The 114,815-nt window shown below is 33.1% G+C and overlaps 16 protein-coding genes and 1 long non-coding RNA gene across 24 annotated transcripts; 9 read left to right on the top strand and 8 right to left on the bottom strand.

Annotated features, from left to right (window-relative positions):
* Nucleotides 1-6,951: 6,951 nt before the first annotated feature.
* LOC105771172 (LOB domain-containing protein 4) lies at nt 6,952-9,140 on the top strand. 2 transcript variants are annotated; one of them, XM_012592585.2, is made up of 3 exons: nt 6,952-7,396; nt 8,483-8,656; nt 8,915-9,140. In XM_012592585.2, the coding sequence occupies exons 1-3, from the start codon at nt 7,220-7,222 to the stop codon at nt 9,029-9,031; spliced, it is 468 nt and encodes a 155-aa protein (XP_012448039.1). In that variant the 5' UTR covers nt 6,952-7,219; the 3' UTR covers nt 9,032-9,140. The 2 variants fall into 2 exon arrangements, with proteins under 2 accessions (XP_012448039.1, XP_012448038.1); XM_012592584.2 differs by having other exon boundaries at nt 8,483-8,821; nt 8,915-9,087.
* Nucleotides 9,141-12,410: 3,270 nt separating this feature from the next.
* Nucleotides 12,411-13,495, bottom strand: LOC105769912 (photosystem I reaction center subunit III, chloroplastic). The gene is made up of 2 exons (XM_012590866.2): nt 12,691-13,495; nt 12,411-12,576 (listed from the first exon to the last, which is right to left on the bottom strand). Exon 1 carries the CDS (start codon nt 13,378-13,380, stop codon nt 12,706-12,708), a length of 675 nt encoding a protein of 224 aa, XP_012446320.1. The 5' UTR covers nt 13,381-13,495; the 3' UTR covers nt 12,411-12,576; nt 12,691-12,705.
* Nucleotides 13,496-18,611: 5,116 nt separating this feature from the next.
* LOC105769987 (serine/threonine-protein kinase BLUS1) lies at nt 18,612-26,767 on the top strand. Of its 2 annotated transcripts, XM_012590994.2 has the most exons (22): nt 18,616-18,865; nt 18,956-18,993; nt 19,381-19,567; nt 20,444-20,698; nt 21,140-21,264; nt 21,522-21,566; nt 21,650-21,731; nt 21,826-21,894; nt 21,983-22,153; nt 22,262-22,327; nt 22,660-22,728; nt 22,834-22,953; nt 23,065-23,135; nt 23,350-23,520; nt 24,110-24,213; nt 24,357-24,454; nt 25,154-25,324; nt 25,408-25,456; nt 25,553-25,617; nt 26,153-26,214; nt 26,313-26,364; nt 26,455-26,767. In XM_012590994.2, the coding sequence occupies exons 3-22, from the start codon at nt 19,409-19,411 to the stop codon at nt 26,458-26,460; spliced, it is 2,010 nt and encodes a 669-aa protein (XP_012446448.1). In that variant the 5' UTR covers nt 18,616-18,865; nt 18,956-18,993; nt 19,381-19,408; the 3' UTR covers nt 26,461-26,767. The 2 variants fall into 2 exon arrangements, with proteins under 2 accessions (XP_052487773.1, XP_012446448.1); XM_052631813.1 differs by lacking the exon at nt 20,444-20,698 and having other exon boundaries at nt 18,612-18,865.
* Nucleotides 26,768-29,056: 2,289 nt separating this feature from the next.
* LOC105770410 (putative glucose-6-phosphate 1-epimerase) lies at nt 29,057-33,325 on the top strand. Its single transcript, XM_012591603.2, has 8 exons — nt 29,057-29,293; nt 30,325-30,399; nt 30,928-30,984; nt 31,069-31,229; nt 31,564-31,704; nt 32,239-32,341; nt 32,441-32,540; nt 32,781-33,325. Exons 1-8 carry the CDS (start codon nt 29,201-29,203, stop codon nt 32,993-32,995), a joined length of 945 nt encoding a protein of 314 aa, XP_012447057.1. The 5' UTR covers nt 29,057-29,200; the 3' UTR covers nt 32,996-33,325.
* A 1,888-nt stretch (nt 33,326-35,213) lies between these two features.
* On the top strand, nt 35,214-36,338 carry LOC105768744 (uncharacterized). Its single transcript, XM_012588885.2, has one exon. It carries the CDS (start codon nt 35,214-35,216, stop codon nt 36,336-36,338), a length of 1,125 nt encoding a protein of 374 aa, XP_012444339.1.
* Nucleotides 36,339-37,516: 1,178 nt separating this feature from the next.
* On the bottom strand, nt 37,517-39,771 carry LOC105768746 (uncharacterized). 2 transcript variants are annotated; one of them, XM_052631203.1, is made up of 3 exons: nt 39,328-39,771; nt 37,844-37,966; nt 37,517-37,658 (listed from the first exon to the last, which is right to left on the bottom strand). In XM_052631203.1, exons 1-3 carry the CDS (start codon nt 39,407-39,409, stop codon nt 37,633-37,635), a joined length of 231 nt encoding a protein of 76 aa, XP_052487163.1. In that variant the 5' UTR covers nt 39,410-39,771; the 3' UTR covers nt 37,517-37,632. The 2 variants fall into 2 exon arrangements, with proteins under 2 accessions (XP_052487163.1, XP_012444343.1); XM_012588889.2 differs by having other exon boundaries at nt 37,517-37,966; nt 39,328-39,768.
* Nucleotides 39,772-48,144: 8,373 nt separating this feature from the next.
* LOC105768743 (ribulose bisphosphate carboxylase/oxygenase activase, chloroplastic) lies at nt 48,145-52,922 on the bottom strand. Its single transcript, XM_012588883.2, has 12 exons — nt 52,555-52,922; nt 52,364-52,449; nt 51,950-51,959; nt 51,470-51,532; nt 50,983-51,096; nt 50,787-50,848; nt 49,945-49,999; nt 49,591-49,792; nt 49,344-49,450; nt 49,155-49,210; nt 48,797-48,889; nt 48,145-48,397 (listed from the first exon to the last, which is right to left on the bottom strand). The coding sequence occupies exons 1-12, from the start codon at nt 52,880-52,882 to the stop codon at nt 48,290-48,292; spliced, it is 1,284 nt and encodes a 427-aa protein (XP_012444337.1). The 5' UTR covers nt 52,883-52,922; the 3' UTR covers nt 48,145-48,289.
* A 3,363-nt stretch (nt 52,923-56,285) lies between these two features.
* Nucleotides 56,286-60,040, top strand: LOC105768745 (uncharacterized). Of its 4 annotated transcripts, none has more exons than XM_012588886.2 (3): nt 56,286-56,375; nt 56,537-56,745; nt 58,645-60,040. In XM_012588886.2, the coding sequence occupies exon 3, from the start codon at nt 58,750-58,752 to the stop codon at nt 59,821-59,823; it is 1,074 nt and encodes a 357-aa protein (XP_012444340.1). In that variant the 5' UTR covers nt 56,286-56,375; nt 56,537-56,745; nt 58,645-58,749; the 3' UTR covers nt 59,824-60,040. The 4 variants fall into 4 exon arrangements, with proteins under 4 accessions (XP_012444340.1, XP_012444341.1, XP_012444342.1 ...); XM_012588887.2 differs by having other exon boundaries at nt 56,343-56,435; XM_012588888.2 differs by lacking the exon at nt 56,286-56,375 and adding an exon at nt 56,412-56,432.
* A 1,333-nt stretch (nt 60,041-61,373) lies between these two features.
* On the bottom strand, nt 61,374-62,696 carry LOC105771368 (E3 ubiquitin-protein ligase RSL1). The gene is made up of 2 exons (XM_012592809.2): nt 61,801-62,696; nt 61,374-61,692 (listed from the first exon to the last, which is right to left on the bottom strand). The coding sequence occupies exons 1-2, from the start codon at nt 62,610-62,612 to the stop codon at nt 61,620-61,622; spliced, it is 885 nt and encodes a 294-aa protein (XP_012448263.1). The 5' UTR covers nt 62,613-62,696; the 3' UTR covers nt 61,374-61,619.
* A 1,833-nt stretch (nt 62,697-64,529) lies between these two features.
* LOC105771155 (E3 ubiquitin-protein ligase RSL1) lies at nt 64,530-66,080 on the bottom strand. Its single transcript, XM_012592566.2, has 2 exons — nt 65,125-66,080; nt 64,530-64,876 (listed from the first exon to the last, which is right to left on the bottom strand). The coding sequence occupies exons 1-2, from the start codon at nt 65,955-65,957 to the stop codon at nt 64,804-64,806; spliced, it is 906 nt and encodes a 301-aa protein (XP_012448020.1). The 5' UTR covers nt 65,958-66,080; the 3' UTR covers nt 64,530-64,803.
* Nucleotides 66,081-67,469: 1,389 nt separating this feature from the next.
* On the bottom strand, nt 67,470-70,049 carry LOC105765887 (protein SUPPRESSOR OF GENE SILENCING 3 homolog). The gene is made up of 5 exons (XM_012585156.2): nt 69,583-70,049; nt 68,831-69,506; nt 68,404-68,698; nt 68,008-68,252; nt 67,470-67,894 (listed from the first exon to the last, which is right to left on the bottom strand). The coding sequence occupies exons 1-5, from the start codon at nt 70,008-70,010 to the stop codon at nt 67,646-67,648; spliced, it is 1,893 nt and encodes a 630-aa protein (XP_012440610.2). The 5' UTR covers nt 70,011-70,049; the 3' UTR covers nt 67,470-67,645.
* A 12,433-nt stretch (nt 70,050-82,482) lies between these two features.
* On the top strand, nt 82,483-85,735 carry LOC105769702 (4-coumarate:CoA ligase 1). The gene is made up of 5 exons (XM_012590511.2): nt 82,483-83,572; nt 84,521-84,719; nt 84,806-85,019; nt 85,124-85,226; nt 85,340-85,735. Exons 1-5 carry the CDS (start codon nt 82,574-82,576, stop codon nt 85,454-85,456), a joined length of 1,632 nt encoding a protein of 543 aa, XP_012445965.1. The 5' UTR covers nt 82,483-82,573; the 3' UTR covers nt 85,457-85,735.
* A 2,291-nt stretch (nt 85,736-88,026) lies between these two features.
* On the bottom strand, nt 88,027-89,747 carry LOC128041310 (uncharacterized). Its single transcript, XR_008196099.1, has 2 exons — nt 89,306-89,747; nt 88,027-89,158 (listed from the first exon to the last, which is right to left on the bottom strand). It is a non-coding gene; the product is annotated as an uncharacterized LOC128041310 (long non-coding RNA).
* A 3,972-nt stretch (nt 89,748-93,719) lies between these two features.
* LOC105769708 (protein STRUBBELIG-RECEPTOR FAMILY 6) lies at nt 93,720-99,193 on the top strand. 2 transcript variants are annotated; one of them, XM_012590521.2, is made up of 16 exons: nt 93,720-94,164; nt 94,616-94,748; nt 94,842-94,913; nt 95,003-95,068; nt 95,156-95,227; nt 95,324-95,395; nt 95,506-95,577; nt 95,660-95,725; nt 95,835-95,897; nt 95,990-96,309; nt 96,833-97,125; nt 97,457-97,728; nt 97,822-97,954; nt 98,128-98,267; nt 98,356-98,512; nt 98,767-99,193. In XM_012590521.2, the coding sequence occupies exons 1-16, from the start codon at nt 94,065-94,067 to the stop codon at nt 98,920-98,922; spliced, it is 2,187 nt and encodes a 728-aa protein (XP_012445975.1). In that variant the 5' UTR covers nt 93,720-94,064; the 3' UTR covers nt 98,923-99,193. The 2 variants fall into 2 exon arrangements, with proteins under 2 accessions (XP_012445975.1, XP_052487444.1); XM_052631484.1 differs by lacking the exon at nt 95,835-95,897.
* Nucleotides 99,194-100,330: 1,137 nt separating this feature from the next.
* Nucleotides 100,331-104,090, top strand: LOC105768875 (26S proteasome regulatory subunit 7A). The gene is made up of 10 exons (XM_012589114.2): nt 100,331-100,533; nt 100,808-100,889; nt 101,507-101,598; nt 101,676-101,753; nt 101,897-101,958; nt 102,509-102,653; nt 102,779-102,997; nt 103,099-103,280; nt 103,484-103,659; nt 103,763-104,090. Exons 1-10 carry the CDS (start codon nt 100,447-100,449, stop codon nt 103,918-103,920), a joined length of 1,281 nt encoding a protein of 426 aa, XP_012444568.1. The 5' UTR covers nt 100,331-100,446; the 3' UTR covers nt 103,921-104,090.
* Nucleotides 104,091-105,489: 1,399 nt separating this feature from the next.
* Nucleotides 105,490-109,593, bottom strand: LOC105768874 (uncharacterized). Its single transcript, XM_012589113.2, has 7 exons — nt 109,279-109,593; nt 108,577-108,969; nt 108,432-108,484; nt 107,662-107,699; nt 107,186-107,504; nt 106,516-106,829; nt 105,490-106,396 (listed from the first exon to the last, which is right to left on the bottom strand). Exons 1-7 carry the CDS (start codon nt 109,289-109,291, stop codon nt 105,808-105,810), a joined length of 1,719 nt encoding a protein of 572 aa, XP_012444567.1. The 5' UTR covers nt 109,292-109,593; the 3' UTR covers nt 105,490-105,807.
* Nucleotides 109,594-110,694: 1,101 nt separating this feature from the next.
* On the top strand, nt 110,695-111,048 carry LOC128040983 (RING-H2 finger protein ATL43-like). The gene has a single exon (XM_052630193.1). The coding sequence runs from the start codon at nt 110,695-110,697 to the stop codon at nt 111,046-111,048; it is 354 nt and encodes a 117-aa protein (XP_052486153.1).
* The last annotated feature ends 3,767 nt before the right edge of the window (nt 111,049-114,815 follow it).

Raw genomic sequence — 114,815 nt, 5'->3', positions numbered from 1 at the left:
GATTAAAGTAAGGAGGGTAATAAAAATAATAAAAGGATAAAATTTATATAACAATAAAACTTCAATATTTTGAATTTAGAATGCATAAATTTAAACTATAACAATATAAAATTTATTTTCAAAAGTCAATTTAAATTTTTGAGTATAGATACTAAAACTCATTTTTAAAAAGCCTCAACCTCCTCCAACTCTTGAGAGGCTTGTCCCTCTATGTTTCACTTTTGTCTTAATTATCCTAAAAATACTTTCACATTTGATCATTAACTTAGAAATAGTGGCATTGAGCCATTGAGCACCTCATTATGAGTTTTACTTGTTGCCGGACCCATCTGCCTTTCCCCGTTGATGTCTTCTCTCTCCTCTTCTATCTATCTTTCTTTTTTATTCACCACCTTTCCCTTTTGGTGGTGTATATGATTTGGGCATGCCATGCATCCAAAGTAGAACAAATTTGCAATACATGCTCTTCAATTTCTACACGTATGATAATCTTGCGTTTTTCTTTTCCTTTTTCCTTTTTCTCCCTTTGTTTTTTGCTTATTCGTAAAAGATAAATACAAAAAAATATTGCTTTGATGTACAAGTTTCTCTTGTCGGCACTTTACCAAATCTATATCATTCTCAAAAAAAAAAAATCTCTAGCTTCAGCTCTCGAGTTTCAAAATGCTACCACTAATTCACTATCTATAGAAAATAAAACATGGAACAGTCAATAGATTCATGCCAAATGGTTCTCAATTAAAAGAGAGACCCCCTCCAATGATTGGACCAAAATGAGTGTCCGACACATCGGATTCGGTCGCTCATTCTTTCATTCAACCAAAGTTTTGAAGTTTTTGAGCACATAATAGAAATGGGGCAAAATCTTAATCTGTCGACGCCGACACTACCCACTACCCTCCCAATTCCAAATTTGGATTCAAACTATTTCTCGCAGCCTCACCCTCCATCCTATATGTTAAACATCCACTTAAAATCGACAACATCAATTCATAACAAATTAGAATGTAATTAAATTATGTAACATCAGTGAAAAAATATTATGTAGTAAATTATATTAAAATTATTTAGTGAAATGATAGAATTAAGAGTTTAAAAATTATAAATTTTTAAGTTCAAATCCTATTAAATATATTATTCTAGATTTTAGAGGAATGATGAAAATACTCTCTCATTAATGTATCATGTTTGATATAAAAGGAATTGCTCAAATAAATCTTAATTGGGTTAATATCATATTGTGTTAATGTAGAGGATATGATTTTGAAAGTAGATAAAACATAGAAATAGTTTAGGCATTAAATAAATAATTATAATACCATGGAAATTTTAAATTTAACCAATATAAAATACATTTAATTTAACACATTCTATCGGTACTAGGTGTAGGAATAACATACAAATGCAATGATAATATGCAAAGTAAACAAAATGAAAATTGAAGTTAAAATTTGATTTCATATTAAGTTTGTAACAGCTCGTTATCAGTAAAATCTGAACAGTGATTTCGGGACCACAAATTCGAGTTCATAAGATAAATTATTTTGAAATTATTTTATGATCTACCGTATGATAGGAATACCATATAAAAATTTCACTAAGAAAATTTTACTAATTACATGATTAATTGATAAAAGGACCAAATTGCATGAAATGAAAAGGTTGAATTCTAGTAGCTAAAATGATCAAATAGCTATGGAATTCAAAATTTGAAGTCCTTATATGGCAAATAGACCATTAAGAGGAGTTAGTAGATAAGTTTGATGATTCATCCATGGAAAATTAATTAAAGAAAATGACTAAATTGGAAAGTAAAAATAATAAAAGATGATAATTAATAAAATAATAAAAATATCATCTTTTTCATCATCTTTCCAAAATTTTTTCTATGGAAACCGTAACTAAGAGACGAGAACTCAAGCAAGCTTATTTGGCTTAATTGGGTAAGCATTTTTGTCCCATTTTTAATGATTTTTATGTCTCCGAGATCGTAATAGCTTAATTTAACTATCTCGGGGATAAATTTGTAAAGTTATCAAAGTACTAGGGTTTTTCCATGGATGAATATGCATGAATTATGAAAATTTATGGTAGAAAATGAAAGGTTGTTGATAAATAAACAACTTTTGTAAAGTGAATTTTGATAAAATTGTGATTTAGGGACTAAATTGTAAAGATGTAAAATTTATGAAAAAAATTATAAATTTTATGGGCTGCAAATGTTACATGTAAAAATCGGTTAGGCTTTGAATAATGATTAAATTGCATGAATTTCATTTTCCGAGCCTAGGGACAAAATTGTAATTAATCAAAAGTATAGGGGCAAAATGGTAAATTTTCCTAGGATTTGAATTGAATTGAATTGAATATGAATTGTATTCAATTGTGCTAAATTTACTCGTATAAATCCGGATAGACCAAATACAGAGCTAGATCGAGGTAAAGAAAAAGTAACAGATTAGTAGCATACGAGCTCACGAACATTATCAAGGTAAGTTCGTGTAACTAAATGATATAATTATATGTTTGAATCGAATGTTATGTATGTGATTGTATTATTGTCATGTATATGAAAGTATTCACATATCCGACAATGATCGATAAGTATAAAGTCTCGTTTGAATAGATGAAATTCGATTGGATACAGAGTTCCCGTATTGGTTGTGGTCCTGCATATGTTGCGGACACACCATAGCTCGAAAGAGCGTCCTGATATTAGCCCTCTCGAGCTTCATGTTAATAGCTCTTCGGAGCATCCCGATTGGTTGTGATTCTGCATGTGTTATAGAGACACCACAGCTCTTATGAGCATCTCGATATATGGCTTTTCGTGAGCTTCCCGATTAAAGGCTCTTTGTGAGCTTCATAATTTATGGCTCTCTAGAGCTTTCCGATATAGCTCGCTTGAACTTCCCAATGTATGGCTATCCGGAGCTTTTCGTTAATGGCTCTTCGGAGCTACCCATTATTGGCTCATATGAGCTTCTTAAATATGGCTCTTATGAGCTTCCCGTTATACAACCCGGATAAGCTTCCCATTACATGGCTCACATGAGATTCCCATTATATGGCTCAAGAGAAGGCTCCTTGATTATGTGCTTAAACGAGCACTCCCGAATATGAATTAATGGATTTCAGATTCGTACACTTCATGTGTACTACCATTGTATCCATCAATATTTTAAATGATTAAACGGGTAAAGTTCCAATATGATATGATATAAATTCAAGATGAATTACTATGAGAAAGACTTGAAATACAAAGATATGATATGTACATGTTCATTGATACTTGAAATGATAAATATTTGTATGTGGAAATTGAATATTGATGAGCTCATACATGTTTCTTTATATTCATGTGAATTACATGACTAATATGCTTGATGATGATATGTGTTTAGGCAATTGGCCAAATTGCTTTGGATGTATTTTATAAGCTTACCTTAAATGTAAATGAATGGGTAAGTTAAATTCCCGTTATATGAACTTACTAAGCTCTAAAGCTTACTTTGTTTTATTTCCTCTGTTTTATAGTACTCGGAAGCTCGTAAAGGTTGGAAGCTGGTCGAAGCAACATCACACTATCATTCAACTCACTTCGGTATAAATAGCAAAATTTCTTTTGGGTATAATGGCATGTATAGGCTAATTTGGCCAAATGATGGCATATATATGTGTTGGTTGTGATTTGCCATTAGTTTGGCTTAAGAGAATATATTTTGATGTAGATATATATATATATATATATGTGTGTGTGTGTGTGTGGTTTTATCATGTTGATATGTGTTTGGTATAAGTAATCAAATATGAGTTTTGATAATCATGGTAAATGTGAATGCTAAGATATATGTGATAAAACGACTTGTTTAAAACTTGGTTTGGGTTGATTTGAGTGATTGGTATTACTTTGTGAATGTATTTATGTGTTGATGTAAGTGTGAGACAAGTTGGGTGAGAAAAGTAGCCTTGTAAATAGCCTATTTTCGTCCACAAGGACAGAGACAAGGGCGTGTGTGACACACCGCCTAGCACGTGGGCGTGTGACTTAGACGTGTGTCCCCTGCATATTAAAATTTCAAAACAGAATGCTCAGAATTTTTTCACACGGCCTGGCACACGGGCGTGTGGCTTGGCCGTGTGATCCCTGCACCTACACACGACCTAACTTATGGGCATGTGACTTGGGCGTGTGACCTAAGTCAGTAACCTCGGACACGGGCGTGTCTCTTGGCCGTGTGAGCCACACTGCCTGACCACACGGGCGTGTGTCCCCTGCACTTAGGAAAAATTTTGAAATTTCGCGAAAAATTCTCTGAGTACTCGGTTTAGTCCTGATTTTTTTTCTAATGCATGTTTTGAGTCTCGAAGACTCATATAAGGGACTTTATGAATAATAGCTGATATGAATGTTAAATAATATGAATTGTCTGTATTTGATCTGTTTATTCCAGTAATACTTTGTAACCTGTTCCAGCGATGGATACGGATTAGGGGTATTATAAAGTTAAAGTCGAATTCCAAGGGGACAAACAAATACTCAAGTGAAAATGAAAATTTTGTAATTTAATCCCCTCGTAGAAAGGTAAAATTGCAATTTAAACTAAAAAAAAATCTATTAAACTCCTTAAAAATATGAAATCATAAATTAATGTAACATCTTAAAATTTTATAATTTCATTTTATGTTATATAGTTGGAAAATCTAAAATTATTGCCTGATACAATTTTTAATTAAAAAACTTCTAATTTCTCATTCATAATAAAATATTTTTTTATGTAGTAGTCTAGCAGAAAAATAATGGTCTCATATATTCGTAAAAGTAGATTAAAAAATGCGTGCTCTCAAGTTGAAATTAAAGACTTTTAAAAAAAAGATTTTGGTTATATCTTGAAAAGCTATTCAACAAATTAGAAATGCAAAAATAGAAACAGGTCATGAGAATAGTTTGTATTTTTTTATTTTCAAATCTAATACATAATTGCATGCTTAACTAAATCTATCTCATGATAATCTTGAAAACAAATCATCATTAACTAGATTGACACTTGACAGGCCAATTCATTATTATATGAAATAAAGCTTCTGTTTTGAAAAATGTTATCATCATAAATCAAAAAGTAAATACTCCATAACTAACAAAACTTCCTATGTGAACCAATGAAGAAAGGCAGGTGCTGCTTTCAATTAAATTAAACCCAACATGTCTTTGCAAATTACTCTTCATTATTACCATTTTCTTTCTTTTTACCATTTTGCCGGCAATCTTATGTTTCTCTTTCTTTCTTTGAATTTTTTAAATAAAACAAAACATTCAAGCGCGATAAACTTCCCATTTATGTGTTAAAATATTTGTTTGTATTTCTTCAGACATTTTAGGGATGGATTTCTTCTTCTCTATTTCTAAATTAAAATCTTTTAATTTTCACATCCGTTAATCTAATATATATATCAACAAAATTATTTTTTTATTGATGAGATTATAAAAATAATAACTCAAAATAATGACATTCGTATTCATCATGTAAACTTCAACAATCACAAAGACCAATAAGCCTCTTTGCCTATGAACAAAAAATTTTATAGACTAAAGTTGTATGGATAAATTTTTCAAATGAACCGGTTTCAGATTAAATCGAGCCTCATCCGGTTTTATTAACAGCTCGAAAATCTTTTGTTACAAAAGTCTACGCTCGCGTCCATCGTTTGATCATATGAAGAAGAAAAATTAAATTAAATTGTGATATATCTTAAAATTTTTAATTCACACCTCACCCTCACACTATCACATGAAGATGGAAAGGTGAGGATTTCCAAGACATGCATTGGATCCACAAATATGAATATGAATACATATATATATTTATATTGTTGGCCAAACCCTATTCTTATAATGATTAATGCTGAAATTATTATTAATTAGCATGTTATGTTATGCTCCCAAGCATGCACATGCATCATTTTCACACTACTTAAAGAGTGTGCTAACATGCAATGAAATTTTAGGGACCCCACCAAATTAATCTCATTCTTAGCAAATCCACCTATACATGGAAAAATCATATCTTTATTTTCATCATTAAAATCCATTTATCATATGAGAATTTTGCTTCCTTAAAATGATAATTTTCGTTTAGATCCTTTAATTTTTTTAATTTTAAATTAATAAAGTTAATTTTACACTTTAATCCTAAAATGATAAAAATTGATTTAATTTTTTAAATTATAAAAATTTGGCTATTAAAATAGTAAAATTACATTTTACTATCGTAAAAATTATAATATAATTTCGGTCCCCTAATTTTTTTTTTTGCCTTCGCCTCGATTATAATCGAAATATAAATTTGGATATATATTATTGAATTTATATATATCTATAGATTTATATCGATGAATTGATGATATATAATTTTATAAGTTAATAGTGAAATAAGTAAAAAAATTTATCAAACAATAAATTTAATTATGAAATTATACATTGTCAATGAGTCATCGTGTTAATTTTTTTATTATATTATATTTTATTAAAAGAAGGATCTACTTACATCGTTATAAAATTAGATCATTTTGTATATTTATGCACAATAAATATTTTAATAATTCGATCATTGAATTTATCAATATAATTGTACATGTCATTCATATAAATTTTCGAACCGATTTAATATCATGTTAATCTAAAATATTATATATATTAATATTTATTATATGGACGGAATTTTTATATAAAACAAATAATTAAAATTTTTTAATTTATATCAAATATAACGTGGATGTTATATTAATACGATGATTAGTTGATTAAAATATTAATTCTACAATATGTGTAAGGTGAAAGGGGATCACTTTTCTTTTTATGAAATATATATTTTAAAATAAAAATGGGGTCCATTTGAAATGCACTGCCCATTTGCTTATTTAATACCACCCCCCACTTCTCCCTCCAGTAAAACGCCTCCTTTCCCTACTCCTTTTACACTCTCAATCTTGATCTCTTTCGCTCATTTTCTTCTTCACCTATCCTTCTAATCGTATCATCATCTCCGAGGGAAAGCATACAGATTTAAGAAGGGAGAGCTTTTTCTATTTTGAAAGTGCAAGTACTAACATTGGCTGAGAGAGGGCAGTCATACATACATACGTACATACATACATACATACATACATAGATATATATATAGAGAGAGAGAGAGAGAGAGAGAGGGCGCCGGAAGCAAGCATGAAGGAGAGCGGGCGGAAGCAAGGTGCAGCTCCACCATGCGCAGCATGCAAGCTTCTAAGGAGGAGGTGTGCCCAAGACTGCGTATTTGCTCCTTATTTCCCTGCAGACGAGCCCCAGAAGTTCGCTAATGTGCACAAGGTCTTTGGTGCTAGCAATGTCAACAAGATGCTCCAGGTTTCATTACCCACCATTTTACATATATAATAATATATTGCTTAACTAAAATGACCTTTGGAGATCCTTATTCAATAATTCTTAGCTTTAACTTGATGACAATAATTCTCTGTTTAGTGCTCTCTCATTCTTACATTCCCAGAGTATGTCCAAACTCATCATTTTCAACTTCTTCTGCTGCTTCCTATAAAAAAAGAAGAAGGGGTTTTTGATGATTTTGTCTTTTTCATCATCTTAATTAAGTAGCCTGTTTTGTTTAACATTAAAACAAAATTAATAAACAGTTCCTGCCCCCATATAGATTATAGTGTCCCCTTAGGGTAATAACGACAACTTTTTTGTTCCATTCTTTTCATTTTGAACTTCTCCAGATTATATATATATTTTAATTCTACAATAAATTTTAATTTCTTTTTATATAAGAAGATCATATGTTAATTTCGAATTTAAATATATGAAAATTAAAAAATCTAACCATTACTGTTTTTTTTTTTGAGAAATAAGTTAAAAAAACTTCATTTATTAAAAAATATATGAATAGAACTTTTTGTTTGCTTTTTTTTTTCTTCTTCTTTCTGCTTAAATTTCTAAGGGCTGTTCGCAGATCACGTGAAGATGTTGGCTAGGTGCCGAGCGGGAAATTACATAAACTATCTTTTTGACCAACTTCTTTTTTTCACTCTATATTTTGCTTGGAAATAGGTAGATTCTAGACCCCAAAGGAAAATTGTCTTTTCACCGAAGAAGTCCCCTCAAATTAAAATAAGACTAACTAATAAGGAATTGAGCCACCAAATTTAAGCATTGTATATATATTAAATATATATCATATCATTTTAACCTTATTTACAAAATAAATATATATATAAATGAACTTGTTTTAAACTTTAAAACAATGCTTTCCACTTTTGACTAATTCAATTGATAATACGAAATGATGCAAGGGGAAGTTGTTAAAATGATGTCACTATGAGCTCATATTACCGCGGCTTTTTGGCCCATGGGTCTTTACTTCGGCACGCACCTTAACACAGATCTGACTTTTAGGCCCTGCAAGCTGACCGAATTAAGCTATCGAACTTGCAGGAGTTACCGGTTCACCAGCGAGGCGACGCCGTTAGCAGCATGGTGTACGAGGCCAATGCCAGGGTACGTGATCCAGTTTACGGGTGCGTCGGAGCCATATCATCACTTCAGCAGCAGATAGACGCCCTTCAAACCCAATTGGCCATGGCACAGGCAGAGGTGGTGCACCTCCGGGTGAGGCAGACCGCATCGTTTTCACATCATGGGTTCGGCCCTGGAAGCCCGAGTAATAGCGGGTCACCCTCATCCAAGCTGATGGGTTCACAAGCTAAACCCATTTTTGACATGGATATGGTAGTTGACCACGCTAGCTTCGGAGAGTCCATGTGGTCATGCTAGGTTATTATTATATATATACAACAGGCTGCATTTTTGTCACCCTATGCTTGATTTCCCTCTTAAATATAATCTCTAAATCATTTTTATATACAGCAATATGAGTCGACAAAAAAAAGAGAGGTGGTGGCGGTAGCGGTGGCGCTGTGGCGGCTAGAGTGGTTCTCAAGGTCATTTAGCATATTTTGGTTTGAAAAGGGTCTTTATCATTAACTATATATGATGTATATGTATAATTTTAACTTTTTATACATGAGCTTGGTTTTAGCCTATTTTGGTTGATGCAACCAATTTAAAAGGTGACGTTTATTAAGTTTGAAAATCGAGCACCCTTAGCTCCTACTACTTCTTCTTCTTCTATCTTTTAAGTTATATAATGACTTCAATTAGTGCATAAATTTCTCCATTGCTATCTAATTGATGTTGATGACTGCTTATATAGTCAGCCCTGGGTTAATACTTTTGTGGTGTTGGTTTACCTACCATATAACACCATTATATGAAAATCTTTTAAAATCTATTATTTTTTGGGGGAAGCTTTACGTTGGCTTAATACATTTGGTTTGCCTCATGAGTTCACCTGAAACGTGGGGGCATTGAATTGGATTAGTTGACAGAAATTTTAATACCATTATTTTAGGGTTAATGTAATTAAATAAAAAAAACCAAGTTGAAAACAATTGCCTAATTCAAGCTAATATGGATAAAAAATTTCAGTCTTCAATATGAGAATAAATTATCTAATTTAAGTCTCACTGTGAAAAGAATTATAAAATATATAGATAAATTTGGACAAAAAATTTAAATTTCAATACGTAAACAATTACCAAATTTATGCCCAAAATAATGTATAAAAGCTATTTTTATATTAAATTCAAATTTTCAATAAAAACCAACGACTTGGGATGTGGGAAAGTAGATTTGCTGGTAAGTAAGATAAGTCTAGCAAACCATTTTCAAAAGAAGAAAAACATCCACAACTATTATTATTTAAATTTTCAGACTAGAGCCTTTTAATTAGAAAAAATAAAACATATTTAAAATTGCATTTTAAATGAAAATTTTAAATTCAAATTTTAGAATATAATTATTGAAAGGACAATTACAAATTAAAAAAATTATAAACCATAAATCCAACATAAAAAATATCTTAATTATAAAAAAGGAATAAATCCTAAAATTATACATGAATTATGGTTTAATGTGCAATTGTATATATGGACTTTGATTTTGTGCAATTTTATACATGCAATTTTGATTTGATCTAATTTTTGTAAATTTTAACACAATTATCGATATAATATCATTTTATGTTTATATATTACATACATAAATAATTATATTTATCCAATATAAAAATAAATTGATGTATTTATTTCTTTAAATGTGTATGATTGAAACAAAATTAAAGTTCCAAGTATACATTTGAACCACAATTAGAGTTTCACGCGTATAATTGCACCATATTAAAGTTTATGTATACAATTGCACATTAAACCATAATTCATGTATAATTTTGAGATTTATCCCAAAACACTACAAACTAACAAGATTATGATTTAACATAATTAAGTTGTTGGAAGACGGGTTAACATCAAGTAATAGGTTCCTTATTGTGACATTAATTCTTTCCTTTGGGTTCCCAACAAAAACATGAATCAAACCCATAATCATGAACCCCAGTTGAGCGCATGTACGCTTGAGGGTGGTTAATGTGGCTATAACATACATGCATTCTCTTACGTTGACGTCTTACCTACTTTTTAGTCCTTTCCCGCCCTTTACTTAAAAAAAAGAAAAACAATTTATATTAAGCACCGGAGGAATTTTTTTTTAAGTGTTGAAAATGTGGGTGGTGTCAAATAATGCAACATGGGATTCTACAGAAAGTCAAACCCCTAACCCAATCATTTCCACATCCAGTAACCTGTAGTAGTGTTATTAATGTATGTGTTTGTTTAAACTGAACATCCCTTTTTAATTGTTTCAACGAAGGAATCATTCGTTTCTATTAGGAGGTCTTAGGTAGACCTAATTAACACTAATTTTTCTTTGCATTACTTTTTCTTTGAAAGAAAGAAAAAACTTTGAATGAGACTAAATTGGCTATGGGTATCGGATATATAATTGATTCAATAATCATAATTGTTAATGTTGAATTACGGAAGCAAGAGAAGTTTTGATTGGCCTTGAAACCCTGAATCAAAATTTGGAAGAAGGAACTTTGCCAAGTGTGCAGTAAAATTGTCAAAGGAATCTAAGCAATATCCCTAAAGAAATCAAACTAGTATGAGCTAATTTGTTTTTAAAAGAAAAGACTTGTTGTCCAAAATACCAAAATCAAATCACACCTTTATACCAGTTTCCTTTTGCTCCCCATTAGGGTTACCAATAGTGAAGCGGTAGGTATATATTTTTTGAAATGAGGAGATATGGAGGACTGGGCCATCTCTCTTCTCTCAAGGAAGGGAAAGCATGGTGGTTTGTTGGAATGCACTCACCATTATGGACTTCTGTAAGTCAAATTACTCTCTCATTATGTCCCTTTGCGATCACTCAGACTGCCTAATTAACCCATAAACCCGCATTATTTTTGTACTGTAAAGTCTAAACACAAAGAAGGTTGATTTGAATTTAAAGACATCAGCCATCATTTATCTTATGTAACTAATAAACTCTATGAATATGGGTTCTACTTTGAGATTAAAAAAAAAAGGTTGTAAATATTGGAATTCGAACCCGAAATGGACTTAAACTCCATGTTCGTAATTCAGATTCCATTAAGTAAACTAATTAGATTTGTTTTTAGTTTCGTACTTGCTCTTGTGGATGTAATATGTCAAGGGTAACCAAACCAAGAAATGAGAAGAGAACTAGAATGATCCAGGCCCAACTTGGTTTGATATCAATCTGGGTTACGAGCTGAAAAGGAAAAAGAAAATCATGTTTGCTACTTAGATCAAGGTCCAATTTTTAGGTCTATAGAGCTTCAGACAATGGCTAAAAAAGATGGGCTAACCACGAGGAACCAAATTTGCAAATGTCTTTTGGTTATTTGAAGACAATGTCCGGTTTCCATCGATGATCAACTTCAGACAGGGTTCACTACTAACCGAAAGACTTCTTCCAACACTAATTTCTTTATTTCAGAAGACAGTCTTAACATGTCTGAATGAACAAGGCCTGAACCTAACCTTCACTACTTTATTGAAGTAGATTATCACATACACTTTTAAGATATTGACGATTTATTTTGTGCCATGCAGGTCGAGTTCCTGGCCCTCCTTATCGGTCTGTTCATTTAGTTTGTGCCAGTTGATGAAGGGCCAGTTAATGTTACTATTGGAGCCCAACTAAGCCAGACAAGAGGCTGACTGACTGTTTGCATTAGAATCACCACTCATCTTTCCTTAAATCTCACCTTCTATTCTCAACTTGAAATATATATGCATCTCTGCTTTACGTTTTGTCATCCATTGGTGTGATTAAACATCTAAGTTGATGGTATAGGATTTCATGGTATTCAAAGTTTCCTGTTTATAGCACACATTTGTATTTACTGTCACATGAATTTGGGTAACAACGATTGAGATGGAGAGAAAAATCATATCCAAATTATGTTTTAACACTAGCATTACATAAGCTCACACAGATTAAAAAAACCTTTACATATACAAGTAGAAGAAATTTCCCAAGACGCCTCTTTTCTCCATGAACAAAGTCAGTCTTCGCATCCTAGTTGTTGTTCCATTCAATCTCTGTATGCTCAAAAGATAATGAGAGAAAACAATTATAATGATTAATGACATTGTTGGTAACAGGAAATATCATTGTCGAGAATTCAAGAAAAAACTTGAAGGGATGCTGGAGACCTGAGGAAGATAAGATTAAACGTCCTTGACAACAAGGTCACCATTGATAAGCTCTCTGTAGGCAGCGACAGGCCAAATAAAGCCTCTGAAGATGAGACCGGTAGCCAAAGGCACATCGATGATGATCTCCTTCATGGCTGGCTTCTTGTCATCGCTTATAGCAATGAGGTAGCTCCTTCCGACCCACCCGATCCATCCAGCGATGTACAAGAACAACAGGCCGGGCGTGATGAACTCACCCCAGTGCCTCTGATCGCCGCTCACTATCAAATGAGGCAACCCATCGGAGCCGCAGAGCAAGCCGTACTTGCCGTAGTTGTCGAACCGTCTCTTGGTTTTCTCGATGGTGGCTTTGATGGCGAGAGCCGGTGCGCTATCGGGGCCGTAAAGCTTCAACGAGGATTCCAGCTTCTTGATCTGCTGCTTCTCGCGCTTGGCGAATTGCTTGGACTCTTTGCAAGGAGTGAGCCCCGCAATGTCGGCAACAGCAGGGAGTGGAGCTGAAAGAAGGATGGAAGAAAGAGCCAGAGCCGCTGAGAAGGCCTGGAGTGGTGAAGCCGATTTGTCGGAGGAAGGATTGCTGGAGGAGCATACAATCAATGATCTGGATGAAGCCTTGGGGATCACTTGGGTCTCCAGCTTTGGCTTCAAAATTGATTTTGAGAGATTAGTTGGGATTGTAAGAGACATCTTGGGGATCTCTTTTCTTCTTCTTTTTGATTTTCTGGTATATTTCTTTGCTGATGATGAAGAAAGAGAGGAAGGTGAGGGTTGGGTTTTAGTCTTTTAGATTCGGGTAAGGGGGAGACTAGTGGTGGGAGGAAGGATAAGAAAGCTGAGATGGATGGTTGTGGTTGGTTAAAGGGCGACTGTTGGTTGTGAGTTTCAGATTCTCTTATATCCATATCCTCTCAAACTTGAGAGCTTTGTCGTTAGTTCGTGTGTTGCGCATGAGCCAGACCCTACTCACTACTGCATGTAACTGTAGCAATATCTTTGGTTACAATAAAACAGGACATCATTCAAAGGGGGAACTCAAAAATATCAAAACCCCGTTATTTGAAAACATAACATCAATTTAACATGGGATGGGAATTCCATTCCTTCGTCACTAAATGCAAAATCTTTAGACATAAAATCAAAATGATGTGCCAAAATAAATCTTTAGGCCTAGCGATGATTAGTGTAATGATCGTAACGACCTGCTTCCAGGGGCAAAGCGAAAGGGGCAACCAGAGCCAGGTGTTTAATATTCTCTTACTCGAGAAATAGTGAAAATTTTATCACTGTCCTAGTTACTAAATTGTATCCTATCAAAAAATTCCCGACTTTGCGGTGCTCTATTTCTGCTTGATGTCTTTACCAGATGCATTGGCTCTGCAGAGTTCTGTTTCACTCAATGTGTTGTTAGGTAACTATTATGAAGATCAAAGAAAGGAAGGATAGTCATGATTTTGAGAATCATCTGATAGAAAGTTGGACTGTGACCCTGATGATGGTTAACTTCGAGCATTTGGAAGCCACTTCCCCTGAATAAGTAGCAATCAAAGCTCACCAGACGATGTTAAGGATTTTAGGCTTCAAAATAGAGATGGGTGTAGTTCTAGCAAACAAAACAGAGAGATTTCGAGGGGTAAGTTGCAGCAAGCAACTGGAGGATCTGAGAGAGGCAAGAAAATCTGGCCTGGCATACATGATGGGCAATTTGCGAGTGAAACATTGTTTATGTGGTTTCTTGAGAAAGAACTGTAAGCGTCTACCCACTCACTCCGCTCGTGCTCCCACATACATCTCTCTAATCGACTTTAAATCATGGTAGAAAGTTTTGATTTTTTTTCTTTAAGTACTATCTCTCTGAGATAGTGTGCTGTGATTGTTCTTTTGATAAAGCAACCAATTGTTTATTTTAATCAAAGTTTTGTTGCAGTTTTATGGTTTAGTAACTTCGGCAACCACTACTATGGTTAATGTATGTGTTTAGTTATCTGCAAAGTATCATAAAATAACTGAGTTAAGCTACATCAAACGTTCAGGCTAAATTATGCTTCAGAAAATAGATTTTTAGCTTTTATAATTTCAACCTGTTAAATTGAAACCCTCCTTTTTTAATTGATACTGATATCAGATGAACAACCTCAATTTGAATATAAAAACATAAACTCGAGGCAGAATGGATACAACAAATACACTATTTTAACCATTTATTTCATGTGACAAAAGTGCACAGGGCAGGCAACACAAACAAATCCAATCTAAAATCAAATGACAAAGGCAACCCTAAACTTAACCCTGCTGAGATAATATCATTTTAACACAGATAACCAAACATAGTTTGTCTCAAATTCACACAAATATAAGCAACCAAACAAACAAAAAAACAAAAAGCTTGTCTACAGTAAAATAAAGTACAGGGAAGGGAATTTTCTTTTCTAAAGTTATCCCAGAGATATAAAATCCATTCCTGGAACCTGTCAAACACTGGCCAAGTTGTCAGGCTTGGTATGTGGAGGAGGAGGTGCACCAGGCGGCGGAGCTGGTGCCCCATAAATCTGAGGGTTAGTAGCTTGTCTCCGTTTAGCTCTTCTGAAGAAGTAATATGCCGCAGCAAGTAATATGCAGAGGATAAGTAGTGGTAGAGAGATGATTACAACCAAACCCATCTTTACTTTGAGCTTTTCCCTATGAAATCTCTTTGTAAAGAGGAGAAATATATTTATAAAGAGGTTTCTTGTGGCTTCTTAAATAAAGTGAGGGTTCAGATTCTGTGGAGGACAGAGTGGAAGAGAAAGGTAGGTGTTTTTTAATGTGTTTGCTAACTGTATACAGCTTAATGTTCAAGCCTCCACGGCTAAACTTTCCAACCCAATGCAGGCATTTGTCAATTTCCAGTGGACAAAAGTGTAGTAACGCTGAGTTAAGTGCTCATGAACAGGTCTTTAATTTGTCTGCCAAATCACTACATTCTGATTCTCCTAGGATGTTACTTTACGGTAGTTTAGTAGTATTATTTTTATTAAGATACAACTCCACTCCACTTGCAAATGTTCTTTCTATTTATGCTCTACTTAGTATTGGCCAACTTTTCTTCTTTTTTTCCCCTTAAATTTTGAGGGAAGTAAATACCGATACTCAGAAACAAAAATTGCTGCTTACCAAGAATTGTAGGTGGCAAGGGCTATTACACACATACGATACGAATGGATATATAAAAATCTATACAATACAAAATGAGATGAATTAATCAAACCAAAAAGAAAAGGAAAGGGAAAAAAAAAGGAAAATTGAAAAATTCAAACGATTACAATAACATATAGCCCAAAGAAAATTAGTTATTAAACCAAGAAACCACACCAAACTCAAATGTAGTTAAAATTAATCAACAACAAGGATACATATGAAGAGCTTGTTTAGTTCATAACGACATGAAAAAGCATGAGAACTTTTAAGCAGCGATCATGCCATTTTGTTGCTTCAAGTAGAGGGTATTGGGTTGATGAGGTGTAGGAGAAGGGAATGCAGGTTGATGAGGGGAAGGAACAGAAGGGAATGCTGGGTGTTGATGAGGCGGAGGTGGTGCTGGAGGAGTCCCTGGGGGCACCATTACACCATCTACAACCGAAACCATTCCCTGTGACTGAGGATTAATCCCAAGTTCTTGAGCAGCCAATGCACGCCCTTCTTGTCGCCCTTTGTTCCTTCCCATTACAAAGCAACCAAAGCTCAACATGATGAAGAGAATCACCATGGGAAGTGAAACCACCAGCACATATCCCATTTCTTCACTCTCCTGAAGATCCCTTCCTACTTAGAGATAATGCAACTTTCCCCCTTGAGCTGCTTAAGGTCTCTTTCTTTGGATTTAAGCTCATAAAATGGCGAGAGAGAGAGACTAACCATGGAAGGATTAGTTGTATGTCTAACGTCTATTTATGGGCAGCTGTGAGCTCTAAGAAAATTGCAACCAATTGACTTTCTTCCCCCCAATGTTCTAACAACTAAGTAAGTTGAGGGAAGAATTTTGATTATATATATAATTATATATGCGGTTGGTTCAAAAGATATGACTAATTAATTTGATTATATAGTAAAATGATGGGGAAAACTAATGCTGGAATGGACGATTAGTGCAAATTCCTGGAGTTAACCCCAACATATATTCTTTTTTCTTAATTTGTATCGGGTTGCTGGCTTTTTTTTGTATGCTCCATATCTCTAAACTCTGCGAGGTTTTGGGTTTGACTTTTACCCCGTTAAGTGTAAACTACAATCAAGTTGGGCTTAATTTATTTTGTAGTTTCTTTTTCCTTGCAGAATCTCTAATCCATCGATTAGGCTGGCACCATGTTCTGAATTCCTCTGCGGTTTGTGCAAGTTAGACATTTTTTTAGTTAAGTCAATTTGTCATTACTCCTATTGCAGCTTCCAAGACCTTCCCTTTATAGTTGAAAGGAAAATGGATGAATAATATATATATATATATATTCCCAACTACGAAAAGAAAAATAACTTGCTTAAAGATTTTAATTAATTAATGCAGGTCTCGGTTTTACATTAATCTGTCTACTAATTTCTCAGGCAAGTACACCGGGAAGAAATTGGTTCTGGCTAGCCGACGATGACTTTAGTACGAACCTCATATATAGTTATTTCCAACAGAAAGGAAACATTATTGATTGCAAAGGTTTCTTAGCACCAGGAAGGTTGAGAAAGGTTACAGTCATCCTCAATGCTCAGCTGGATTGCCAATAATGTAGCAGCCAACGGGGGCGTCCATGCATGCATTTGCACAACAGTTATAGAAGTGGAGCTCATGGAAACTGAGTTAAGGTAGCCAAGGTTATAGGATAGCAGCAAGGACATATATAACAGACCTCTAATCTTCATTCACAAGCATTTACTGGGGATCCACTTAGTACTACCCTTGGAGTGGGGGTCAGTTTGGATAAAGGCTGCTTCGTTTTGTTGTAACACCAGAGGCTGATCCGGTCGGTCCAAAATTGAAAATAGTGGTCTAGTACGTGGCTGAAAACATTATAGAAAACATATCTCATGCGTCGGGAATTATATGTCCTTCATACGGCAGTGAAACATGAAAAATGAAAAAGATTGGCTAGAGAAGAGGTTGAGTGAAATGTAGGAGAGTTGGGAGCAATATGCTGAACAACAGGATCTTATTTGGGCTTGAAGACCAGTTAGTTGTTGTTGAGCGTAACAGTATCAATCATAGGCTAAACGGCCTGCTAGCGGAAAAGGCTTTCAAACTCCAATCAGTCCAACCATACCATAGGAGGCACCTTCCTTCTTCATCCCAGAACTGTCTCTTCTTCTGTTCGTCATCTGCTTCAATCAAACACTCTGAGTGAGTCAAGCCTCTCTAAATCCTACGGTCATGCACTCTTTTATTAGACGGATCATCCAAAATATATAATAACACATTAACACTCCTGAGGAACTTGTGTCCCAACACTGATATATACACTCCATCTCCCACCCAAAACCCATTGATATATAAATATTCCTATAATTTTAGTTATTTTGCGCATAAACCATGTCATATGAATATTTTTCTATCCAGAAAATATTCCAAATTTCTCATGAAATAACGAAATTATCCTATTTAAAATTCCTTAAACCTTATCATATATATCTCCTGGAGCTGTATATCCTTACAAAACGTTTTAGAGTAAATATATATGTCACACATGAAATTTTCTGAACAATTATAGTAATAATATATTCAAAAAATTGACAAAATTAATGAAAAATAACATAAAGATATTATATAATCTTTTTTTTAAAAAATTGAAAAACTCGATCAAGCTTAACAAACCCATTCAAACTCTTAAAATTCAATTTGAAGAAAAAATCAAAATAATGATTATTAGCTTATAATGTTGCTTAAATCAAAGAAAATAAAAGAGAAAGAGAGAGAAAGAGAAACACAAGTGGCGGGATTCCTGCATGCAAACGATATTTAGCGGCGATCCGAGAGCCTCGCTGTCTATCTTTCTCTCTCTCTCCTTTAGCTCTTTGTTTTCACGGGAAAGCGAAGCCAAACAACAATTAAACCCTTTCATCTCATCAATGCCTCTTTTCCCTTCCCCTTTCTCTCTTTTATCTCCTTTCCTTTTCCTTTCTTTTCACTTCTCTTTCTCTCATCTCATTACATTGCACGGTAATCATTTTTTCTTCCCTTTAACTTTTTTATACATGCCTTTTCAATGTTTTATTATAATACGCCTCATCTTTCTTCTTTTTTATGCAGATTGATATCGGGATGTGGGTTTGAAAAAGATTTTTCAGGTTTGTTTATTGATTCTTTTTTTGGAAGATTGGATACGGTATATACATGAATGTAAATCACAATATTTATATTCTATGTTTGTTTTAAAATGTTTGATTGGTTTTATATTGTTATTAAAAATTGGATTCCATTTGCGATCTCTTTCTAGACTTAGGAAGCCTTTGCTTGCTATTTAAGAGAACGAGGCTAGCTTGTATATGATTCAATACTCCCATTGCTTGAATTTTTTTTTTCAACATACATGTTTCTTCCTAATAGACCGCAACAAATCATTTTTTATTATTGTTATCATGGCTTTGTTTCAAACTTTATGCCCTTTTAAGATTTGTTATCAAGTTTTGCTTTTTAATGCTGGAAGACGATTGAAAGTTGTGTTTATGTGACAGTGAAGGGGAAGGAGAGGTCTAAATTATAATGGAGAAGAAGAAGTATCCAATTGGACCGGAGTATTATATTCTGCATGAGGAGGTCGGGCAGGGTGTTAGTGCTTCTGTGCGCCGTGCTCATTGTATACCCTTTGATGAAGTTGTTGCAATAAAAATTCTAGATTTTGAACGTGATAACTGTGATCTGGTAATCCCTTCATTCCGATTCTGCTATTGTTTTTCTCTTTTAAGTTATCATCATTTTTTCTGGGGTGGTGGTGGTTGTGGTTTGGTTCTTCATATACTGAAATTTGGTTTTGATAATTTCTTATCTGATTCGGGCTAAAGGTTGTGCAAAACTGGATCAATATATATAAAAAAAATAAAATTACCGTTGCTTCTTTTTATCTGTTGTGCTGCACAATGATGAACTACTTTGAAGAATTTCTGTAGATCCATTATATCTTATGTTGAAGATCGGTCAGCAATTTGATGAGATTTCATTTTTTTTTTAAAAGGATCATTGATATTTGCTTGAACCCCGTTTCTAAACTTCACTTGAAAATCAATAAGTTAGTGCTTTCTTCATAGTTGATAAGGCATACAATTAGTTAACATTCTGCAACGATATTCAAACAATCTTGATCACCTACTTGAGCTTGGCTTAGCATTTTCTTCTTGATCTGGTAGATATTGATTTTTAATATTTGCTGATGTAGATTGCTAAGGGACACAGATTTATGTTCATGTAGTAGAGGCACTTCTCCCTCAATACATGATGTAGATATTGGTGCATTTGGTCAACTCAAATTAAATCAATCATTTGAAATACGCGAGGATTAATAGAAGTTAGAGATAATCATTTTCATAAGATCAGTTGTGGAGCAAAGCTCTTTTCATTGCAAACATAGCTAGTATGTTTAGAGTTTGGCTGAATGCTTTTGCATCAAACATGATTGTTCCAAAGTTATTAACACTAGTTCTATCTTTTTTTAAAGGGATTTTGTTTTTTTCTTCCTGATCAGCTTCAGCTAATAAAAATTGGTAGTTGTTTTGATATCATCCTTGTATTGTGCCTGTGTAGAATAACATTTCTCGTGAGGCACAAACAATGGTCTTGGTTGACCATCCAAATGTTCTTAAATCTCATTGCTCCTTTGTTAGCGATCATAATCTATGGGTTGTCATGCCATACATGTCTGGGGGATCTTGTCTTCATATACTAAAGGCTGCATATCCAGATGGTTTTGAGGAGGTTGTTATAGCAACTGTACTTCGTGAAGTGTTGAAAGGTTTAGAGTATCTTCATCATCATGGGCACATACATCGGGATGTTAAAGTAAGCATTTGGTCTTCAACATGATTTAAAGCTATTGTGTTTGTGTGTGCTATTACATTTTAGTGATTATTACAGTTTGTAGCATCATTTGAGCTATACACATGTAATCCTTTGGGAAGGGGGGGGGGTTAAAACTAAGCTCGTACTGGTTCAGTTTATTTCATCTCTAATTCTGTATAATTGAGCAATTTATTTGCTAGTCAAAAGGCATACATACTGAAAATCGTTAGGGCAAGTGAAGATAGTATTTCTGCTACAACAGAGGTTCTGATTTGTGCAATATATGTTTGAGTTGAGTATTTCTTGATTTCAACTTCAAGTAGAATATCTTGATTATTTTGCTGTGAGCTCCTAGAATTTTGATTAAAGCTTAATTATTTGTTTCTTATGTAAAAATGTAGTACTTGGGTTTCTTTGTTCCTCAATGATCTTGTTCAACAGGCTGGGAATATTCTTATTGACTCCCGCGGTGGAATCAAGTTGGGGGACTTCGGTGTTTCAGCTTGCATTTTTGAATCAGGTGATAGGCAACGCCTGAGGAATACATTTGTAGGGACACCTTGCTGGTATGTTTACATTATCATGTCTAAATTTCATTTAGTTCCTAGTTCTTAGATAGCATTCTTGAGTGCCAGATATTTTATGTATAGCACAGGCTAGATATATTCTTATCAACCCATAGAAATGTAGATTACAGAATAACCAGCTAATCCTGTTCATAGAGCATCTTAATTTTGAAGAGATGTCTCACTGGACTTACAAGAGTGGCAAAGTTTCGATGTTTCTTATAATCTGTGGACTAATTTCCTCTCCATTGTTTCAGGATGGCACCTGAGGTTATGGAGCAACTACATGGTTATGATTTCAAGTAAATCTATTGTTTTCTCAAAAAGTATATTTATGCTCCTTAGGTGGCATCATGTTGATGTTTATTTGGTAAAATCCATGTAGGGCGGATATCTGGTCGTTCGGTATAACTGCACTAGAGCTTGCTCATGGCCATGCTCCTTTTTCAAAATATCCTCCAATGAAGGTTGATAGCTTCTGTGATCCCCTTTGGCATAATCCTGATCATTTTCCGGACCTTAAAAGTTATTCTGATTTAAAAACCTATCTGTTGTTCTTAGGTATTGCTTATGACCTTGCAAAATGCACCTCCTGGCCTGGATTATGAAAGAGATAAGAAGTTTTCTAAGGTAAGCTTTAATCAATCCAAAACTCTCAATAGTCGGATTTAATTAGATAAAGTGATGTGTTCATCTTGTGTTTCTCTTTCCTCTTCAGTCTTTCAAGCAAATGATTGCTAGTTGCTTGGTGAAAGATCCTTCAAAAAGACCTTCAGCGAAGAAATTATTAAAACATTCTTTTTTTAAGCAAGCGAGGTCAAGTGATTATATATCACGAACACTTCTAGATGGATTGCCTGCTCTTGGTGACCGTATCCAAGCTTTGAAGGTTAGCATGCTACTTTTAGGCATATGGCTCTTGGTTTGTATCATTTAGCCTCCCATTATGTTTAAATTTCTATATTATACTCACAAATGCTATCATTTTCAAACATAGAGAAAAGAAGAAGATATGCTTGCTCAAAAGAAAATGCCAGATGGTGAAAAAGAAGAACTATCACAGGTTAGAACTTTAAAAACTTGAAACAAGTGGTCTTTATAATGTTCTTGTGTTAAGTCATGATTATTGAATTAAAACTTTTGGTTAGATCATGAAGTCAATACTAGAGTGTGGGTTTAGACTGCAATTTATATTATTAACTTTGATTGGTAATTTGTAAGTGTATGTTTGCTTTGTGGATTTTTACTTCACCAATATGTATTTTACTCTGTTCTATCGTGGATGCATGTTCTACTTTCCTGCTCATTGATGTAATATCTTCTGCAACTATGGCTACTGATAAGATTTCATGATCTTAAGTTCATGATTTTTTATGCTTTTGTAATAACGAGCAGAATGAATATAAACGTGGGATAAGTGAATGGAATTTCAATCTTGAGGATGTGAAAGCTCAGGCTTCCCTGGTACAGTAATGGTTTCTTTCCTTTCATCCTTTACATGAAACTTCTATTTTTTGTTTTCAAATTCTTTGGAATTGGCATATTCTTCTTTTTTTTCTGTTTCATCAGATTCAGGATGAAGATGTTATATCCGAAACTACCCAGGGAGGGAGTTCAAGTTCTTTGTCTACTCTTGATGGACAAGAGAAGCAATCAGAACTGCACACCTCTTCTCAGGCCACATATAAAGTACTTCATTATTATTAGTATTTTTTTTGGTTCTGTATACCTTGTGCTTGGTCATTTATTCTTTCCTACAAGATACTTTTTGTGTGGTTCATGATGATCTAGCTTCCACAGGAAGATAATGATCTGGTCCTGAATCAGCCAGTTTCTTTTGCAGCTGTTGAACCAACAACAAATTTTGCCAAGTATGTTATTAGTTATCTGACATTCTTGCTTTTCTAAATTTTTTATCTCTTTTGTTCAAATATAGGAAGTTATAAGAACATAGTGTATCATGCCTGTGCTAAATAAAATTTTGAATAGTCTTCTTTATCCAGAAGTGTCACATCAGGTCTCATACTTTAACTAAGGCTTCATTTACTGTAAGTAATGTAATTATGTCTGTGTTTGACCATCCAGAGCTAGATCTGAAAGATCTGATGATGACTCGAGCATTGCTAGTCCCACCAATGAACTGAATGTGATTTCCCTTTGTCATGATGATCATCTTGAAAGTAATCCGAGTGAAAAGCATGTTTTGGAACTCAATGGAAAATCTCTTGATAACATGACCAAACCTTCTCTTCAAAGGTTAGCAACTTTAGGCAGCACCCCTACACCAGAAAGGTTTGATACTTTATTTTGCTTGTTTAATGCTTTGCCTGCATAATTCTTCTAATTAAAGGAGAAAGGTTTGATACTTTACCTGCATAATTCTTTAAATTTTCTTGGTTCTAATGCTTACTTCTCTGTTGCACCAGTTGTGTGGCAACTTAATTTGCTTGTCTTATTGTGTAAAGTTCCTCTACCAAGAATTAGTTCTGCAAACTCCATTCATTGCCTGTTGTCCCTTTGAGATAAAGCATGATGTCCTGCTTTTTATGTCAGCAGCGAAATTGTTGTTGTAAATCTTGGTCTATGATTGTCATGGGCATACCAGATGCTTGATTTCCAAAAGCCAAATCATGTGATCTATATTTACCAATATGATTCGAGTTGTGTGAATAAGAGAGTTGACAAGGTGTAATCTTTAGACATCTGGGAAACATTTATCCAAACTTCTATTAAACTATCATCCCATCCAATTCATTTCCACAACATTAACTGTAGTATTAGTATTATTGTCATCCTTGTATCATACTATTTTTTCAACATTCACTCATTTTATGAAGTTTTCCAGTGATAAGCAAAACCAGTCCCAGAATATTTCTGGTGTCAATGGAGTGGCAGTAAAAGAGGATACTATTTCAGAGCTTCCTTCTAAGGCATCTACTAAATCATCAGGCAAGTGTTAATTGTTCACTCTCTAGCTTTTGTCGTGCAAAAACAGTCTCCAGGTTTTGTCTTTTGGTTGGTTAATTTGATTATTTTGCTCTCTTGCCACTCCAAGTTGATTTACTTCCCAAGTAACGAAAGTGTAATTGCAGCAATGAACAGTGATGATCTAGATGAGAAAGCAAAGCCACCTGTTGTTCAGCAAAGGGGTCGTTTTAAGGTTACCTCTGAAAATGTGCAATTAGAGAAGGTGATTTATATCTTTCGGTCTGGCTCTTGCTTCTTTTTCTCGTAAGGGATATAAATTAGCCTTCTCTTTTCATTTTTCTATCTTTCCTACCAAGCACACCTTTGGAAATAATATTTTCCATATTTCTATTTTTCCACCCCTTCAATTTTTTGTCTTTCCAATTTTCTTCCACTCTACCAAGCAAAGCCTTATGTGCCAAATTGCCTTTTACACCCAACATTAGAATTAGTACCCCATTTTGTAGTTCTCTAGTAAATGCATGATTAGGTATCTGATTTGATTTATAAGAGATTGAATTGTATCCGTAACAAAAAAAATTCAGACAATAAGTAGGCCTAACAAGTATTAGTAAAGAAGAAAGGGGAGCTTAAAGCCGCTTTTCCACAGTCTCAAGGAAAAGCAGGCTAAAGGGCTGCGCTAAACCTTACGTAAAAACCAACCTTACCTTACGACTGCTTCGAGAGCGGATAGAGCATCACATATCACACTCAGAAAATCTCAGAGTCCACATGAACCATTGTGTAGGTGGCTTGTGTTCAAGCATCAAGAAGGAAGGGATAATCGATCTTGGATGCATATGTAGTTTTTCAATCATCCTAAGTAGACAAAGATGCCTCGTACGCCTGGAAAAATAAACATATCTATAATCTTACTTATTTTCTTATAATTTTTATAATGTCAGTGTTATGGGTTATGCAGTTGATGGACCCACATCCTTTAGTGTCAGCAGCAGCACCATCTGATGCTGTTTCATCATCAACTCCTGTAGCTGCTTCATCATCAACTCCTGTTGCCACACCATCAGCTTCTTCATCCAATCAACTTTTCCCATTATTGCAATCCGTTTTGCAGACAAACATTCTTCAAAGGGTATAAGTTAGCCACATATTTTTGCCATTTTACCACTGTATCTGTAAAGTTAATGTCTCTACTTGGCTTACTTTCATCAACAGGATCATATTCTTAATCTGATGAAGCAAGTTTCTGCTGGTGACTCTATAGGTGTGCTAACATTAACGCTCCTCAAAACACTCCCATTCCTCTCTTTAATGAATGCAAATTAGATGATCTTACATTTTCTATTTCTCCATTATTTAGCCAACCGCCCATTCGAGGGAGCTTCCATGCCAGCTAATGTCTCAACTGTCACAGAGAAATCTTTGGTACGTCGTATAGGGTTCTATCATTAAAAATCAGCCAAGGTAATCTCAAAAAATATAGTCTGCTGTAAAAAAATTGCGAACCTGCAGTCCTGCACTTTATGAATTGAAATTTTGGAATACATGTGTGGGATCTTTAGTTAGGATAAATGGTTGATGAGTTCAGTCAGTTGAGTTGTCGACAACTTAAGGGAACATACAATAAAAATTGAAGCATGGAATAATATTTTGGTGATAGAGCAATGTGAAGATCAATAATGAATTGAGCGAAATGTGCTGCCGAAAAGCAGGAAGTAGTAGTTTGTGTGTTTCCAACAGGTTCTAAGAAAGCTCTACAGTGGAGTTCCCATGTTTCCCTTTGGCATTGGTTTGTTGGGTTCGCCGTCAATCATTATTATGCTATAACATTCAACTTTATCTTACATCATCTGTAATACCCTCATCGACCTACATGATTTCGAGGTTGCATGAATGATCCCGAATCTAGATCTTCGTCTTGCACAATTCATTTGGGAAACATATTTTTCTTGAATTGCAGTTGGAAGTAGCTCATGATAGGGAGAAGGAGTTGCTTCATGAAATATCCGAGTTACAGTGGAGGTATTCCAATGTCTAGTGCATTCGGTTCTCTTTTTGCTTCTTAATTTTACCATCTCAAAACATAAAAACTAGTCTGAACCTTGGTTTGTTGTATGTAGGCTCATTTGTGCCCAAGAAGAACTGCAAAAATATAAAACAGATAATGCTCAGGTTAGTTTCTGAATTACTTTGCTCATCTGTTGCCTCTCTTCTTGTTTCTTACTTCCACAGCCTGCACATTTCTTAACCTTCTAAGTTCAGGTGTAATTTTATTTCCACCCGGCGCACGGATGGAGGTAGAACTGAGCTCTTAAACCATATGATCCTAACAGAAGCTAGAAAGAGACGATTCGAAACAATTATGACCGACTGCAAATGAGGTCATAGTCTAAGGAAAAGGAAAGGAGGAGAGGAGTTGTAGAGGTTGAGATTCGAATTGTAAATCTATTGGACACTGAATTTTAAAGGTGATTGCATAATTGGATTAAGCTTCTGGTTTGTAGCACGATACTCTTTTTGTATCATATATAGGTTGTTTCACAGTATTGGCTGAAAAGAAAATTTATTCCCCAAATGCCCTACTTGTTGTACATTACACTTTACATGTTCTTTTATAGAATATATAAATACTTAAATCTAACTTGAACCTTAAACAGTAAACTTTTATAGAAAAAGAAGGTATGTAACATCACATCAGAGTAAATGACTTTGATTTTCAGTTCAGTATGTATATGAAACAATACTACATTTAACCAAAGCAATCAAGTCAAATTTGATGATGTTTCATTTTCTCATGAACCAAACACGGTATATATAATGAAATCATGTGAAGCACGGCATCTAAAAGGTGGCCGACAAATCAAAATTTATTTCTTAGGTGAACGTGTGATACAGCATTAATATACAGGATTAAATTTATTTCTGTTTATGTCTAAAATATTTGAACGAGAAACAAGTTTAAAATATTGTAAAATAAAATTTTTTGGGTTCATATGTTTTAAATTTATCTGCCTTAGTTTCCCTCATTTTGCTCTGTAGTTTTCACTTTTTTCCCTTAATTTATTATTATTTTAGTTTCAAAATAAATTTTACGTTCATTTACCATATATGACAAAAATGTAATGATTCTTAAATGCATCATCACGATTTGCAACAAAAAATTCATGCTAGATTATGATTATGTATAAATTGTGTATACCATATTTGATCGATGATGGTATATAGTTCTTCTTTTCACTTTTTTTTTTTTTGAAAATTGGAATCACAACCTCTTAAAAAAGAGTCTCTCAGTTTAATGGCAGAGTGTAGTAGAGACCCGTGGTTATAATTCCTTAAATGATAAAATTTTAATTTAAACTTTTATAATTTATAAAATTTTAAATTAGTAGTGATAAAATTGTATTTTGTTCTCCCAAAATAATAAAAATTTGATTTAACCCTTTAAAATTATAAAGATATAAGTTGTTAAAATGATAAAATTATATTTTATTATCATAAAATAAACAATTTAATTCTACCTCCAAAAATATTGCTAAAATCATATAAAAATTTATTAGAATCATCTAAAACTTTACCAAATTCATTTTAAAAGTTAGTTCACCTTAAAATGGGGTGATTTTTTAATATTATTTTGGAGTAGAATAGGTGGTTTTAAATATAGTATTTTCATGGTAAAAGTATAAGAGAAAATGAATTGCATTTCGCTTTTTATTAAAAATGAGTAAATTAATTTTATGTATTTTGAAATGTATAAATTAGTCTATTCCTTAAATTTTATTTGTTAAATGATACGGGAACGCTATATTTATGCTGAAATTATTTTTATGGGTAAACAATAAAATGGTTAATTAACTATGTCTTCCGTTCTATTTTGTCACACAACTAATAATTTTTTTTATTTAGGAACTAAACTTTTAAAATCAATTATTTTAGTCCCTTTGAACTGATGTTGGTTTTTTATTAAATAAGGAAAAAAGTATCATCCTTCAAGTCACTTGCAAAATGACTTTAAAAGGTTGAGATAAAATGCAAAAAAAATATCCAAAAGAAAATAAAATGCATTAAAATAGTAACTTTTTCGGGTGGTAATGCAATCAATTATTTCGGATAGAGTCCAAATCAATTGGTTTGGTCTAATGTGAAGCACAAATTATAGTAAAAGAAATTGATGCAAATGACTTGAAATAGTGTACTCTTTTATTATTTTATTATCTTACATGAGTTAGTCAATGAGTTATAAAGAACTAAAATATTTTTTTAAATATTTTTAAAAAATAGAGTTATGACTAAATTGATATATTTTGTAAATATTGAGGTCAAATTTATTAAATTTTTAGAAATAGAACTAAAATGACAAATTTTGCAAACATTAAGGGCTAAATTTGTTAAATTTTTATATTTATGATCAAATTGATTTAATATATAAACATTAGAGGGCTAATTGTATTACTAGACCAATAAAAAATGTACATTAACTCGAATAAAATATTTAATTTCAAAAATTTAGTAATTAAATCGAAAATATTAATAGTTGGATGATCATAATAAAACGAAAGATATATTGGACGACCATTTTATGGTTTATCTGAAAAAATAATTTGCAACATAAATTTAAGATTTCACTAAAGAATTAATTTACACATTTCAAAATATATAAAAATTATTTTTTTCAGTAAAAAATCAAATTAGAGGCTTCATCGATAATAATATGGTTAATGTGGGATGCCGTCGTTTTTTAAAAGGATAATAATGGAGCGCCGTAAACACACGTTATTGTTACGTTCCATCCCATCAAATGAAAACCGAAATAAAATAAACTTACTAAAAGGAAAAGAAAGAAAGAAGCTTACGAAATAAAAATAAATTATCTGATATTTCCTTAATTAAGTAGACCCCCTCCGAACAAACATCCTCCGAAATACTCCTCTTCTCATTCTCTTTCCTTCTCTCCTTTATATGATTTTTTCCCCCCTCTGTTCTCTTTCCAGAAATTGAAGAATTTCATTAGATGGCTTCAGAGAATGTGTATGTCGAGCACTGTAAAGGCGTTAATGGCCTCGACAAAGTCATCTTAAGGGAGATACGTGGTTCCTCTGCTGAGGTTTCCCCTCTCTTTCCTCCGATCTTTCGTTTGCGTTTTCTTATCTCGTCATTCTTGTCTCTGTTTTCGGAGCCGGAGTTATTCTTGTTACTTTTTTTGTTAGAAATCTTCAGAACTTTGTTAAAATGTTCTTTTTCTTTTCTTTTCAGAGTTTTGCGTGTTATGCATTTGATTATTGTGTTCATCGATTTAGATATTGTGATTGTTAATTGTTTGTATAATGAAACTGTGATGATTTTTAGTCTTGTAACGGTCGGGTTTTTTGCTTAATATATCTGATGATGATGCGTTGCGTTTGCATTGAATTTATATTAAGAATAATTCGTTCTTTTGTCGTACTCGTGAATGGGACCGAGTGTGTTCTATGAATCTCCTGAAGATGCGTTGCGTTTGCATTGAATTTAAAATGAAGAATAGTTCATTCTTTGTAGTCGTGAATGGCACCGAGTGTGTTTATAAAAAGACAAAAGAAGATGTCAAGAGAAAGGTGAAATGTATGAACCGAAAGATTCTTGAGAAACCAATCTTGAGGGTGCCGATTAATGCTCATTATTACTATTTCTATACACCTATAGGGAAGTTTAAAGCGTGTGAGTTGATATGCTTACAACATCCTATTGGATGATAAATAATAAAGTTGATCTTGATTTATTATGTTAACATATTTAGTTAAATGGACGCATGATGATAAATTGAGTTCACTAGAGAAGTCTTTGATTTCCTCCACCGTAGTATACTAGTATAGATAATAATCCATTTCTGTGTCCTTAAAGCCATGAGAATCTTTATCTCACTCTCTTTCTTCTGATGTTAATTATTTCTGAAAATTAATTCTTTTGTTTGAATATCTTCAGTCTGTTGATTTTTTCCTTATATTAACCATGCTTAAAAGTGGAATCAGTGTTTCTTGAAATCCTATCGTATCAACAGAGAAAGTTGTGATTGCTGCTTAGGTAGTCTTCCTGAAAAACTTAATACACTCTTAGACAACACAAATTCTGTCTTCATTTTCCTTTTTTCCTCTTAAACAGGTCTATTTGGATGGAGGCCAAGTCACTTCTTGGAAGAATGAATTCAGGGAACAGTTGCTTTTCCTTAGTAGTAAGGTATCTGTTTTAGAATTATTCTTGTAAGAAGATGTTTAGCTTACGGACTTAAAAGAATTAAAGTTACCTTTTCCACATTTTATTAATTATCTTCAGCAGAGATAGTCCCAGAATGTGCATGCAATAGTTCATGGGATAACTTTTACCACATTGGTCACTTGTAATCCTGTTATCTTTTTATCCCATTTAGTCAACCATATGCTTGTAGGGTCTCATAATTTTGCAGTGTGTTGGTTAATTCTCGCAGGTTATAGTTATTTAGTTGGTGTTTCATGTTTGATCAACACTTGATGGTATTTGGTACAGAGGTTAGTGCTTAAAAAGCACTTCTGAAAAATGAGTTTGTTTTGGGAGGGAAATGTCAAAAGAACTGTCAGTTTTACTTACCTTTAGATATAAACAAGGTTTCTTGATTTTCTTAAAGTACAAAAACTTTCTAATTGAAATGATCCATGTATATTGATTTTTATTTTGGAAGAAAACTAGCAATATGATTGCCTTTTCAATGAATATGTGTGCTTTCTGCAGGCTACATTTAAGCCCCCTAATGCTATTCGTGGAGGTATACAGATCTGTTTTCCTCAAGTATGTGCTTCAATTCTTTTGTCTCTGTGTTTTTGCAATTATTATGTATACTTTTCTTCCAACTCAAATGTTTGCGGTCTGCAGTTCGGGACTATTGGTTCTCTTGAGCAACATGGATTTGCAAGGAATCGTCTTTGGAGTGTTGATCGTGATCCCCCACCATTTCCAGCAAATACTTCTCACAGGGCCTTCGTTGACTTAATCCTCAGGCACTCTGAAGAAGAAGTGAAAATCTGGCCTCACAGGTGCATATCTCAATAAGAAGTTTGATCTATTTAATTATGTTCCTAAATTGGCATTTTAATTTCAGTGCTTTAGTTTAAGCAAAACTGTTAAAGTGGCATGGAATATAGTTTGTTCTTCCCATAAAACATTATTGTTTATGGGATTCGGTTGTACACTGTTTTTGAAGTCAATCTTAATGTGCTCTAGTACTGGTCTGTATATAGATTTATGGATTAACTGATTTCATTTGCTATGTTACTTGTCCTGTTTATTTAATGTGTACATTTTGGCATGCATGTGAGATTGATTCTGAAGTTCCATTGTTTAAATTAAGGGATATGCTATCTTGTGCAGGTATGAGTGTCGATTAAGGGTAGCTTTGGGTCCTGGTGGTGATTTGATGTTGACATCCCGCATTCGGAATACCAACACTGATGGAAAGTCGTTTACATTTACATTTGCCTATCACACCTATTTTTCAGTCACTGATATCAGGTTCAATATATTTTTCTTGCCATCTTGTGGTTTTTAGTTATGAGAACCTTCGCATGTAAATATGGTATTATGCATTTTTAATTTTACTTGTTGCAGTTATTTTCTTTATTTAACTATGCTGGCTCTCTTTTCCTTAAGTCTTGAAAGCAGTGTGAGATGCAATCTCTGAACATTCCTTGATGAAATCACCCTATAGTTCTAGTGGGACTGTCAAGAGCAGGAGAATAAATATGAGATCAAAGTTATTAGTCACTGAACATGAGTAGTTTACTTACACGTATGATTTATAATCATGCAGGCTACAGTCTTCTACATTGTAGCTAAATATATTTGCTTTACTATTTTGCATAGGTGTTCTAGATACTCTTGCAAAAGATGATGACTTTATCTTGAAATGTTAATAAAGTTGTTTTAATAACACGTTTGTATTACAGATAGAATGAAAAAAAGCTTTGTTTCTAGACATTGTTGTATGATAAATTGCAAGGGCCTACTCATTCATGCTCTTTGTAATTTTTTTTCTATTTTATTTAGTGAAGTGCGAGTAGAAGGACTAGAGACACTGGATTATTTGGATAACCTGAAGAATAGAGAGCGGTTCACTGAACAAGGGGACGCATTAACATTCGAGTCAGAAGTTAGTGTTGATTTTCATAAGCAGGCTTATCCATTTTCCTGGTCTTTTTAATTCTACTTTGTGTTTATTGTTTTATTACTGTTATCCTTAATGAAAAAGGTTGACAAAGTATATCTCAGTACACCAACAAAAATTGCCATCCTGGACCATGAAAGGAAGCGGACTTTTGTGTTGAGAAAGGATGGACTTCCAGATGCTGGTGAGTTCATTGTCTCTATACATTAATTATGCGTGCTATGGATATTTTGTTGTTGGTCCATTCTCACCTTGGAAGTTAACAACTATAGATCAACCGACTGTATTTAGAACGACTAAATATGACGAAGATAGGTTTAATCATATGCTTTCTTTTAGATGATTGGATAAGGATGTAAATCATGGTTAGATGTGTTGATTACAGTTTTTTAATTCCTGTATTTCCTTTTTTTTTTCTTTTCAGTCGTGTGGAACCCCTGGGATAAGAAAGCAAAGGCGATGGCTGATTTCGGTGATGATGAATATAAACACATGCTATGTGTCACAGCTGCTTGTGTAGAGAATCCCATCATTTTGAAACCTGGTGAAGAGTGGAAAGGAAGGCTGGAGATTTCAGCTGTTCCTTCCAGTTACTGTAGCGGACAACTTGACCCTCGAAGAATATTCCGTAGTAACTGAAAGTCTGGCTTTTTCTTGGTCATCTCTTTGTACAGCTTAAAAGACTGGCAATCCGGTTGCCAATTAGGCCTCACCTCCAACTGGCTTCACAGTAAGAGCAAGCAAAGCATTTTAGTGCAAAGCATTTCAGGTTCTTTCGGTGTTCTGATTAACCGTCCATGATTTTGTTTTTTGTTTAAGGAAATATTCTTTCATTACATTTTGAAATCCATTTTCCTATTAATATATAGTAGAATTTTCCCGAGACTTGTATAATCGTTTTATTAGAGTTTTCCAGTTTTGTAATAAAATCCTTTGCTTCAATTTCAGAGATCATAGAGTTTCGTTTCAGTGGTGTATATAATTTTTCTTTGTTTGGCATCCGGCTTTGATTTTTTTTTTTTTTATAAAATAGGTTATTATTTGATTTGGTCCACTTTCAGTGAAATTTAAATAAGTAGCAGGTGACAAGTGAAATTTAATTAAGTAGCAGGTGACAACGTCACGTTTATTTTTTACCACATTTATCAAAAAATCTAGAAGAGACTATACAAATTAAATCCACTATTTGTAAACAAAATGTAAAAGTTTTAAGAACTGAATTTGACAAAAGTAAAAAAAATTAAAATGGATTAAATTAGAGTAAATCTAGATTATTTGAATCGGATGGGTTGATCTGGATTAATTGAGCAGGAAAGTTAAATTGGGTTTTAATATATATTTTTTATTTTTAATTGATCAAATTGATTGTATTTGATTCGATTATCTATTTGAATCTTAAAATTTTTAATATAAATAAATTAAATAAACAAATAATTTAATTTAATTTATTAAATTAATGCATTAAATATTAAGTCATTATAATATTCCAAAATTATCTGCTATATCGGAAATCACATATTTTATCATATTCACTCTCTGAGAGTGAACCACTCCATTATTCCCTCAACTTCAACACAAAGCGGAAATTGTTTTTGGAGCTCCTACATTGTAACATTTATTTACAATATATTAATATATCATTTGCAACTTGTTTAATATTCAATTTGATACTCAAATTCGATCGATATTTGATATTCATGCTCTTGTAAAAAATGTAAGTATTTAATTGGAATAGAAAAAAGTTTAGATGTTAAATTGAGCATTGATGTTGAACTCATGCATTTAATTGGGACAAAAAATGTTAAGTATCAGATTGGAAAAATTTAGGTACCAAATTAAACATTGAAATCAAATTTAAGTGCCAAATTGGGAACAAATTTAGGTACCAAATTAACATTGAAGTCAATATCAGGTATTAAATATTATATTAGCCCAATACAATATACGCGAAAAGGATAAAAAAACCAGAAAGGAAATCGTAGAAAAATAATGGATCAAAGAGGGTAAGCTGAAGAACTCTTTGATTTCAAACCCAAAATCCATCAAAGATCTCTGGAAGAGAAAATCAGACGAAAGTGTGTTGAAAATGCTACAAAAAGTTCTTTGATGAGAGAATAGGAAGTGAAGATATAAGGAGAAGGAAGCTCGAGTTCGAAGGAAAGATAGCAGAACGGTCTTTTGTTTTTCTTTATCCGCGGAAATTTTCTTCCACTTTCTCGAGCTCCAATCAGGTCAGAGCAACAGTAAAGTTTCTTTTCGAAATTCTCTCTTTCTGGAATCTCATGTTTCCTTTGCTCTCTGTTGTATTCAATTTCCCCCATGAAATTCAAGCTTATTGTTGAAAGTTGGCATTGAACTTATATTCTTAACATTCGTTGATCCGCTTAGCAGCACTTTGCTTTTCGAGGCGGTATTTTTCTTTTAGCTTCTATTTATTGAATAAAGAGGAGATGTTCATGAAGTGGGTTGAGCTTATTTTCGTGGATTTTTTGGTCAAATTTATCTCTGAATGAATATAAAGAAGGTTTTTTCTGGGTTGATATGGTTCAAATTTGGCTTTCTTTCTTTTTCATTCCTCTGGGTTTTTATTTGAATTTTGTTGATTGAATTTGGAGGGACGAGTTTAAATGTTTGAACTTTATGAGAGCTTTGCTGTTGGGTTGCAAAGATGCGTTTTGTAATGGTGTCCATGGGTCTTTCTGGAGTTAGTGGAACATCTTTAGTGGGGTTATGGAAAGGGGGTTTTTTGAAATGGAGCAAAGAAGCTCTAATTTAATTGAAGTTTTTGGGGTTAAAGGAAGTGTGTATCTGCATTTTTTGGTCAAATAATTAGGTTATGGATTTTTAGCGGTGAACAATGCAACCGCCAAATCAGCACTCGCGGATCAATCTTCTTGAGTTGAAAGCTCAGTTAATAAAGAGACTGGGGCCTGAGAGATCGAAACAGTACTACCATTATTTGAATAAATTGTTGAACTTGAAGCTAAGCAAGGTTGAGTTCAATAAGGTTTGCTTTCATGTTCTCGGGAAAGAGAATGTTAGACTACACAATCTCCTAATCCGTTCAATTTTGAAAAATGCTTGTAACGCGAAAGTTCCTCCACCGCCTGTGACTATCCATGACGGTCAGCAAATTGGGGATGTTCTATTGACACCTTGGAAAGCTAGATCTGGAGCATCCATTAGGCTTACTGCCAAGGTGGATTCTGCTTCTCATGAATCAACAATAACTAATGACATTATTGTATCTGAAAATCAGTATCTGGCTTCTCATGGTACAAAGAAGCTGGTGCAGCATCATCAAGAAGTTTCAGGAAAAGCAGATAATGGAAGAGATGTTCTGCTTCCTAACTCTGAGGTAAAGGGATCAGCCAATGGTTTTGTTTCTGAAGATGGCAGAGGTCAAAGTGAAGTATTGTTTGCTGAAGATGGAAAGGAGTCGTGTGCTAGAAGTTCATTGCAAGCACCACTTGGAATTCCATTATTCTCTAGTAGTATCTCTGAGACCCGAAGGGCTTTGACTTTGGCAAGAAGTACTAGACATGCCAAGTCATATGCTATTGGCGGATTGCTCGACTCTGAGGCACTGAGGGAACGCATGCAACAAATTGCTGCACTGGAGGGCCTTGAAGGTGTGCCAATGGACTGTGCCAATATCTTGAACAACGGACTGGATGTCTATTTAAAGAGGTTAATAAGGATGAGCTTTGAGCTAGTAGGAACCAGGCATGGATGTAGTTTGAGTAAAAATAATACAGTGAAGCAGCATTCCCACTGGAATCTTGTTAACGGTGTCTCACCGAGTCACCATAATCAGGTTCAAAATAGCAGCTGGAATTTGGAAGCTATAGACGAACAGAGATACTACAAACTGATTTCTTTGCTGGATTTCAAGGCTGCCATGGAATTGAACCCACAGAGGCTTGGAGAAGGCTGGCCAGTACTGCTTGAGAAGATATACATGCATTCACCCGAGGAATAACATTCAGGAACTTGTGTGTCTGTCAGTAATTTATTTGGTAACTTAATGTCAAAAGGTTCCCGGAAGCGGAAATAAGTTTTCGTGAGCAGGGTGCTGCATTTAGGATTATTCCCCCTAAAACACGATACTTGTGGTTAGTTGGCAACTAATCAAAAGGGATAAGGAGAAAAGCAAACACATGATTGATTGCCCTGTTGTTGTACCTTTAGCATTATTTTGGTTCGCCTAGTTTTTTCTATAGTAGCCTATGAGGGAAAATTTGTATTACAGTTTTGCAGGAATAATATCTTAGCTTAGTAGGCAGACAAATTTCATGATGTGAAGTTCCACTGTATTCACTTGCAGCAATCCAGTTAGAATCTTAATATCAAAAGTTATGCTCCCTTTATCATTCTTGCTGATTTTACCTTTTTTACTCTGAAACTCTTCGATGAACTGCTGTCATATTTAATCGCTTTGATCTGGAATTGTTGTGATATTCACTTATTATAACCTCATATTTTCTGTCATTTCCGATGTTATTCGTTTTTGTATCTTTGTATTCCATGGCTTCTTTTCTTGTGAACTGATGGAGAATAGTTCTATTACACCGTAATAATAGCTGGTACTTTAAGCACTCAAGAGTCAAGACTCCCTTGCATAGCTTAGATAAAGTGTTACAGTAACAAATACATACTCTTAAGTTTCTCTGATCAGGTATTTCTCCTCACATTCAATTCTTACACAGGTATTATCATATTTTGGGAGATTGTTAAGCTGCCTTTGCCTGTGTTTTAATGTTTTATTACAGGGGCATGAATACATGAGATAAAAGATATGGTATGGTATGGGACCAAAGGTTTAATGGAGAAAAATACACGAGAAATAGAGGTTTCTTATGCCATCTTTCTTCTCGCTTTAGTCATCTTAACTTGTTTGTGATGGTTTGATTGGTCGTAGTAATTTGATTTGATGACAATTTTATGGAGTCAAGTAATTGCTTAAATCATTTTCAATTGCCATGCATACATACGTACAACTTTTTGTTCCTTCCTAGTGGAATTTTAATTATTATTAGTCTCTTTATCCTCCACCGATTGAACTACCGTACTGTAATTTGATTGCAGTTGATAAGTATATACGCATGTATGCATAATAGTTGTGTCATTTGAAAGCAATTTTTGAACCCCCACCAAAAGGAACAGAGTAAAACATCATCTTATATTTCCATTTCAATTTGAACATTGTTCATGGTTGCAACAGAGCTCTGTACCACGCCACTGTATGGTAGGCCGTCAGAGTTATAAGTTCAGTTCTAAACGTAAGACGCAAATGTCCATGCTGCAGGACAGTAGGAACACATTATTATTACTATTATTATCATCATTATCATTATTATTATTATTATTATTATTATTAGGAAGTATGCATGCAAATGGTGTGAAGTTAGGCATAATTGGGCGAGAAGGATGAAGTATGGTTAGAAGACCAAACGAAAACTCTCCAGAAAGCTGGGCGGTGCTTACGCTTGGGATTGTTGTTAGCAGCCAACAGCTCCGATTCCGATCTTCGCAGCATTTCCCACATCACCTGCACATCTTCGTATCCACATGTTTGTACATCATCGTGAAGCTTCAACAACCCGGCTCCTGCATTAAAAAAAAAAAAAAAAAAAGTTATTCTGGTTGAGTCATGATTGAAAATAAAATAATGTTTTCGTCCAATCTCAGCCGAGCTTCCGGAAAAAGATAAGATGCGTAATTACTTTACCAAATATCTTCAATCAACTTTCTTTTTTTATGTATAGATCAATCATCTTTCCTTGATTATTGTAATTTAACTAAATTATCTTTAACCTAATCTTTCTCATTAAGTAATATTGATATTTGGTAAATTACTAGGGGCCCTTAGTTAACCATTCTATTTCTTAGTAAATAAAAGCCTTTTTAAGTTTTTATCGTCAAATTTTGAATTCCAAATAAATAAATAAACGTACTTATTATTCAACCAAATGTTTAATTACATAAATAATTAATATTGAAAGAACTTTACATGTTGTTAATCAACACATGATATCACTAATATAAAATTATATGTTAATAAGTAAATTTTATACATCCACAAAGAGTCAAATGTAAGTCCATTTGAAAAAGTAATCTAAAAAGAAAATATGTTAAATAATTATGTGCATCTAATTAAATTAGTACATATATAATTATTGTTTGACACAAGTATCTTATACTTACTAAGAGCCTTCCATGTTGCATTATCTTTAGAAATTGAAAAGAAAATCAAAGAATCATTTCGTGTTATCTAGGAGTTACTTAGTTAACTTTATGTGAACAATAATAAGAAAAACCAAAATGAAAAAAATATTATGGAATAAATTAACATGGTTTTCTTCTCCTTGTTTCAATTTTAAAATTCCGCTGTTTCTTTTCCTCCAAATGAATTGAAACTAAAATACAATCAAGGAATAATCCATTTCAACATGAGTTCTTTTTCATTCGAAAATACTTTAACAAAAATATTAAATTTCAAACTTAAGCATTTTGTCGGTGCAAGATGTGTTCTATATTTACTATAATTATAGATTTTAGGAGAAATAAATCTCTTTTTTATGAGGATATGATCAGATTTATATTTTCTACCAATATTTCGAATAGACTCAATCTTAAGCATAGATAAGATTTGATTCAAAAGGTCATATGATATTTTCCTCTCTTCTCTTCGTCCTGAATAGTTGAACTCTTTTCGGACTCAAAAGAAACAATAATACACATCAAAACAATTTTAAGAAATTTGAAAATAAAAATAAAAGAGTTCATTAAAACCTTTTGTTGGCTAGTGAATAATTTCTTTTATTTTGAAAATTCAGTAATACAAGAAGGAAGAAGAAGAAAAGAGAGAACTCCAAAGAAAGAATAAAAGCCTCTGGGAAACAAAGAACATTAACTGAGAAAGAGAATGGGGTGAAGGGAAAGGGAAAGGGAAAGGGAAAGAAACGCACCATTTTTGCGAGCCTTAACGCGAGAAGAAACAACAAACCAGAGTCTTCGAACAGGGAAGATCATCTTATGCCACCAATCCATAGAATTTTCCTAATTTGTTTCGGTTTAATCTTGTTCGATGTTTTCTCCTCCTCCCTCAAATATTCTTCTTTGATTTCGGCCACAGCCAGACCTGTCCAGATCTCCACCCTCTCTCTCTCTGATCTAATACTAACGAAAATGAGCAAACAATAAGAAACAAATTAAGAGAACGGAACTAGAAACAGAGGCTTTGCACAGATGAGGACGAAGAAAGGTAGCTTGGTTTTGCGCAGATAATTAATTATCTTAGGTAGTAGAAGCAGTAGTAGTAGGCTGTAACTCCCTCCACCATAACCATAACCATAACCATAATAAATTAATTATTACAAAACTAATATAAATGGCAGTTTATGATGTTTGGGCTTTGCTTTTCTGTTTTCGCCAATATATAAGTGACTATGGCCACCGACACGTGACTAATATATCACCTTAAGCGACATAATTATTTATTTCCATATTCATAAATTTAACCCTTAATATTTACATATTTTTGTTAATTAGACCATCCTTTCAAAACGAGTCAAATTGTTTTATCTTAATAAAAATACTAACTAAAACCTTAGTTTTTTACTAATATTGGTATGACAACTCGCATGATAATCTATGTGCTTCTTTTACGACATGACACTATTTTATTTTATATGCCAAATTAATAAATAATTTAAAAGCCATGAAAATATTCACAAAAATAAAAATTAATTCAAAATTCACAAAAATATAAAAGTTAATAAAATTAAAAAAAAGTAACATGAAGTACACATGGATTGCCATGTTTAAAGATTTAACGTTTTAGTTTGTATTTTCATTAAGAAAACAACAACTCAGTTCTTTTAAGGTTAATGCCAAATTTGATTTTTTTTTTAAGTTATGGTGAAATTTAAGTAAAAAAGGGGTCATATTGACAACAATTATAAATGTTAAGAGCTTAATTTATCATTATGCCTTATTTATTGTTTTCATTTATATTTCATAAAAGAAAAGGGTAAATTACACCATTAACCATTAAACTATGGGTAAACTTTTGTTTTGGTAAACTAAAAAAGTTATAATTTGATCCTTAAATTATTCAAAGTTTTCATTTAAGTTACTAAGTTATTAAAATCGATGAAGATGGCTTTCTCTATCTCCAATATATGCACCAATCAAAAGTTCACTTTCTTTTTCTCTTCTACAATTTTTTTTTCATGAAGCAATTTTAAACGTCATGAATCTGCGAATCAAAATTCAAACAGTTTTTTTCTCCGATCTCCAAAATTGACCATCAAATCGACTTGGATCTAAGATATGTTCTTCTACTAGTGTTATGGGTACTAATCCACCATATCGATCGTCGAATCGTTGCTTGAAGCTTGTTGGAGAAATTTTTTTAAAAAAATTAACAGCCTAATGACTTAAATAAAAACTTTTGAATAGTACTGTGACTTAAATAAAAATTTCTACATAATTCAATGACCAAATTATAACTTATTTTAATTAGGTGACTAAAATAAAATTTTAACCATAATTTAATGACTAATGATATAATTTATCCAAGAGAAAACCAACTCTAATTTGGTCGTTATAATAGTAAGAAGAATGAGAACAACAACTTGATATAGAAGCTGTTAAATAAATATATTTGTGTGATATATAAATTAGGATTAATCAATAAAATATTGGTGTTGTGGTAATACATATTATATTTTTAATGATAGAGTTTAGGATTATTAGAAGTGACAACTATAAAACCCGAAAGATTAATATTCATAGATGATAAAAAACTAAAATGATAAAATAAAATAAAGGATATTTAAAATTTTAATATTCATAGACATGTATAGAGAGATGATTAAAGCTCTTATCAAATACCGGTTCGGTATAAATTTAAATTATGTTACCTTATCTCTTACTCTTAATATTGTATAAAAAATTAATAGTATTTAACAAATAATACATAACTGCTTTTTAAAAACTAATTTTATCTAAATCTAAATAAAATTTATTTTTAAATAGTCGGGATACCTACCATGAATTGTAATGATTAATCCTCTTATAAAATTTACTCCATTCTCATGAAAAATTATATAATTTTTCATTTATTTTCAATATATAATTATTTTTAAAATATGTCTTGCCCACATATTCTAAATCATCACTATTAAAGAAATGAGGTGCTTTATTCAATGATCAAATTTAGGATCCGTTTAATCACTATGTGTTAAGAATTATTTAATTATTATATGTTAATTTTATTAAATTAAAATTAAGAATGTCAATGAAACGGGACTAGGGTAGATATTGCTAAATTTATTATCGTCTCACAATTGGCACGTTCTGGCTTATCGTCCACCCCACTTCACTATAGATGTAAAATCTTGAAAACACTACCACCTCTATGGATGTTAGCTGCATTCATCCCTATCTTAGCTCACTTTGCTTCAATTTAATATATACTACTTATCTTTAATATTTAAAAAATAAATTGTAAATTTGAAACACCATAAACTTACAATTTTTTTTGGTAATATCATAAACTTACAAATTGATTACTTGAATTTAATAATTTATGATAAATAAATTAATTTAATAGCTTATTCATTAATTAAACTTGTTAAATTCATGAACTTTATAATTAGTCATGTGATATAATGTAAAATAAAATATTCATAAAAGTAATAATGCACTCACATTTTATACTGTTTTTTAATTTTGTTGATTTGATTTTTACTTTTCTCTTCTTTTTGAACATAATTTTCACTTTCTTTATTTTGATGGAAATTCATTATATAAATCCTATGGTAAGCTATTATCTCTCTATAGGTATATAACAATAATTTCTTGTAAAATTTGGGCAAAAAACAAAATTATTATATAGAAGGTTGATTATATTTGCAAATGATAAATCTCAAATTTAAATACTGAAAAATGAAAACCTTTGGAGAAATATTTTAGTTGATTAAATTAAGGCTCCATTCTGTTTGAGGAAATAATTTTAATTTTTAAATTTAAAAATAAAAAACAAGTTTATTAAAGCAAAATAAATTTTAAAATTTGTATGTGACAAAAATACGTAATTTAAGTTTGTTATTTTAATATTATATTGGTTAGAATAATGTTAGTGTCGGCAAGGGGGTTCGCCACGTAGATAATAAGAAACCGGATATGGCAATGGAACGTGCCTAACCTGATTTTTGACGAAGGTTTTTTTACTTTTTACCCAATCAGTAAATCCATGATTGGAGACTGCGCGCATTTCACTAGGGTTTTTATTATTAATTGAAATATAAAATTTTTAAATGTTAATTGAATTGAAATTTTAAAAATACATTAACTGAATTAAAATATTATCAATTAAATTACTCGGCTAATCGAAATTTAAGCTCACCATGCACCCTACATTCCCTTGTTAACCAACAAAAAATGATAAAACCGAAACGTAAATAGAAAATAGGGGGGATTTTTTTTTAGGAAAAGAGAAAGAAAACATCATCAAAGCATGGAAAAACCCAAACAATGAAAAGCAAGTTGCTTGAAAGCGGTATGGAATGAATTAATCAATTAATCAATAATAAAAAATTTAGATTTTTTTAACTAACTTCCGATTGAACTAAATTCAACCACCGACTGATTAATCAAATTAGATCTGTTGAATCAATTAATTAAATTTTAACTAAACTATAAACCCCTACATTTCACTATAACACCTAGGCTTGGCTTCTTTATTTATGATTTTTTTTTTGAAGATTTATTGTCATCTTGGCAAGTTGATTGAGATTATTTACCTTAACGAATTAGATTTCTATTTTATATTTATTCTTGAGCTATATTAGAAAATATTCTTCATAGTTGAAGTTGAAGATACCATTAACATGAAAAACAATTTAATTATGATGCATTTATTCGTTGAAAATAAATTCTTATTCTTGTTTTTACTATTTTTGTTATGCAAAATCTAATCAAATTTTAAGAAAAATATCTCTTTTTAACTTACAATTGAACAATAAGTTAGCCATTATCTATAAAATATATGAAGTATTTGATTGAGTAGGTAGCATAAGTGAATCAAGTACTAATTCAGTTGGTTAATAACAAAATATATTTATTTTACAAAATAAATTGTATTATTTTAAAAGTATTTTTATCCTATATTTTTTATAGTTTTCAACATTTAATATTTACCATACAATCAAAATTTTATTTTATTTATATAATTTTTTAAAAATATTTATTATATAATTATATTTTTCACACACATATATCATAGTCTAATACTAATAAAAATTTGAATAAGTAAAAGACATTTGAACACAGAGTAAAATAAATCTAAAATTAACCTACACATTATGTAATTTAAATTTCAAATTGATATTTATGGACTTAATTTATTTCCTCCAAAGCTAATTTAACATCAAGAGTATTGGAGCTCCACATAAATTCAAATCTTTCATTGTCTAAATCAAAACACTTGATGGTAGGTAAGCACCAAGTTGATGTTTTATGAGTTTTTTGTGTGTGGGGGGGGGGGGGTTATTTTTTATTAGTATGGTGGGGCAAATATGCGAGTCGTTCAATTATAAAATTCAATATAATTTTTTAGTCATTAATATTTGCATAATTTTCATTTAATTCCTAATAAATGATTGATGATGCATCATATGAGTGAACATGCACACATCATAAAAATGATTTTTTAAATTACATTCTCCAATTTTCTTTTGCCTCTTTCTATTCTTATGAATAATAAATATAAATAAACTAAAAAAAGTTGGAACTAAAATTCCTTATACCATAAACTATGTTTCCAACTTTTAGGTTAAAATATCATCAACTGTCCATTGTTAATTTACTATAACCTTTAATTCATTATAATTCTTTTAATATATTATAAAATTAGGAAAGGAGGAGGTAATTATTAGTATTTGAACCTTAAATTGCTAATATATAACTTCAATGGATAGCTCTCAAGTTGTTGAAGTGTGCAATAATCTGGCATTGGTATAGTAGCTCGGAATTGTTTCGAAGCAAGACAGTATTTTATTTCTTTGTCTTTCCAATGGGACGTGTAGGATAGCAAATAGAGCAGCTTATAGCTTTGCTCGGGCGGCTCTGTTACTTGCTGACTACTTCACGTCGAGCAAGATTTTTAATTGTATTCTAAACATTCTTATTTCGGATAATCTTTTGATGGGCTCTATTGGAGCCAATGGATATAGGTGTGAGGTTTGGGGGTTCAGATTCAATTTTGAATTTTTACCCTGTCTTTGTTTTTGATGTTTTAATCTAATATGAATTTTTCTTCAAAAAAAAATCAATATCGAATTTGACATCATAAGCATAAATCCACACGAGGATAGGTTTTGATTTGTGTAAAAAGTACCCATTGCCTTAATAAATGATAAAGACACACCAATTAATTTTCCAATAATTTGGCTTGTAAATTAAATGCAATATTGAAAAGTGGAACTTCGTTTTCACTTAAGGAACCAATGAAGGCAATGTAGTATAAATCAATGTGCGGGTTTCGTCAACTTCAACTTGGAAAAATAAAATTGAAAAAAAAAATGGTGGGTCACTTTTAAACACTTTATAAAGTATGGAAGGCTCTTCATACCTAATGCAACCCTAACCAATTTGCAAACCCATTTTTCATTGTCGTCTTTGTGCCTAATCACATCTCACCCCTTTTTTGGGGGGGTTTTGCTTAGTGATCTCAACACTTTTTCTTCCATATACATATATATATACACGTATAATATTAAAAAAAAATGGAATGAAGAATAGGTTTTGTTATGGAGTGCTTTTAGAATAAAGTAGCTTTTAAAGATAGCTAATATATGATTTATTTATTCTATAAAAATATAATTTATAATAGTAATAAATATCTATATTAGTAATAAAATGTTTAGCTGAATTGACAAGTTGAATAATAGCAATTCATTAAAATAATAAGAGTATACTAAAATTATTATAAAATTCAAGACATTAGTTTTCTTGTTTGTAATGATTATAAGGTGATTTCATTTGGAGGTTCATGTTTTCAATCTTGAAATGATTAATTCATACTTAAAAAATTTTGAATGTACAATTGCAATCGCTCACCATTGAAGACAACCATATATTTCAAAGTTTTTCCTTTCTTCTTCTTTTTTTTTTTTACATACAATGTTATCATTTTATTTTTAAAGAAATAGTAGGAAAATTTGTAAATGTGGAAATTTAAATACTGAATTATATTTTATGTTATATGTATATAGCATTTTCCTTTCAATTAGAAGTAGGGAAAGGTTTGTCAAAATTCGAACTAAATTTTTTAGTCATTTTTATTTGCTTCACATCATATTTTAATCACTTATGTTATCGTTTTATTACGAAGTGATGATTTTATCGTTAAGCTCCATTACCTCTCTAATGGTAGCCCAAATGGATTTTAAATACCCAATTGGGACGTGAATAGATTTTTAATTAAATAAATTTAATTAATTAACAATTTTGAATTAATTACACCTTAAATTGGAAAAAAAAATCTATCATCTCCTTTTTCTTTTAGTTTTCTTTTCTATTTTGACAGAAAAAGTTATTCTTATCCCAGTTAGATATCCAAGTTAGCATTTAAAACCCATTTGGACTACCACGTAAGAATGCCGTCAGGGAGGTAATGGAGCTTAACGGCAAAGTGACTACTTCGTAACAAAACGATAACGTAAGTGACTAAAACATAGCATTTCAAAGATAAATGACTAAAATGTAATTTGAAACAAACAAAAATAATTATTTTTTGTAATTTATCCTAAAATTTATTTTAAAAAAGAATGAAGTGATAGATAAATTGAAAGGTAGAATAAAACTACGGTACAGTTAATAAAAATTAAAACTACTACCAACATTAGGTCGAATAGTAATCTTGATAACCACATAGAAGACGTAAATATATTTCATAAACAAATTGGTAGATTAGAAAAAACTTGATCCAATGAAAGTCAAAGCTGAAAGGCCAACATGAATGGAAGGATATGACAAAGAGTAGCACTCATCATAATGTGCACATCAAGTTTTGCAAACAGAGTCAAATCATAAATTACCAATGTTGTTTTCTATTGGAAGTATTCTTGGATTTAATAATGTCACCTAAAACTTAAAAACAATGAGTGAAAGCAGTCTGACCACAATAAAAATGTAGCAATTTTTAAAATTCCATTTACCAAAATAAGTAACTTAAAAGAAGGGTAGATTCCATTCATTGAAAAATGAAAAGTTAGTGATAGCATCAAGATAAGGCAGGCTCCTTTGCTTTGCGTATCAGAGAAGGTATAAAAATGAACAACCAATCATATTGTAAATTGAAAGAGATAAAACCGAATCTAACATGCCAAGCAAGCATCAAACCTTTGCCCACCATAGAGTAGTCTAAAATAATTGGAGGTATAAAAGATGGGAGCTATCTGATAAACAAAGAAATAAAGAATCCTTTTTCTTGTGTGTGTTGAAAATTATTTAGACAAATGAAGACAAGATGAGTGCCTTTACTTTCTTCTTTTAAGCAGCGTCAAGTCAACTAAGTTTTACTTCTCATTTCCACTCAAGAATTTCCCATAAACCATCACTAGAAGCTGTAGGAATATTGTCCCGATTGACGAGAAAAAGTTTTGACAATTTTTTCTTCTTCTTCTTGATTATTATTGGGCAGCCCAAAGGCTTTAAAGTGAAATAGGAATGTTTTAGGGGTGTTCAAGAAACAAAGCATTGGATTCCCGATTTAATTGTTCTTAGCACAGACATTACTTGATGGAAAACGAATGTCACTCCATTGTCAATATCGTACGAATTAAGCCATTTTACTTTTGAAGAATGGTTTGGATGACGTAAACATCTTAATTACTATGCCTTGTCATCATAATTAATGAATGAAAGTTAACTTAAACGTTATTGTTAAAGTTTAAATACGTTTTTATTCTATGGAGATCACATCCTAAAACATAGAAAAAATTGTCCATATTGAGTTATAATACATGTGAGTGAAATTTTATGTAATTAATTTATAGAAAATTAATATAGAAATTAAATGTAACTTCGGTTGGAATAGTAAAATTTTAAAATATATATATTATGAGTTCAAATCTTATAACTTTCATATTATGGATTTATCGAAATATAAAAATATAAATACTCTTAAAATAATCTGAAATTATATAAATTATCATTATTACATATTATTTATTTGAATAAAATAAGTAAAAAAATTGTGGTGTAAATCTATAGCTTTTTCGGTAAACTACAAAAATAAAAATAACCAATTTAGCTAAATTATGTTTTGATTTGTTACATTTTGGTAAATAACGTTATTATTTTATAACATTTTAATCACTATATTATTATATGTTATAAGAGGTGTCACTTATAATTATGTCATGTGTGATTCAATTCCCGATACACCTCTAACAACAAATAATGACACAGTGATTGAAATGTTATTTTTTTTTACAAAATCAAAAAAGCTATTTTGGGATTAGATGGTCTAGGGACAAAAATTTTAAATAAAGTCTTTCTGCTGCTGTTATGTCTTTGGAATAGTAAGATTAAAAATAACAATAGTACAGAGGAGATCTTTTTTTGCTTGCCCAACCCTAACTTGATCTCGACTTTGTCCCGACCCAAACCTGCCCCATTCCATCTCTAATCCTATTATTTTGAAGAGGAGAAAAAAGGAAAACCAAGATCCATAGTTAAATTTAACAATATTTTTCATATATAACGGTTGATTTAAAAAAAAAATCAATAATCGAATTAGATAAATATAAATGGTATAAAAAAGTGAAATACACATCAACCACCAGGAGAGAAAAGAAAGTAATCCACAAATTAAAAATATTAATAATATTGAGACCAGATGGTATCGAATCAGAGTCAGTCATCAATGTTCTTCATGTACTCCTTTGAAAGTTTAGTGTCCATTATTAGCTGTTGCTCCCTCAGGAGAGAATACCCTGATTCAAGTAAAGCCTCCACCGTTTGCTGTTCAATGAAACATCCCCACTCCCAGTCAAATCACACACACACAAAAAAAACTACATTCACTTCTCTTGCGAGCTTCAACTTACTAAAAACAATCTTTCAGAAAGAAAAAAAAAAGGGGGGGGGGTATCATATCAAGACGTTTTTATATAAACTAACAATCAAAAAGCCAGTGGCGGGGGCAAAGACTGAAAAGGGAATTCCACCATGTTTTGATTTGTTCATCACCTGATAGAAGATGTAATATTTTTGAAGTTCTTTTGGCTTCTGTATGTTGTTTTCGGTAGTTATTCTATGAAAAATGATCATGCACTAGTTATTAACCAATTTTCCTTGAAAACTCTGCTAACAGCATATGAATTTGCGCCTCTAAAAGAAAGTTTATGATTACCATACTACCTGCGGGGGAGTATATACGGGGAGCTCTTCATTCTTCTTCCGTCCGAGAAGTTTGTTTCCAAGATTTTCAATTCCTCCAATATCTTCAATCCACTGTAATATGGAAGGAGTAAGATGATGAAAATACATTATATTTACTTGTTTTCTTTGAACCGACGAAAAAATTACGTGTCCAAATGACGGCATAAAACAGGTATGGACATTTTAGATACCTTCCTAACATGGTGAAACTAATAATCACTAACTAGCAAGGTAAAAGCAACAATATTGCACCATGTTAGGTATGGCAATCACTTAAGAAAGAAAATCCACACATAACTTGAGAACACCTTCTATACCTAAATGAAGAGTTACATACCTTTGAAATCGACCGGTCGTATGTTCGAGATCTAAGAGCTCCATAAAAATCTAAGGCTGTCCAAAACCAAAGAGGAAAAACAATTCAATATGCACTCCATGATATAGTCATTGTTTTTCCCTCTACATATTTGCTATAGAAGTGACAGAGAAAATCTAATCATGGAGATCATGCAGGATCTGAATATACCTTGATTGGGAAACGTTTCCACAATAGTTACGACCTCGTCCTTAGATATGTCATCTTTCTCATACATTCTGTGAACAATGTTCACAATATCTTCCTTAGTAGGCTGCCTGTATTACAAATGATGTGTTAGATAATAATGGAATAGCTTGATTTCTTTCTTTGAACCACCACAAGACCATTTGATTGTATTGTATCAACAAAGCACCACAAGGGAAGTAAAAAAGAGTGGAGCTTTAGTATCATGTACCAGTAGAACTTTTCCATCCTTCCATCACGGATCAAGGGAGCATAAATGGTTGAAAAATCATTCCCCGTGACAATGATAGGGACTCTATTTGTTATATCTGATTCTCGCCAATCTTGTCCGATGCTAACTCTGGTTGGATTATCTGACAAATTCATTAAGGTACCAACAACAATCTGATTGTTGACCGTCATTTGAGTATTACCTAGATAAGATGTGAAAAATATATAAAGTATAAGATAACGAATCAGTACATAAGTAACTTTTTAAAACTTATTAAACAAGAGGAAATTTATGAAACTTGAAGCATAATTGGTACAGTTCAAGGTTTTCTGTTCCAGTAAAACATAAGCTCACCAAATCTACCAAGACCAGCATCAATGTCATTGATCATCAGACAACTCATCTTGCCCTGCATTAGTTCAGAAAATTCAAACAAACATGCAATTAAGAACAATTGCAGAAAGTCATTAACAATGATGTGGAACATACAGCATACTGAGTATCTGTAAATATTTATACTGAAAGCTCTGGATATTATTATGGTCATAATTGTTCTATTTTCATGCTAATATGTTTACCATAGTTCTGACTTTCTAAGGCAAGGGAACGACTTTAGCCTTTCCATTCCAATCTCTGTCAGGCACTGATGAACTTAAAATCGGAGATGGAAATAGGAACTCTGACGACAAAGCTTCACTGCTTTCTTGATCGAAAGGTCGTATAGATAGTTGAACGTGCTTGTGCTATTTTGGAACATTAAGGCATTTATTTTGTCCAGCTCTCCTCTAGGCGGAAATAGAATTCAACATCTCAGCTGATCATTTTCATCTTATTTGGTAGATTATTCACAGGATTTTGAGGAGTTCAAGCATTTGCGAAGGCTTTGAGTCAAAGTGGCAAAAATGCTCTCTCACTATCTCTTCTTGTACTCGGATTTTTCTCAACTCTCTTCTGCTCTTTTACATCATTATCATGGTTGAATATTTCATCTTATCATTGTAAGAGGACCGCAATATACTTGAAAAAGATATTGGAGGAGGAGGAATAATCCGTTCGTTGACACATTAAATATCAGTATATCCCTATGCAAAGGCTAATATAACATGCAGATTTTACCATAGGTATTAAAGAGCATTATTAAACTTCATAAACCTAGACATACATATACGAAGAATGAGGGTGGTAAAGCTTCTAACTTGGTTCTGGACCACTTGGGAAGCTGTTCTATAGCGTTCGCGTATCAATTTTCCTGGTTCTCCTGTCAAGGAAACAACAATTTGAATACATCATGTCTTTTCACATAAAAAGGTAATAATAACGGAATGGATCGAATCTCCTTATATTCTTGCAGACAAATGGCAAGGAAGGAAAAACGGTGGAAACCGATCTTACCAGCCCTATCAGATTCTAGTTCCCCCGCAGACATAATTACAGGTTCAATCCCCATAGCCTGAAAAATGAGTTCAGTTTGGAATGTTTTTCCTTGACCTTTTCCTCCCCAGACACCTTCAAGTCAAAATCCAATGTTTCAGAAATAAAATGATTGAGAATTCAAGTTATATACTACATTGGTTTTGCGAGAAATGCCAGAAAAGAATCTGCAGTCCATAAGATATTTAATGCAGTGAAATGTTGTTTCCAGCATAGCTGTTGAAACCATCATCAAGGATTCAAGATTGTTGTGAGCAGTCCTAAGACCCAAACCGTTAAGGACAAATATAACAATGAGAAGTATGGAATTTATACTTAGCACTCCAATATATAAACCAATCCTACCCACAAAAGTAAAAAACAAGTATGTCTAAGCTTTTAAAAATCCCCTCATCCCTTCCCAACCAAAGTAGAAAAAAAAATTCACTTGACTATTTCAAATATATACCTAGAATCAAAGGAATTTTCACGTTGAGAAGATGAGCAAGGTAGTTCTTCACGATGTGGCATGCTGCAGCAAGTAAAACAGGAAAAAAAACAAGTCATCATTCAAGAAGACAAATGATAGGATTATTTCATAAGTTCCAAAATGATAGGATTATTTCAAGAAGACAAATAATAACTATATGACAGGCTCAGCATCAAGTTGGAAAATCAGAGAAAGCTGGCAAGTGGAAGGTCACACATCAGAGATGATAATATCGTGGAATGGTAAAGGGTGATGGATAATAGTATCGACAGTAATATATCGGATTTCTTCTCATTATTAAAGCATATAATAGAAACAAAATAATCTTAAACTCCATGGATATTTCAAAAAACAGAAAATTGAAGGAATGCTCCAGTCACTAATTTCTGCCAGATTTCCTACTTTTCCTGTATCATTCATAGCAATCTTCTCATCTTTGTGCAGTTCCATAAAACTTACCAACTTTATCCTGACAATGAGAAAAGCAAACATAATGCAGTGTTAGCTTCTGACAAATAATAAACACATAAGAAGAAGAAAGGAAATACAATAACAACTTGCTGTCTCTATAGATAACAGCAGAAAAAAAGATAGTGTATATATGTTAACTGCAACTGAATTTAAAGCAAAATTAAGAACTAGACAATGAAAATCTAAGTTCAAACAAGATAGTAAAGTTGAACTGAAAATTATTATTTTATTATTATATGCTAATCACAGCAGAGGTGAATATTTGATAAAGATAAACAAGACCCTGTAAAGCTAATCACATTCTAGTTCAAACCTATCATCAGCCTGAATCATAAAAAGCCACCTTTAACTCAACTTTTCCAAAAGAAATGCAAAAGGAAATTGTTAGCCTGGAAATTTTACCAAGAATACGGGAGCAATGTAATAATCCCCTTGTAGATACTCAAAGGACCTCGTCGCCTTCTGCCTGTAATCAAACACAATATCCGCTACAGATAAAAAAAGAAAAGAAGAGAAAAGATATTCAATTTCATTTCTTTAAAAGGTTTGTCTTAAGTTAAATATAGAAGGAAGAGCAAAGGGAAGAAAATTACAGTCTTTGCCAAGAAAATTCCCAGTGAAAAGATCATCAATCACACCAGCCCTAGCACCAACAGCTATGTTCATGTTATCAGCCTCCTTGCCAAGCCTGTATAGATAATCTCTCCCTTCTGAATCTTTGGCTTCCCAGGAAGACTGCTCTGACAGTCTCTTGGGTTTCTTGGGATTATCAGTATTGCTGTTATCATCGTTGTTTTTTAGTTGATTGGGAGTGGATTTTGAAGAACAAGAAATTGAAAAGGAGGGAACTGGCAAGAGTATCTTTGGAAAGAATGATGGGAGAGTGGAAGGGAAAGAATAAGGCAGTCTGAAGAGAGCCATTTGGAGCCTGGATACTATAAACAGTTGTTTTGGGTTATGTGGTTCTTTTTATTAATGGATAGGTAGGAAAAGTTTTTGGAACATTTGGCGCCACAAACAGACAAGTTACAGTTATGTGACTCTCCTTCTCACCCACCTTTTCGAAATCCAAACGGCTAGAGTTAATTACTCAACTCAAATGACATTGTGTTATGAAAGGACCGGGTTTGGGTCAACCTCAACCATGGTTAGGCAAAGCCGAATGTACCCTTTTCCGGCACGACGAAGGGGAGTTTGACCCTTGACTCCTCTCATGAGGGGAAGTTTCGTGAGTCGATAAAGATTCCTGTTTTCTCAATTACTCGAGCCTTAGTTTTTTTTGTTTACGTTTTGCCGGTAAAATAGCCATTGTTTGGGGAAACCGAAGAGTAGATATTACAGGCGAGCGTGGATTCGGAGACAGTATCCCAACGAACAACTCATGGGAAAGATTTTTATTCCTTTAAATTTAAAAAAAAAAATCATAATATTTGGCAAACAGTACAAGCATAGCAAAATTTGGGCATCTCAAAAAGTGAAATTTTTATTAGATTTTTAAAGTTCTTTTAAGTGGAGTTGTTGTTTTATTTATTCTTTTAGAAGAAGATTTCGGAAAAACTCAAAGGAAAATCAAATAGAGAAGGCAAAATATTATATGAGGTGAATTTTTGGAGTTAAGAAGTTTTTGGACAATAGTGGTCGGCGGTTGACAACCATGCTCATCACTCTTTCATCGGAAACCGGTTTTCATTTCTTAAAATTCAAGAAAATGAAATAGAATGAGTTGTAAAGGTGAAGGAGCGGAAAGACGAAACAATTTATGAAAATAAATTATATAGGGTAAATTTTACCATTAGTTACTAAATTATGGGTAACTTTTCAATTTGGTTACTTAATTAAAAAGTTAAATTTTGGTCATTGATCTATTCGAAAGTTTTCATTTAAGTCACTGAACTATTCAAAAATTTTTATTTAATTTACTGGGCTATTAAGTTTTTTTTTTAAAGTTTCGCTAGCGAGTTTCAAGCAATGATTCGATAATCGATACGATGAATCAGTACCCATTGATAAGTAGAAGAACATGCCTTAGCTCAAAGTCAATATGACTGTTAGTGTTGGAGGTTGAAATTTTTTTTTTAAATTTTGTTCGTAAATTTGTGACATCTAAAGTCATTTCATGAAAAAATTTTGAGTTGTAGAAGAGAAGGAGAAATAAAGTTTTTGATTGATGCAGACAGTGCGAACAGAGAAAGTCATATAGCATCGATTTTAACAGCTTAGTGACTTAAAAGAAAACTTTTGAATAGTTTAATGACCAAATTGTAATATTTTTTGGTTAAGTAACTAAAATGAAAACTTATCTATAGTTTAATAATTAATGGTGTAGTTTACCCAAAATATTAATGTGATTAGTTAGAGACAGAATGAGACTTTTTATTTTCTCAATAAACAAGGAGGCATTGGAGAGAATGATTGAGGAGATAATGGGAGAAGAGTGAAGGTATTTAAGGATTTATAATGAGAGAAAAAGATTTTTAAATATTTTATACGTTTTTAAATACAATATGTCAAGGTATAAATTATGATATGAAATAAAAATATTTTAAAATGACAAAACATTATTTATTTGATATATTAAATCAGTGTTTTATACTTAGATATTATTAATACATAATTTATACTAAAGTTAATTATAATTTTTAAAAAGTATTTTAGATATTATTTTTATTAATTTCATTTTATATTATGATTTTATTTTTAAAAATATTATTAACCTTGATTTGCAAATATTTTGATATAATAAAATATATCCAAACACTCCCTTAATCAAATTTACAAAATTCAAATTATTACTATGGAGCTTTGACTTTGAGGAATTGAAGCACAAGCAGTATTTTTCCCTTATAGTAGAACTGTTTTTCACTTATAGGTATATATGGTTATGTTTTTTTACACAATGGACTATTCAAATGAGCTGCCTATAACTTGGTGCTTTGAATGTCCTAGACAAGTTGGTTTGATTCGTTTGATCGGGAGAATCTAATCTGATGTTCCTTCTGAAGGCTTATACGAAGCTGATGCAAGAAAACATTCTCATGGGTTTTTTACAAAAATATTATAAAAAAATAAAAATTTATCAAAATATTACAACTTTTTTTTTATTTACCAAAATATTATAATTTTTTTTATTTACCAAAATATATAAACTTTTTTTATTTACCAAAATATATAAAAAAAACCAAAAAATAAAAAAAAACCTGACACCAGCCAATTAAATTGGCGGCACCAAAGGTGCCAAATAAATTGGTGGCACCATTGGTGCCAAAGTCATTGGCGGCACTATGGTGCCAAAGGAAAAAAAATGTGTAATTGCTTGCTAAGTCCTCATTATTTATTATTTTCTTTTTATTCCCCTTCAATTTATTTTTTTATTTAATAACTCTATTTTAATTTAATAAACTATTCTCATTTAATAACTCTATTTTAATTTAATAAACTATTAAGTAATACTTAATTTTTTTAAATTAAAATAGAGTTATTAAATGAGAGAATTCTAATTAAGTGACCATCTGCAGTTTCAAGGACCTGACATGCAAATTTACCATTTTGAATTTTGAAAGTGAATTGCGCACTAAAATTGAAATGTGGCTAATTGCCTTCTAAGCCCTCCTTATTTATTATTTTCTTTTTATTCCCCTTCAACTCATTTTTTATTTAATAACTCTATTTTAATTTAATAAACTATTAAGTAAGACCTCCTTATTTATTATTTTCTTTTTATTCCCCTTCAACTCAATTTTTTATTTAATAACTCTATTTTAATTTTATTACTCAACTCAATTTTTTATTTAATAACTCTATTTTAATTTAATAAACTATTAAGTAATAAAATTAAAATAGAGTTATTAAATAAAAATTGAGTTGAAGGGAATAAAAGAAAATAATAAATAAGGAGGGCTTAGAAGGCAATTAGCCACATTTCAATTTTAGTGCGCAAGCAGCAGCAATTCACTTTCAAAATTCAAAATGGTGAATTTCTATGTCAAGTCCTTGAAACTGCAAATAGTCACTTAATTAGAATTCTCTCATTTAATAACTCTATTTTAATTTAAAAAATTAAGTATTACTTAATAGTTTATTAAATTAAAATAGAGTTATTAAATGAGAATAGTTTATTAAATTAAAATAGAGTTATTAAATAAAAAAATGAGTTGAAAGGAAATAAAAATAATAATAAATAATGAGGACTTAGCAAGCAATTACACATTTTTTTTTCCTTTGACACCATGGTGCCGCCAATTTAATTGGTTGGTGTCAGGTTTTTTTTTTAGTTTTTTTTATATATTTTGATAAATAAAAAAAATTGTAATATTTTGATAAATAAAAAAAAGTTGTAATATTTTGGTAAATTTTTATTTTTTTATAATATTTTTGTAAAAAACCCCATTCTCATTATCTTGCTCCTCCAAGCAAGGTTAGTCTGCCATACTCCTTTCTTTTTGGAAAACAATTTCTGGAATTTCTCATATGTGTAGTACTTCTCTAATTTCTTCTATGGCCTTGATTTTAATGTGTTTTCTTTAATCTTTATTGACTTATCGAGATGATGATTTTGTAATTTTTTTTATTGTCAAGAAACAATCGCCAAGCAAAAAAGGGAGCGGTGAAGGATGTGATCAAAGCGTCTGTGCCTGGAAGCTGAATACAGTCGGAAATCAATGACAAGCTAAACAAGTCATTCCGGAACATCTAATCTCTTAACGGACCACCGTAGGGGGTGCATCAGAGAAATCACAACACACGTTAAAGGCAAAGCTTGAATTCCAAAATGCCACTACCCGGAGGTAGTTTTTTTCCTTCTTTTGCTTTATTTTCCCCCTAATTTCTTTATTCTATTCGCATGCACGCTACTAGTTCGTGAATAAACCCAGATTTAAAAAAAAAAAGACTGTTGAAACTCCGGAAATCGGAGAAGAGCCTTTGATGATACGGTGTTTCATATGATTTCGAAACCATCTAGCTGAGAAGGCAACGAAATCTCCATAATAAATAACACACAAACAAAGATAAAACAGAAATCATAATTGTTTGTAGAGATTTAAAAAGGTAAAATATATAAAAAAAAATGGTGGGTAAAAGAGGAAGCCATGGGAGAGAAAAAAAAGGGGAGAGTTGGGAGAAGGGAAAGAAGGGCCTTAGGGTCAGAAAGAAGAAAGTAAAAAGGAACAGAATTAAAATAAATAAAGCTTTTTATTTTTAATTTTATCCTCTCACCGCGTCAAGTGGGAAATTTCCCGCTCATGTATTAGATATTTTTGGGCTTCGGGGAAAATTCCTATTGTAGTCCTTCGCCATTTGACGTGTTTGTAGTCAGGTTTTTTGTCTGCTTCAATTTAGTCCTTGTGCATGAAATCTCAGTCCTATTTCAATTGATCCCTGAGTTATTTTAAGTTTTTATAATATTGAATATTGAGTGATAATTAATTTGCGAATATGTTCTAGGAATAAAATTTTAGTGTTATATATTAGACATTGTTATGGGGGCCACAAACGGTTGACTCTTTTCAATTGTACCCCCAAAGACCGACGTCTTTTTTCTTTAATAATAATGAATTCAATTTAAAAATATATATATGTTCTTGAAATAAAATAAGATAAAATTTACTATTTTGAAACCGCAAATGGTCAGTTGGTTAATTCGTACTCCATAAGTGACCTGTTTATTATTCCATTAAAACAAGCGGGAAATCTACTACCGTCTTTTTTGCTTTAGAATTTTGGATAATTGTCAGTTTAGGTTCTTCGTTGTCCGGTTATTTTGTAAATTGTTCAATTTAATCCCTACGTTTGTGATTTCAATTCGGATTCAATTTGAACCTCATGTTTTTAAAATTTTGATGGATTGCAAATGGTTGACCGATACATGGTGTTCTGCAAGTGGTTGAAGCCCAGTTTCTTTTAAAAGTAAATATATATCTATATATCAGATTTCTCGGAATCGCGGAGGGTCGTTTTGTTAATTCGTATCTTGCAAATGATTTATTAAATTAATAAAAGTGATATTTATGTTTTGTAAATTGAAAAATTCATCGAGCCGTGTCTCACAAATGACTAAGGCGTATTGAGTTTTTCGCCCCAAAAGTTTTTGAGTTTATCTTTTTTCTCCTAAACTAACAATCAAAGTATTTTCAGATTATTTTTTCCAAAATCATTTTCAAACATTTTGAGTCGTAAATAATTAATCGTAGAAGGTATCTTGTAAATGGTTGAGATGTATCTCTTTAAAAATTTAAAGATATGAAGTATGTGAATTTCTTTAAAATTAATTTAAGTAATTATAGTCAAATTAGATAAGAATAACTTAGAATAATAATCAAAATTTTAGACAATACTAATGTGGTATTGTCCATTAGAACAGGGGTTGCATATGTTCAATAAGTGTCTAATCACATTTAATCTAAAATGATTAGTGGTAATTCTATATAAAATATTTTCGTGTCTAGTATGTTTGGATTTTTTTGGTTTGAACCATCACATTATTATTTATTCTTATTTTTTATTCATTTTCTTCGATTTCCATTTTTGTTACGTATATTTGTATATATGAGTTAAAACTAATATTTCTATAATTCATATATACTCATATATAATATGTGTATAAATTAAAAAAATTAAAGATTTTGTATACTGTTACATTAGGCTGCTGCTTTTGAAGTATCAATTGATTGCGTTTGTTTTCGCAGGTTTTCTTCTATCCTTCTTATGTTGTCTTAGTTCTTTTCTTAGTACTCCTTAGTCTTCACCTAGCACACTTACTCTTCCCTTACTCCTACAAAAAATTGTTTATCATGCCTCCTCATACCTCCTATAATAGAGCTACTAAGAAAAGGGCTAGGACGGATGGTGCGTCATCTAGTGCTGTTTATCCATCGTCCGTATCTGATTGCTTCCGCGGTCATGACGATCTTAATAAATTCAAGACTTCCTTTGCTACTCGAAATGTTCATATTTCTCGCCCTATTGACCTTCCCTTTCTTCGCGATGAACTCGATTTTCGACACCTTTCCACCTTGAACGAATGGGGTTGGCTTTATTGCCTCCAACTTACGGGCCCTTGTCATGACAACCTCGTCCGAGTCTTTTACTTTAATGCCGAATTCAAATACGGTGATGATGGTAAAACTGTTACTGCAATCACTTCGTATGTCATGGGTGAGAAAGTAACCATTACCCCTGCCATTTTGTCTCAATACCTTAGGATTCCTCTCGATGGTGATCCGACTTTTTTAGGTTCTTTCCCTTCGACCTTAATCCTTAAAGATGATCATGCTAGTGATTTAGAATTACATGATCGGATCCTTCATCTCATCCTCACTTGGACCATTAACCCTACAAACAAACATGCGATCTTGCGCAAAACCGATTATTGGTTCATTCATTGTTTTCAAACTAAGCATCATCTTAACCTTCCGGTCCTCATGTTCCTTAACATGATTGAGGTTGTTCGTTGGCCCCTCTCTAGCAACAAAACCCTTAAGTATGGCACCTTTCTCTCTTTCATCTTTCGCCAACTTAAACTCAAGGTGTCTGTTGATCCAGGTCGAGCCATCGATAGCTTCATCAATATTTCCTCTGTTCATAGCTGTGGCTACTATAAGGAGGATGGTAAATGGGTTCATAAAGACAAACTACAGGCGGCAGCGGCACAACAATTACAAGGAGAAGTACAACCCGAGGAGGAGGTACTTGCCTTACCTCCACCACCGTCACCTCGCACTTCAGCCATCCTTGATGCCATTCATGGTCTTTCCCAGCATGTAGATGCTCGTTTCGATGCCTTAATGCCTCGGATTTTTTATTTGGAGGATCAAATGGCTCAACTCGTGTCACGTTTCCCACCTCCGCCATCATCAGACGATTAATGGTTGTTTTAGATGTGGATTTTGTGGCTGACTTGTTGATTCTGTTTAGAATTGCTCTCTTTCCTTGTTTTGGTTCACTTTTATGACCTTCGTTTATATTGGATATTATTCTTGTCGACATTTGGCTTTTGTCACATATTTTCGATTTGCATGGTTCTTTTTGTTGGATATTTTGATACCTTGATGCCATGTTAGCTTTTGTTGGGCGGTTCTTGCATGATGTTTATTTTTGTCATATATCATTGAATGTTTACGGAATATCCGACTCTTGATTTCAAATGGTTATTCAATCGGTATTGTTGACTTTTTCATATTACTAATTTTTTTTATATACCAAAAAAGGAGAAGCATTGCTTGTAAGCTATGAAAATTGAATTTCTAAAGTTTTAGTGAAGTAAAATTATTTTAAATTATTTTTTAAATGTATCTAAATCAATTAGAGAATATAAATACAAGTTAAAAATACTTCTTGTATTGAAATCAAGAGAATTCCATTTAGATATTCATTTCTCTTAAGTTTTTTGTACATAATCTTTTAGGTGTTTATTGCAATATCTTTTACCGTTCTAACTTTTATTGTTTAAGTGAGCTAACATTTGTAAGCACACATCTTTGAGAGCTATTTATGGTTTACGCATTTTCTCATTAAAATTAAAACGAGCATGCTTAAGGTTTTTGGGTAGAAAACCGTAACGGAATTGTAAAGAACAATTGAGCCATAAAAACTTAGCTTTGTGAAATGATAGAGATTGCGAAGGTTATACATTTTTCTTAAAAGCTATTAATTTAAATATAATAAATTGGGAAATATTTGGTTGAGGTATAACAAGATAGTAGAGGCAAGTAATCGGGGTCGAATCACTAAATCAATTGCCTAAGTAAGAAAAAATTGCTAAAAATTTAAAATACCAATTCAGCTCCTTCTTTGTATTTTTGGATCGTAAAATATAATTTATTTAACGAGGATAATATTATAATTTTATACTTATTACTTACCTATTCTTTAAAAATATTTTATCCAAACAAACTATTATATATATAATCATTTATTTATTTCACTAAGTCAACCAAATTATTCAGTCCTCGTCACTTTTGTATTTCATTTTTATCAAATAGCTATTCCATTTTTACTTTATTTCATTAGAATGAATCAAATATGTTGTGAGAGCTGCTATTTTTTTGGGTTCAATAATAAATGGGTTGCTATCATATCGACATAATTCACGTGGAATATGGATTGATTAGGTTTGGAAAAATCTACCTTATTTGTTTTGTTTTATGGATGATTAGGTGAAAACTAAAATCTAGTTTATGTTAATGAGACATCAGCAAGAAAATTCAATTGGATGTAGGTCCAAGCCAGGGTTCATGCTAAGCTCCGAAATGACCCTAAATCCAGTAAACTTGACATTAATTTGACTCTAATCGTTTCTTCTCAATGTAGAAATTTCATAGCCTTTTTGCTTTTATTTCAAATCAAGGAAAAATGAATCCAAGACGTGTGGATTCCACTTGTTGAAAGTAATCTGGTAACTTAAAAGTGTGCTCAATTTTGCAGAAATCTCTTTAAAATTACTTTCAGATTGCAGCAAAACAAAGCCAAATGACATTCAGAAAGTGACAATTCTGTACCAAAGCATTTAACAGAAAACCCAAACTTCAGGACAAGTTCTCTTGGTTTCCATCTGAATGCTAAGAGTGACTTCCAATTATTGAAAAAAGAAACACAATATCACTAACTGCTGTTTCTCATTCTTATGTTATCCTTGTCATATCTACATTCTACACTTGTCTTCTCAGTTGCCCTGACAGCCACCATGATAATGAGTCCACTCTGCTCCACACGCATAACAAAATTCGTACTTACACCTGCAACCACAGGCGTCAACAAGATTCGTAATTAGACGCATAACGAAACAGCACGAATTTCTCGAATTACTTTCTAAGCAAGCAAACAAGCATAATTCATAGACTTACCAGCAAGTCATATGTAGGCAACCTTCGGTTCTTTCAACTATGATATGGCAACGAGGACAACGATTCCATTTTTTCTCTTTGGCAAGGTTCCTCACCATCAGGTCTTCACTTCCTCTCTCATCTTCGCTCAGCTTCTGATATTCCTCACAGCTGATCCCTGAATGCCATGAAACTTTACATCGAGCACAGAGCAACCTGTGGCAGTAGGGGCACTCTGTTTCTGCTATGACTTCGTGGTTATCATTCAGCAACAAAGCTGAACAATCCTTGAAAGGACAGTAAAGTTGCCCACCCGTCGCACAAAGTAGTTCGTCGCGTAGTAAATCCCCCCAAAGTTCGATCACCTCTTTAGGAAACCGAGGCTTACACGCTTCAAGCTCCAATGGGACTTTGCAGTTCTCCCTTGGGCACATGATTATGGTTATGTTTTGCTCTAGCCTTGTCTTTACGTATGTGCTAATACAACCAGCACAAAATGAATGAGAGCAACCCGAGATTCTGAACATTTGATGCCTTTCTTTTCTATCATAACATATCTCACAGTAACTTAAGGAGGATGGACCGACTCTTTTTTTAGATTTCCCTGGCTTGTTGTGCTCAGGCATCGACGAACTTGTCACCTTCAACGTTGAGCTTGAGGTTGAGGACGAAGATGAGACGTTTTCTTTGACCGACAAGAATATTGCTTCTTGAAATTGCAACTTTTCAGCTAACAGGGCATCTAGGTCTTCCAAATTACCTCCTTCGTTTCCATCAAGGACTGACCAATAAACCTCTTCTGCAAAATCGAAATCAGATGAAACTTTTGCCATGTTACAAGCACTTAATTACAACACCAATCTTTTTTCCCCTTTTAAGTTTAACTAGCCATTGGTATATATATGGGCGTAGCTTTGAAGCTAACTTGCTAGGAACATGTCCGTTTCTGATTCTAACTTTCGCGTAACTTTCTAGGAAAATGTCCATTACGATCCAAGCAATTTATCAACAAATAAATAAATATAAGTGGATATGAAGCTTTGACTTGTGCTTTTAAGTTTTACCTACATTATTTGCACTTATTTTATTTTTAAATATCTATCTTCAACAGATGTACTTTACATATACGAAGATATAGTATGAAAATCTGATACTCCAAGTATATATATATATATATTTATATTATATACTGTGTCCAAATTTATTGGGTAACTTCGTAAGGGAAATGCCAAGTTCTATTTGACATCTGCCAGGATAACAATGCATATTCCAACAGTTTTGACTTTTCTATGCATTAAATAGCAAACATCCTTTTTGTAACTTGCCTGCGAAGATGTGGTTCTTGCTACAGAATCTTAGTCAAAAAATCTTATGTGATTGTTGTCACTAACCAACAAAAAGCTAAAACACTAGTAGAAGGATGGACCCATCCCAGAAGATGAACAAAGCTTTTGTTATTTTTGTAGATTTTGGTGTGCGTCATAAAAAGGGTAATTAAACATTATCTGCAATGATTCTATTGCTATAGTTCTTAGTACTCATCACCATTAGGGTGAACAAGTTCCTACCTTATTTTATCCTTAATATGGAGCGAAGGCTTTGTTGTCTCAGAAGCCAACATATTGGCACCAAGTGAAAATAGAGATTATACACTTTCTTGTAGAGAGTGATAGGGCACTGAATTAGAACCATAATTAGCTGGAAGGTGATTCGGCTTGCATGGGGTTACGATGGGCCTGGTGCAAATATCTTCGATGTATCTGTTGCGAATGGACTTTGGACCACAAATTTTTAGGCAATCACTACTATATTTATTAAGATGAAAACCTCAAATTTATTAATTGATATATGATTTCCATTATATTTGTTAACCCACAGTGCAGCAAGGGGAGCTCAATCCGAGTCACCAGTTCAGAACTTTAAGCACGCCTGGCCCTTTACCGACTTTCATGTAGCACGGCTGAACCTATGCCGGTGCAGGTCAATTACAAACACGTAGCCGTGATATTGAATAGAAGTGCGAGATCGATAGTAGACGGAGACCTCATATTGTGTACTAAAGAATTGATTTCCTTCTCGCAGAGGAAGAGAAATTCCTACGAGAGAACGAAACAAGGAGATTCACTGCACTTGGAATGTCCTTTATGAGAGTGGGACATTAGCCGTTCTGCTTGCTTGCTTCTACTTTGAGACCAAACTTGCAAGTTTGGTTCTTAAAAGTTATCCCAAGGGTATATGAATATTGGAAAGTGCCTAAAATTATATAATGTAATTGACCAAAGATCTATATGTAAGATTGGCACAATACTAGCACACAAAGGAACTTCAGCAGCAAAAAAGGAGCTATTTTTCTCAGTATAGCTATATTTGCCTTCCCCTGTTAAAACTGATCAGAAAATAGTACAGCAAACAGAATGCAGTAGCACAGGAAAAGAAAAGGCTGTGACTGAGTTTATGTTCTTCCTTTTTCTAATTTCAACTTTATTCTCCTCTTTTAATCCCACCTAAATAAAACAAGTTTCTTTTAAGGTTTTATCTATTTTGCCTAAAAAAAATGAATCCTTTTCGATTAAGAATTGTTATGAAAGGGTATTTTAGCAGTTTAATCTTTTGCTAGGCTTTAGTGAAATACTAAGATTGCTAACCTGTTTCTAGAGCTTTTTCTTTCATAAAGCTTCTAGGATACAGTTCATAAGGTTCAATGCCTGTGTTTTAATGTGTATTTTAGCATGTAAGTTGAACACAAAGACTACCACAATGAACCACAATCTTCATCAATCAAGAACAAGCTCCAATGGATAAACATCATTCACAACTAAGAGTAATAACAAACAAATTCTCAGTACTAAATCGAACAAATAGTTCATACCTCATTACATCAGTTATATCTGATGTGTCATAAACTAAGAACATTAGACCAAATTAAACTTACTGCACATCTGATGCAAATAGTTTCTTTAAAGAGACTAAAAACAACTTAAAAGATGATAACATTTACTGTGGTATTGTTGAGTTGTTGTGTTCTTAATCCCTTTGGCAGCCACCATGAGTGTTACTCCACTTTTCTCCGCAACCATAACAAAACTCGAACTGACACCTGCGACCAAAATCATAGGACAACTCCCTTATCAACTCCAAGTACTCTTTTTAAGAAGCTTTAAATCATTTTCAGTTCCGTAAGTCTAAAAGAGTCTAGTTTAAACACATCTATATGAGCTCAAGGGAATTAATCACGTTCCAGCATATAGAGCATAAAAAAAATCTAATATCCAAATTCCAAAGACAAGGACAATCATTCAGTATCATTGATGAATAGTATTACAAATGACTAGAATATTAACTGACCTGCAAACCATGTGTGGGCAACCTGCTGTTCTTTCAACATAGTATTTGCACTTGGGGCACCTAGCCCATTTATTCTCCTTGGCAAGTTCCCTCACCATGAGATCTTCTCTCCCTCTTTCATACTCATTCAGCCTCTGGAAATTCTCACATGCAATCCCCGGATGCCATGGCACACAACACTGCGCACAAAACAATCTGTGGCAGAATGGGCACTGCGCTTCTCTAATAACTTCACCCCCATCATTCAGCAGTGAGGCTGAACAATCCCTGAACGGGCAATAAAATCTCTGGGATGCACTAATAAACTCCTGACAGAGAGCATCTTCCCACCGATGGATTACCACCTCGGGAAGCAGAGGCCTACACTCATCGAGTTCCAAGACAGTCTCGCAATTCACTCCAGGGCACCTTACTACGGTTAAGTTTTCTTCAACCCTCGTCGAAACATGCTTGCTAATGCAATCGGAGCAGTAAGAGTGGTTGCAGCTTTGCGTAATGAACATCTGATCGTTTTCTTTCCTTTCGGCGCAAATCTCGCAGAAGCTTAAGGAGGATTCACCGGTTTCCTCTGTTTCCATCTCCAGTAACTCGGGCAGAGGCACGGCTTGGATTAACAGGGGTGATGAAGCATGGGCGATGCATGGGTTGCAGATGTCATTGTTACCCATTTTGGAAAAGACGGTGGATGACATGAGAGCCTCTTGAAACTGCAACTCCTCGGCATACTTTTCGTCAGATGGTGGAAAGATTTCATGTTCGTCTTCATCAAAGAGTGCCGAGTAGTAAAAATCATCAACAAAATCAAGATCAGATGATGGTGTGATTTGTGCCATGATGGGTACCGAAAGACTGACTACACTCCACAAGGTTCAATTGTTTTTTTTCTTTTAATAAAATGGAGTAAACGGCATGGCTTTTCAAGTAATTTAGCAATGAAGAGCCCTACCCTGATTCAACTACTTCATTAAGTGGTAACGTCCCCGTTAATCGATAAATCTTGACTTCTTGACTTCTCTAAAGCAAGTACTTCATGTACAAGTTGAACAAGCGCCTTTATTGGTTTTAAGTGGGAAATAAAGCACATATATTTCTGCACAATTATAATTATACCACTATACAATTCGAATTCGTATATATAATTCTATAAGCTTCATTTCTTTTACTAATTTTGTAGGGAAAAGTTTAAGTCTTTGAAACCATGAATCTCTTCATAGTTATTAATTTAGGTATGTTCAAATGTTTTAACTTTCTTAGAGATTGTTTTTTTTTAATAATCTCTCAATATTCATTCTTAGTACATAAACTACATTGAAAACTTTATTTAATTTCCCAAAAAAATTTAGAATCAGATTCTTTTTATACAACATTTGAATATTAATATTTATTATTATTGCTCTTTGTTCTACAATGCAATGTTCCAGGTATAGGATGACTTAGTATTTCTTCATTCAGTCTCATCCAATCAAAATGGCTTCCTTTTTTATTAGATGGGTTGCTTTCTTGATCTTGATAAATTGTGAAATAAAAAAGGTTCATTTTATCAATTATTTGATAATTCTTAACGACAGTCTTAATATTTTTGTTACTCTTGGTACTGGTACCGACCCAGGACTCAATATCGACCTTATTTCTAAGACAAAAATGAAGAATTCTCCGATTAAAAAACTTTATGTGTGAAAAATTCCCCATAGCATCTAGGATATCGCCTTATCCTAGATAATTACTCGAGTATATGCTTCAACAGGAATCACGCACACAAGGGTGGATTGATACAATATAAACCTCTGGTAAAATCGCCCCCTAACCTAGCGGGTAAAGTACATTACATAATCCGTTTTAGGGATTGGTGACTTACCCATTCCGTGACTTTGGCACTGGACGTTCCAAAAATGGGTACTATCGGGTTGGGTGAATTCAATAATAGACGTCTGGTGGCATTCCAGCTTTCCTTCTCCTTTCAGGATCTATTCGAAAGAGAATCCAGTACTTCTCGGCGTAGAAGAAAATTAAAAGGGTATAATAATTTATTTGATACTTTAATTTTACAAAAGGAAAATTTATTTTAACCCTTTATTTAATTTTTTTATTGCCACATAGATGATACATTAATATTCAATTAATTTTTATGCAACGTCGTGTGAAAAATTAAATTGATGGATAAAATTATTTGTTTTTGTAAAGTTAAAAGGCCAATTAAAAATCACTGTCGTTTCAACTTCTTTCCAGTGTCTTGACATGTGTAAATCGATATTTAAGTTTGTGTTGGATATCCATTTGATACAACATGCGAATTTAAATCATGTGATTCTCATCCTTACCCTCAATATTGTATCAAAAAAACTTTTTTTTAATAAACATAAAGTACCCATGTAATTATCATGAAGAAATTATGAAATAATAGTTGGTTCTTATAAACAAATAGCACCCAACCCTACAACGCATCCACAGGGATATATAATCCTACACTGATATTACTTTATGAGTTGCAGTAAAGTCTTAAAAGCTGGTGGTTTGAATGTTTTCAATCTCCATTTTCATTGGATTTGCTTGGAAGCTTTCCATTCTCCAAACTTGAATCTTCATCAATGCCGAGGTTGCTGTTGTACTGATATGGAGTGTGCTCCTCCTCCAATAGGCCGGACATGGCAGGTTCAGGTTCCCCTGTATGTAAAGGACTTGCGCCAGATTCCTTCAACTTGTGATCAAGCTCTTTCACTCTTGCTTCCAGAATTTTAATTTGATCCTTATAAAAGATCTCCTGGGATTCCACCTGAGAAATTACGCCACTCAAGTTTCAGTTACCTATATGTATTATATAGTAGCTAACAACCTTATGCATAAAAGGAAAATTTTGTGTGGAATTTGTTAAAAGAGTATTATTACCTCTTCTTTGTTATCTTCATGCAGTGATTTGACCCTTCGTTCAAATATGCAGATGTCCTTCATTCTCTGTTGCAGGTTCCTACTTAGATCATCGACTGATCTTTCAAGAGTTTTTGCTCGTTTTATTTCTTCTTCAAGCTTATCCTTGAGCCGGATAAGTTGCTGGCTATCCTCCCTCATTTTCTTGATTTCATTCAGAACCGCTTCTTGATATGATTTGAGCTCATATTTGAGCTTTGATTTACCTGATCAATAGTAATAGCATGTCAATCACTTGAAGAGAATACGAACTGGAAGCAAGTGTAAATCTCATACACGTTAGTTTGAGATTAAATCAGTTAAAATGATCCAGGGCATTTACTTAGAACCTTTAACAGTATGAATGACAAAGAGCACCTTGGCAATGCTGGTTGAAGCAATCCAGGTCCTCTTTCACTGCCATGAAACCATAAAGTTGGCGCTCTCCTCCTGGCAGGACTTCGTTTGTACAAGAATTCCAAGCAAATTTATCCAATCCTTGGTCCAAAAAATTCTGATGCAGTCGTTCGGCTTCTAAATAACCTACCGCCGAGCTCTCAAAGATCAAGACGCTCAAACCACGGTGACCTTGAGGACCATAGGAATGTTGAGCCTTTAAAGCAGGAAACGAGCTGAAGTGCTCAAGAAGCTCATGACTTCCCATGCCAACAAACTGAAAGAAGTTGTAAATTGCATGCATATTAGATAATATAATGTATATTACAATTTTCAATTTAATCAGTGCTAGAAACCAGCATCATTGGTTCAACTATTAAAAACCAAAAGATTTTCTGATCATTTTTACCTTTCCATCCTTTGAATTGCTTGTCATTGTGTTCATAATGACAACCATGGGAGGCCAAACTACTTGATGATCTCTTGCCTCCTCTTTTAAACCTTTCCAAGTACCAACAATTGGGTCAGCAGGAGGAGAAACTGATGTTCCCCTAATGCACAACTCCCCTTCTAGAAGCATCGCGAGCTCTTGATGTAACTTCACCCTTCTCGATCCAATCTTTTTGGAATGTGCTATCAGGTCACTAATGCTTCTGTACCATTTGATGGCACCTGGACCACCTTGGCATGCTGGACAGTGCCACAGGGTTTGATCAATCTCCTCTGCATTCAAGGCGTCCATTCTCTCAAAAAATTCCTTAAACCATTTACTCTTCTTGCGACTCTCGTAGCTCTTTTGACTATCATCGGAATCAAAGTCATCCTCATCATCCAAGGACTCGCAATCATCTTCGTGAACAGCACTTGTGTCGTCATCTTTTGAACCCTTTAAATGATTAGGATGCCCGAGATCAACCTGCTGTTTGTCAACACTGTTTCCACCCCTGCTTTCGGATTTCCATTTGGAGACCAGCAACCAGCCATCATCTATGGCTTTGCCTTTACCCTTAGGATCTTCAATATTACCAGTGCCAACAAGAGGACTGCCTTCACCCCAGGAACTGGTTTTTGCATGAAATTCCTTGCTGGAGAACCAATGTTTCAGATATTAGTTAAAATATGTATTTTTCCATCTGTTACAAATAAGTAAAAATCACTGACCTGGAACTGGTTTGAGGAACATCTCCCACCCTTCTTCCCCTAATGTTGTGCCACCCTGTAGGTTTCCTCCACCTGAAACGGTCTCTTCCTTTGTCATCCCAGTTTATCCTCTGTTGCTCAATGTAACCAAACCTCTGCTGGGGACGCCATCTTGCTGACCCCTGTTTATTGAACGACTGAGGCTCATGAATCTCTGAGACATGGGAGATAGCACATTCCGTGTTGGATAATCCATGGCTGACAAGACACTCAAGTTTCTGGTTGGCTTCACTAGCTGCATCTTCCAGCTCCTTTTCAGAACCCATCATGGACTCCTTCAGGATCTCCTGGAGCTGCAACTCTTCAGCAAATGTAGCATATGAAAGCTCGAAAATATCCTTCTCGTCACCAACTCCATAGATCAGATCAAATGCTAATTCGTTGGCCATATTAGTAATTCCGAGTAAAGGATCGATCGAATTCAGTCTATTCAGTTCTTCACAAAAAATGACCATCTATCTAGCTGCTATATATATATATATGACTTGATTCCTAATGTCTTTCTCTAAAACTTGGCAAAGAAGTTCCTATAATTGGACACAAGCTACTTCGTTAAAGGATTAATTATTTTACAAGTTGATGCTAAAAGATTTAGTCCACGCCCCTTTATGATTAACATTACAGTACAAAACAACTTAGCTGAGAAGAAGTTTTGTTCATTGGGCACTTCCTACTTCTTTAAGGAGGATTATATATATTGATTGATCGCCTATATGTAGATTTATTCCTCCTTTAGACAAATATGGCCAGCACCCCAATATTTTGGTGTTGAAACTTCGTTTTTTAGTTTTTAGGCACGAAAACTACTTCGAAGTTTACTATCCTTTGATTTGATTGGATTGCACTGGCAATTGGGTTTATTATAGCGATTGAACTTTATTTTTCTTTTTGGTGGCGTGGTAATTAAGTTGTTGGAAATGTAAAGATGAAATCCGAAAGGAAAAGAAATATAAAGATTGGGATTAATGTTTTTCCCCAGGATGCACCATAAGTTGGTATGGGGGTCAAAGCAGTGAATTCGATCAAATGCTTATTCATCTGAATTCTGAAATTAATTTTTACTATTATTTGCTTACTTGGATATAGAATACTTTGAGCCCAAATAATGGATCATTACCTTTTAGCAGCACGTCAATTCCAAGAGATTTCAGGCCCAATATTTATCCAGTTTTTAACTCACAAATTGGATTCGTCTTTGTCCTAATATAATATGTTTTGAGTTAAATGTTCCCTCATCTGAAGGTTAAATGATTCATGAATTTTGATTTTAGCCGATTACTGATTTGTTTTCTTTTTATTACTCTGCACTTCTTTACTCTTGAAAAGGAAATTAATTACACAAATGTTTGAACTCCGATTTTGGGTACAAACACAAACTTTTTTATTACTTGCTTCATTTGGCTTTTTTATAAAATTTTGCCCCATTTCGTCCATCGTCATCGAAATGTTTAGAATCAGACATGTCTTTGGAAAAGATAGAGGGAAATGATTAAAATTTAATATTGAATTTTGGGATGATTAGATGATAAGTTTTTTTATGAGTATATCAATAAGGGAGGGGATAAAGAGGATGATGCGGTGGTGTTAAGGAAGATTGGTTCATCCTAGCTGAGCGGAGCATAAGAGGAGTGTAAGTAAAGGACCTAATAGCACAAAGGAGAAAGGGGGTATATATAGTGGAGGTCTTGTGCTTGATAGTTCTAATATGGTAAACCATCTACTAATAGGCTATCATTGTGGTGTGCATGGAGAGATATTCATGATGGGACTCATTTTGTCATTCCTTTTAAATTATGGTATGGGATTGTTACATTAAGGTAGGGCTTGGTGGCCTAAAGGATGTGTCTACAATAAAGATTGTATTCACATTAAAAAGGAGGGTGGTTTGGTCGTAAAGATGAATAGGCAAAGACCTTTCTGATGGTAGCGGGTAGTCAATTCGCAAGGACTAATAACTTAATGGCTAGAACTCTTTTGAAGAGGCTAGGAGGTTGAGTGGAGGTAAATCTTCCGAGACATTGGTAATTCGATGACTATTCGAACAATGGAGAGTTAAGAATTACTTGCAAGTACTTCTCAAGCAACTTACTATATTGCCATGTATCCTAAATCAGAGGAGATATAACAATAATAAACTTTGGTTAAAACTGTGAAATGTAAAAAAGAATGTTGCAACAATCATATCCCGACTCCCAAAATAAGCCGCCCACACTAATTAAACCTTAAGCATATTCATCTTATCTATCTCTGACGATAAAAAATTGACTCACCAACTCTCCTTGTGATGGTACATCTTAAAATTAATGTCCACCATTTATTTTAGTCTGAATACAACATTCAACAAGCTTTTTGGCACTGCAATTTATTATCATGTCAACTTCCTCGTAAGGAATACTTCTTAGCCTTTGTTTTTTAATTATTATATCTTACCTTTCTATAACCTCCTATAACATCTTTAAGAATATTCCAATTTGTTGCAACAGTAATTATGCTAATTGAATTAAAATTCAAAATAATTATTATATTTCACTTAAATACTATCATTTTGGATTTCATGACCACAACAGTCCAACAATTTCAAGCATAATGGATAATTTAGTTATATCCACTAAGCTCACTAGTATCGACCTCATATATGCCAAAAGAGAGTAATGGTTAAAGCCCTTATCATTTAATAGTTATATATCATTTTAAATTAAATTAATATATTATAACATAAATATTAAAAACACGTTAAGTTGTTTATATTTAAAATTTTAATAAAAGAAAAATATCATAGTCGTAAATATATATACTAAATATTAAATAAAATAATTATATTAAAAAATAATATGCAAGCATAAACATTATTGAATTAACCATTTACAAAAATAAAAATTAGATAAAATTTAAGATTCATATTTCGAGTTGAATTAAGATTAAACAACGATATGATATTCATATATTAAATCCTGACCTGCCTCATAAATACCTTTAAATAAATAAATAATCTTTAAAATTTACCAATCCCAAAAAAATTAACAGGTGAAGAGACGTATGAGTATTCAAATTATATAAGATGAAATGTGATACTTACACCACAAGTAACTTTCAACCCCACATCAAATGTATCTTAGATTAGGAGATAGGACCATTAAAATGCTTCAAGCACTCCAACCAAGGACACCTACTCCAATTAACCACATGGAACTCCACCCATTCTCATGCAGGCAGCAATTGTGAAAAGCACCTGCATTTGTCAATCATATACAAGAGGTAACTTGGTCTTTAAACACTTTTATGCAAGTAGCAATATCAAGGCAGCCGAAATTCCCTTTATGAACACTCATGTACACTCTCCTTCATCTTCAAACCTTTCTTCAACTTATCGTTCTCTTTTAGCTTTTATTGTTATCATCGTTCTAACTCTAGTATTAGAACGTTTAGGAATACCAACTCTAGCATGTCTATAATATATCCTTTACTTTGCAAGATTCTCCATCTTTTGAATCTAAAAAAACACGTCCACCCTAGCATTTCAAAAAAGCGTTAAAAATTTTCAATTAAAACTATGAAAACCAAATACAAGTCAATGGGTTTTTTTAGAAGAAAATTTTAACCACGCAAGCATTTTATTTCATATATATTATATAAATTAAGGGTAAATTACACTTAAGGTTATTAAACTATTGGTAAGTTTACATTTAGATCAACTCCAAAAAATTATAAAATAGTCATTGAACTATTCAAAAGTTATCATTTTAAGTCATTGAACTGTTAAAGTCGTTGTTGTATGACCTTCTCTGTTTACACTAGGGGTGAGCATTCGATCGAATCGAATCGAAAATTTTCGAGTTAATCGAGTTTTTGAATCTCATTTTATCATCCTAACTTTATTTGAAGTTTTCTCGAATCGAGTCGACCTTAATCAAATTTGTCCACCTTAATCAAAATTTTTATTAACTTTCATCACCTCATAATTTATTTATTAATTTTTTATATCTTGGCTAGCTTCTTTGTTTGTTTAGTTGTTTCAATTATCTTGATTCTTGTCACTATGTATTTTGGAATTAAAAATATATTAAATGTAAAATATATTTTTAATAAAAGTTATTTTAAAAATAAAATGTGAAATTGATACCAATATAAAATTTTTACACGAATATTTTATGGCATAATTAATAATTCAATTTTAATATAAATGTTCAATATGACTAACAATTCAATAATATAAATAATATAAAATGTGAAATTTAATTTAATAATATAAATAGTAGATATAAACAAAATTATTACTATTTATGTTTAATGATTTTTTTATAATTTTAATTTTTATTTGAGAGTAAAAGGTGAGAAGTAAAAGTTTAGGGGGAAAATAAAAAGTTTTGGAAAATAAAAGTTTGAGGGAAAGTAAATAGAGGGAGTAAAATTTTGGAGGGAAAATATTTAAAAAAATTGGAGGGGGGAGGGTTTGGGGTAGATGAAAGGTGGGATGGGAAGGGAATAAAAGTTTTAGGGAAAAGGTGGGAGGGAGTAAAAATTTTGGGGAAAAATAAAATGTTTTGAGGGTTTTTGGGAGTAAAATTTTGAGAAAAAGTAAATGGGAGAGTAAAATTTTGGTGGGAAATGAATTTTTGGTAGATTGGGGGCTTGGGAGGGGAAGGGAGTAAAAGTTTTGGAGGGAAAGTGGGAAGGAGTAAAAGTTTTGAGGGAAAAGTAAAAAGGTTTGGGAGTTTGGGGTAAAAATATAAAATATTATAGTTTGATATTCGAATTATTCGAGTTATTCAAATTCGAAAACCCAACTCGATTCGAACTTGAAATTTGAAAAAAAAATTCGAGTTGATTCGAATAACTCGATTCGTTTAACTCGAAATTTGAATTTTTTTCGATTTCGAGTCGAATCGAATTTTGTTCACCCCTAGTTTACACTGCCTACACCAATCAAAAGCCCTCCCTCTTACTTTGCTACAGTTCAATTTTTTTCATGAAACAACTTTAAACACTACGAATTTGTGAATAAAAAAACAAACATCTTTCTTCTCCGATCTTCGACTCAAGCCATCAAATCGAATTAGATCTAAGGTATGTTCTTTTGCTCAATGATACGGCAACAACCTAAGGGTTACCAAGAGCTAACATGGATCCTCTCGAGCTACCTTTAGGTCCGATCACCCGAGCTCGGGCTAAGAGGTTCAAAGATGCAACAATAGCCTTAGTTAATAGAGTTTGGGGTGAAATCGTTGCTGGCCTGCTTGAGAGCTCGTTTTTAGCTCAATCTTAGCTCAATCGCGCCTATCTGACAGGCGCCAATAATTTTTTTATATTAATTTTTTTTCTTTTAATAAAATATTATTAATTTTTTCCCCAGATCAGTATATGACCCGGGTATAGATACGAGGCGCGACTAGCTGCTGCTTATTTTTTTCCCTATATATACCCCCGAAAATCAAATGAGTACAGACATAAATTTTAGCAAAGGAACATATACAAAATTTAGCAGAACGAAAATAAAAAGATAGGGAGAAGAAAAAAAGAAAGGAAAACAAGAAGAAGGATAAGGTTTTTTGGTTTATTTCTTTTTAAATAGAATGTAGAGTCTTGTTAGTAATTTTATTATTTGAAAGTTATTTTGTTAGGTTATTAATTTTGTTAGCTTCGAATGAAAAATTTTGCATTAAAATTTTATATAATTTTTTGCATTTCAAATTGTTTTAAGAATTTTGAATTTTTTTAACAAATCTAGAATTGAAGATGGATAATCAGTTTTTTGTATGCGTTTATTTCGATGGAGAAATTTTGACAACAATCGTAAGATGTGTATTTGAATGTCGCAAACAAATAGTAATGAGATTTAATAGAAATATCTCTTTTGATTATATGAAGGAACAAATTAGTGAAAAAATTTATAGTCGTTGTGGGAGAAGGATATCAAAACTTTTCTACAAGTTTCCAGTTTCGACGGATCCAATAAAATTTACCGAAATGGAACTTGTAGACGATGAAGACGTGGAGACAATGGTCGCTCTTTATTGTGGGACTCGGAGCAACCAAAATGCACCGATTCAGTTATTTGCTGAGTTAGCTGGTGTGGAGGCAATTGAAGATCCCACTCCATTAGGTGAAGAAGATAGAGTTCAAGAGCCGTGTATGGTGATTCCGGTATCATATGTTGATAGTCAATCAACTATACACGGGATCGATATTGATCTTAATGCTGCACCCGAGACTGATGTGGTTGGTGATGATGTATACTATAGTAGTGATCATGTTGATCACGAAGTTGATAGTGAGAGTGATCCCGATGTGGACGAGGTCCCGGATGATATTGACGATGAAGGCGTGAATGAGGATGGAAACGTTAACGCGTCTTCAGTCGGAAACCAGATTCATGGTATTGTGATACACAATAATCCTGGGGCACACATGTCTCGGATAGACCTCGATGCGACCCAGGTAGCTGAGTTTTCGGAGTACCTGCTCACCGGATGGCCGTATATTCTAATCCAGAAGAGTTGTTCGTGTGCCAGAGATTTGAGAGTGAGGAAGAATGCATATTTTTCATTAAGCGGTATAGCATGAATATATCAGTAGACTACAAAGTCGTCATGTCTAAACAAACATTATATATTGGAGAGTGTTAGAGGTCGGCAGAAGGTTGCAATTGGCAGATAAGAGCTGCATTTATCCAGAAATCGCAGATGTGGGAGATACGAAAATTTGTTGGGCCTCACACATACACTTCAACACGTATGACAGAAGATCATCGAAAACTTAACTCCAAAACTATCTGTACGTGCATCATGCCAATGGTGAAAGACATGCCGACCATTAAAGTTTTTGTACTGGTTGCCAAAATACAAGTACAATTCCAGTATCGAGTATCATACCGGAAGGCATGAATAGCTAAACAGATGGCAATGGAGCAATTGTACGGAGATTTCGATGCATCATACAATGAGTTACAATGATGGATAGCCGCTATGAGGGAACACGTGCCGGGGATTGTCATTGAGTTGCAGGCACAACCTTATTACGGGCTGGATGACCAACTACAATTGAGAAAAAGAATTTTCCATTGGAACAGAATACAACATCCAAATGAACTGCACAGTTAATAATATTGTTATATTAACGTCGGTCGAGTGAGATAAAATAATAAAATTAAGTTTATATTGGAAAAACTTACCCCCTTCCCAGCATGATTCTCAATCTTTAGACGGTATATCGAAACTGTGTATGACCTTCCGATACCTGGATTAGTACTCTATCTACGAAAACAAATTGTTAGAACAATATAATCTAAAAGAAAGTCAACTAATTATTATAACGAGTAAAAATTCATCACCTATTAACGAGTGGAAATATATATGATTGGTGACTAATGGATGCCAAGAATGACATCCGGTAAAGTGCCGACGACTGCAACAGTATGAGGCATCCGCCTATGTCCATCGCAGAAGAATCTGTCGTCCGACAAAGTTCGCGATACAACATGGCTAAAACTGCGGACCCCCAACTGTATGAACGGGTGTTATGCAAATTGGATAATAAGGGTAAGTACATCAAGTGGACCTTACCGCCGTTTGCATCTGGCACGAGCACACCCCCTATAAGGTGCATAATGTAAGCTCGAATGGCCTGCATCACCTCCCATTCATTGGCAGTACTCGGCAAATGCTCAAAATTGGCCTTTAGCCATGAAAATCTCAAACTGGTAAATTTCCCCTCACTTGGCGAGCGTCCAAGTAATTCATAGCAAAGGGTAGCCGGCCTAGAGATTGAACTTACGCCCGTGACTGCATTCCCGTCGATGGGAAGCCCGAGCTGTAGTGCAACATCCTCTAGAGTGACGGTACACTCTCCGCACGGCAAATGAAATGTGTGGGTCTCCGGGCGCCATCGCTCGACTAAAGCTGAAATCAAGTCGTATCGCAGATCAAAAGTCTGGATCAATGCCGCTGATCTGAACTCGGCTAACTCTAAGTATGGTATTAGGCGTTCATCTGACAGAAACCCTACACTATTAACACGGCCCCTCAATACGCGGTACGGACCCTGACATTATTAAATTAGCAAAATAGTTAATCCAGTATAATTTAATTCAACAAATAACATGAGTATCAAATAAAAATTTTATTACCATCTCATTAATAGTACTTGATATGTTATTATTATTGTTAATCAAAGAACTCATTTGCTGCAAATCGCAATTAAAAAATGAATTCATTTAATTTGTTTCAAAAATACAATAAATTATTTCAAATTTCAAAAACAAAACACGGTAAATAAATATCTAATAATTTCTCATAATTTACCTACAATAAAAATTTTATGTCGATTACAATAATAATATAATTAAAATTAATATAAACTATCTTAAAATATATGAATTAAAAAATGAAAATAGAAATAGATACATACCCGAGTAGTTTATGTTCAAACAACCTATAAAATTATATAACAACAAATTTAATCAACATTTTAATAAATCAATAAAACTGTTAAATAAATAAAAATTAAATAAAATTATATTATATAAAATTACATTATATAAAAAATTAAATGAGTTAACAAGAACTATATGATTAAAAGAGTCATTATGATTAAACTTTTAATGAAATGATTTTTAATTTTTTATAAACTTATATGTTAAACTCACTAAATACTAAACTAAATACAACAATTTATAACTTAATCCTATCTAACAGGCGCAACCCGTTTTTTACCCTTATTTTGACCCGTTGACCGTATTTTTACCTGTATATATATTTAAATATTTTTAATAAAAATAAAAAATTAATATTTTATTTAAACAACAAAATATATTTTAATATAAAAAATTGATTCGCGCCTGTCAGATAGGCGCGATTAAAAAAATATTTTTTAATATAAAAAATTAATTCGCGTCTGTTAGATAGGCGCGATTAATTTTTTTTAATATAAAAAATTGATTGGCACCTATCAGATAGGCACGATTACAAAAAACATACCATTTCGGTAATTAATCTATCTGACAACCTATTTCGGTATTTAATTTTTTTAATATATTTGGGTAAAAAGCCCCCAAGTTGATATAAAAAAAATTAAATAAGTTAACAGCAACTATGTTGATATAAAAAATTAAATAAGTTAACATCAATTATATGATTAAAAGAGTCATTATGATTAAACTTTTAATGAAATGATTTTTAAATTTTTTATAAACTTATATGTTAAACTCACTAAATACTAAACTGAACACAACAATTTATAATTTAATCCTAAATTACTAATAAATTAATTTTGTAAAGTAAGAGATGAAATTCATAATTAAGAGATTGTGAATGTGTCAACTGATAAATTTCTTTGTGTTCTTTTTAACAAAAACCTTCCATTTATAACAAAAATTCCAAGGTAAATCCCACTTTAGTACTTTAAACAATGACTTATCTTTAGCATAGATAAAACTAGTTTTTATACCCATCCATCTTTATTATTTATGTTCTTAAATAGATCAAATGTTATTAATTCCTTAGCGGGATTTATAATTTCATAATAAAAGATAAAAATTAAACAAATTTAAATTTCAAATATAATATTGAAGTTTACAAATTTAAATTACTAATAAATTAATTTTAAAATAATTAAAAACACAAAATTTATAACATAATTCTAAATTACTAACAAATTAATTTTAAAATAATTATAAAAAGCAAAAAAAATTACATTCATACAAAATACTAATCCAAAACTATAAACACTAAACATAAATAATTTATAATTAATAATTAATAACAAAAAATCACAATATCTTAATTAAACTCTTTAAATTATAAACAAAATTATTTACTAAAATAATACATTACCTTTTTCTTTCTTTCTTCTTCTTCTTCTCTTCTTCTCCTTTCTCTCTCTTTTCCAGTTGATACATGAGGTTTGGGGGACCATACTTATAAGGTTCCCCATTTGTAATTTTTTCCCATTGAAGGGACAATAGCCTGGTGGAAGGGACAACACCATGGTGGAAGGGACAAAGGCAGCAGCATGGGCATTGGCGCCTACCTGTCAGGCGCAATTAGTGGCGCCTATCTGACAGGTTTGACCCGTTTTTTACTCGTATTTTAACCGGTTGACCGTATTTTTATCTATATTTATATTTAAATATTTTTAATAAAAATAAAAAAATAATATTTTATTTAAACTTAAAAAGAAAAAATTAATATAAAAATTAATTGGTGCCTATCAAATAGGCGCCATTAAAAAAAAAACCCTTTTGATAACTAATCTATCTAACAACATATTTCAATATTTAACCTTTTTAATATATTCCAGTAAAAACCCATAAAATTTTAAAAAATATATCAAAACTGAGTCAGTTTTAAAACTTAAAAATAAAATAAATGAGATGAAAAGGTTAATGATGCCGATTTCTTAAAAAAGAAAAAAAAAAGATTCTTTTGTCTTAATTACTCCAATATTTATTTATTTATTTGATTATATTTATAGTTAGTTTATTTCGGAGGAAACTTGGTGGGTGAAACAGAGAGAGCATCAGCATACATTTGTTGACAGGGGAACGCCCTTGGAATAGTCCTCCATTCCTGACCGTCAAACCTGACAGGTCCACCTACAATTCCATAATTTTTTAATTAAATTATTAGAGTAAACTGATATTAAAATTCTAAAAACTAAAATTTGAAAAATATTTATTTTGAACTAAATATCAATTTATTTTAAAAGAAAATGCAAAAGTGTCAATAAATATACTAAAGTCGAACGACCAGATTAAATAAAATCGAAATTTACAAGTCCACCTAATTTTCCTCATCCCGGAGACTTCTAAACCACGACTGCTTTGATTTACCGGGGTCAGGCAGGGTCATGCTGCACTAGATTCCAGTTGGGCTTCTTTTATGGTGTTTTTTTTTTTTTAATAGTTTTTTTGGTGTTAATGTACTCATTTTTTTTTTCTTCTCAAATTCAATTCTGCTGGAAATATACAACTTAAAATTTATAAAATCTACGTATATTTATAGATGATAAACTTAAATTCATTTTAAATTTGTTTATATTATTTTATAAAAATTAATTTATTTTTAATTCATATTTAATAAATTTATTTTTATTCTGTACTTGATGACAAATAAAAAGAATATTTTTATTCAAATTTTAAACATAGACAGTTTAACTTATTTCTATATTTAAATTATAGTATCATATATTTAATTTTTATATGATACAAATTACATGAAATAAATTAAAATAAAATATTAAATAAGCCTGTTTTACTATTTAAATCTATTTTTTGATGTCTAATATTTTTATTAAATCCTCCGTGAAATTTTGATTTATTCATTATTGAAGAACATGTGATTTAGTCTCAAATCTAAACCCACTCATTAGATTCCCAAATATTTGTCCTTTGTGGACTGTGGATCAAGGATTGGCAGAAGCAATTATTGAATGTTTGGGTATGAGAAAATGGCACCATCCAAAAACATTTTAGGCATTTGACATGATTTGTAGGTTAAAATTTTATTAAACAAATATGTTTCTCAAAATTTAAATTTACTTTTTAAGTCAAAAGATTATTAGCACTATATTAAATATTGTTATGGACCAAATCATGAACCAGTTAGGTTGAGACAGTTGTGTCGAAGAGGATTAGTCGAAACGGTGCACATCTAATTAATAAAACGGCGCGTTTTGTGCATGGCAATCGTATCATACAGTTTGTTGTTCTTTCTGTTATTTTGCTATTATGATTTTCTATATACCTACGCATGCAAAGGAATAGGAAGGATACGAAGAATATACAGTAATTGCTATAGTTCTCTCTCTCTCTCCTTGCTCTCTTCTTCTTCTTCCCTTATTTTTCTTTCATCTTTCGGGTTTCTAGTTCATTTCCTATCAAATATATATCATTGCATCTTGTCTATTATGTTTATGATTTATGCGTGAACCAATAATTAATAAGCTGTTGAAAACTCGATGAGCGCAATACACCTACTACAGAGGATTTAGGATTTATAACTAATGTTACACTAACTCTTTGAAATCAGTTAAACTTTTACTTTCTTACCTCTTAATGCACTGTAATTCTTTGGCAGCAGAGCCAACCATATATAAAAACTAATACACTTTTTTTCAAATAAAAATAAAGGTTAAATTAAGGTTAACTTAATCTAATTGAATAAATTAAGGTTAAATTTTATTAATGCTTTATCCTTTGTTTTCTAACTATTTTTTAAATTATAAGAAATTAAAAAGAAATGAATCGGAATCAAGAGGTAAAATAGCAAAGAAACCTCCAAAACAAGTCATCACCTAGACGGGATTTAAGTAATTGATAATAAAAGGCTTTCCGGCAGGAATCACGGTTGCGGTAGGTGAAGAGGGGAAATGGTCTGGCAAATTTCTCCGACGTATTGTGGCACTGGTCGTGGTAGGTAAAAAGCCGTCCTTGTAAAGGCCCCACCTCTTTAGTCAAGTTGCCATCTTTAACAACCCAAAAATATAGACCCCATTTTCTCCCAAAACCCACCCTCCACCAACCCTCTCTTTTTCCTCTGTTCTACCAATTTACATCTTCGTAGTGCATGTTATATATATATTTATCTATAAAATTCTTCACATGTTACGTCTACATTACATCATTAATTTTATCCCTTGGTTTAATTATTTTTGTATTTTATATATATCGTATAACCACGTCATTTCCAGCATATCTATACACAACCCCTTCTCCAATTAACGAACGCCATATGTGATTTTCCTCTTCACACCCTTCCCTGCTTTAACCATCAACCCATCCTCTAAAATCTCCATTCTACCCTTCTACCAACTCCCATCACCAACTCAACTGATTGATTATATATCCATATCGCTAGCTATCATTTATTCTCAGGCTTCCCCACTTACATAGAAAGCCTAAAATTTTAAAGTTTCAGTATATATTTTTTTTCTTTTCGTCTCAATTTCAATCTCCAAAATGGCACCCCAAGCTGAATTGCAACAAGAAGAAATCACTTATCGTTCAAAGCTTCCTGATATTTATATCCCCAACCACCTCCCTTTACATTCGTATTGTTTCCAGAACATAGCGAACGTCGCCTCCAGGCCCTGTTTGATTAATGGGACGACAGGTAAAGTTTATACTTACGCTGACGTTGAGCTCACCGCTCGAAGAATTGCCTCTGGGCTCAACAAGCTCGGCATCCAACAACGCCAAGTGATCATGCTCTTGTTACCCAACACCCCGGAGTTCGTCTTGTCGTTCCTCGGCGCTTCCTTCCGTGGCGCCATTGCCACGGCTGCCAACCCTTTTTTCACTCGGGCGGAAGTTTCAAAGCATGCGAAAGGCTCCAACGCGAGGCTCATTATCACGCAAGCCAGTTACGTTGACAAAGTAAAAGAATTCGCCCAAGACAATGATGTCATGGTCATGTGCATTGACTCAGCCCCAGAGGGCTGTTTGCATTTCTCCGAGTTGACTCAAGCCGACGACAACGATCTCCCCGAAGTCGATATAGCCTCTGAAGATGTCGTAGCACTGCCCTATTCGTCGGGAACGACGGGGCTTCCCAAAGGGGTGATGTTAACGCACAAAGGTTTGGTCACCAGCGTGGCGCAACAGGTCGACGGAGAAAACCCGAACTTGTATTTCCACAGCGAAGATGTGATCTTATGTATTCTTCCCATGTTCCATATTTACGCCCTGAATTCCATCATGCTTTGCGGGCTACGTGTTGGGGCTGCAATTTTGATCATGCAGAAGTTCGAGATTGGGTTGGCATTGGAGCTGATACAGAAATACAAAGTGACGATTGCTCCGATTGTGCCGCCTATAATGTTCACCATTGCTAAGTCATCGGAAACTGATAAATACGACTTGTCTTCCGTAAGGATGGTGAAGTCCGGGGGTGCACCCTTGGGTAAAGAGCTTGAGGACGCTGTAAGAGCCAAGTTCCCTGGTGCCAAACTCGGGCAGGTACGAAAGTCAAACCATTTGTTCTTCCTCCGTCTACTCTTTGACTTTTAATGTAAATTAAAATTTTAATTTTATCTCTTATTTTTTAAAAATTAATGGAGTAATTTAAAAAAATATTTTTTATAAAATTTAATTAATTAAAATATTCACTATAATTGCAGTCAAATTTTGATAAAAAAGTCAACTGTAACATTTTTTTTGGGATAGAGAGATACTTTTGTCCAAGTAAAGATGAACTTCCTGACTAATTAATCACAGGTTTAATTTTCTTGTTAAAATAGAAGAAAATTCATTAATTTTCCTTTTCTGGGAAATTTTTGCTGGGTAAGATAATAAATGTATAACTTCTTTTCCAAAGAAGAAATGACACGTTTTCTTTGTCTGACCTTATTATAGTACTATTATTATAGTTAATTAATTACTTAATTATAACTTCAAATAAATATTTGTTCTGACAACATCATTTATATAATAATTAGGATGAATTTCTGCTTGCTTTTCCTTCATTTAGCTTTGTTACACTCATCAATGTCTCCCTTCCCCCACAATTTCATGAAAAATAAAAAAGAAAAATAAATGATGGTCTCCCATAAGTTTCCTATTTCATCATTCCTTGGTTTCTTCACCAACCCCTTCGTTCAAATAAAATACTCTAAACATGTGTTCCATGATAATGGATATATCTCTTAGACAATCATCGTTGACCCAATCCTCTTGCCTAACACATCTAGTCAACTTTACAGTTCAAGTTATCATTTGAATTTTCCCTTTAATTGTGGCGGCGGTTGGCCAGCCTCCTTTGTCCCATTGTTACCGTCCGGTTTGGAACCGTAGGCTTTTTGAGCCCGCAACAACCACCTTGGATTTTCACCGACTTCAATTGAATGCGAATGTGATGAGTCGACATTATGGAGCAGATTTTATTAACATATTGAAAACGTGGTACAGGGGTACGGTATGACCGAGGCAGGACCAGTTCTAGCAATGTGCTTAGGATTTGCCAAGGAACCATTCGAAATAAAATCCGGGGCTTGTGGGACTGTAGTAAGGAACGCAGAGATGAAAATTGTTGATCCCGACACTGGTTCTTCCCTGCCAAGAAATCAAGCCGGAGAGATCTGTATTAGAGGAGATCAGATCATGAAAGGTAAATCAGTCAAAAATAAATAAATCACATGAAATTCGAAAGCTTGGAAACAAACTATGAACCCTGTTGCTGAACATTGAATGCAGGGTACCTTAATGACCCTGAGGCCACAGCTAGGACCATTGACAAAGATGGCTGGTTACACACCGGGGACATCGGTTACATTGATGATGACGATGAGCTCTTCATTGTCGACCGATTGAAGGAATTGATCAAATACAAAGGCTTTCAGGTTGCCCCTGCTGAGCTTGAAGCCATGCTCATTGCACATCCTGATATCATCGATGCTGCTGTGGTCGGGTAAGTGAAATAATAATAAAAAATTATTTAATCCATATTCATATAATATGTAGTTTCTTGGTTTAATGGCTTACTTAAGATAAATAAATGCCTGCAATTTTCAGCATGAAAGACGAGGCGGTTGGGGAAGTTCCTGTTGCGTTTGTGGTGAAATCAGGCAAATCAGAAATCAGTGAGGATGAAATCAAACAGTATATTTCGAAACAGGTAATAATAATTTTAATCAGTAGTTGAACTTGTTGCTAATGATCAATTTGACCCGAAGATGATTGGTGGTCCTGAAAAATGCGACTGACATATATGTAGCGTTGATGGTGCAGGTGGTGTACTACAAGAGAATAAGCCGTGTGTTCTTCATTGAAGCCATTCCAAAGGCACCGTCGGGAAAAATTCTGAGAAAGGAATTGAGAGCTAAATTAGCCACTAAAAAACATTGAAACCTGGTTTCAAAGCCTGCCCTGGAAAATTGAAATAATATACAACCGATTCCTGTTATAAGCGGGTCTGGAAAGGTGTAAATTACTTGTTAGAGGAAATATAATTGATTAATACCCTGTTTCTTTTTTCCCTTTTTTCTCCTTTGTAAGAATATTGTCTCATGGGAAATTGCATAATTGAGACCACAAAAACAACGGTAATATATATATATATATAATTCCTTATGTCTTTATATATTGTTTACTGATAAAGCAATCTAAATTCCAAATTCTCATGTATTTTTCCTTCTTGATTATAACATTTCTAATATTTTAAAACAAAGAAAACGGTTCACTGTTAAGTTTGTTCGATGTCTTTATTTTCCGACAGGCGAATCAAACATTCGAGACACAAGTTGTTCACTAATATATTTGTAAAGGATACAAGATGCGTTAACAATGCCTTAATCTTAGCAAAATTACTAGGATTGAAGATCATATTGTCCTCAAATTGTGCAAAGCCCAAACATTTAATTTTCAATCTGAAACTTCTTGCTTGGTTTCCTAACAATCAAATTCCACATGCAGACGAAGGTGTCGAATCAAACAGACTCTTACATAAGATTTATCAGATCATGTTATTAATATGACAGTTCAAACATAAACTACATTAAACAGCTAATCAACCATTACAGCTGTAAGAAGTTTCCTCCATTGTTTCTACAAGGTTGTTATTACTTTCTAAAGCACTTCTCCAATTACACAGGACTGGGTAAGTGAAGGAAAAAGGAAAAAAAGAAACAAGTAATCTTTAAAAAGGGCCTAATACAAAGTTACATTTAATCTTAATAACAACAGGCAAAGCAACTTTTCTGATGCATTTATACAGTTTACCAACTCCGCCGAGATCAAGAGTGCGGCTATGCAGTAAGCTTCCCCTGTTCTCCTCAAAACCCAATGGGATTTCTCCAACCAGGTCAAAAACACAAAAGGAAAAATGTAGGAGAAAATTTTGTAGACATATACACCACACTGTAGCTCTATAGAACCAAACAGGATTTTAGCATGATTGATGAAAGCCTAATTGATCAAAGTCATCAAGAAAAAAACATGGTTTGCGTGGAAGGGTACGGCTGGTTTTGCTGCTCGCTAGTCATCTCCGTGAATATACCAGCAAAGGAGCATGGTGGCACAGCGGCGCATGATGTAGAGTCGAGCTCGTTGCTGTTTTACCAAGGAGGCACACTTGGTGGAGAAGCCATTACCCTTTCTCTCAGCAGCAGTGGCCTTAACTCCAAGATTGAATTGCTGGGACTGAAACTCACCCATGGCTAATACGAAATTGTGTTTTTTTTTTAACTAGATTTGCTGGGGGGGGGGGGGAAGCTCAACCTAGAGCTTGAGGCCGTGTGGGTTGAGGGTAAAGTATATATATACGATTACAATTCCGAAATCCAAGAAAGGCTAAATGAAATACGTAGGAAGCAAGTGAACATGGTCAGGTTCAAAAACTGAGGGATCTGCATGGAAGATGCAGCATAGTTTTCTGTACAAAAAGGGGAATGGTCCGAGTGGACGTAGTTTTTGAGGCTTTTATTGATTAATAATTGAATATACTTAATACCCTTACACAACAAATGACTATTTCTCTGCCTTCTCCTTTATAATAATCTTTATTAGTTGGAAACGATGAGGATGATGAATAATTATTTAGTTAACTCAAAAAAAATTATTTTATTAAGTAATGGGGGTTAGAGAAGTGAAAGGATGAGCATGAAAAGTGGAGAGCTGTTTAATGAAGACAAGGCAAAGGATTTGGGTTATGGGAACAATGCCCCGGCAAGCTGGCCTCAGTTTTGAGGCAGGACGTTGGTTTGGTTGGATTACTTGGATTTTCTACACCGTGGCTCATACTCCCAACACACACTATCTGCTATGTATGGGCAAAATTAACAGATTTTTTCCCACTCGAGAGAATAAAATCTTCCGAGCAATGTTTGTGTCCTCTAATTCATGGAAATGCCAGTGAGTGAAACATGTAAAAATCAAGCTGTCAAAATCCCAGAATTATAGTATGTTATAAGAGGGGAAAGAATCAAAAGACTTAAAAACAATTTTCGATTCAATGCGTCAGCATATGAGGTATCCCATATCTTTTTAAATTGTTAATATGATCCTCACCCAAGATTTGGCATTAGCTAGCTGATTCTTTTATCATTTTCCATGGATATATTCTTGACTCGCAGATTGTACAGCTGAGTTTGCTTTTAAGTGAAAGATTCTAACTGTTCTTAACCAGAAGTGATCAGACTATCATTTGACCATTCAATGATGCATGCTAGACAACTGAAGTTAATTTATTAATTGAAGGACCAAAAATAAATTCCTTACACCTAAACTGAAATTAAATTAAATTTGCAGCATAATGATTGGTGAGTAGGATAAATCTCACATAGACTAGACTGATTAATTTTATTTATTTTTATGACTAAAAATTTATATGAAATTACAAAAATAAAGGAGATTAAATATAAAATAAATAATTAGAAATTAAATAAAAGATACTAGAAATAAATTGAATGCAATATAAATAAACAGACAAAATTAAAATTGAGTAAACTGATATAATGAAAGCTCAAGGCTTGAGATACAAATAAGTAGGTAAATAGAAGATTCAAGAGGTTTGTAACGATCAACATAAAGATGATTGCGCTAACTTAATTTTTTGGCTTTATAATTACAACTGCAAAAAAGAGCTTTTGGATTTTCAGTCTTTTGTGTCTTCAGATAAAATTGAATGAAAAGATTAAGAAATTTCAAACTTTTTATGAGGAACGCCTCGAAATTTAGGCGATTGTAGATGACATAACTAGTAAATATGTTCCTCCTCATGTTAACATATTTTATTGTCTAGGAGTAATTACGCTTACTTGTTTTTTGGTATAAGTAGCTATAGGATTTGCTATGACTTTTTACTATCGTCCAACCGTTATTAAAGCTTTTTGCTTCTGTTCAATACATAATGACTAAAGCTAACTTTGGTTGGTTAATCCGATTCTCAAATCGCTAGCCCCTTTGTATTTAAATTAATTGCAAGAATAACACGGCAACTAACTCTTACCAAGCGAATAACCTTGAAATTAGCTTCTACAATTTAATTCCTCTACAACTTTGCAAACTAGAGGAACCCGACTCAAATCAACAACCTCAATTGCGCGGGTCATTCAAACTTGATCGTTAATTCACTTGACAGATCCAACCACTTACTCAATTGGTCGCATTAATTTATTCTTCAGTGGACCAAACACGACAATTACGAATCGTACCAATTGTATGCGCCGAACACCAAATCCAAAGGCCTTCTCAATTTTGATACTAAAATTGTGTTTAATCAATATGTATATAATATATATATATATATATATAACATAATTATAATAATACATATGAATATATGATATCCTAAAATATAATAAACTCTAAAATAAAACACTTGGGTTTTTTTTTATCCCTCAATATAAGTCAGTCCTTAATTAAACTCTTAAAGAATATTGCACTAACATTTTCTAAAGTATATATTATTATACATTCATTTTTGGCAATTTGGATATGGAAATCTTTTATCTTTTCCGTGTATCACAATATGCAGACATTTTTATCTTCAAAGATTATTTTGTGTTTCCCCCTCAAATCCTTGATGCAGATATGGCATGAGTTGTCACTCTACCACCATGAGAAAATCATAGAAAAACTCCATTAGAAAGAGACCTGAACTCGAGTCTCATTTCTTATGGTAATATAACATAATCTGTATCTTTTAACAACTATAATAGCACAGAACAAGTTATGCTACTTGCATTATATGCTTACCTAGTGATGGAAAATGCTAACTTGGCGAGCAAGTCCAGGGATACCAACATCCTGTGTCTTGGTAGGCCTTCAATCACGAGAGATTTGAGACCTCAACAGGGTAATCGAAGCTCTACATGCAATGTATCAAATCGACGCTTTTGCTTGTTAAGAATAGGATACAAAGTTAACCAAAAAAAAAGTGCTTCAGCAGAGATTGAGAAACAAAGGATATCAACCACCAAAAAAAGGAAAATAAAAAAAGCAATAACAGATGAGCGTTGACCCTTTGTTGGAGGAAAATTAATGTCCTTTATTATCTCAAATGCCTTTGTTTACAAGTTTGATTTCCTTTTCATCATCTATGTGCAATGCATGTGGTGGTGTTGTACCTTGAGTGAAATTAAAGGCAATGATTTCTCAATCTTCTAAAACCGAGTACAAAGATAAGGATTGAATGACATAGATTTCTTTCCACATATGTTTATGAAAAATGCACAAAAGCAATATATATATATATAACCATAAAAAAGAATGAAGTCACTTGCATTTATTTGTAAAAACTTTTGATAACGTTGTCGTTTAATTCAATAAAATTGTGTACTGTTACTTCATCAAAACATTAGAGAGTACTTGCAGAGTTTTCTTGAATTTCAACATTCTTTTTGTCACTTGTAAAGTTTTCTTGTAACATTTAGTCAAATCCCGAAAGGAATTCCGTTTCTTTTATCTTTTATTTTACAAAATTGAAGATTTTATCTCTTTTTTTTATTCTAGTTATTAAAATTTGGTCCTCATACATTATGAAAATTGAAAACTTTGTCCCTTTAAGTTCGGGATAACACTATTAGAACTTACTAAATCACTAGTTTAACAACTTATATACATTGCATACCAAAATCAACAATTCAACAACTTATATGCAGCAAAACAAAATCAATAGTTCAAATTCATGTGTTAACTAATTTATCAAGTTTCATAAAGTAAAGGGTTAAACTCACAATTAAACCTTACTTAAAATATTTTTATATTTTTATATAAAATTTGATATAGATTTTAATATATTATTTACTTCTTGTGTGTAATATTTTTCTAGGTTAAAATATACTCCAAGGTACATTTGAAATTTAATTTGTTTAATTTTATTTTTAGGAACTTATATTATTTGCTTTTTAAGTTTTAAATTTTAAATTAAATTATTAAAATAATTAATTTTTTATTAAATTCAGTGATGTGATATAAAAATAAATTCACTTCATAGTCTTATACAGACCTGTCCATGGGTCGGGTTACCCGGCTCGGCTCAAAGGCCCACCCAAAAAGTGGGAGGGTTTGGGTAAAAATATAGGGCCGAAAAGTGAACTTGGGTAAAAAAATAAGGCTTGCTTAGAAAATGGGTTGGGCCTCAAGTAAGGCTTTCTTGGCCCGGCCCGGCTGGCCCGAATATGAAAATAAAAAAAAACTGCTGTTTTTTTTACTTTTTTTTATTTTCTTGTTTTTTCACTATTTTGCTCCAATTTCACAGTTATATTATTATTTTATTATTATTCTTTAGATATTGTATAATATTATTTAATTGTTAATTTTGTTACTATTTTTCACATTTATTTGTTAAGTTACATTTATCTTAATGTTATTTAAGTATACATATATATTTTTTAATTTATTTTCAATTTATTGGGAAGTATTTATTTAAATATTTTTAGTATTTTTTCTATATTATAATTTTTTTTAAATTATACAAAAAATTTAATATGGACGGCTCGAGTTTTTGTACTTTTATTCGGGCTAGGCTTAGGTAAAATTTTATGCCTATTTTTTGAGTTGGGCCAGACCTAAACCTAACAAATGGGTCTAAAATTTTTATTGGGCTCAAACCCGGCCCAACCCATGAACACCTCTAATCCTATAAAGACAACCCTTAACAAGCCTAAATTTTTTATTTAAAAAAAAACTTTTTTTAATACTAGTAAATGGTTATACAAAATTAAATTTTATTTTAACAAAATAATAATAATAAAGGAAATGGCAAGAGTCACCGACAGAAGTTGAGAGTAGAGTCAGCGGAGGATTTAGAAACTCAGTATCTGAAAGACAAGGTTGCTATCAACAACGCCACATGGCGTGGACCGCAACATCTTTGCGGGTTGGCTCTTTTTTCTGATAACTCCATATCTCCTACCATTTTTGTCTGCATTTCTTTTTTATTATCGTATTATATCCCGCATTTCTGCTCAATTAATTAATACGTTTTCTTTAATATTGCTAAACTGTGCTTGTGAGCTTGGCTAATGTTAAATTAAAACTTTTTTAAATTTTCTAGGATGTATTGTTTTTATTTAATTCAAAAGAAAAAAGTTAATAAAAATTTATATAAAAGGGTGGAAAATAATTAATGATGTAAATGGAGATCTCCCTTTGTTTGTTTATTTATGGGTGGCTTCAGACTGACCTCTTGAATCGTTTATTCCTTTCCATACATATTGAATGCAATGATATTACGAAATCCAAAAATATTATAAAGTATACTTTAATCAGTAACTAGTATTTTAATTCATATTTTCAAATTAGTCAATTATTATTTTTTTATAAATATACGTTTGTGCTTTCCCTTAATTATCACTAATAAAACCTAGAATTACTTAAATTATACCGTAAACAATTTCAACTTGGGGTGTATAAAGCAGAAAAAGGGACTATCTTTTACTTTTAATGATCTATAATTCTTTTTTAAAAGAAATCTATAAAACCCTCAGTCCCCACCAATAATTACCTGTTTAAAGGTGGTATGACAATATTAGGATATTGGGATGTTAGTGCAAACATTTTCAATGTGTCACCAAATTAGAAGGTTGATGAAATAATGTTTTCATTAAAGCATTTATGTAAATTAGGCAAGTTAAAATGCAACCATAGAAATGGTTGAGATTAATGATAGAGTAGCAACCTCAAAACCCTTTCTTTTTATTTTTCCATAAAAATTGTTAATTCCATATCAACCTTTAAATTCATGTTTAATTTTAGATAAAAAACAAAGCTAAAATGAGAAGAGGAAATGTTCTTACTTTTTTTATTGCCTTTCAAATACAACAAAGGGTTTCATTTTCCTTATAAATCTTTCAGGGTTATTTTTCAACATATGTTTCTTTTTAAATATAAAAAGTATTTTTTTAAATCTATCCCATCAAATCAGATAACAAATTATGAATTTTTTTAAGTTGAAAAATAAATTTAAAAAAGTGTCAAACTTTTGTAGAAAAATAAAATAAAAGGTGACATACCGTTATCTTTTATTTTTTATTTTATTGGGTTGGGTCATGTGTAATAGCACCGTTTTGTTTTTTCTTTTGCATATTTCCCTCATGTGTCGGCAGTTTAGGGAATTTGTTGTCTTACGTGGGGAGTCCAGGTTTTTTTTTTTTTTTTAATTTTGATTATCTACTTAAATTCAATCCAATTACATCAAACACATATTTTTTATTTAAAAACCCTTCACTTATTTAATCAATTATCCTAAAATATTAAACTTCATTTATTATCTACTTATTATTTAAAATTTTGCAATCAAAATATGAGATATCTAAAATTTCTATTTGAATTCGCTTTAAAATATTTTGAATATAATAAATATAATAATCAAATTAATAAAACAATATCTAAAATATAAAATATTCAACTATCCATGGACCTCTTTAAAAAATAATATTAATAATTCTTCAATATTGTTCTTTCAACCATATTTAGTTTAACTACCCTGATATATAGATAGAAACTAACTCCAACTTGTTTTTTTTTTTCTTTTAGATTCACAGTTCAGTCCTAATAAACACCAATACGTTGTCTTTTATTTAGGAAAAAAAAAAAGAGAAGGAATTTGCAAATGCTTACAGTGTAGATTAGAATCTGCTACCTTATTACCTCATCTGACAGTGACTGTCACACAAACACAATCCAATAATGTCAAACAGTTTTGGCATCATTCGCTCATCTTCAAACCAAATCTTAATCATTTAAGAATCTCTGCCTAAACTTGAAAACACCCTCAGAAATCTATTAAAACCAAACCCAAAACTGATAAATTTGTGAACCCATGATATATTGTTTTGTCAAAATGGGATGGTAATGGCATAGACAAATCATGCACTATACTTTCCACTTTCAACTAGTATTAAAACCAAACGTGTTTATTTAATTATTTTATCACACATTCAATCAATACAGCAATTTATTATTATGGTTTTTTTTCCTGGTTCTTACGAAATAGAGTGTGTGGTGGGGTCATCTCCTTGATCCCAACTACTGTATAAGTATGATAACACAAATAAAATAAATCCTAAAGCCAAACACGTGTATGCCTTGTGAAAGCTACGGCTGTTATTTTATTATTAGGTGATGAAAGAACAGAGTATTTAGCTAAGCCGTTTACACCTACCAAAGCGTGATCATCTCTTTACTTTTTCGTTTTCTCAACAGTGTCAGTCACGTAAGAAAGAACAAAAAAAAAAACCCAACTTACAAAAAATGGGAATCTGTGTTGTGCATGTTTAATTTATTATTAATGGTATTGGTTTAGGCAATGTAAACGCATAACCGTCGCTGTGGCTTGGGATTCTTCTGGCAAATCGTGCCTGCAACTTGTTCTTATAGGTATGGCTAAATGAGTATAAAATCTGTAGCATAAAAAAGTGATAAATTTTTTAATAAAATAGGAAGGATAAGGAAAAAGGGTCTTAGACCAAAACCATTTCTGGTTTCTGGGAAGTAGCCAGTTTAGGGAGAGATGATGAAGTGGAGAAAAGGTTTGGTTTTGGCGCTGTTTACAGTCTGCATTTTGGGGTTTAAGCCCAGATGTTCCGATGGTGCAACAGATCAAGGAGATGGTTAGTGTTGCTTTGCTTTGCTTTTTTGCCTTATTCTGCTTATATTTATAGATTCTGCATATGCTTACAGTTTCCTGGTAAATTTCTGATTTGAGCTGCTTGTAGCTTCAAATAGACTTCCTTGATTGCATTTCCTTTTTAACTTTGTTGGTGCTGTGCTGTTTATAAAATTTTGATATTGCTTTTCAAAGGTGGGTTCTTGTAGAATATGGAGATAAGTTAGGAGATGAGGAAAGTTTGGTTTTTCTTTTTGGTTATTCTTTGTGGAACTGCTATGTACTACTCACTTGGTGGATTAGTAACAATGTTAAAACAAACTTACGAGTGATTACGGTGTATGTGTTGTTTTCATTGAGCTTTTACAGTAGAGTGTGGAAGAATATTTAAGATTTGTAATTAGAAATTCTCTCCATGGGTTACTCATCCTGTTAGTCCGATGTTTGATTTGCAGCTTCTGCGCTGGGGGTTATGTTCAGCAGTTTAAATTCACCACAGCAGCTAACAGGGTGGACCGCTAACAATGGTGATCCATGCGGGCAGCCGTGGAAAGGTGTTACTTGCTCAGGCCAGCGTGTCACTGAAATGTGATCTTCTGTATTCTCTGTTTTCCTTTAAGATATTTTGCCCTTCATGCTGGTGCTAACTATAGTATGTTCTTCTACTGTCCTGTTTATCAGTAAACTGTCAAATCTTGGACTTTCTGGGTCAATGGGTTACAGCCTTCAAAGTTTAACGTCACTGAAGGAACTGTAAGATCATCAATAGTGGGTTGTTCATATATATATATATGACAAAATATGCATATTGTCTTCAAACTGATATTTGACAAAATCTGCAGGGACTTGAGCCATAACAATCTTGCAGGCGATATACCATATAATATTCCTTTGAACTTGACGCGATTGTATGTTTCATATGTGCATTTAGTTCCTTTACCCTTATTGATGTTTCATTTCTGATATATTAGTTTTTATCTTATATATTTCTGCAGCAATCTTGCATATAATCAATTTACTGGAAGCGTCCCTTATTCCATCAATCAGATGCATTCTCTTCAATATTTGTAAGTAATGTTCCAATTGTTCATTTCTTCACACAAGGTCCCTATATATTTAAACTCTTACACTGTCTTTTTTCTTCTCTATTTCTGGAAATGCAGAAATCTTAGCCATAACCAGTTACAGTACCAATTAAATGACATGTTTGGACCACTCTCTTCTCTCTCCACACTGTAAGATGTTCCTACCACCGGTCTGATTATATAGTTTTTAATAGATGCCTGTCTTTAAGCTAATTTAACTGAAGGACCAAGTTAACTGTTATCGTTATTATTTGCTTCAGGGATCTCTCTTTCAATTCTCTAACTGATGCTCTCCCTCAGAGTTTTAAGAATCTTACTAGTTTGAAGTCTATGTAAGTATTAGAGGAATCATCTTTTATGGAACAAGTATATCTGGTGGATTTTCTTGAATATGTATTATCTACCCTTTTGTAGGTACTTGCAAAATAACCAGTTTACTGGCACTATTGATGTCCTTGCCAATCTTCCCCTTGATAATCTGTGAGTAATCACATTGGTTTAGATGTGCTAGCACATTGTATTCTTTTCTTTATAATGTTATTGACCTTGTAATGCTGCTGTCGGTGATGGTCGTTTTTATGTCTGTCAGGTATGTATCCAATAACCATTTTACTGGCTGGATACCTGATCAATTGAAAAGTATCGATTTGCAGTAAGCATTGGTTTCATTATCAAGTGCTGTATTTCTATTTTTGTGTCAAAGAAAGTTCTTTGCAGTTTCAATCTGAATAATCCCCATGACAGATCGGACGGTAATTCATGGAGCTCGGGGCCTGCACCCCCACCTCCACCTGGTACCCCTCCAGCCACTAGAAACAACAGAAAGCACGAATCTAACAGCAATAATTCACCACCAGATGGTGGTTCCAGTAGCAGCCCTAGCAGGAGTAGCAGCAAATCAGGGATTGGAGGTGGAGGCATAGCAGGAATAGTTATATCTATCCTCATTGTTGGTGCTATACTAGCATTCTTTCTGGTGAAGAGAAGATCCAGGAGGTCATCCTCAGATGTTGAAAAGCCCGATAATCAATCTTTTGCTCCTCTAGCTTCTAAGGAAGTGCAAGGTAACATTCATAATTCATCTGCAATTCCACATGGTGGCCAGTTGAGTGTCACCATATACCTGTTTTTACTGTTTTGTCCGTGTTGGAAATAATGCTACTGCTTTGGATTTCTTAAGGAATAGGTTTTGTGAGTGTTTCATTTTGGCTGAGACATATATAACCTTTGTTTTTGTAGTTATTAATCTCTTAAGAACATATAAGGATTTCATTTCAGAACTTATGACCTTGGTGTTGTAACTTTAGACTCCATATGAAGCATGAAACAAGATAATAGAAAAATGGGGAGCCTATAACATAAAACAATGCTATTTTATAAGAACATATGCATCAATGAAAATTCCCTTCTTGACTCCATGATTTGATGGTACTCGATGTTGGCAAAATGTTTTTTATTTTGTCACATTGAAATGCTACTTCAGACAGCAAGAAATATATTGCGAACTTTGTGATTTAAAAAAAAAAAAAAACCAAACACTTGTTTAGTTCTTTTGATCTGTTTCTTATGCTTAAAGTTGAATTGCAGAAATTAAATCCATTCAGTCTTCTCACTCTTCTGCTTCACTTGACACCAAGTCGTTTGAAATACCTGCTTCAATAAACCTTCGACCCCCACCGGTTGACCGTCACAAATCTTTTGATGAAGAAGACTTTTCTGTAAAGCCCGTTGAGGTTAAGAAAGCTGTCACAGCTCCCACAAATGTTACGACATATTCAATAGCAGACCTCCAGATGGCTACGGGCAGTTTCAGTTTTGAAAATCTTCTTGGTGAAGGGACTTTTGGACGCGTTTATCGAGCTCAATTTGATGATGGCGAGGTAGAATCTTACTAGAAAATCTATATTTATGTCAACATAAATGGGCATAATCCGTGCTTAAATTTTTTTATGGTGGCTTCTGTTTCACTTCATTCTCCGACCTGAGAAATTCTCTTTCCATCAGCACACATTAATCTTGTCTGTCTCACTTCTTTTTTCTAGCTGTGTCCTTTGAGTGTTGTATATGATTGTCTTCAGTAAGACATCTCCTTACCGCCGTTAATGCTACAGATGCCATTGTTGCTGATCTCCATACTGCAACATTTTACTTAATCACTTTAAAAATGCTGTACTCACCTATATGCCAACTTGTGTTTATATACTGCCATAGGTTCTTGCCGTGAAGAAAATAGATTCTACGGTGCTTTCCAGTGAAATGTCTGATGAATTTATAGAGATGGTTTCAAATATCTCCCAGCTGCATCACACAAATGTAACAGAGCTGGTTGGCTATTGTTCCGTGCATGGACAGCACCTGCTTGTCTACGAGTTCCACAAAAATGGCTCTCTTCATGACTTCCTGCATATATCAGATGAGTTCAGTAAGCCATTGATTTGGAACTCCCGTGTCAAAATTGCACTGGGGACTGCACGTGCACTAGAGTAAGTTATTATCAAGAATGGGGATCATAACTGCAAATGGAAGGAGTTGCCGTCTATCACTTCGAATTCATAAGAGGATATTTTCTTTTCCAGGTACCTTCATGAAGTTTGCTCACCGTCTGTCATTCATAAAAATATCAAGTCGGCCAACATCTTACTTGATGCTGAGCTCAATCCTCACCTTTCAGACTCGGGCTTGGCAACCTTTATTCCCAATGCAGATCAGGTGATTTTTGTGTATTGTAGGATTTACTGTTGTTGTATGAACTGATAGTTTCATTTTCATTGAACATTATCATTTATGTCTCTGGATACGAGACAAACAATGTATGCTCAAGTGCATAAGTCTTCACTGGCACACTTAATGGAATAATGGGACTCTCTGCTTTTGATATGCAGTTACTGAATCGTGATGACATGGGATCCGGATACTGTGCACCAGAGGTTACTATGTCTAGTCAGTACTCTCTCAAGAGCGATGTTTACAGTTTTGGAGTGGTTATGTTAGAACTTCTCACCGGACGTAAGCCGTTTGATAGGTGAGGGAACCGGGTATTTTGTCATTTAACGTATTAACATCCTGTTAATCCACCATGATTCTTACCAACATGCGGGTGTTCTTAACAGCACAAGGCCAAGACTAGAGCAATCTTTGGTTCGATGGGCAACACCTCAGCTCCATGATATCGATGCTCTGTCTAAGATGGTTGACCCGGCACTTAAAGGGCTTTACCCGATTAAATCTCTGTCTCGTTTTGCCGATGTGATTGCTCTTTGTGTCCAGGTAATATCTCGGTTCAAGACTTGTCTCCTTTTTCATGTTTCACCATGTTGAATATTCGATGAAGTGTGTGCATCGGCTTGGTGTTCATGAAGCAGTCAAAATTTTATAACATATAGAAAGAGATATGCTGCCAAAACACGAACTCGAACATAAATGTCCAGATTCTAAACTGTATGGAAACTGAAAACAACTTGTAAAACAAATGCACTGCTGTAGTACTGAACTGATCCTTTTAATGATCTTCTTTGGGGCAGTCGGAGCCTGAGTTTCGGCCACCTATGTCGGAAGTGGTTCAAGCATTGGTTCGACTAGTGCAGCGAGCTAACATGAGTAAGAGAACAATAGGGACGGACCAAGGCGCATCTCCACGAACCAACAACACTGATGAACAACATGACTACATGTCTTAAATTGCTGTACTGTAGTAGCCTCGCATTTTGAATGTAATCATGTTGAGTGTTTTTATTTGATTGCAAGATTACTATATAAATTCCACCCTAGCTTTAGCTCCAGTTTCAAGCTAGCCCTGCATTTTGTATTATGTTGCAATACAGTACTACCAGGGGCAGTTAAGTGCCCGGTCCGATTTTAAAAAATTCCAGGCCTGAGACTAAGCCCGGCCAGGTCTGCTCAAAAAGCACATATTATTGTTTGAAAATAATAAAATAACACATTATATAATTTATATGCATTTATATATTTTTATAATCAAATATAAATAAAAATATTTTTGAATCATTTTATTCATCGGGCCAGGTCGCCCCATGGAGCAAACTCCTTTTATAAGTTGTCGGCTCATGGACAGTTCAAGTGGCACCCATGAATCGAAATCCTTACAATCATAAATGATTTGCACTCAAATACACTATAAGTAGGATAAAATATTACTAAGTTTCTCCAAAGAATTTAAATATTACTAAGTAGAATCACATTAATACTTGAAATATATCAAAATAATTATAAAAAAATCGATCTGGAATAAACCTTTTATTCATGTTCAACTTTACGATACAGTGAGCCCATTATTGTTTTTAATTTTTACAAGTATTACTAAACAATTTAAATTCTTTTTACTAACACTTTAAATCTTAAACTAATTTTTTCGCCCACACCACATATATTTATAAAAATTATGTGTGTTAAATGATAAAATTGAGTCTCACTATTTATGAATTTATTTCTAGTTTTATATTATTTTTATAAATTTTATAAAAAATGTGAAAAGACAAATATATTAAAACAAAATTTATTAATCTTTAAATAAAAGATTTTAACCATGTTTTAACTGAATGATATAGCATTTTTAACTAAAATACACAGTCCATTTTATATATCATTATCACTATCGTAATTTTAAAAGTGAATTTTTTAAAGAATTTTAAAAGTAAATTTATATATATATGTATAAAGTGAATTATATATAAATAAAATATATTTTATGGACCCTCCTATCATATTATTCATGGCCCATTCCTAATTATTTAATAATATTTCAATAATTTTTATGTTATTGTCACATAATATTGATAATTTTTTATCTTGAATTCAAACTTGAATCTAAACTCTAAACATTAAACTCTGAATCCGTTCAGGATTTAAGATTTAAGGTTCGAGATTTAAGATTTAGAGTTTAAGCTTCGGATTTGAAATTCGGAGTTTAAGCTTGATAAAAAATTTACTAAAATTATATGTTGATAACATGTAAAAATTATTAAAATATTATTAAATAATTGGGAAAAGAGCATGATATCCTGAATAGGTAGATAAAATAATTTCTCATATATAAATATATTATATATTTTATTTTACATACAACTTAAATTCAGAAATAGAACCGCAAGTATTTTAGTGGTATTTTTAGTCTACTTTCTTTTTTCTCAGTTTCTGATTTCTCTGGTGAAGCAAAGAGGTAGAAGAAAAAGAGAGATCCAAAGATGGCACCAGAACCAGAAGACGAGATCAAGGACGAGAAAAACCCACGACCTCTCGACGAAGATGATATCGCCCTTCTCAAAACCTATGTGATTACCTCTATTCCCCCCCCCCCTTCTATCATTTTTCTTCTTTAATTCACCTGTTAGATCTATTTCAGTTGTTGAACTTTGCTTAGTGGCGTTTGATCATTTAATTTAGTTTTTTACCTGTTGTTTTGAGATATTCTCCCAACATTAACCTCAATTTCTAGGGTTTATAAATAAGACATCTTTGATCTTTCCTTTTTTTTTTTTTTTTTAGTTTTTATCTGTATTGATTTTTGGGCAGCTATAATAGAAACTCCTTTTTTTTTCCTGGCAGGGATTAGGACCTTATTCAACCAGCATAAAGAAAGTTGAAAAGGAGATCAAGGAGATGGCAAAGAAAGTAAACGATTTATGTGGTATGTGTTTCTACTTTTTCTAGTGCTTATGTTTACGAATCCATTTGCTGGCTTTATTTTTCTTTTTTCACTTATTATTTGGAGTTAGACATAGGATTATGTTTAGGCATATATTTTGGCTTGTTTTTTATGTTTTTCTTTACAGCATCTTGAATGCAATAAGATACATTTCTGTGTACTATATGCATCTTTGCCCGAAAAGAAAAAAAAAAGGGGGGGTCTATAAATGTTATAGTAGTTTATATTTCCATGTAATAATCTGCGCAAACGGTTAATGTAGATCAATTGTAAGCTAGCTGCCTGGGAAATATACAACCTTCTTGTCTCTAAATTCCATAATTTGCAGTATCTAACCAGTTTTGAATTGGAAAAGCTTCCCTAATGCCATTGGCACATTTGTACAATCTCTCAACCTTTCGTTTTGCTTTCTCTCTATAGCATTAGCTGTTATTGTCACACTAAGCTATTGAGTTATCCTAAACTTAAATTATTTAGTCAGTCACCCAAATGTCAAATTTCAAAGTATTATTTATTTGCCACTATTAACTAATTTGTTATAAGTTAGGTCTGTTCTTAATGTATTCCTGTTTAATATGCTGGTATACATTGTAAAATAGGCATCAAGGAGTCAGACACTGGGTTAGCTGCACCCAGCCAGTGGGACCTTGTCTCTGACAAGCAAATGATGCAGGAGGAGCAACCACTTCAGGTTTTTATTTTTACTAAAAGGGAAAAAAATGTGTATTCATGTTACTTGTTTTGAGTCATTTCGCATTTTTCATCTAGGTGGCAAGATGCACAAAGATAATTAATCCAAACACAGAAGATGCTAAGTATGTTATCAATGTTAAGCAAATTGCTAAGGTATGTAATTTAAGACTCCAAGTTTCATGTTTACCAATTTGGGTGATTGAACTTGTATATTCTAAGTTAAATTGCTTCATTGTCAGAAAATGGACATTGACTTGATTTTTCTTTGTCCGATATTCATATGGTGTCTAATGCAGTTTGTTGTTGGGCTGGGCGACAAAGTTTCCCCCACTGATATAGAAGAAGGCATGCGTGTTGGGTAAGTTTTCTATTTGGTACTAAAAGATTTCAGGCATGAATTCTTGTTACTGTGCATGTGTATTTCACAGTTTACATGTTACCTAAGGTTTTGCATCCTATAAATTTATTTCACCTCTGCCTTTTTTTGTTGCCTCTTTTTGTAACCTTTTTAGCTTTCTGGGTTACTTGTTTGTTTCCACTAATAGGGTGCACATAGAAAACCCCAAGACAACTCCAACCCCGGATTTGATTTATTTTGAACCATTATTAGTTTTCCCTGATTGTAACCTTTTTCTAGATTTCATGGTGCCAAGTGCTGTAACCAGGAGTGATAATCATACAGTCATTGCCACCTAGTTTATTTTACATATCCTCATCTCATTTTGTAGTGCTAATAAGTTTTTTTTTCCTAAAAAAATAGCCGTAAATTTTAATTGTCATGCTTTTATGATATTTCACTTTTACCTTCAATTTTCTTTCTGGAAGAGAACTCTGTTTTTTTTACGTACATGTATATGTTTATCTTTGTTCTCATTACCGATTAGTTGACTGTTCTTGTGCCTTCGCAGGGTTGACCGCAATAAATATCAGATACAGATTCCCTTGCCTCCTAAAATTGACCCAAGTGTGACCATGATGACAGTGGAAGAGAAACCAGATGTGACATATAATGATGTTGGTGGATGTAAGGAACAGATTGAAAAGATGCGAGAGGTATGTATGGTCTTCTTTATGTTAATATATACAACAAGCACACATAGAAAACTATTATTTGTACTTTTATTGTAATTTAGAATTAAGGTCCAACATGTATTGATTGATGAGCTTGGTTCTTTTAGGTTGTTGAATTACCCATGCTTCATCCAGAGAAATTTGTGAAGCTTGGAATTGATCCTCCTAAGGGTGTTCTTTGCTATGGTCCTCCTGGAACTGGCAAGACACTTCTTGCTAGAGCTGTTGCAAACAGAACTGATGCTTGCTTCATTCGTGTTATTGGAAGTGAGCTGGTTCAGAAGTATGTTGGTGAAGGAGCTAGAATGGTTCGAGAGTTGTTTCAGGTTATAACCTGCTAAGTTTCATTGTTTAAGTTATCCGTTGGAGTTATTATAGATTACCTTTCCCTTTTGCCAATAGTAAACAATGATGTTATCTGCTGCAGATGGCACGTTCAAAGAAAGCGTGCATTGTGTTCTTTGATGAAGTTGATGCCATCGGGGGTGCACGCTTTGATGATGGTGTGGGGGGAGACAATGAGGTTCAGCGTACTATGCTTGAGATTGTGAACCAGCTTGATGGCTTTGATGCTCGTGGAAACATCAAAGTCCTGATGGCAACAAACAGGTTAAAGTTGCAACCTATAATTTCACCTCTGTTCGCATCTTTTTGTTTTGTGAAACATTCAGAAATATTTGCATCTTTACTCCATTCCAACCAGGATTTAAGCTAATAATCTTCGCTGAAGGTTTTATTTGATTAATTGTACAAGTGTTTGAATATATAGAGAATATGATTTTTTTGCCATTTTGGTCTTCTTCTTTTTTCAGGCCAGACACACTAGATCCTGCATTATTACGTCCTGGACGTCTGGATCGCAAGGTCGAGTTTGGTCTTCCTGATTTGGAGAGTCGGACACAAATTTTCAAAATTCACACAAGAACAATGAATTGTGAGCGTGACATTAGATTTGAGCTTTTAGCCAGGCTTTGTCCTAATTCCACTGGTAGGGTCATCTTTTGGTGTTCTTTGTTTTATTTTATTTTACTTATCAACTTTTGTTGAACTCGTAGTGGTCTTGAGATTTTATGGTTTTTGTCCTCCTGCAGGAGCTGACATAAGAAGCGTGTGCACAGAGGCTGGAATGTATGCCATTCGGGCTCGGAGAAAAACTGTGACAGAGAAAGACTTCCTTGATGCTGTGAACAAAGTGATCAAAGGTTATCAAAAGTTCAGTGCAACTCCCAAATACATGGTTTACAATTAACCAGGTTTTAGCTCTACCAACTCCTAAAGACATGTTCTACATTCAAACCAAAACATATATACCTTTTTCAATGTATTGGAATAGATATTCAGTGCTGTTTCTTTTTATGAATCTGAGCTGCTTTAATGTGGATTTTACACCTCCCTATATATATATACTAATGTTCAATATATAGACATTGATTTTTACTTTACTAAAACATCAACTAATTAACTAAAAATACTTTTATCAATTAATTAAATTATAAATACTGTTACCAGTGGAAAACTGATCACAGGTAAGAACGTACTCAGCAGGTAGCTGAATGAAGTAAAGCTAACTTGAATTTAAATTTCCTAAATACCGTAAGGAACCAATCTTTACGAAGGTTTTTGCTAAACTGATGGATTCGAACATTAGAAATGTTGTGGCTCCTGTCAATAATATACCCTATTACTCTATCACATTAAGTCACATAGTAAGCCTAAAGAAAGATTTACATCAAATGATAACCTATCAATCAAATGAAGATACTACAAGTATTCCCCTTGAATATCTCTCCAAACCCCATACACATGCATCGGGACATCGTCTAACACATTCTCTGTCGACCCTACTTCCTTCTCCCAAGTCTTCTATAATACTCCATCCACGTCTTTGGATCAACGCATGTTAATTATTGATTTTTTTTCTTCTCTTTTCTTTTCATTAATTCAGTTAGTGCTTCAGCAATGCTACCTTATCCTTGATTAACCATATTAATGGTTTTTATCAACGACATTTCAAAATATTTTCTACCGCCCCGCACCACCTCGGAAAGAGGGAGAGAGAGAGCCGCGTAGCAAAGCATAAAACGTGACATAACGTCTGACTTTGCACGTGGGGCAATGAGTTATTGGAACATTGAGAGTTAAAAAGATGCAAATATGGCAGGGGTAGGAGGAAACAAGTTTTGAGGTTGAGGAAATTTGTAATTATAGTAAATGAAGGGAGGCTTGGGGCTAATAGTAGATGGTGGAGAGAGGTGCGGAAGCAGAAGCAGGAACAAGGTGGATTGCAATTCTTTACCCTCAAAAGATCAGACCGAGCTGCTGTCCATGGCGGCCTATTAATGAAAAGATCCAGGTAAGTCCCTTTATTCTATTTATGCTTTTATTAATCTACCAAACCTTGTTAAATAACAGTCGTTAGTTGTGGGACGTATTTATGACAAGGCGCCGAAATTTTGGTAGGAGGAGGAAGTGGAACGAGATATCAAGAAAGGGAAAGAAGTTAAAAAAGATCAGGAAGAAAGAGGTGGAGAAAAAGATCGATTCCCAAGTGAAGACCCACCTTGACTGTAACAAGTGAAGCTGCGCTTGTATTAAAAAACAAACACTACCATGGTTTATATTTGGGGGGAAAAAAAGGGTTCTATCATCCCCTTTATAAGTTGTAATTTCATTTTCCTGGTCCATGTTCCCATGCAATAAATCCTGCATAACAGGCAGCCTTTGAGAATGTGCATATAAACAGTACAGATTGCCATAGAAACTCGAAACCTACAAATTCAAGTTCACAACACTCATAATTGTAACAGATTAGGCAGTATTACCTTTTCTAAGACTAATTTAATATTAGAATTTGAATAAAGTACTGAAATATACATCTGTGCTTCAAGTGCCGCAGTAATAAACAAAAGCTTTTAGCCTACTGCAAATGTCAAATATAGGCTGACAACAGAGTAAATTTCAAACAGTAAATATATATATAGCTGATAATAGGGTATCCACTCCACCAAGGCAGTGGCATTACCTGAGCCGATTCTTGAAAGCTTGTTGGACTCTCTCGCGTAATAATACATTTGCAGTATATCGCTCAATATATTCAAGATGCTCAGATGAAGATCCCTGTCTTAGTTGATGATATTTATGAAGCTTCTTCAATCACTTCAACAAGCCTACCATGGACCCATTTCTTGGTTACAGCAGCAACTGCTTTAGAAGCCACGTTATTGTCCTTCAGCTCAACTTTGGTTCCATTGATAATCCTATTTGTTTCCAACTGGTTGAATTGCTTTGGTGAATCAGACTCCTTAATCAAACTTTGAAAGTCAAGCGTTGATAAGCTATAATTATTCAAGCCTGGAGAAGTAAGTTGCTCATCACTGTCACCGTTCACTATCCTTGGGAACATGAAGTTATGGAAATTGAAATCCTCGTTCTTACTTAATGAAAGGAATTGGTTCCCATTCACTTCCTTCTGGTCGGATTGACTCAAAGTACTTTTTTCTGACTGCATTTTCTTCTCAACCTGACCAACTGGTTCGGCTGAATCAACAGAAATATATCCACCATTCTCATTGGATGTAACACATCCTCCCTCTATTGATTCGATTGATTGAATTGCTTCTGCTATAAGCTTTCTGGTTTCAATGAGTGAAGCTTGAGCAACAGGGCTCTTCATTGCAGCAATCTCAAGGGCTTTTGCAGCCTTCTCAGCTTCAGCAATTAAAAGTCTGCAGTGTCACACATGTGATCATTAAGTTATGCAGTGACTTAGCAACCTATAGAATGATGCATGGTAACGTAGCTAGTCCTCATGTTATATACTTGAAGAATATAAGCAAAGACTAACCTTGCTTGTTCAACAGCTTCAGTTTTCTTCAATTCTTCAGCAGCTCTTTGTGCTCTGATGTTCTTTAACATCTCAAGCTTGGAACTTGCCATAGGATCCATATAAAGTGGTTTATTTCTTCTACGCATCCTTAACCGCTCGATTGGGCTTATAGTCTCACTAGTAGTAGAATAGTTAGTTTCATTAGCTTTCTTCTTTGAAGGACTCTGCCTAGACTGGGAACTAGTTGTTGGCTTCCTCTTCGGTTTTCTTTCAGCTCCATCTGAAACGCCATGAAATTTTGCCAAGCCAGAGCAAACTCTCTCACGGTAATCCTATTCAGGAAATAGCAGTAAATGAAAACCAAAATTCAGATGCAAAGCTATAAGGATATCTTGTCAGCTTTAAAATCAGTATGAACTGCATCAGCTGTATTGAGTCGATTTTAGGTATTCTTACAGTCCATAACAATTCAGTTAACTGAAGGTGGCTACATGGTGGTGAGGGGAACCAAGGTTAGCTAAAAAATGGAGTTCATATTGAATCCAACGAACTAATATTTCATAAGGTCGAGAGGGTCGAGACTTGGGTGTCAATTATATCAATTTTACACTCAAGTCCAAAAAATTCTGATTTTTATCAATGCCATAATTTCACTGCTGAAGGCAAAAAAGCCATGCAAGGCACTTACAGGATCAGCCCATTTGGCTGCAATGGCTGCTGCAATTTTCCTTCTTTGTTCAAGTGATTTTGGTGCTCTCTTGCTACCTTTTGGTCTAGGCATCGTTTTCCTTTGCTCAACACTTTCCAACCACTCCTTCACCAATTGCTCATCTAGCACCTTGTATGAATCCCACTGAAGCTCTTCCTCACCAAGATAGCCTTTCCTGGAAGCTTCAGCAATCAAGTTCATCCACTCAAAATGGCAAGTTTCCTGCACCATCAACTTCTCACGCCGCTTTTCCCATCCCATTCGTACTCCAGTTCCAATTTTTTCTCTCGTCTCTTTGCTGTAGGATCATCATGATGAAATATTAACAAGGTAGAAAAATGCATAAAGAACTTTTAGAAGTTTGATATATAGTATCAGAACTCTGAATGACTGGAGTGACAAGAACTAATAGAGGAAGATCAAAAAAAGCAAAACCATAGTAACAAAGTACCCACCTCTGAGTATGTCCAAGGTTAACCAACTTCATTCTGACCTGCATTGTGAAATTTTCATTAGTGTAAGAAACTCTGAAGCAACTATATATGATGATATACGATCAAGAAAATATCAAGTTGTGTAAGGTAATCTCAGTACACAAAAGATAGCACAATTAATCTCCCATTCAAGTAGCTCGTTTCCCTTTCTTTATAGAAAATGAAAAGTTATTTGAAATGCTTTCTCCTCAAAGGTTACCTTGTTTTACCAGAAAATATTACCCGAGAAACGATCTAAATGATAAAGTCATTAGAAAGAAACATTCCCAATTCCACAATGTAAACAAGCAACCGACTTTCAAACAACTTAGCTGCTAAAGGAAGATGAAAAATTACAGCAACTAGCCCTTTTATGCTATGGAGGTTTCATGTCACTTCTTAAATCTATAATGAAATATTGCAGTCATAGAACATACAAAATAAAAACATGGAAGGGGCCTTCTAGGAGTATAGGTCTAACTGAAATGAACTTCAGATTCAAATTCAATTGTTTACTTTTGGTTTCTATGCTTAACTAGCGTCCACAAACCAAATGGATATTAGTCCATTATCCATCCATAATGGGATTATGATGGTAAAAGGAATTGCTTGAACCAGTTAATTAAAAAGTACCAGATAATAACCTAATTGCCGGAAAAGGGTTTCCCGATATATTTGGTTTCATGCTACGCAAATAAAACATACAAAGTTCAATCCCTGTGATAACATAAAAAATTCTTACATGACATCACCTTAGGATTCTGCATTGCAAGCCTTGTTCTCTCCCTTATCCGCTGAAGGGTCTCTGCAGAGAAATATATATGCATTTATGGTAACAAGTCAAGAATGCACTAATTAAAATAGAAAGGGACTGATCAAAGAACCCAGGTCATTTACCGGCACTGTGCTTCCTGCCTTTATTCCATGGTGTGTTTCCTTTATTTGCTTTAGAAATTCTCATCCGTCTTAACTTTTCTCTTTCGTCCGGTTCTTCATCTGAATCTCCGGACTTCAAGGATTCAAGCCGAGTTGACGAAGGACTTGAATCACCACCAAGCTGTGATTTATTATGTTCGTCTTCTTTTGGAACAGAGCACTTGGGTTCAAGGGTGGCAACAGCCCTAATCTGAAGTCTTCCACTTGGATTCTCCAGGTGTCCCACACTAAAATTGACCCTTTTTGGCAATTTAGAGGATTTCCATGGATTTGATAACAGTTGGCCATGAAAAAGGGTTTGAACCCTCACTGGAACCAGAGGACCTTGCAAGGAAGGTTGAGCGCTGGCAATATCTATTCACGCAGTCAAGCACAATAAAGATGCTCGTAGTTAATTCTCAGCAGAAAGCTGGTGAAAAAAAATCATAAACACAAGAAAAACAATCCATATTTATTCAGATGAAGTGAACCAGAACAGGGGCAAATAATAACAAGAAAAATCATTAACACCCTAACCACACAAAATCCATACAAATTCCAAAAATTCAAATTGAAGCTGAACACGACAACAAAAATCTGAAATTTTTCTTCTTATGAACTTTCAGAAGCAATAAAATCTATGGAAACCAAAGCAAAACAATGGGGAAAAAAAAAAAAGTGTACCTAGTAAAGGCATGGAGGCTCATTCAGCCCAAAGAATCAAACTCAGGACTTATAAACTTAACAAATAATAATAACACACTTGAGATGCCCGCATTTCAGTAACCAAAAGTGGTGGTACTATCAGAATAACATAAGTGTAAAGAGCCTGGCTCAGAGAGAAACTTGGATGCGGAGGAAGAGCACACACAAAAGAGAAAAACGAAAGAACGAGAAGCAGAGAGAGCCACAAAGAAGAGAATTAAGAAGAGATAGTTGTAGAATTCTCTACTACATACAAATTGTTTGATATTTGCAGGCACTGGGTTTGGATAACGTCTTCAGGTTCAGCCTCTATTTTCAAATGGGAGGCCGGGATTGATATTAAAGGGCCTTGAGATTTGGTGGGTTAACCATTTCTTGAGCCCAGAGTTTTGGTTCGATTTCATACTAAACCAGTCGTAAGGCCCTTAGATAAGTTTATTACAAGTCAGTGCAACTGGTGCTACTGCTAGTTTGTTATTATTAGTTATATCTGTATATAAAAAAAAGGACTAATCCTTATAGTAAAAATAATTCACATTTTCAGTATAAACTTGATCTGAAATCAATTTAATCCAACCCATCTGAGCACACAATATGTGAAATAATCTTCAAATTTTGAGATTATTTAATTTCCCCCAAAGATTTCAATGGGAGAAGTATCATGTCAGCTGCTTCAAATTTTTTGTCTAGCATGGATTTCCTGTTCTAATAAGGAAACTTCCCTTGCAAATAAACCATTAACAATACGAACTTTCATTCCAACCCCTCCAAAATATTAAGGTCAAATAAATAAGTAATATAAGATGATTTTGAATATTCTAGATTTTTCATTCAAAGTTTTTGAATAATCTAGTTTTATTTCATAATTTTAAACCTAGGTTATTATAAAAATTAAATTTGTCATATATTAATGACATACGTAAGTCTTCTAGAAGGGTCTATTTCCCTTTTATGCATGCAATTTAAAACTTGTTAGATATTATTTTTAAAGGAATAAAATCAACAAAAAAGAAAAGATTGGTTCTTTATAATTATTTGACCTCTTCTTGCTTCACACAGACATGGGAAGCTGCTGCAGTAATTATAGTATAATTAAAAATCTCTAAACATTTAGCCGCCGGTTAATAGCAGACAAGATTTTACACGGTTACGATATTCCAGCCAGTCTCCTTAACGAATTGACCATATGGGGCAGTCAACCGTCAGCCTGGTTACCATTCCAAGTGATCGGATGAGCCAAAATTTGACTCCGACCCACAACAAATAAATTCTCCTCCCCCTATTGCAAGCGAAGCAAACTTGCTTGAATTTGAAGCTTTTGTAGAGGTAATTGAATTTCCAACTCCATCACCCTGGTGATCAGCCAAGATGCTCCCGATAATCTTGTTGATTTTCATGGCTTCCCTCGTTGCCAGCAGCCTCTGTGTTTACCAAAAAGTGTCGAAACGGTGGTTTGTAGGTAGCGGAAGCGGCCATGAAGTTGAATGCGTGGTTTGCCTCAGCAAGGTCTGCAAAGGGGAAAAGCTCCGGTCGTTACCAATATGCCACCATAGTTTTCATCTTGACTGCATCGGTTCATGGCTCAGAGTTCGTCCCACTTGCCCTCTTTGCAGGATTAGCGTAGCGCCTGAAAGGAATTTTCTCATTGCTTCCTTGCTTTCTTTGGCTAAAAGACTCGGAAAATGGGTCGAGAATCCACTTTATTTGGAGCTTAGAACGGCAGTTTGTGAGAGTTTTGGCTATATTTGATCAACTTTTGGATTAGGGCCTAGCCTAACATGCTAACCCTGATTCATTCTTAGAGAGGAGAGGGACCGCAAATACCCTGTATATATTCTATCATAGATGGTTTGCCTTTTGTTTACATACACGGTCGGATGAAATATGATCCTATTCTTTTGTCCGATGTACAATCCTTTATTGAATTTGCTTTTTCTAATTTTCCGCCCCTTTTTCGAGATATATGTATTTTGTTCAAAAAAAAAACTTTGACAAGTGAAGGAGGATTACCAGCAATCAAGCGCCAAAGCTTTCGTATAATATGTAAAATAAAGGCCTAGAGGCCAGTAATCGTAAAACCCGATTTGAACCGAATAGAGGCAACCTTCACTTCAATCAAGCTTTTATCGTTGACAAAAAAGTAGCAAAAGAGGACTCAAGCTGAAACTTTGATCGGTAGGCAATCAAAGCAAGGTGGGCAAACCACCAAAATGAGCAAAGCCACTTTTTTTCTTGTGGCTATAGAACCGTTCTATTGATATGAAACAACAGTTGTGAGGAAGCTCATAATATACTAAAAAAAGGGGCCATCATAAGCTTGATGGAAAGAGTCTTCACCGCCTCAGCAAAAATGCCTAGTCTTCACCCTCAAGCGAAGACCACGGCCCAAATAAAACAAACTAACATAAAGACCGCCCAAGTAAGCAAGTTAGCATCGCTTGGAAATAGCCTCTAATAGAGATCAGGGAAGAGGAAGGCATAAGCCAAGGCCCATGACTTTATCATTTCTAATCAAGTCTCTACTTGCAGAAAATAAAAATAAAAAGGGTCCGGTGAACAAAGCGAAAGTAAGAGTGGCAACCGACAGCCAAATAATCGATTGCCATGGAAGCTTTAAAAGAGCTGAAGGACCTTTTAACCCAACAAAACTGCTATGGCTAGTCGGAGTGGTTGCCGATTACGTTTTCAAAATCCCAACGGTGGGACGAAGATCATTGTTAGAAGGGGGCTATGGACAAAATTTGACATCGATCCAACAGCCAGTTTATTAAATCGGAGAAAAAAAACGATGAGATTGGTAAAGAAAACGGTATTTGAAAAGATAAATGCACAAACTATCAAGAAAGAAAAGGTGAAAGAGGAGGTCAAGGACTTTGAATGTTATTAAAAAAATCTCGACCTGATAACTGATAACGATGAAAAGCTGCAATGGTGTCTCGAAGTACTGTAGACCCCCCAAAAAAAAAGTATTCTTTTACTAGGATCATAAGAGTTCACTATAAATATTTTTTCCTTTTGTTTTGTTTCATTCAAAGAACCGTTATGTTCGATGCTTGCAATGGGAAGGGGCTTAAGGAGGGTTTTGTTCAGAGCCTAAGGCATTTTATTCAACAGTAAAGTTGAATATTCCACCATATTATTCAAAAATTAGTAGTTTATTTATTACTCCGTATTCTCTTTAACTCCAATTTAAAATAGGCTCGACTAACGACTAACTCTTTTTTTTTTTCAATTTGATATTTACTTTTTTTATAATAAGTGATATTTAAATTTTTTTGTTAAGTTACTCAAATCGTTAATCCTTTTAGGAATATATTATATTAATATGTGAGGATAAAATATAAAAAACTTAACAAAAGCTTCAAGACGTATATACATACCACCTTTTTAAGGTTCTATTCACCTCACATATATTATGGTATGCAAAAGAGTTATTTGTAAATAAACTTTTGATATATATTTTGGACATATAATAACTAAGTGACATAACTTTTAGCCACTTATAACTTTTTATTTGCAACTACTAGAACATTATATATATATATATATATAGAAAATGTTTCAACATTTTAATTGACAAATTAGTAATTGTTGTTCTTGTTTCTTTTAGTACCTTTAGTCACCCTTATACTTGCCATGTTTACTTGGATTATTTACGAGTAGGATTCAAGCTTTTATCTTTACAACTTTAGTTGTGACTTATATAGGCTTAACCTATAAATTAGTATCTAAGCTATGCATTTTTTTCTATTTTGGCATTTAAACATATTTTCCGTTACAAGTGGCACCTAAACTATTTTTCTATTGTTAATTTTACACAAAAAATATTATATTTGTTAAAAAATTGATCAATAATAATTTACCACATCATATAAACTTTAAAGAAATATTTTTTAAATTCTTTTATTTTTTCTTTTACGTTATTTCTCTCTTTATTTTCTTTTCCTATTTTTGTTTTCTTTTATAATGTATGACAATACTAGCGATGCTCGAAATTTGCCTTCATAAGGTCGAGATGCTAGCAATTAATTTCATCAATCAGAACCAATTCGGATAGGGATTAAACCATTTGACTTGCAATCCAGTACATGTCAGCTTGAACCAAGCTAAAAAAAAAAATTGAACCAACTTTATCTTTTTTTAATTTTTTTAATTTTTATGATTTTTTAATAATATTTAATCAAACTAGAATAACTAAGCAAACCCTAATCGATTCAACCACCAATCTAGTTCTAAATAAAGAAAAAAATAAAAACAATATATATATAAAATAATATTATTATTTTTACATGTCAATTTTAATATTTTTTAAATTGACTTAACAATTTAATTAACACTTAATTAACAAATGTAGGGAAAAAAAGTAGCTTAAGTACCACTTGTAATAAAAAATCAAAATAAAAGAAATGCATAATTTAGGTACCAATTTATTAATTAAACTTTTTTAAACAGAGTTAGACAATTTAACTAACAAAAGTATTAAGAAGAATAACTTAAATGGCACTTATTACTAAAACAATTTACGTCCTAAAATAGAAAAAATATATAATTTAAGTATTAATAAGTGAATTAAGCGATTAAAATAAGAGGTTGAATTAAAACAAAAGTAGTTATATATAATTGCAAATTAATGCCAACTAAGAGGATTGGGGTTTAAACTACTATTACTATTTCGAGTTTATAGTTGCTTTTTCTTTCAGCGATAAAGCTTTATGGAGTTTTCTTATAACACAATATAAGTCCATTCAACTTTAGTTCAATTGTTTGATTGACAGTGTGACTGATTTAGACTTGAATAAAATAAATCAAATTTTACTTAAACTCTAATAATTTAATGGTGAATTTGGATAGACCGTATATTAAACTGCAATTAGAATAAAAATAATGATGATAATAAAATTAGATATTATAATAATACTGTAATATAAGATAAAATTAAACTAAACACACCACATCGTTCTCTAACCTTATCCAAACTCACATGACAAACTATTTTGGAAAAAGAAAATGATAGAATTAAGTAGATTTTTGTAGGTAGGGCCCCACAAATTCAATCAAGTAGCTAACGGAATTGACGTCTCCGAAACACGCCATCCACGTTTTGCTAAATTTTATTTCTTATTTTAATTATTTCTTTCGAAGTGAAAGTGATCACTTATAAATACATATGAGGAAAAGACAAGAGAAAACGAAATTTGATTTGAATTAATGCTGTATTAAAATGTTTCTTTTTAATTTATAAAATTGTCGTTATTTGGATTATATTGAATTTGATTTTTATTTAATTTATAAATTTTAGAATAAATTTTAAAATTATTTATAAATTTTGGTTTAATGTATTTTTTAATGAATTTCTAATTTTGTGTGAGTTTATACGTTAAATTTTAATTTCATCTAATTCTCACAAAGTATTAACACAATTATTGATATAATATTATTTTATGTTTATATTTTGTATACACAAATAATTATATTTATCGAATATAAAAATAAATTGATATTTTTATTTCTTTAAA

The sequence above is a fragment of the Gossypium raimondii genome, chromosome 5, assembly GCF_025698545.1.
Source record: "Gossypium raimondii isolate GPD5lz chromosome 5, ASM2569854v1, whole genome shotgun sequence".
Classification (NCBI taxonomy): domain Eukaryota; kingdom Viridiplantae; phylum Streptophyta; class Magnoliopsida; order Malvales; family Malvaceae; genus Gossypium; species Gossypium raimondii.
This window is presented reverse-complemented; position numbering and strand designations above follow the sequence as displayed.

Coding starts and splice junctions, on each gene's coding strand:
- LOC105771172 (XM_012592584.2), top strand. CDS start 7,220: ATGAAGGAGAGCGGGCGGAAGCAAGGTGCAGCTCCACCATGCGCAGCA. Junction 7,397..8,482: donor ATGTCAACAAGATGCTCCAG/GTTTCATTACCC, acceptor TCGAACTTGCAG/GAGTTACCGGTTCACCAGCG.
- LOC105769912 (XM_012590866.2), bottom strand. CDS start 13,380: ATGTCTCTTACAATCCCAACTAATCTCTCAAAATCAATTTTGAAGCCA.
- LOC105769987 (XM_012590994.2), top strand. CDS start 19,409: ATGGAGAAGAAGAAGTATCCAATTGGACCGGAGTATTATATTCTGCAT. Junction 21,265..21,521: donor TTTGTAGGGACACCTTGCTG/GTATGTTTACAT, acceptor CCATTGTTTCAG/GATGGCACCTGAGGTTATGG. Junction 22,954..23,064: donor CTTCTCAGGCCACATATAAA/GTACTTCATTAT, acceptor TAGCTTCCACAG/GAAGATAATGATCTGGTCCT.
- LOC105770410 (XM_012591603.2), top strand. CDS start 29,201: ATGGCTTCAGAGAATGTGTATGTCGAGCACTGTAAAGGCGTTAATGGC. Junction 30,400..30,927: donor TGCTTTTCCTTAGTAGTAAG/GTATCTGTTTTA, acceptor TGCTTTCTGCAG/GCTACATTTAAGCCCCCTAA. Junction 31,705..32,238: donor TTTTCAGTCACTGATATCAG/GTTCAATATATT, acceptor TATTTTATTTAG/TGAAGTGCGAGTAGAAGGAC.
- LOC105768744 (XM_012588885.2), top strand. CDS start 35,214: ATGCAACCGCCAAATCAGCACTCGCGGATCAATCTTCTTGAGTTGAAA.
- LOC105768746 (XM_012588889.2), bottom strand. CDS start 39,409: ATGGATTGGTGGCATAAGATGATCTTCCCTGTTCGAAGACTCTGGTTT. Junction 37,967..39,327: donor CGTTAAGGCTCGCAAAAATG/GTGCGTTTCTTT, acceptor TTTTTAATGCAG/GAGCCGGGTTGTTGAAGCTT.
- LOC105768743 (XM_012588883.2), bottom strand. CDS start 52,882: ATGGCTCTCTTCAGACTGCCTTATTCTTTCCCTTCCACTCTCCCATCA. Junction 50,000..50,786: donor CCCAAGTGGTCCAGAACCAA/GTTAGAAGCTTT, acceptor GAACTAATGCAG/GGCAAGATGAGTTGTCTGAT. Junction 48,398..48,796: donor CCGTATATACTCCCCCGCAG/GTAGTATGGTAA, acceptor TTCATTGAACAG/CAAACGGTGGAGGCTTTACT.
- LOC105768745 (XM_012588886.2), top strand. CDS start 58,750: ATGCCTCCTCATACCTCCTATAATAGAGCTACTAAGAAAAGGGCTAGG.
- LOC105771368 (XM_012592809.2), bottom strand. CDS start 62,612: ATGGCAAAAGTTTCATCTGATTTCGATTTTGCAGAAGAGGTTTATTGG. Junction 61,693..61,800: donor TGCCTACATATGACTTGCTG/GTAAGTCTATGA, acceptor CTGTGGTTGCAG/GTGTAAGTACGAATTTTGTT.
- LOC105771155 (XM_012592566.2), bottom strand. CDS start 65,957: ATGGCACAAATCACACCATCATCTGATCTTGATTTTGTTGATGATTTT. Junction 64,877..65,124: donor TGCCCACACATGGTTTGCAG/GTCAGTTAATAT, acceptor TTTTGGTCGCAG/GTGTCAGTTCGAGTTTTGTT.
- LOC105765887 (XM_012585156.2), bottom strand. CDS start 70,010: ATGGCCAACGAATTAGCATTTGATCTGATCTATGGAGTTGGTGACGAG. Junction 69,507..69,582: donor GTTCCTCAAACCAGTTCCAG/GTCAGTGATTTT, acceptor TTGGTTCTCCAG/CAAGGAATTTCATGCAAAAA. Junction 67,895..68,007: donor ATGAAGATAACAAAGAAGAG/GTAATAATACTC, acceptor GTAATTTCTCAG/GTGGAATCCCAGGAGATCTT.
- LOC105769702 (XM_012590511.2), top strand. CDS start 82,574: ATGGCACCCCAAGCTGAATTGCAACAAGAAGAAATCACTTATCGTTCA. Junction 84,720..84,805: donor AGGAGATCAGATCATGAAAG/GTAAATCAGTCA, acceptor CATTGAATGCAG/GGTACCTTAATGACCCTGAG. Junction 85,020..85,123: donor ATCGATGCTGCTGTGGTCGG/GTAAGTGAAATA, acceptor TGCAATTTTCAG/CATGAAAGACGAGGCGGTTG.
- LOC105769708 (XM_012590521.2), top strand. CDS start 94,065: ATGATGAAGTGGAGAAAAGGTTTGGTTTTGGCGCTGTTTACAGTCTGC. Junction 94,165..94,615: donor TGCAACAGATCAAGGAGATG/GTTAGTGTTGCT, acceptor TTTGATTTGCAG/CTTCTGCGCTGGGGGTTATG. Junction 95,396..95,505: donor CTCTCTTCTCTCTCCACACT/GTAAGATGTTCC, acceptor TATTTGCTTCAG/GGATCTCTCTTTCAATTCTC.
- LOC105768875 (XM_012589114.2), top strand. CDS start 100,447: ATGGCACCAGAACCAGAAGACGAGATCAAGGACGAGAAAAACCCACGA. Junction 101,599..101,675: donor AGGAGGAGCAACCACTTCAG/GTTTTTATTTTT, acceptor TTTTTCATCTAG/GTGGCAAGATGCACAAAGAT. Junction 101,959..102,508: donor GAAGAAGGCATGCGTGTTGG/GTAAGTTTTCTA, acceptor GTGCCTTCGCAG/GGTTGACCGCAATAAATATC.
- LOC105768874 (XM_012589113.2), bottom strand. Junction 108,485..108,576: donor AGGCAGGAAGCACAGTGCCG/GTAAATGACCTG, acceptor ATTTCTCTGCAG/AGACCCTTCAGCGGATAAGG. Junction 107,505..107,661: donor AACCTTGGACATACTCAGAG/GTGGGTACTTTG, acceptor ATGATCCTACAG/CAAAGAGACGAGAGAAAAAA.
- LOC128040983 (XM_052630193.1), top strand. CDS start 110,695: ATGGCTTCCCTCGTTGCCAGCAGCCTCTGTGTTTACCAAAAAGTGTCG.